The sequence below is a fragment of the Henckelia pumila genome, chromosome 3 (genome assembly GCF_033568475.1).
Source record: "Henckelia pumila isolate YLH828 chromosome 3, ASM3356847v2, whole genome shotgun sequence".
Taxonomy (NCBI): domain Eukaryota; kingdom Viridiplantae; phylum Streptophyta; class Magnoliopsida; order Lamiales; family Gesneriaceae; genus Henckelia; species Henckelia pumila.
Window position 1 is genome coordinate 195,870,715 of NC_133122.1, and position 144,179 is coordinate 196,014,893.

Here is a 144,179-nt window from a genome sequence, read left to right on the forward strand (position 1 = left end):
GGACGGATAGCTTGAACTGCGGAAAATGCGGGCGGAAGTGTAAGTTTTCGGAGATTTGCTGCAAAGGGAAGTGTGTAAACCCTTCTACGCATAGAAAGAACTGTGGGGGGTGCAATAATCGGTGCAAGAGAGGGGGCACTTGCGCCTTTGCAATGTGCAGCTACGCATGATTAATTGTTTGTGTTTTGCATGTGTGTAGTTTAGTTGGCCGACAATATTGTTTTATTTGTGATTTGTTTTTTGCATACAGATAGATAAATAAACTTTGTATCATTTTTGGTATGGTATGTTTCCCCAGCAGAGAGAGAAAATAAATTTTGTTGTCCGGTGATTAAGTTGTCTTGTATTGATTTGTTTGTTTTTATCCACAAATTACGTTTTCGTTTTGAAAGCTCGTCACATAAGAATTTCAAAGTTATGCGTGCTTGACTTGAGACAATTATTATAAGATGGGTGATCCCTGAGAAGTTTCTCAGAAAGCGTGTGAGTGAAGACATCATGAGCACGATGAAATGACCCGTCTTTGTACGGTGAAGACAATCGTCGAAGCTGGAGCGTTACAATTTAATTCAATGTTTAGTTTTGGTATAATAACTTCTAAAAATTGGTTCTTTTGGTCCATCAATAACTGAAATGTTCAATTTTCATCGGAAACTAGATGGTAGCTAAACCGATGTGGTCAAGATCAAGAAATCAATATACTTGGAAAAAAATTGAAATCCAAAAGAAAATCCATGCCATATTACATATTTACATTAAAAATATTTTTAATCCCATAAAAAGAAAACAAGAAAGATATTACAAAGCCAAAACAAAAAATTAAAAAACAACCAAAAAATTAAAAGAAAAAGAAAAAGGAAAAGGAAAATTGTATGCCACAATTACATTACATTAATGGAGCGACCCAACACCAGAGATGAAAGGCTTTGCTTTCTAATTTCCTTGGTCAAATGGTCTTGTACTCTTGGGGATTTGGTGGGAGATGACGGAAATTTTCACCTCACATTTAAGATAATGCCTTATAAAGATATATTTAAAATTGAATATTTTTTTTTATATATGAGATCTATTGAAAAAATATAAACTTATAATATTGAAAATATCCATCCTTATTAATTGCATTATGAGAACAATGCAATCAGGGCATGATATATTGGTACGCTTGAATGAAATAGACTTGGAATAGTATAAGAATATGAGTGGAATATCGATGAGGCCATTAGCCTAATGGCTAAGATTGAGGCCCTGAAACCTTTTGATTTCAAGTTTGATTTTCGCTTACTGCAGATAGTTTTCTTAATTTATTTAGGTAGATTTAGAAGTCTTCTTTGTTTTTTTGCTCGAGATAATCACGTCTTGAGTTCATGCTCATGTCCCGTCTGTAGTGAAAACAAATACATTTTATATGGTTGTAATTTTGATCGAGATTGTATTTGTTCTCTCTAAAAAAAAAAAAAAAGAATGGAATGATGAGTCTATTACATTCAAATTATTGGTAACAAAAAAATAAAACAGGAATGGAATCAAATAATTTTTAATTATCAAATAATTTTTTCACTAAATTAAATTCAAAATAGTAACTATTCAAAAATATTTATTATAGATTAAAAAATATTTATTATAATTATTATTTTAAAACAATAATAAAAATTATAACTATTAATAGTCTATTAATAATTATAAAATTAACTTTATATTAAAACTAATATAAATATTAATCTTTATTTAGTAATTATTATTATTAGTATTTTATTTATTAAAATAAATGTCTTTTAATAAAATATTATGATAGTTATTATTTAACAATTATTTTATTATATTATAAATTTTTATAATATATGTGATTATTAAGTTATTGTTTTATTTATTTAGTTATTAATATTATCATCATTATTAAATTGCCATAATTTTATATTTATAAATGATAGTGACTTAATTTGATAACATTATTATTTTTATGATTATTATTTCAGGTTTTTTATTAAACTAAATAATGGAAGGAAAAATAAATGGAGAAAAATTAAGAGTGAGAACGATAGTTCCTATTCAAAATGGATGGAATGGCTATCATCATATTCATAGAAATATTCATTCCAATAAAAATGGACATTCTCATTCCAAATTTAAACTAGATGTAACTATTCCTGTCGCATTTTCTCCAACCAATCATGTCTTTAGAGTAACGTCTCAACTCCCAAGAAAAGACATAACTTTTCCTAGCTCTTGTTTTTTTGTGACTTGGATTTTATGGTGTTAATAATATTTTTAATATAATAATACATGGATTATAAGTTTTTTTAAAGAGATGACATGGATTATAAGTTGTTCCAATTAGATCGATTTCATGGCTACATCAATTTGAGCCACCACCTAATCAGTATTTTTCAATGAATATTGAATATATTGGTGGTTGATTGACCAAAATATTCAATTTTTAGAATTTATTTTACTAAACTAAATATTGAAAAGTTACTAAACCAAAAATACCCAAACACAATTACTTGGGAAAAATAAAATTATTTCACCATATATAAAAGATAAAATTGCATAAATCACCCCTGTAAAATCACAGGTTTGCTGATAACTTCTTATGAAAGTTTTTTTTAACTAATAACCCCCTGTGATTTTAAATCTTTAGTGTACACACTCATTCCAGCCAAAAAATGACAAAAATATCCATACTTAAATAAATAATTAAATTAATTTTGTTTTATAATTTTATTTTTAATTGAATAAAATGATCAAATTTTAGTTAAATAACTATGAAAATTATATATAATTATTTTATATTAATATTTGTTATATGCGAAATATATTTTAATAGTAAATTATATTATTACATTAAATTAAGTAATAGGTTTAATTTTTTTTAAATAAAATTTAATATTTAAAATAATTAAATAAAGTGATATAAGAGTTCATAAAAGTCATTAAAGAGCAGCGTAGCCATTTTTTAGCCGAAAGTGGTGTGTATGTTACACATCTAGAATCACAGGGGACTACTAGCTCAAAAAACTTTTATAGAAATTATCTGCAAACTCGAGATTTCACAAAAATGATATATGTTATTTTTCCTTTATAAAATTTGTTATCAAACATCCATGCACTATAATGAATAATGATTTGTAAAACTTTGGCTATCAAATGTTACTTATAAAATGTATTTGACGTCTTCTGTTAACGTGTGTATTGACACATCATCACTTTGATTAAAAAAGTGACTCTAGTTGTAAAAAATTTGAAGATATGAGACAAAATTATTACCTTTTTTATGTGCACTGAATAAACCCTCAAACTAAAGCAAATATTAATAAGAGATTTTAAACACATGCAAGTATGTCGTCAGAGGCAGATAGAAGGGGTGGCAGGCTTGGGCTGTAGCCCAGACCTGCTTTGGCCAGAATATATATCTTATATATATGTATACCAAAAAAATTTCTTTATGCCTAGCCCAAATCATTTTAGTCCAGCCCAATTCTCATTCTTCCTCTACAATAAAAACAAATATGTATTTTTTTTCTTATTTATTTTACAACGTACCAGCGTAGCAGAAGATGGAATCTGCTTGTTTTTTTCTTATTTCTTTCACACTGGTCTGTACGAGAAGTCGAGAAGAGGGGTTTTCACGAGGAGCTGTAGTTCTGCCTAAGTGCCTATTATCAAGGTTATGAAATACTAATTATGATATTAGAAAATTAAATATAACTAAAAATTGATTTCTTATTCTCAATATTCTCGTTTTAATGGTTATGAGAAATATTGTATTCTATTTTCTCCCCAACATTACACTGTTTGTTTCTGGATATGGAAATATGGATGTAAATAATTTATTATGAATTATTTTATGCTAATTTATGTTGTTAGTTTTCACATAAATATTTTATTTTGTTGGTTTCCCATTCTCCGCAATATATTAAATTGTGTATTATATATGAAAACATATTTTATGTTTATTGCAAATTGATATGAGAGTAATATAAATATGTAGAATATTGCTAGAAAGATGACTATTTGTATAAATTTGAATTGTTATGACTATTAATTAATTACATAATTATCAAATTTTTTGGTTGAAGCTTCATTCTCCTTAAAATTGTATTACTTATTTCTAGCTTTGTTTGAGATTATGTAGCTATTAGTAATTTAATTAGATTGTTTAATAAGAGTAATTTTGCAGATTGAGAATGGAAAACCATCAATCGAAAAGGGGGAAAACTGAAAGAGTAGGTGCCCGGTGAGCCAATTTGTGGCTAAGGGCTTTGATGACTCTTTGTATAAACAATCTTTTGTTTAATATAATTTACACTTTTATTAATGGCAATGACTTTATCTTTCTTCATATTGTTATATTGTGATATACTATTGTTGTTTGATAAAGACCTTGAATATACTATAGTGTATGTAAGATGTGGTAGAACATGGGAATGTCTATCATGAAACACATCTTATAGTCACTGTATATTCTAAATTGTTCCTAGTCGATTGAGTCGTCCGTTAATAAGGATAAGGATCGTTCGAGTTTGAGACTAGCATTTGCGATGCAGAGTACCACGTTTCATTGGTAGGGAACATAGAGATGTTCGAAGCATGCAAATGGATATTCATACGATGAATGATCGAACTACCCTATCCGGACTTTCCAAGTGGTTATCACTTATCGAGTGGATAAAGTCCGCGGTTTTGGTTGTACACCATTAGTCCTTACTACTTGAAACATCATTGAGACTCTATATGCTAGTACTGTGCTATGACTCGTTTACCGACTCTATTGGGGTCATCAGGTGTCGGGATTGGGTATAGTTATAACACATATAGGAGTCGATGCTTTGTTGTCAAGGATTCACCACATACTTGCGAGTGTGGATATCCTATGCGATCTGAGGAGATATTAGTGTGACGAATCTCTGGCCAGAGTACATGATGTGTTTTAAGAAATGGTTTCTTAGTAACACATGCGATGTCACTATTTGATCTTCAAGATGTATTGCATAGTTATCGAATCTCGAACGACTCTCGATATACCAATGGTTGTTGATTCGATCGGGATATATGGATGAAGGGACCGTACTGTACGCTAACCAAAATCTATTGGTTCTTGCAGGCACTATTAGTGATACCTAGGGAATCATGGGGCGATGTTGCTAGGCGCTCTTACCATGATTCGATGGGCAAGTCGGAAATGGTTATTCCGAATCACAAGGAGTTGTGAGTCCACGGCTAGCTGTATCCCTGAACCATTGAGGGTCACACAGAGTAATGGATTTTTAATCCCCGTTGAGATAGTTAAATTTAAAGAGTTAAATTTAATGAACAAAGAAGTTGGAGATGTTTATTTAATTTTGCAGAACGATTTTAAGTTACTTTTGAGAGATGTTTTATTTGTTCCAGATTTGATTAAAAACATTATTTTTGTTTCTATGCTTGATAGAGATGGTTTTTCTTGCAATTTTGTGAATGGGATTTGCAATATTTACAAGAATGAATGTTTGATTGGAAATGGACAACTTGAAAACGATCTATATAACTTAAAATTGAAAGACGTTCCAATAAATTATGTTGATAAACCGGCAACAACAAACAAAAGAAAAATCGATAGTCAAAGAATTCAAGGCTGAATTAGAAAACAAGCTAGGTAAAAGTATTAAAGCACTTCGATCGGATCGAGGTGGAGAATACTTAAGTACCGAGTTTTTGGACTATCTAAAAGAGAATGGGATTCTCTCTCAGTGGACTCCTCCTATGACACCACAGCTGAATGGTGTATCGGAGCGTCGTAATCGAACTTTGTTGGACATGGTTCGATCCATGATGAGCTTCACTGAGCTTCCACCTTCGTTTTGGGGCTATGCGCTTGAAACGGCGGTATTGTTGTTGAACAACGTCCACACTAAAGCAGTGGACAAAACACCATACGAGTTATGGAATGGCAAAGCTCTTAAGTATTCGTACTTGAGGATTTTGGGATGTCTTGCTTACGTGAAGCAGACAGTGGGAGATAAGTTGGATAGTCGATCCACCTTATGTTATTTTGTAGGGTATCCGAAGAATTCAATCGGATATTATTTCTATCATCCTGCTGAAACAAAGGTGTTTGTTTCAAGGAATGCCACCTTCTTGGAGAAGGAGTTCTTATTGGATAAGAAAGGCGAGATGATGGAACTCGAAGAAATTCGAGAAGAACCCGAAATACAAAATAACGATCCTACACCTCAGGAACCATTGATAGACACGCCTATACCTAGAAGATCCGAGAGGACTTCTAGACCTCCTATTCGATATGGTCTTCTTCTTGAAGGGGATCAAGATGAACCCGATGTTGGATGTGATCCAAGAAACTTCAAAGAAGCAATTTCTGATGCGGATTCAAATTTATGGCTTGAAGCTATGCAGTCGAAAATAGATTCGATGCATACAAACCAAGTTTGGTCTTTAGTAGATCCTCCCGATGGAATTGTTCCAATAGGGTGTAAATGGATCTACAAGAGAAAGCTTGGGCCTGATGGTAAGGTATTGACCTACAAGGCGTGATTGGTGGCGAAAGGTTATACTCAAAGACAAGGAGTTGACTATGATGAAACCTTTTCACCAGTTGCAATGTTCAAGTCCATAAGAATCCTTATTGCCATAGCTGCTTGGTATGACTATGAGATATGGCAAATGGATGTGAAGACTGCATTTCTTAATGGAAACATTAAGGAAGAGATCTATATGACGCAGCCTGAGGGATACACATCCATGGGAAGCGAGCATAAAGTATGCAAGCTTCAGAGATCAATCTATGGTCTAAAACAAGCATCAAGAAGTTGGAACCAGAAATTTGATGAAACAATAAAGGATTTTGGTTTCATCAAGAACCCGGAGGAACCGTGCGTGTACAAGAAAATAGTTAAGGATGATGTGATATTCTTAGTACTTTATGTTGATGACATCCTACTCATTGGGAATGATGTAGGGATGTTGCAGTCAACAAAGATATGGTTATCAGGTAGATTCTCGATGAAGGATTTGGGTGAGGCATCCTATATTCTAGGGATACAGATCTATAGAGATAGATCTAAGAGAATGATAGGACTCACTCAAGCAACCTACATCGACACCATATTGAAACGGTTTTCAATGGATGGGTCCAAGAGAGGACATCTACCTATGTGTCATGGAGTTTCTCTATCCAAGTCTATGTGTCCCAAGACTGATGAAGAGATAGAGAAAATGACACATGTACCATATGCGTCAGCCATAGGTAGTATCATGTATGGGATGATATCTACCAGACCGGATGTAGCATTTGCTCTGAGTGTCACGAGCAGATATCAAGCTAATCCCGGTCAAATGCATTGGAAAGCCGTGAAGGACATTCTTAAGTACTTACGAAGGACTAAGAATATGTTCATGGTATATGGAGGAAGAGAACTAAAATTGGAAGGCTATACCGACTCTAGCTTCCAAAGTGACGTGGATGACTCGAAGTCAACCTCTAGATTTGTGTTCATGCTCAATGGCGGTGCTGTCTCTTGGAAGAGTTCCAAGCAGGACACCACAGCGGATTCCACCACTGAGGCAGAATACATTGCAGCATCAGCTGCTGCTAAAGAGGCCGTTTGGATGAGGAATTTCGTCCAAGAGTTGGGCGTTATTTCGGAAGTTGTTGGTCCAGTCCCGGTGTACTGTGACAACACAGGTGCCGTTGCTCAGGCAAAGGAACCAAGGTCTCATCAAAGATCCAAACACGTACTGAGGAAATACCACATCATCCGGGAGATTGTGGAAAGAGGAGACATCACTGTCGAAAGAGTGGCCTCTGCAGACAATATCGCTGATCCACTTACTAAGCCCTTGCCAGGACCATTATTTGACAAACATCGCGAAGCAATGGGTCTACGTAGTATGACTAGTTGGCTTTAGGGCAAGTGGGAGATTGAAAGAGTAGGTGCCCGGTGAGCCAACTTGTGGCTAAGGGCTTTGATGACTCTTTGTATAAACAATCTTTTGTTTAATATAATTTACACTTTTATTAATGGCAATGACTTTATCTTTCTTCATATTGTTATATTGTGATATACTATTGTTGTTTGATAAAGACCTTGAATATACTATAGTGTATGTAAGATGTGGTAGAACATGGGGATGTCTATCATGAAACACATCTTATAGTCACTGTATATTCTAAACTGTTCCTAGTCGATTGAGCCGTCCGTTAATAAGGATAAGGATCGCTCGAGTTTGAGACTAGCATTTGCGATGCAGAGTACCACGTTTTATTGGTAGGGAACATAGAGATGTTCGAAGCATGCAAATGTATATTCATATGATGAATGATCGAACTACCCTATCCGGACTTTCCAAGTGGTTATCACTTATCGAGTGGATAAAGTCCGCGGTTTTGGTTGTACACCATTAGTCCTTACTACTTGAAACATCATTGAGACTCTATATGCTAGTACTGTGCTTTGACTCGTTTACCGACTCTATTGGGGTCATCAGGTGTCGGGATTGGGTATAGTTACAACACATATAGGAGTCGATGCTTTGTTGTCAAGGATTCACCACATACTTGCGAGTGTGGATATCCTATGCGATCTGAGGAGATATTAGTGTGACGAATCTCTGGCCAGAGTACATGATGTGTTTTAAGAAATGGTTTCTTAGTAGCACATGCGATGTCACTATTTGATCTTCAAGATGTATTGCATAGTTATCGAATCTCGAACGACTCTCGATTTACCAATGGTTGTTGATTCGATCGGGATATATGGATGAAGGGACCGTACTGTACGCTAACCAAAATCTATTGGTTCTTGCAGGCACTATCAGTGATACCTAGGGAATCATGGGGCGATGTTGCTAGGCGCTCTTACCATGATTCGATGGGCAAGTCGGAAATGGTTATTCCGAGTCACAAGGAGTTGTGAGTCCACGGCTAGCTGTATCCCTGAACCATTGAGGGTCACACAGAGTAATGGATTTTTAATCCCCGTTGAGATAGTTAAATTTAAAGAGTTAAATTTAATGAACAAAGAAGTTGGACTTCTTATTTAAGAGTAGAGGAGTAAGATTTCCTAAAATGACATAGGGATGGGCATTTTTGGAAATCACTGAATTCGGATTCAGAAAAATTTATCTTGACTTTAATAGGTGCAGAAATGGTTTCTGTGCACATTGGTGAAATCGGTTTATCAATCGGAGTCATGATGAATTTTATATTAATTTCTGAACATGCGGGCTTTGCTTGTCGGGCTTGAACTTATGACTAATGAGCCCTAAGCTGTTAGCGGCCTACATTATAAATAAGTTATTGCAGTACAGAAATTACACAACACAGGTCACAAATTAATTTTCGAAAACCCTATTTTTCTTAAGTGTGGCCGCCGTCCCCTCCCCTCTGCTCGGGAAAATCCAGTCTGTGAATTTTGAATTACAGTCTGGTTTAACGGATCAAATTCGTTAATTCTCTTCGTAGAAACTTCTGATAGATTTTCTAGTGCAATCTATCAGAGGGATTAAATCTCTGTTCGTGGACCTGATTGAAAAACAGTTCGTCCATCAGTTCCTGGGAGATACAACAAGAGCAGAGCAATCTGTTGGTGTCCATAATCTCGATTCGAGATTGGAGGTAAAAATTTATAATTGTTATTTAATTTTTACACACACAATTTAATCGTAAAATTTTGATACCCATTATGGAATCGTTCCATATAAAATTTTTAAACTTCCGCTGCACCGGGTATCAATTCTGATTGATTTGATCGCCGTTCTCCAACAAAAACCTTAACATCTTATTTTCAAAAATAAAAAAAAAAAGATAAATCTGAAGGTCCCTCAATTCTTAGTGTCTCCCCTTCCTTAGCCATGTCTTCTGAAGTGATAGATTCTTCACCTTCGGATTATGGCACAAAACCATATGTTTCTATCAAACGTGATCCAGAAAAGAGGAAACAAATATGTGAATGGATAATAAATGAGCGAGACGAGGTTCGATGAGCTTACCTTAATGCTGGACCATATCAACCGAAACTTTTGGCATATCAACGGACACAATTTGGTAAGCAAACACGTAGCTTCCAAGAACATTGGTATGGTAAGTTTCTCTGGTTAGAATACTCGTCTTCAACAGATAGAGCATATTGTTTTTATTGCTTTCTTTTTCTTATCGATCCTATTCAACCAAATCTTTCATCATTGGCTACCGATGAATTTAATAGTTGGAAGAGGGTTTGTAATGGAGATAAATGTGCATTTCTCATTTATGTTGGCACCTCATCTTCATCACATCATAATACATCTTTGAAAAAGGCCGAAGGTTTGATGAAACCATATATCTCAGCATATTGATAAAGTAATGCTTGCTGTATTGAGTGAGGAAGTTCAGAAAAATCGTTTGCATCTTAAAGCCACTATTACGAGTGTTCTATGGCTTGCACTTCAAGGTTGTTCTTTTAGTGGTCATAATGAATCATCTAAGTTATTGAATCGAGAGAATTTTTTTGAAATGTTGGATGTTTTTGGACGGCTGAATAAAGAATTTGGAGAGATATTGAATAGTGCTGCGAGAAATAATACATACACTTTACCAGAGGTGCAAACAGAGGTTTTGAATATTATGGCCGATAGAGTACGACAGAAAATTCAAAGTGAAATTGGAGATACAAGCTTTTGTATTCTTGTTGATGAAGCACATAATGAATCCAAATGTGTGAGCAAATGACTCTTATCTTGAGGTTTGTGAATAGCAGAGAGATTCTGACAAAAATATTTTTTGCAATCAAAATTGTTAGTGATACTACCTCACTAACTCTCAAAAATATTGTAAGTGATATTCTTGTTCATTACAACCTTCAAGCTCAGAAAATGAGAGGTCAAGGTTACGACGGGGCTACTAATATGCGAGGTGCTTGGGATGGACTACATGCTTTATTTCTCAAAGATTGTCCATATTCATATTGCGTACATTGTTTTGCACACAGATTACAATTAAAAATATTGGTTTCAGTTGCTAAGGACGTCCGAGATTTTTGGGATTTCTTCTCTCATTTGGATAATGTTGTTAATATGGTGACGTCTTCTCCTAAGCGCATTTGTGAGTTGAAAATTATTCAAAGAAGAGAAATTGAGCATTTACTAGAAATCGGAGAACTTAATTTGGGACGTGGGGCTCATCAGATTGGTAACTTGAAACGAGCGGGACAACTCGTTGGAGTTCTCATTATGACTCCGTAAAGAGTCTGATAGATATGTATGGTGCCACTTGTAAGGTTCTTAAGCATCTAATGGAACATAGTCCGAATACATGTTCTCAAGCCCTCGAGAAGAAATCTCAAGATATTTTAACTGCTATGAGATTTGTCTACACTACAAAAAATATTATTCAAGAATTGAGGGAAGATGGCTGGGAAGATTTTCTACAGGAAGTGACTACATTTTTCTCAAAACATGATGTTTACTTACCTGACTTTGATAGTTCATATAGGATTGGTCGTTCTCGTGGGCACGAGTATCCTACAGTTGAACATCATTATCATTTTGATGTTTTCAACAAAGCAATAGATTTTCTTCTGATGGAGTTAAATACAAGATTTAATGAGACGTCAGTAGAACTCCTTTCTCTCAGCTCATCATTGGACCCTAAAAATTCATTTGAGTCATTCAACATGGAAGATATTTGTAAGCTTGCAGAGAATTTTTACCCTCGGGATTTTACAAAACAAGATATTTATTCTTTGAGAATTGAGTTGCAACACTATCAAAATGATGTGATTTTTGAACCTCGATTTCACGTATCATCTCTTTCTGAATTATGTCAGGAGTTGGTTTCAAGTAGAAGGTCGGAGAACTATGTTATGCTAACACGCCTGATTTATCTTGTGTTGACACTGCCCGTATCTACTGCTACAATTGAAAGAGCTTTTTCACCAATGAAACATGTCAAAACTGCAATTCGTAACAAGATGCATAGAGGTTGGTTTTCATGCTGATTGTATGATGATTTACATTGAGCGAGAATTTAAAATGAATATAGATATAGATTCTATTATTGAAGAATATTATACTATAAAGCATCGTCGGGCACCGCTTAAATAGGTGAAATTGATTTATTATTTTTTGTATGTTCTGTGAATTTTATTTATACATGGACTTTTCAGACTTTTTAGCCACCCCTTATTAATTTTTGGCTCTGCCCCTGTATGTTGTAATATGTAAAATGAGGCACGTTCTAACTTCTAATTACATTTTGAATCAATTAAAAGAACATAGTCCGATATGACGTTGATGTAGTATCAATGCAGTGCTGATGTGGAGCTGAAGTGTATGGTGTCACTTAAGCATTTTTGAAGAAAAAAAAAACTAAAATCACCAAAAATTGAAACATGCAGGTGTACTAAAACTGAAATCTAAAAACATAGCAGACCGAAATCATAAAATGACAAATCTACGAGCCAAAATTACAATTTTTACTATCTAAAATGAGGCACGTTCTAACTTCTAATTACATTTTGAATCAAATAAAACAATATATATAGTCTAATTAACATGAATTAATTACTCGCTCAGAAAAGCTTGCTGGCGAACTGGTCTTCACCGCCGGCCGCCGCCGCAAGATCTCTCAACTGCGACAGACTCCTCCCCAGCTGCAAACCAACCTTCATCTCCAACACTTCCCCATTCTCCCTTCTCTCCAAATCCTCTTCTCTCAGATTCCATGCAATCGTATCTTCCATCATCTTAAAGAACCCTGCGTTACTCCTATACATCTCGAACACCATCCCAACTTGCCCTCCATGCTCCACCGTGTTCATCACACTCGCCAACGCGCCGGCGGCGACTCCCACCACCGCCGCCCAACCGCCGTCAGAAGGAGAGCCCACGAGAGCAGACCCCACGGCGGCGAGACCCGTCAACACGGGAGCGGCCACGGCGAGAAACTTGTTGAGTTTCAGTGCTTTCTCACTCAATCTCAAGTAATCTCGTTCATCTTTTCTCTCCATGATATTCACTATCTCTCTCATTTCTTCCTCCAGTTTCCGGTTCCATCCGTTGAAGCCCGCCGACTTCTTGGGCTGTTTTCTCCGGCGCTCCGGCCACCAGACTGCCGGCTCGACATGCTCCGGGAACTTTTCGAGCATGGCGCCTAGAAGAGGAAGCGGGTACGCCTTATCCAGAGCCAAAACTTTCTCCATCAACTCCTTAACATCGAAGCTGGTGAAATTCCCCATGGACAAAACAGTGGTGATTTGATTCTGAAGCTGTTTGAACAATCTCGTTGCGTTTCTTTGTTCCTCCGCTAGCTGAGACGGCTGGATCTTATTCATAACCGAGAGAAGCCCGGTTGCCCCGACGTACAAGATGGTGGAAGAAAGCTTCAGCGCTGGAGCAGGAGCAGGAGCAGGAGCACCGCCGCAGACGGAGGCTATCCCCACCATGGTAGCGGCGGCGAGGATCAAACCGTTGATGGATGTCAAAAGAAGGCTGTTCCAGTTCGATCTCTGCTCACAAATATTTCTGTGCATCTCCACTCTATCTGCAACAGCCTCCAGTATGGAATAAAGCTCTGCTACAATCAACGGGTCGACTCCGCCATTAACACCCTGATCATTTCTCTTGATCATCGTCGACATGAGCTGTTTTTCATCGCTGAATCTGTGTAATTCAAGTTTATAGCTTGCTCGAATCCCCGGAAGAGAAATATCACCAACCCGGCTTCGGGGAGTACTACTGATTGTAGCAGCAACGATTAATCCTCTTTGCGGCTTCGAGCATTTGCAAGAAGAGATGGAAGATTTCGAGATTAAAATGGTTGGTTTCAAAGTTGCCATATTGTTTGATGCTTACATATATTTTGATGGATTTACAGTACTGGAATATATGGTGCAATTGTATGTGTGTTCATGTGTCTATATATATTAATAATATTTATGTGTACATATATGTGAACAATCAAATGAAACTGTGGAGTGTAACATATTTTGACTGTCTTTTGTAGAGTTTGAACAGGTCAGGAGTAGTTGACTTTTTGCGTGCTAGTATTTGATTGACTTTCAAACTTCTGAATTTTTTTTTTTCATATTGGTAATATGAGTTCAAACTTAGGGTCGAATTTTATACCGACAAATTCTTTTTTCAGCTTTCTCAGTTTAAATTTATAAGTAGCAAATTAACATTCAGATGAAATTTATATTTTATAAAAGATTTGACTTTTGAGATATGTAATTCAAATATTGCATTTGACATAACAAAAGAATATTTTAATGTAGAATCAATTGTCTAAAGCGAATAAAACGAGTAAAATTAATCACAATTCATATTTTTACTTTTACCAGAAATAAAATCACAAAGTATGAACGCAATGTGCAAAATGAAGTTGAAATTAGACTCACCAAGTTGAGTCTTTTTTTTTAGTTTGACGACTTGTTGTTTTGCTATTTAAAATATTCGTCCACGTATTATCTGTATTAATCTATACAAAGTTGGTGTAATTTTCATAATACAAGTTAAAATTTCTTATAATAGCAGTATGAGTCATACTCTATAATTTAATTATTATCTAGTGGAGTTTTGTTTTTATTTCCTAAATATTTCAGAAAAAAAAGATATTAATTAAATTTGTGGCAATTAGCGGAACGAGTCCAATTGCCAAGACCCAGGCCAATAATCTTGACTATATTATTCGCATTTTCACGGGAAACAAATTTAAATCAAGTCAAAATTAGTAGCTTTGATCATTACTTGAAAAAATATTTCCAATGGGACCATTCTTCATCAAAAAATATTCTCAGACTTCTCATGCATGCCAATATACAATCACAAGTACTATACTGCAAAAATGTTTTTTTTTTTTCTTGTTTTAGTTAGCGGGGGAGTTTGTGATCGAAAATCGGATCTCAAATTTGGGATATGATGGCAGAGAGATGTACAAATCATCACCTAAAAAATCCACTACATGATATATATATTGAGGTTTTATTATGTATTTTGATAGTGTTTGAGATTGTTTCCATAAAATATTTATGAGTTTTTTCTTCACATAATTTTGTTTTTAAATGAAACTCGAGTATCGGTACATAGAAATAAAATTTGGATTATTGCACTAAATTTGAATAAAAATTAATTAAAAAAATGCTTTTATATATTCATTGGTAAACATTTAAGATAGACCAAACTTTAATGATACACACCAAATAGACCCAAGAACCATTCAATGATTTAAAGAGCTCATGATTAACATGTTAGATGTATGTTGTATGTGTATTAATAGTTAATGTGTCAAGCATTAGCTCTATAAATTCAATATAAATTGTAATTTTATGTATATAATATTATAATTATTTTAGATTTTTTTTCCTCCACCAACCACTGTGTTTGGGTTTTTAATTTTTATTAGTTTGTTCTGTCATTAAAAATAAGATTTGTTTAATATGGTAACAAAGATAGTTGTTGTAGAAATCCCTAATAATTAAGTTTCTCAATCAAACCGATAAACACAGAATGCATCAATTACATACTGAATCCAAAGCAAAAAAATTAAATTTTTTTTAAACATGCAATTATTTGGGGACGTAGAGTAGGTCCAATTTACGTCAGCTACGATGTTGCAGTGAAGTTTATCAATAAAATAAAGTAAGATAAAAAAAAAAAAATGAAAGGTTCAGAGGTTGATTTTTTTAATAAAAAATAATATTTTTTTTATGAATAATATTGTGACGCTAGTGATCATATTGTTTGAACTGGTTAAAGCATACTGAATATCATGTAATATTGACGAACCATATGAAAGGTCGTACGGGGCAAAACTTTGATACCTGGGTTACTGAAAAAACAACAAGGATGCATGGAGTTCATGCGCTAGCTACATTTTGACATGATCCGAGAACCATGGTAATAAATTCGATCCTTAGTACCAAAGCAACTCGATATAACTTGAATTAATTACCCATTGGACGTTAAATATTGAATGTAAATGAATTCTTGTTTCATTTTGTAACAGAAAAGAATAATTCTGTTTAATTACAATATAACTAATTAACCCGATATTACATGATTCTTATATTGAACTGCTAAATAAAAAGTTAGCTAGGCTCGAGAGGTGACAAAATTGATCTTCATTGATTAACTTGGATCGCAGATATACCCTTTTCAGAATTGGTGGTGATCACAACGATTCAACAATATTAATTAAGGATGGATGCTAGCTATTGAACTTTGTTTGAATACATGATCATCTAATTTACCCTAATGCTGAATTGAAACAAGCTGATCTTATATCACACACATTTACCCTAATATGAATATATGCTATGAAATTTTACAAGTACTTGTAAATATAAATCTCATTTCAATTATAAATTCAAATATTATATCCAAAAACAATCAAATACACAATCATAAATTTAAAAAAAATAGACATACAACAATATAAGAAGCTACAAGAAGCTGATGAAAAAAATGTGTCCAAATTAGCAATGGTTAATTTACGTACCGAAGATATATTATAATAAAATATAAATGAATTAACATCATATCAGGCATGTGACTATTAAGCAAGACATAAATATAGAGAATAATACATATCTTCAAGCAATAATTTGAATGATATGAAATTATTAAGATTATTACCAAAAAAATGAAAAACATTACTCCCAAAATCTTCCCTCTTAATTTCAAACAAATCCCACAAGCCCTTTATATATAGCAACCAGAAACCAAACATTCCCCACAGATCACATACACACTACCCTCTTCCGATCTTGATCTTGATCTTGCTGCCATGACGAGAAAGAAGGTGAAGCTCTCATTCATCACCAACGATTCGTCTCGGAAAGCGACCTACAAGAAAAGAAAGAAAGGGCTCATGAAGAAGGTGAGCGAGCTAAGCACGCTGTGCGGGATCGACGCATGTGCCATCGTGTACAGCCCATACGAGTCCATGCCGGAGGTCTGGCCGGCTGATCCCCGCGCGGCGCAGCGTGTGATAGCGCAGTTCAGGCGCGTGCCGGAGATGGAGCAGAGCAAGAAGATGGTGAACCAAGAGTCTTTTATCCGAGGCCGGATCGCCAAGGCGGCGGAGCAGATCAAGAAACTGCAGAAAGATAACCGAGAGAAGGAGATCACCCATCTTATGTATCAGTGTTTGACGGGGAAAGGGTTGCAGGGATTGGCGGTGCCCGAGTTAAACGATATGGGGTGGCTGCTTGATCAGAACTTGAAGGAAATCGGCAAGAGGATTGAAATGCTTAAGAAGGAGGAGGAGGCGCCGCCGCCGTTGGAGCAGAAGGCCGCGGCGGTGGAGGAGTTAGGAGGGATGGAGAGGGCACCTCAGCCAATGTGGCTATCGGATTGGATTGGGAATCCGAGTTATCAACAGCAAATGGCAGGGTTTTTGGGGTACGGCGGCGGCGGCGGAGATGGGATGATGTTGCCGTTTAGTGACGGTGGCAATCATCATGCTGCACCCATTTGGTCTAATAGCTTCTTCCCTTGAGAATTGTCTGAAACAATCACTGTTTTTAGTGATTATTATTATTATTATATAATATGTTTTAAAATAACTTATTAAGCTAAAATTATATTGGTGATATTTGAACGCTGGGTTTGCTGGAATTTGTATTTGATTATTGATCTTATGATTTCTTTTGTTTTACTATTTTATTGAAAAATTATTGGGTGATATACATTTGAGGGAAAATTACATATATGAATTAATCTGGATTTGTTGGTAACCTTTTATAAAAGTTTTTTGAACTAATAAGCTCATATGATTCCAAATCTGTACCACAAACATCACTCAGACTAAATTTTGTATTACATACGCTATATTACTTACGAATATCCAAGTTAGTTTGGATAAAAAAAAGTCTAAATTTCTTTTAAATAACAATTATGAACTCTTTTATCACCCATTATTGAAAATTTTAATTAAAACATTGATATATTAACTTATATTTTCAATTAAGTTTATTTATACAATTATTTTAATTAATTTAAATACTAAATTTCATTTAAAAAATAATTAAACTTATTACTTAATTTAATGTAATAAAATTAAAATATCTTTCTCATATAACTGATATTAAGATATAATAATTATATATAATTTTCATGGTTATTTAATTAGAAGTTGATTTTTTTATTTAATTAAATATAGAATTATAAACAAAATTAATTTAATTATTCATTTAAGTAGAGGCAATTTTGTCATTTTTATTTTATTTAACTAAAATCTGAGTTAGGGTGCGTGTGCTACATTTTTGGAATCACATGACGTTATTAGCTCAAAAAACTTTCACAAGATTATTAGCCAAAACGATATACACAAAAGCAAATAAGCAATAGTCCAAGCATTGTATAGGACTTGAGAAAATAAATATATGTTGTATAAAAGCAACATCGGCTCACAAAGTAATATTCAATTACAATGTCCAATAATCAAACAAGAAGGCTTAAAATGGAGACATAGAATAACATACATGAACACCAACGTAAAGTATGATAGGTCTCATTGAATTATTTAGTCAGTGCCATTGATCTTGCTCTAAGATTAAGAAATATACCCCTGAAAAGTGGAGAAAAATCCATCAAATCAAGCAAATTTTTCGAGTTATGAAAAGCTTGAAATAGCAAAGACATGTGAAGCAGAAGAAAATTGTCGAACCAGAAACAGGCAACGATGCTTTGGACAACAACGCGGAACTGCAGAGGCACGTACTGGTGGTTTACCCATCCAACAACTGGCCAGAACTGTCGCGGAATGTGTTAGCCAAAGAAGATAAGTGATTACAAAGTGTTTACTGGAAACAGAGAATTGGTTATGAGAAGAATCAATGAGAGAATTAAATTTCACATACCGACCAGGCTGTGTACTGCACAGCCGGATATTCCTTCTTGATTTTAGCTTTCACATGAATCCAGGGTCTCCCTGTGTGCATTATAATATTGGTAACTCGTTATCTAGCTTATAAGTTACCTCACAAAATTTAGCAGATCAAAACACTCGTAAACTTATTATTAAGACTTCGTTCGGCAATGTTTAAAACAAAGTACACTCGTACTTACCGAAAAACTGCTCTAATATTACATTATAATCTGATCCAAAACACATTTTGACATGATCCGACAACTATGGTCAGAATTCCTTTGTTCCGAAACAACTCCAAAACTATTTTCCCATGGCACATAAAATGAAACGAATCTGAGAGATACACTCACCTTCAATAACAAATCCATAGTAAACCATGAAGAGCATGTTGTTCCAAGGGGAAGATGTCAGTTGTTCCAGCACCACCTGAAATGGTTTTTTCAATTTTACATTTATGCTTGAAATGGATCAATACTTGAACGAAACTGGAGATGGAGGCATGGGAGAATTATAAATAACAAATAAAAACTTCATGCATAGACGTGACTACCTTCTTGGCAACAGTTTTTGCATCTTTCTTCCCCTTGAAAAGTTTGTCTAACAAAATGTGAAAGAAATGCCCAAACGGTCCCAGGTATGCAGAACCAAAAATCTGCATTTAGCCATTGGAAGTTAAATATCAAGTACAAGCAATACTCGGTGGCAACAGAGATGGTGAAGATTAAAAAAAATTGAAAAAAAAGTGGACAGTCGCAAAAGATATCCAAAACATTGCTCTATGTTTTTCAGATTTGGAAGTATTCGAAAGGGGCCATGGAAGCTTATGAGAAAACTATAATGAACAAGAGAAAATCATGATCTGAGAACATAATAAAGTAATTAATCACATAAGGAAGTGAGTTGCAAATAGCTACTGGATAGCATCAATTGTCCCCAATTTACTCAATCAGTCCTAATAGCTAGGAGATAGGAAACATCATATTATTGGAAGCTCCCATGCAACTTTTATCCACTATGTGGGAACAACAATTTCGATCGAAGTTTGGTGATAAATGGAAAATAAACAAAAAGGTAGGAAACCATCAAGACCGTATTTTTGGAAAACAGCCAATCGATTTGTAATCAGCCAATTGCAAATTCAAAAATGAGTCTGCAATATTACCATAAACTTAGAGGGCAAACACAACAAAACATAATACACACTTTTCGAAATTTGCTAGGAGAACTCTAGATAAATAAAGCTCTACTTACTCCCCAAACCCCTAAAGAGAACAGATATTCTTTCTGCAACAGAACAACCAATACACCATCCACGATTCCAACCACAAGTCAGAACGGACTTGTACACATGCAACATCAAGAGAAACCAACCAATCTATCATAATTTTGAATCACTCAATCAAATTTACCACCCAAAAAAAAAAAAGAATTGCAAACACCCAATTGAGTCTGCTATTCCCAAATTCCAGAGAAATTGAAAGAGGAAAAAAAAACCCTTCCAAAAGGAGAGTTGGACCGTAAATTTGTCAATCATCAACGAAATATCACGCCAAAATTTAACCTGGAATCAGAAATAATACCACTTTAAGAAGAAGGCGTTTGAGTTGCAGTTTCTGAAAGCCAGAAAGCTTCTGTGCCACTATGTCGCTAATCGCCGAAAGTACTCCAGCCGTTATCATCTGAGAACAAAACAAACAAAACACCCCAAATTCGAGAAATCACGAAAAAAAATCCCAAACCCATGAGCCAAAATCAAGGTAAAGACCGAGCCGATGACCAGGCAAAAAAATGAAGAAACGAGGAAAGCAAAAGAAATCGGATACTTTGGTTCTCAAAGGGTGTTGTTGGAGTTGTGCCAAATACTGCTGCAACCCCTTCTTCGCAACCGATCCCATCCTCGTTCGATGATACTATTTTCCTCCTATCTTTCACAAACGACGCCAGTATATATATATATGACAGCGAAAGATTGCACTTTTGCAGTGCTACGCTTTTGTTTTCTGCTCTGAGATATGAATCATTTATAGTTGATTAACATCCGACTCACGAAAATAAGACACCGTACATAGTAAGTGTGAATTGTGAAGCAGACTCTAATGGAGGTAGGCACGGCTGGCGGATGGCACGAACCTTCCTTCCAAGTGAACGCATTAGAGTGTACTTGCTTGCTATGTTCAATTTTATTTATTTATTTCATAAACATAATATCTCCACTTTCGACCCATGCATCTTATAGTTGGTTGATTGAAAAAAATTGATTTAAATATATACGATTCATACAAATATATGGACGTCGTATTAAAATGAGACTTTTACACGTAGTGTAAACTGTAAATATACTATCCTTATAATAAGATTTCATCAACCAATTCTAGTCTCTTTTGTTCTTTTTATAAAATTACGTTTTTTTGCTATGATAAACATATGATTGTATTAATAATCTTATCAATCTCGTGTTTACTTGTTTTTTTAGGGTCTTATTAACTTAAAGACGATTCATATTCATCTAATTTAAATTTTAAGCCTTGATGATTTATCATAAATAAAATATATGATAAATAATCATTTTAACTAATTTTTTTAATATACCAATGCTCGGACATGAATCCCTTCTCAAGGGCTCAACCATGCATAATTCCGATGCTCGGCTTCCTAGCTCGGGCTAGGCAAGCTTGGTTATTATGTGCTCGGCCAAATAGATCCAGCTGCATGGGCTCAGCTTCCAAACTAATCTTTATGGGCTTGGATTTTCTTAAAACAATGTGAAGCTTGAGTCTTTAGGAGATAAGGTCTAATCGAGTTTATTAGGGGTAATGAGCTCGCCCTCCAAAACAACCTTAGTCTTGAAACGATATCTTAAACACGGATCCCTCATATATATATAGGCTCGAGTCGGACCAAACTTAATATTTTTTTGGAGCATCATATAGAAAAATGAAAGGCATGTTCCCAAAATCTATTCCAACCTAATTTTTAATTGAATATAAATATTGATTTAGAAATCAATCATAAATTTTTTTTATACGTAGTTACGAAAAAATCAATATTTAAATGTAGACTAAATAAATTCAAATAAAAGTAAAATAATATAAAGGGATCATTCAAAAAATTATTAATTATATTACAACGTTTTCAATTTTTGTACAAGTACTTACTTTTCCCCCCATAAATGTACATATATCTTCTCTTTTTAAGTACAATCATTAATTTGCCCAAATCTTTTCATTCGATTTACTGGGGTCTCCATGGTAGACCCATTTTCCCGAGGTTTTGCATGAAAAATTATTGCATCACATATTCAGATCAATGGCTGCTCAGTCTTCAACTCTGTATTCTTCCTGCATTTTCGTTTCATTTTCTTCAAAAAGATTACATCCCATTTTCAATGTAACCCATCCAAGAAAATTCAATACTTCATATCTGAGAAGAAAAACGTATACCAGAATCTTGGCCCAAGATTCCAACAAAATTTGTACAAGAAATGTGGACGAAGTTCCAATTATTATCCAGCAGCCAAGAGGTTGATATTGTAACAGCGAAGATTTACGCGATAATCGAATGTATATCGGATAGAATTGAAATGCATACTAACATCGGCAACCAGCGCAATAACTGGAATTCACTTTTACTAAATTCTATCAACATGACAACATGATCATCCTCACAGCCACCATCATGGCCGGGCTTGTGGGGGTAGGAGGGGCGGCAAAACCGGCTTTTGTGTTGAAATGTCAACCATCACAGCTCGTTGAAGAGCAGCGAAACGCCACAAGATTGTTCAAGAAATTACGCGAAGAATGGAAACAATGCTGGCTACTCGGTATTCTTTGACTGAATTGGTGGTGGACTATATTGTGGAAAGGATTTTCGCACTGGATAAAGCATATCCTCTGCCTATTATAGATGTCCTAATTTATTCTTTTTGGAAAGAAAACTTGAGCACTTAGTGTGAAATTTTTTTGATTAATGAGAGAGAAGTACCCCCTTGTTACCCAACCATTTGTGCTGCCATAACATAGTACTAAAATTGACAGATTTAGGACCATTGAACCTTTCCTTGTTCCAAGTAAATGAACATTTTACTTGGCTCCAATCCTTACACTTATTTACAAAAGTTGCGAACCCAACCGACGCAAAGAAACAAGAAAAACAAAACCAAATCGAAGCCATATACTGTATATAGCTTATCAGTGAGCAATCCATCCTTCATCGAAGAGCATTCACAAAAGCCATCAACGAGTCAACATCTCTCTTCTCTGTTGGATACTTTACAGGACGTGAATGCTTAGGGAAGAAAAGTATAGCAGGAAAGCTCTCCAACTGCAGTTGTTGTTGCGCGAAAGTCTTCTCCTCTCCATCGGCCCTGAACTTGGCCACCTTAACACCAGAACCTGCCAACTTCTCGGCCAATTCCACGTACGAGCTCTCAATTCCCTGACAAAACTGGCACCAAGGTGCGTAGAGCACAACGAGCCACAGTTCTTTCCTGTTCTCCAGCTTCAACAAGTTCTCAATTCCAGGCCTGCTCAGGTTTATGACACTTGGAGTCGTGAAAAGATCGGCATGGGCGGCACTGCCGTTGATATGAACGGAACCATTTCCAGTGCCATTCAAATTATCCTCCTTGATATTGCCTTTGTGGAGACCGCATTCCTTGGCCTTGGCATCTTCCCACCACCACCTTCCTTCTCTCTCATGCTGACCAGGTAGTACCGGCCTGGTACACGGCTCGCATCCTATTGAGACATAACCTTGAGCATGCAACTCGTTTACCGGAACATTCATGACCCGAAGGAAACTCCAGATGTCGTTTCCCTGAACATTTGCAAGAGGATTCCACTTTACCAAGCTGCCAATCCCACCATCCAAGCCCTCGAAAACAGGGTCAACCTGCACGACCGGGATTTCTGATCGAGTCCCCGGGGACTGATCTTTACGCTGACCAGTTATCCATGCTCGCAACCCTTTGAGAGCCCTTCTTAAAGGTTTAACTTTCCTCACTCGGCAGCACTCCTGGTGGCCATCCTCATAGAAAGAAAAAAGCCCTTTGCTTCTAACCAAGGACTCGACTTCAGTGGCATCAGGGAACATGTACTCTATTCGAATGTTGTAGCGTTTCTCAACCTCGTCAAACAACTTGTATGTTTCTGGGTTCAATCTCCCTGTATCTAAGCTGAAAACCCTGAACGGTCGACCGGTTAAATGCGCGTACTCGATCAAAGCAACGTCCTCCGCACCACTGAAAAATATAGAAATTGGTTGAGTAGCTTTCAAAAAAAATTTCCTGAGAGCAAATCAGTTAGATAGTTGATTGAGCACACTTTGATGAAATCGATTAAACTCATTTTCCACAGGAAATAGAGAACAATATCTGACCAAATCTCGATTCATAATTCCCAGAATATTTAATGCATTTACAGTACCTTCAGCCACAAGCAACAAAAGAAATCACATGTAAAAAACAGGTAATTCAGGTGTTAGGATTGAGGCAAAAACATAGTACAAGTTACTGGACAAATTTAAAATTAACACTACATATGAGGTATATAAACCCCCTAGATCTGGCATAAGATGGTGATCAAGAACATACATTTTAACTAAAGTTGTTGGACAAGGAAAACACAATTTATATAGTATAATTATTTAAAAAAAAAGCTTATTATTAACTTAATCATACTGAAATGTGGTTTTGCAATAATTTCATTCTAATAAATGTTCTATTACTCAATATATAGCAAATCACCATTTAAAGCTTTTTGATCAACAAGGATGTTTAAAAAAAAAACAAATCAAATAAATGCACAATTACAAAAACATATAACTACTTGTACTAATCTTTTTTTACTGACTTAGAAACTGCAGCCACTCTCATTTGGTGCCAATTAGATAAACCCCAGCTAACTTAATAGTTACTACTACTACCAATCTTACATTTACCAATCAACTTTAAAAATTTAAATGACATTTACAAAGTAATTTTGATACCTGAACGCAATTGCGATATCGTTCCCAAAGTTGTCTAGGGCCACGTCCATGATCTCCAGAGGCGAAGCATTTTCAAGCTCCAAAGCCAATTTTTCATAGTCTTTCTTCTCAACTTTCTCACCTATTTGTGCCATATTATACGATCATAAGGCCAAAACCGTCACTCAAAATGCAGCATAGTAAATAATCGCGTACCGGGGACGGACAACTTTACTGCCGAGGGAACAATCGAATCATTCCTCGGCGGTTCGGCGTTCAACGGCTTAACGGTGCGGCGTCTCCGTGAGAATCTCACGGCCGTTGATTGGAGATGCGGCGTTTCCGACGGTTGAAATGAATCGAACAATACATCTGCAGAACAGAATACATTGTGAAAAGATATATATACAATACAAATACAAGTTGAAAAAGGAGTTGGTGCATGCTGTGGTTACCTCTGTGCCGCTCAAATGGAGGGGATAAAGACGAGGTACGAACTGCCGATGAATAAGTGACAGCAAAAGCCATTTTTGTTTTGTTCTCCGCGGTTCTTTGCAATCCACGAAACCCAACTTTTGAAGAAGAAATGTATCCGAGTTTCGATCTCTGGATTCTGGGAAATGTTGGTGAATTTCTGCGAGGGGGGGTGGATATATAAAAGAGAGATGGGGCGGATGAGAGGGAGGAGGCGGCCGGCGAAGGTTCATTGAACCTGGACGGCCGACGTGGCGGGAGATGGACAACGACTGAATCTGCTTAGGTCAGCACTTTCGTCACGTGGCCACTGAGAATCGTGGTCGAGAAGAAGTGGAATTGCTTCCATCATAGTCCAAATTGTGGACGACTCCTGCTAATTGAAATTTCATTATCTTTTTATTCAAAAACAAATCATTATTTGTTTATTGTCTGATTGAAACATAAGCATTAGATAGTAGGCGGATGGCGACCATCGCTTAGCGCTTAATCGTTCGTCTATGCGGTTTTTTTTTTTTAAAAAAAAATATAAATATTACTATAAAATATAATTTTTATATTTTATATTTTTCAGTTTTTATACGAAAATTTTATAAAATTTTAATAATAATAATAATAACGACAACAACAACATAAATATTAATATATATCAAGTCTTTATATATAATATGAGATTTAATTTTTTGCTTGACTTTTTTTTCTGCGCTTCTTCTTTCTTTATGTGTTTGTTTCTCTCTTCACGTCTTTCTTTTAGTTTTTGATTTTTAATTTTTTTAATAAAAAATAGTAACCGCCTAGGCGGATTTCTGTCAGCCTAGGCGGAAGATTAGGCGGGCAACGCCTAGAGGCATAGCCTAGCAAGAAAGCGAGGCGGTGGGCAACCGTAGCTTAGGCGGGTCTAAACGGTGCTTTTAGATCAATGTTTAAGATACGAAGGTGGGTCGTTCTATCTCAACCTACTCACTGCATCCATTATCTAAAATTGATGAGTTGAGTTGTATTATTTCTTAACTTATCAAAAAGAAAAGTCGTTGACCCGATTTGACATGTCTATTCATAATTTATAAACATATGTATTTGGCTCGTAAATGTGAGAGTGTATACATATACTAGTAGCACAAATTGCCGATGCTTATAGTCGTTTTCGATAACACCACACGCATATTGTAAATATCAGAACAACCCAATAAAATTAATGTTTTGTTAATTAATATAATCAAAGTTGCTTTCTCGACTCAAGGAAGGGGCAAGTTCGTTTTCGGGGCAAAGTTTCAAACATGTATAATAAATTAAATAGATGGCGAATATTTGTAGTGGATGTGATTAATTCTGCCTTCTTTGGACATATATTTTAACTCCCTCGCTACCCTTTGTGGAATTTAATAACGAAGGAATATTGGGGCCTTTGGAGTTTGGTGCTCGAGAGATGAGAGTCCATTTAACCTTTGATAATTTGAGTTCAAATTTGATTTGAAATATCAGTCGAAATAAGCATCCAATAGAGAATCCCACTCGGCCTATGGCTATTTTGTTATCTAAACTTCGATCAATTATTTATTTTAAAAAGATAACTTCATGTAGTGTATTTCAAATATATTTGGGAAGTCATTTTTTTTTTCATGTACCAAAATATTCCCTCGATGCATAGCTATCGTAATCAATATCCCCAAGCTCCACTTAATTAGTCGATTCACAAAGCCCGTCAACCCTATTCAAATGTGTTTCTACCGTTTGTATACACACATGCATACGGACAGCATACCAATTTACTTCACCTGATCGAGATAATTACGACGACACAAAATTTTATCAAAAGGTGAGTTATCAATTATCATATATTAATGTAATTTATTTATTAAATCTACATATTAACTTTCTCACGGACAGTTCGTTGTGAGTAACTTAGGTTTTTTTTCCCCCTTTTCATGCAACCTTTTCTACACTCTTTTTTGTTTCATATATCGAAATTCATTTGTTTTTCGCTCCGATTAAGAAAATCTTTGGAAAAACAAAATTTCATACAAATTTTATATTTTATCAATATTTTAATTCATCTAGAAAATTGTTGCATGCTAAAAAGATAGTTATGCGTTTTTCAATAATATTTATTTAATAATGGTATATTAATAAAACTAAGAGTAAATGCAAGTAAAAAGTAGATTATATATTTAAATAATGGACAGAAAAAAAATTATATAATTGAGAAAGTGGTTTAAAAATATCTTATTGGAAGTTGATGTCAACGTACAATTTTTTAAAGAAGGAAAGAGATGGTGAAAAGAATAAACGTTAACAGCAATAACAATAATGATTAGAAGATTTCACTAAATTGATGGAAAATTGGCATGATTTGTAGAAGGAAATGAGACAGGAATGAAACGAGCATTCTTGTATCATTCCTTACATTTATGTTTGGTTTACATTTGAAATGAAAATATTTATTCCCATTAGAATGAATATTCTCATATTCATTGGAATAGTCATTTCATTCATTTTGAATGAAAATCATATCAAACGGTTCATATTTTTATACATAGGCGTAATTAATTATATATCGTTAACGTGAAAATCATGAGACATTAGATCTATCATTGGCATATTATCCATATGCTAGGTTGAAATCTACCGGAATCATTATTCTCACTCCTAATTTTTCTCTATTCATAAAGTACTTCCCTTATTTAGTTTAATAAAAACCTAAAATAATAATCATAAAAATAATAATGATATCAAATTAAATCACTATCATTTATAAATATAAAATTATGACAATTGAAAAAAGATGATAATATTAATAACTAAATAAATAAAACAATAACTTAATAATCACATATAAAAATGTATAATATAATAAAATAATTGTTAAATAATAAATATCATGATATTTTATTAAAAGAAACTTATTTTAATAAATAATAATAATAATTACTAAATTAATATTAATAGTTATATTAGTGTTATTATAAAGATAATTTTATCATGATTGATAGACTATTGATAGTTATAATTGTTTTTAAATAATTATTATAATAAATATTTTTTAATATATAATAAATATTTTTGAGTAATTATTTTGAATTTTTTAGTGAAGAAATAATTTGATAATTAAAAATAATTTTATTTCATTCATATTTTATTTTTTCGGTGTCAATCATCTAAATTGAATAGACTTATCATTCCATTCCATTTCTCTTCTCATTCTAATTCAAAATTGATTTCATTCTAATAACTCTATTTGATTAAGTATATCTTTAGAAATAAATTTAATAATAATAATAATAATAATTTACCTCGAAAATGTATGCAAATAATCACATAATAAATGACGTGGTTTCAGATGATTGGACGATGGCTCTGATGTGGCAGTAGTGTTGACGCTTGACTGATTTGGAAAATAACCACGAAGAACATTTTCCGCCGTTGATATTGTTGGGGGGTTTGGATTAATCGAAGAGCTGTCATTGATCTGTCATAGAAAATTTTGTCAACCGCGCGTGGTTCTAGATGAATGCCTGTAAACGTGGCGATCTCTCATCTCTATGTATATATACACGTGCAATATTCGGAAAAGAGTTCATTTCTAATTCTTTCGGGCGTTTTTGCTTCTTCACTGACGCTTCTGGTAAGTTCAGCTCTCGCCGAGTTCTCTTTTTTTATTTATCGATGAATTACTGTACCTTGATCGAGATTTAAGTTTCTATTTCTGACGCCAGTGGTTTACCATTGTCTCTGTTTTAATTTTATTTTGTTTGATTTAATTTTTCCGATCCTATTCTAGCCTGAAATCTGTCAATCGAAGGGCAAACCTGTTAAGAAAAATGCATTTTTTTTCCTCGCGTAATCACTGGCTTTTATTTTTTTACTGTTAAATTGACGGATTTACAATTATTGTGTGAATGGAATTTGTAGGAGAGTTAATAAAGCTGATTTTGATTTTGATTTTGATTTTGATTTTGATTTTTTTTATTTTTATAAAAAAATATTTTAAATCAATTTGCTTTGTATCGCTCAAATAACGTATGGTATACCTCTCTTGAGTTCTGATGCATACAAGCTTAAAAAGTTTGTCAATTAACTGTTGAATAATTGCCCTTGTTCGACACATCAAGATGGAGACAGTGTGAAGTTTCTATCTTCGTTGTGTTTCTAGGTGCTGCCTGTTTGTTATTTGGACAGTCATTTGCTTTACCAGTGAAAATATAAGGTTAACTTTGTGTTGATTGACTATAGTTGGTGAAAGTTATTAGTAAATCGATTTGTTTCATACGTGGTTCTGGATGCAGATCAATGGCGGAGGCTGCAGCACCAATTGCCCCTAGCCACGAGCTCTTGGAGTGGCCAAAACATGACAAGCGACGATTTTTACATGCTGTGTATAGAGTGGGAGACCTTGATCGCACCATCAAGTATTTTTATACTTAAGAATTATGCTAAGCTTGCTGAGGCTATGAGATAGAGATCTCTTCTTTTGAATATCCATGTTACTTATTCTTACCTACACGTTGCTAGGTTTTACACTGAATGTTTTGGGATGAAGCTGTTGAGGAAAAGAGATGTTCCCGAGGAACAATATTCGAATGCTTTTCTCGGATTTGGGCCTGAAGACTCTCACTTTGTCTTGGAATTGACTTACAGTATGTAAATTCTTTGGTCATCTTATTATGCGGATTTTCATGGTTTTAATTTAGTCTCTGATTACTGATGCACTAAAACTTTATAAAAAATTAGCGTAATGTGAGTATTGCTTTTTAGTTTCAGAATGCTGAGCCACTCACAATGTTCTCTGTCCCTAAACTGCCTTTCTGATACTTCACACCTTTTGCGTCACACATATATGATACTCTACACTTTTCTTCTCAATCCATAACCAAAGCATACTGAATATAGAGTCTGATAGAAGCAGTGAGAGAGATGATCCATGGAGGTCACAATTTGTTGATGTTGACATTGCTGAAGAAAGGCATTATGAAGTAGTAATTTCTATTCTTCCTGTTGCAAATCCATCAATTTTACCGTTTGACATTCTTCATTACGTTACAACAGACCATGGAGTTGACAAATATGACATTGGAACTGGCTTTGGGCATTTTGCCATTGCAAGTGAAGATGTGAGTGTTATTATTATTATTATTTGTTTGGCAATTGAACAGAGTGCTTATATATGGCGAGAATTTGGTTTTTATTTTTATTTATCTTACTTTTCATTTTGTTAGGTTTACAAACTGGTCGAAGATATTAAGGCCAAGGGAGGAACCATCACTCGAGAGCCAGGTCCTGTTAAAGGTGGATCAACAGTTATCGCCTTTGCTAAGGATCCAGATGGGTACATTTTTGAACTTATTCAACGTGGTCCAACTCCAGAACCACTATGCCAAGTCATGCTTCGCGTGGGTGATCTTGATCGTTCTATCAAATTTTATGAGAAGGTGAATTATTCTTTTTAACTGTGTAAGGTTTATTTATTTGTAATCTATTTTTCTTGTTAACAAATCTTTTGGAGGTCGATCCATACTTGCTTCTAGAGTCCTTTGCGCCTGGATATGTTTGAAAGCCTGTTCCCTAAGTTTTTTATTATATAAATAGTAATTATAAGTGTCCATCTGCAGTTTTATATTTTATTTTCATTGTATTAACTTATTATGTTCATATTTCTGTGATAAAATAGCTATCGTCAAGGTGTTTGTGTCCTGAGAAATAATTTGTGCTTTGAACACTTCCATTATGATTTTGCTACCATAAAGTCCGACTGTCCAACCATACACAGACGTTGAATGTTAAATGTTCAAGAGCAAAATTAAATCATATTCCGAAATCCATTTCCACCATCTGTCCAAAGAATATCTCCTGTGCTTGAGCTAAACAAAAAAAAAAATTATGAGAAATTAACTGCTACTGGGAGGTCTTTCTTTTGATTTCAGTGTGTTGAAACTCTATATGCATCTTACATACTTCTAGATTTAATAATTAATAATATGTATGGCTGAATGCAAATGATGTCCTGGAGTAAGGAACTAGCAATAAAGACATTCAAACTGCACATGTTGGAAGCTGATAATTTTCTTTTTTCATGCAGGCTTTGGGGATGAGACTCTTGAAAAGAACTGACAGACCCGAACAAAAGGTTTCAGTGTGGATGAGAACTAGCTCCTTATAAAGCTCCGACACGCACTTAACATACATTTTTTGTTTTGGTAATGTTTTGACAAAAGAACAACTTTGTAATCTGCAGTACTCGATAGCAATGATGGGATATGCTGATGAATATGAGACAATTGTGCTGGAGTTGACTTACAACCATGGTGTTACTGAATATACCAAAGGAAATGCATATGCACAGGTGAGACGAGTTCTCATCATAATTACCTGTTAGCTCATTATCAAGGCAATACCAATAAAACATATTGGTGAGTTCATTTCAGGTAGCAATTAGCACAGATGATGTGTATAAGAGTGCCGAGGTTGTGAACCTTGTAACCCAGGAGCTTGGAGGAAAGATAACTCGACAACCAGGACCAATTCCTGGAATCAACACTAAGATCACTTCTTTCCTAGATCCAGATGGTTGGAAAACTGTAAGTTTGATATTTTGGATATTATTTACTTACATATATAGTTCTTAGTAGCTTACAATACTAATATACTGAGTATCATCTGCCTTGTCTAGCAGCCCCCATTGCAACCTTCTTTTTTAACTACATCTTGACTCAAATATGAGGTTTCGGGGATTTTTTTTGCTGTTTGTAGGTTCTGGTTGACAATGCAGATTTTCTGAATGAACTCGAGAAGCAAGAGTGAGAGGACAAGCCTTAGTGTTTATGGTTTAAGCTCCCAGACCCTTTTGAATAAGTATAAACAACATATAAATTATAATTCCCTTCGCTAGTATTGGGCCCAAGTATGGAATGCTAAACCGCCGTCTCCCGACTTTGTTTATATCTATCTACTAGTTACTTGTATATGCTGTGTTCGTGAGGGATGTAGTATAAATATTTCGGCGTTTCGTTTGTGCGCTATATATCTCGATTATTGGTACGAAAGCAGGGTGAATTAAAGGAACAGAATGAACTTTAGTCAAGTTAAAGTTCTCTGCATGAAATTATTTGGAGGATAATAGTGGGTAATGACTCCCCGCTCGTCTGTTCAAGGAGACGTTTGAGTTTTGAAAAATTTAATAAACTGAAGCAGCCCTCAAGAATCTAGAGTATAAGGGAAATGATCTAAAAACTAAGGGCATGCTTGGCATGCTTGGTACGAAGGAATGAGGTGGGAATGGAATGATCATTCCCATCTCATTCTTTATATCCGTGCTGGTTTGACAACGAAATGAGAATATATATTTTTTAATATAAATTATTAGTATTATTTTTTTATAAAAGTTAATAAAAAAATATTATTTATTAATTATAAAAATATTATTATTATTTTGAAAATAATAAATAATATTATTTATTTATTATAAAATTATAAAATAATATTATAATTGATAAAGTAAAAATAGAAACCAAGTTGTATATATGTCTAGTATTCCTCATCGCGAGAAGCCTAACATCATTTTGTCACTATCTTTACTTTTATGACTACTTGTTATCTCCGCAAAAATGCTGAAAATTGTAACGCACGATTTAGCAATAATTGTCCGGTCATTTATCCAAGTCTTTATCGGCAAATGGATCAACAATGCAGATAATGGACAGCTAGCAATATTAAAGGGTATTGTTCATCATTTTCTCGTGGTAAAGTTGTGCCTCAGTGGGCATCTGAATGTAGCTTTAAAAAGCAGATCTGCAATTTTGATCACCAGAAATCAAAACAAAACAAAAAAAAAAAAAAGCAAGAGGCCAACTTGATAGACCTCGCACATGAAAAATATAAAATATACGTAGGTGTAGGTAAATTATATCACTTATCTCGGGGAGAACAGTTAACTATCGATGCGAAATATGGCGTAAATGGTAAATGTTAGAATAGTATTGGTTATAATTAAACGTTCGAGCACACTAACATGCATATATACTCGTAATTAGATAACCGACGCGGCGACGCCTACAATACTTGTGTTGGGATATAATAATTGTTCATGTCGGGTAGATCGATTGAACCATGACGCTTAGGCTGCTGTGCGGTTTAAAATATTTGAGTTGTATCGTTACAACCAGCTTGAGCTTTTGGTAAAGTGACAAGCGTTCGGTTCTACAATTACTATCAGAGCCAAGGTCATGGGTTCAATTATCATTGATTGAAAGAAGTGCAATTATAGGGGGAAGATTGTTGGAGTGCAATAAAATAATTGTCTCTGTCGGAGTAATCGATCAAACCGTGACGCTTGAGTTTCTGTGTGGTTTAAAAGATTTGAGTTATCATTACCATCATTTATAACTTTTTGTAAAGCGACAAACGCTAGGTCTTACAACTTGACTTTATATCAAAAACTTGTTTTGTTAGAGAATTTTTTTTAAAAAATAAATAACTTTTTTTAAAAAGCATTTGGTTACAAAATCGATTTTAAGAAAACACTTACAAAAATATATTTTTTAGAAGCCATAATTTTTAGTTTTTGGACTTTTGCTTTTAACTATATTTAAAAATAAAAACAAAAATATTTTTCAACATTTATCCAAATACCAAGCTCCTAATTTTTTTTAAATAAAAACATTTTAAAAAATTGAATTTATTTAAGCGTATTTTTCGAAGTTACACTATCAAAATTGGCACTAAATAACAAATTTCAAAATAAACTGTTTAGACCAAATAATTGTGTTTGTTGAGATTAATTTAAACGACGAACCTTACTCAGAAATTATGCTTTAATTATCACTAATACTGAAAATTAGAGATTGATAATTTTATTTTCTGAGATAAGTACTTAGATACAAAAGATGGCCCATATTTTAAATCTGTGGACATTACTTCCAACAAAATAATATTGGACTACTGGGCACTGTTTTAGTTATCATTTAGTCCATTTACTTTCTTTCTTTCTTTCTTGTCCTTTTAAAAAAAACAAAGAGATTCTAAACATACAAAATTATTAAAATTTAATCATTGATGCAGCCCAATATAGTGGCAGTTAGATGGGCAACGGATTGCATTGCGGTAATAGTTCGTCACCAGATATTATTATTATTATTTTAAAAAAGAGGATTATATTATATTCCAAAAAATGTAAAATTTAGTTTGTTAAAGTAAAAGTTTAGTTTGAATAAACTGAAGTTTGTATTTGCTTCCAGACAAGTTCAAGAACTTAATTAAATTAAGAAATTCTTTAGTAACTTCAGAGATGTTTTAAAATTAGTGATAATTAAACATCTGATCATGAGTGCTTTAATTATTTCCTGCTAAATTTAAGAGGTTAAATAAATACATATAATCATCAAATATATGATATAACACGTACAATACTTGCCGCTTAACCGAAGATATGCAAGATGACAATTGTTTGTTCATAACAATCATTATAAACTTAATTAAATCTGAATTTTCTTCGTGGCATAAGAGTATTTACAACAAAAAAAGAACATCGACCGGACATGTACGCAACGCAAGCATACATACAGATACAAGGTCTGGTAACAATATCACATGATATTAAGCATGATATATAGACCTGAAATCAAACTATGTTGCCACTTGGAATCGAAATGAAAGTGTCACCACGACCTTTACCGACCTCATAAGTGCATACTAAAGGCTCGATCCACATTTGAGCAATTAAGTATATATACCCTTCTTTTTGGTTTGTCAATATATATATACAAAGCTCTAATTACATATATACACAAAATTATCAGTGTAAATTTTAACAAAAGCATGCATGCATCACCCTCTTTTCTTATCTGGTCTGCCATGCTTCCTCTACAAAAAAAACACACACACGACTAATTAGTTCTAATTCTACCTACACACACACACATTTCAGATCTCGTGTATCTATAAATAGATATAGTGGTTTCAGTTCATGCATGGCAAATTGAACTGTTATATGAAGCTAGCTTCTTCACACGACATTATATAAATTATATATTATTCTCTTTTAATTTGTTTGTTCTTTCTGAAATGTGACGTCCTTTTTGGAGTGAAACTAGTTCAAGCCAGACAAAACCCTCGTCAGTCGCTTGATGGATTTTAGAGGTAAAATGTTATTCTTCCCATATATATAAATTTTGAAACGTTTATTATTTATGTACGTACTCATATACGTACCTTCGATAAATTAATAATTAATTGATGAGATATATATGTTTGCCTATATATATATATATGTCTGGTTGGTACGTAAGGCGTGTGCGAGACGTTGGTGCGGTTCAATTAGAAAGGCGTGCTCTAGAAAAAAGGTAGTAGAGCTCGTTTATTTGATTGAGCCGTGCCAATATCACGTGTCTGAACCACCACATGGGGATGAAGTATGTAACACTTTCTGTATTAATTATAGATGCATGTGTCGTGTGTGTCTATGTATAACACACACAAGTCAATAGTAGGTACTCATGGTTATTGATTAATGTAGCATTCAAGAAAGCAAAGAGAAATGGTCGAGGCGACCACTTGACTAAAGGTTAAGAGTTCGATTCTCTCCGTCAATATTTTTTTGGATTAACATGTCATACAAAGTTTGTGTAGTACGATTTATTTGGCTAGCGTAGTTTGCAGACTATTGTGTTACATCTGGGTTTGGTTAGTGCGCAGCGAAAGGCAGTTCCCATGTCCTTAAAAAGAACAAAAATAAAATGGAAAGAAAGCAAGGAGAAATGGCAATTATAAATTCATGTTATTATCGACGAAATACGTTGAACTACCAAATATTCTCTTATTCGTCAGATGTCGATTAGAGTTCAACATTTATTAATCAAGAATATAGTTAATTAGATCTAAATTAATAAAATAAACTACTATAAATGATATACATGGTTAATTTGTTGAGCTTATGATCTAAATGAATTTCTCGGATTGGAAGGAAGTAGAAGGCGCGTTTCATTCACCACAAAGACGTGTTTCAGTAGCTTGAAACATAATGGGCCTCTAGCTAATTGGGCCTGATTCTCTTCTTGGGCCTCTAGCTATGAAATATTTAAATTAAAAAAGAAGCTTGCTTAATAGTAAAACTATATATTAAAAAATATAAACGAGAGGGTGGTTCGTTTACTTTTGTTGTATGAGTTAGGTGTGGGGGTTATTACGTCATTTCATTCAGCAATCGTCCATTTATTTGATTTGGATTTGGCTTTGGAAAAAGAAAAGGATGTTTTAACTAATATTAGTATATACTATATAATAAAAATGTTCGTGCCCGAAAATGTCATTGGAATTGGATTAAATTATGGTCAAAAAATGGCTCAATAGGCAATAGCATAGATATATTGCCGTTATAAGTGAGTCAGTGTATCAATTATTTACAATTTTGTGAATCTCGATGCACTTGAAATTGGATTTTAAAAGATCCTACTCATAATAATTAATTAAATAAATTAAAGTGGATAAAGTTGTATGCGTATTATAATAATTGTCGGTAAATGAAACTGCGAGAGAACTCCTTAATTGCGTTTGACACATGCTCGAAGATGTGGGCTTCCAAGTTGGTCCTTTTTATAAATTTTAATTTTTAAATATATAAACTAAACTAATAACTATATATAATTAAGATAATAAACAATTCGTACAATTACAGATTCCCCTCGAATTTTTGGCCTTCTGTTTTTCAATTGAGATTTTTTCTTTTTCCTTTTCTTTTTCGTTTTCTTTTTTGGCATTCAGTTGTTACACTTTAGGTAATGATAGAACATAATCGAATATATTAGTCTAACATATTTACAACTTAAGAATTAATTATATATTCATAGTGAAACAAATATATTGACAATCCAACCTCATACATGCACACGTTTACGGTGAATTATGAATTTACTCCTTTGGAAATCCTTACATTATATTATTCGTAAGACTATGATCGAGGAACTCGCATGCAGATGTGCATGTTTTTATGTGCGAGGATGCGAGTGAGTCACATGCACGCGATGTAGTTTAATTTCCATTCTTACCTTTTAATTAATTCTGAAAAATCTAGTTCTTATTTATTTAAGAAATTTAAAAAACAATACTCATATTATAATTTGACTGCTTGAAATTAAAAAGGAGCATGTATTTGACAAGAGTTTAGAGTGTGCCCCATAGCGCATCTGAAGCTAAAGATATGTAAGGAATGGGCCGAAGGTGATTGCTTTGACAATTTATTATTAGTATCCACCATATATTCCATAACTTTTTTTTTGAAGAAATATATTCCAAAATTAATTAATTGGAGTAGAAAAATATTGATAATTCGTGATATTAACTATGCAATCATCATAGTTTTCATGTTATCTATACATTTTATTAATTTCAAACGAAATAAAATTAACTTTACAACTAAGATAATACTAATTGTAATAATTATAATTTTATCTTGCAGATGGATAAAGAGTCACTTATATATTATTATAATCTTTAATTCTTAATTGTGTAAAAATGTATGTATTTCTAGAGACGATAAATTCATATTTATCTGATATTTCATGTACAAGAGAATGGGCTAGCTCTCTCTTGCTGATACTGGTAAACAAATATAATTATACAAGAGATTTATTTACTTTTAAATTTTTTTAATTAAGAATATTATAAAGCAATATTATTGTGACAGCGAGATGGAAAATGTCGTCTTTTATACACCCCATTATAAAATTAATATCTGTCTCAATTGCACGGATCATAAAATAACTGTGACATAAATTATTTAAAATCTATATAGATTTTTATTTTTTTAAATCCTTTTTTGAGTTATAATTTTAAATAATAGAGGTCGGGACAGCTGTGTGTACAGTTTAATAAATTAATAATGGTGGGGGCAAGAAATACTAGACTGTCGGTGCACACAGTTCATTGCATTTGCTGGCTCCCTTTTTTTATGTAATAATTTTTACAACTCTCATTATTTATAATTAAAGTCAAAATAATGATAAATTTCAACTTTGACAAAAGAAGAAGCATCCCCTCCCGATGTTGATTTAATACACAGATAAATGGATGGCTTCACGACATTGTCTCGATAATAACATATATCAAAGTAGATTTTTTTTTAAATACATATGAGATATTGTGTTGTGGTAAAACATGATTATTGATGAGGTTCATATGAGAGTTCGAATCTGAATAAAAATTTGTGAAGCATATTTATTGTTAGAAAGAAGATACATAAATATGGAAAAACACGTTTTTTATAAAATATTTTTGGTCCATAAACATTCTATGCTATATTTTGAGTTTTTTTTTTCCCCGTATGATGTAGCTAAATACTCAATTCATCCCAATTATAATGTTCAAATTTTTTTTTTGTTTGTCCCAAATATATAGTCATATATCATATTTAATAATATTTTTTAACACTTCTTTACTAATATATTCCTATTAACTAAACTTTGAAAATTGTGCAATCATTTTTTAATACATTAAATATGGATAAAATATGAAATTTATATAAAATTTGCTTCCCAACAAATTTTTCTTAATCTGTGTGAAAAATAAAACATGACAATGTAATCGGACGGGGGGAGTATTAGTTATAAGATCAACAACACTGTTGGGGTACAATAATTATATTTGTTGGGCAGTCGAATCGTGTTACTTGGACGACTGTTGTACGATTTAAAAGATTTGAATTGCATCATTATCATCAGATATAACTTTTGATAAAACGGCAAACATTCGATCCAAAAACACAGATGTCAACATCCATAAAAATGTGAAAGACCCAAATAATATAATAATATTGAAATAAAGAGAGAAACACTTCCGACGTAACATAGACTAACCCGATAATAAATATGTAAGAACAAACTAATTTGTAAATACTTACTCATTTATCAACATTGCATTTGCTATAATGTTTTATAAATACTTTTGCTCCTTTTTAAAGTTTAATAAATATCACAAAGTTAGCCCTTACCGTTAAATTTAACGGCAAGGGCTAGTTACATGAGTTTAAAGATCCAAAATGTTAGATTGAAATATTTAAGAACTAAAACTAGTTTAATAGTGAATTATAAAGATTAGCTTTTCGTTTTGGGAAAAAAATAATTTTGATTTGGTTATGTTAATTTGGATTCAGTCTCTGAGCGACACATGAATAAAAGGATTCAATCTCTATGTTAGAAAAATTTATAGTTTCAACTCTATGCTTCACTTCTTCTTTTCTTTTCTTTCTTTCTTTCTTTCTTTCTTTTTTCTTTTTTAAAGCTCTCTGTACTTAGAAGCATGGAAATTATGGTTCGCATGCTAATTTGAGTTAGTAAGTTTTATAATTAATTGATTAATCGATATTTTAATTTAATGTGAATATGTGATCATACACAAATTTGTAATTTGACTGCTACAAATATTTTTCCTTTTCACTAACCAAAATTGTCCAATATAATTTCGTATTGAAATATATCTAATTTGAGTCACTTGGTACGTAAATGTATCATAATAAATATTTTTTTTAATAAACTTGATTTATATTAAAATAAAAATAATATCACAATTTTAAAAAGTTTAAAATTTATTTTGGTACATGAACTATTGATAAAATGTCAAATTGATATACAAACTATTGAGAATGACTTAATTAGTATATGACCCAACAAAAAAATCGATTTTATTCTTTAGTAAAATTGATTTTAAGTTCAGTTATTTTTAGTAAATTCAATTAAACGTAAGTTTATTTTTCAAAGTAATTTTTATTGATTTTTCAATGTGTAAAAATAAATTTATATTAATTTGAAAATTATACGAAGTAAGTATCTTACTAGTTTTATAATATATTTATATTTTTTAGGATATAATATATTTATATTTTACTCATTAATAAATTATTTAATTGAATATAATATATTTTTAAAATATTAATAAACATATAATAAAATGGTATTTTTTTTTCTATGTATATTAAATAATTATCATTTTTTTGGAAAAAATTGATATAAAATTATATATTAATAAAATCACACTCAATAAATAAATCATATACAAAACTAAACCAATAAATAAAATAAAATTATGTACTTAATCAAATTTTAATTAAGGGTAAACTTAACGATCATGTACCAATTAAATCATTTACAATATTTCATATATCGATTTAATATTTTATCAATAATTTATATATCAAAATAAATATTACTCAATTTTAAACTTTTTGATCTTTTTATTATATATTCGCTAGAATCAAAACATTTTTAATACTTAACAGATTTATCGGGTCCAACTCAAATTAAACCCACCACAAAATAGATCTCGAGACCGACTAAAGTTAAACTGATCATCCTTCCCAAACACGCCATGTTACCATTCCCGATCACGATTTGATTGTTGTCACCTACGAATTTAAATTTTTACTTTTATTTTATTTTTATTATTATTTTACCTACGAATGTTAATTTAAATACTTTGTCTTCGTTTGGTTATCTCTTACAACTTACCCATGGTGGGTAAAAAGAAGTGGCAAATAGAAGGAGCTGGAATAAGGCCAAAGGAATCTGCGTCAAAAATCTAAAAAAAATTCTCTCGAAAGATCAGAAAAGTCCAACGAGTTATTTATTACCAATTTAAGAAAAAAAGAAAAAGAAAAAGAAAAAGAAAAATTCTGCATCACTCTCTCTCTTTCTTCATTATTTATGGAAGCAAGCAAGTGCTGTGATATAAAGCTAAAAGCTTGAAGTCAGTGAGCTTCAGAGTTCAGCAATGGCTTCCATTTCCAAAGCTCTCTTCTTCCTAGCGATCCTTTACGTTTCATCCCTCTCTGCTATTGCTGCAGAAAATGGAGACCCCGGCCTTGTCATGAACTACTACAAGGACTCTTGCCCACAAGCTGAAGATATCATCAAAGAACAAGTCAGGCTACTCTACAAGCGCCACAAGAACACTGCGTTTTCTTGGCTCAGGAACATTTTCCACGACTGTTTCGTAGAGGTGATTTTTGGGTTTTTTTTTTGTTGTGGAGATATTTTAGGCTTAATTGTGGAAGGATTTGTTTTTCATGTGGTGCTGTTCTTTTTTTTAAATGTGTGTTGCAGTCGTGTGATGCGTCTCTGTTGCTGGATTCAACGAGGAGGGTGTTGTCTGAAAAGGAGACGGACAGGAGTTTTGGGATGAGGAATTTCAGGTATCTGGAGAATATTAAGGAGGCTCTGGAGAGGGAATGCCCTGGTGTTGTTTCTTGCGCGGATATTCTTGTCTTGTCCGCTAGAGATGGCATTGCTTCTGTAAGTTGAGCTTTTCATTTTCTTGAAATTTCCATGTCTAGTAAGCTGAAAACTCGAGATAAGTTCATGGAAATTCACTTGTTTTAGAATTGAGTTCCCAATTCACTGCACCGAGTTTCTGACTCAAATTCTTGTCCTTTTTTTGGCATTCTTGCTACAATGGTCGATGTGTTGTTATGTTTCGGTTTAACTTATCGGAAGTTTCAAGATTTTAAGTGCCTCTACTTGTGGATCTATCCAAATTTGGTGTTTTACCATAGACACTGTGATTTGTAAAAAAAAATTAATAATTAATTCTTTGGACAGGTCGGAGGGCCATATATTCCCCTTAAAACTGGAAGAAGAGATGGTAGAAAAAGCCGAGCAGATATTCTTGAGCAGTACTTGCCAGATCACAATGAGAGCATCAGCGTTGTGCTTGAACGTTTTGCTAGTATTGGAATTGATACCTCTGGAGTGGTTGCTTTACTTGGTATAAATCCACAATTTTATCCAGTTTTGAACTCATTTACATTCAAGAATTAATCATCATCTTCATATGTAATTATAATTTTATCTGAGATTCACCCATTTTCAAGAAAAGTGTGATCTTTGAATAAATCCCACCTCAGAGTAAGTAATTGTCATTTTACAGGCTCTCACAGTGTAGGCAGAACCCACTGTGTAAAGCTGGTGCACCGTCTATACCCGGAGGTGGATCCAGCGCTGAACCCTGCTCATGTTGAGCACATGCTCTATAAGTGCCCCGATGCCATCCCGGACCCTAAGGCCGTGCAGTACGTGAGAAACGATCGTGGCACGCCGATGAAACTCGACAACAATTATTACAGAAACATATTGGACAACAAGGGCCTGTTAATTGTGGACCACCAGCTAGTCACAGACAAGAGAACCAAGCCCTTCGTCAAGAAAATGGCCAAGAGTGAAGATTACTTCTTCTCAGAGTTTTCTAGAGCCATCACCATTTTATCTGAGAACAACCCTCTCACAGGCACAAAGGGTGAAATCAGAAAACAATGCAATCTTGCCAATAAGCTCCATTAAAGAGTGAGGAGTGTGGGTGACAAATAAAACGGCATCTCTTCTGTTTGTGGCAAGATGAAGGTTGTGGTGGCCACTGGCCGGTGTTAATATTTGATCTGTTTCTTTCTACTGCAGGTTGTTTTTTTTTTTTTCTGTGTATGGAGTTCATGGGGATAATGGGTGTGTGGAATTGTTGTGAGGATCGATGGTGGTGGATGTGTAGGATTGCTTGCTATGTGATAATTATGGTGCTTATTTCTTTGGTTCTTGTACTTCAACCTTTTATTCAAAGGGAACTTGTCTTCTTTAAGAGACATCATAAAGTAAATGAAAGCTTGACAAAGAAAAATTAAATAAGGGCCCCTCACTAAAAGAAAGTTGATAATGGCAAGATAAGATCCCTCCACAGTAGCAAAGATGGTTGGCTGTTTGTGGATATGACTAGTGCGGTGACAAAATTCAGACAGTGATTGAATGCGATTGCCAGCTACATATGCACGTTTTTTTAACCTTTACAAACTAGCTATTTCCTTCAAAAGCATTAGCAGAAGAAGTAAACCATGCCACCACAAGCCTATAAATAAGTTAATTAAGATTAAAAGTAATAGAGGTTTTCCTTGAACTTCTAGTGAAGAATGCAACAAAAGCGCAAAACAACTTGGTAAGACAATCAACCAGCTTTAACTCAAAACAGAATGATCGGTATTCACGCAATTATTTTCTTACAAGATAATCAATGCTATGGCACATAAAATTCAGACGAAGCGTTTCATGTCTGAAAATAAAGTAATGATTCTAAAACCGTGTGATTTATGCATAAACAAGACACTTACAAACAACTTGAAGATGAAAAGTACAAACAACTTGAAGATGAAAAGCCTCACAAACTGCAACGATACTCGATTCGAAGTAATTAAAATAGCACAGAGATTCTAAACGAGGAACCGATACATTTCAGTATCTTTATAAGCAGAACTCTCTAACGTGTTAGATAACATCCTGCTTAAACAAGCACACACTCTAAAATAGCTTTGCAGGCTGCTGCATTCCACTTCTCATCATCGCACAGAACTCCTCGTAGTTGATTCGTCCATCCTATAACACGCAAACATGTAAAATGCTTATGCAATTCCAAGGGGATTTAAAGCTGTATGATGTCTTAACTCAAGTCGATGTACATACATTATCTGTATCCACCTCTGAGATTATTTCCTTGATGGTGGCCTCGTCCCCCATGCCATACTCCTTCATAGCACTTTCCAGTTCATCTCTTGTGATATAGCTGAAGTTGTTAAGAAAAATAAAATTCTCTCTTCAGAATAGTAATTAATTAGCTTGCAAAGAATCATTGAGTCATCTTCCAAGAGCTCAGACTTGTGAAGAAAATGATTAATAACGGCGTATTATTCAGGAGTCACAAGTCCCAAACACAATCACAAAGACTGAATATTATATATAAACAGGTACATATATCCACCAAACCTCCCGCCACAGTACGTTAAAAAATGCAAGGAGATGTGTTCAAAAGTTTTGCTGAGTTATCCCCAGCGAACTAAAGCTTTTTATGAAAAGTGATTTCTAGATAATAATTGATTCAGCAAAACAATAAGCCTCAATTGAAAAACCATTGAACTAGCATAATCAAGCTAAGTGATCAATATGACCACAAAACCCCGAATTCACTAATCTTTTTTTCAATCTGGAGAGTATCTCACCAAGTATTCAAGAGAACTGTGCCGCATTTACTGAAAAAAAGATATACTTACCCACTGTTATCTTTGTCGAAAAACTGAAATGCACCAAACAAATGTTCATCTCTTTCAAGCTTATGCCTGTGCATTGTGGCAGTGATAAATTCGATGTAGTCTATCGTCCCATTACCGTCGACATCAGCCTGATATCAATGCCAGAATTGTTAAAATGAAAATCTGTAATCATTCAGCATAACGTCCAATAAAATTTTCGAGTTAATGACATGCTAATTACCGCTTCCATAAGTTGTTTTACTTCGGCTTCAGACAGTTTTGATCCAAGCCGAGCTAATCCGGTTTTCAATTCTTCATAGGTGATGGTCCCACTGTTGTCTGTGTCCATATTAGTAAACATTGCTTTAAGACCTTTAATTTCTTCTTCCGACAAGCTTTCAGCAATAACCTGCGCAGTTATTCCAGCAATCTTATCAATCAAAAACATTTGTTTTGGTCTCGTTCTTACTCAACCTTATTTCATTCTGTGATTGTATCTTCTGCCTAATATTAACATGATTACATGAAGCCACCCAAGCAGAAGAAAATGGTGAGTCATACCAGAACAAACAGAAGTGATTTCTTTGTGAGAGATATGGCAAGTGATAATAACAAATAGAATTCTGACACATTTGTTCAAAAAATTTAGAATATTGAAATTTAAGCATCTCACAGAAGGCAGAGGAATATTAGAACAGTTAAACAATGTACATATTCTGAGGCATACATAGCAAGATTCTTTAACGGATTTAATGATTCTAACTTCCCAGTCTACAGAATGTTTATCCAAAGTGAAGGTTTACCTTTAGTGCGAGTTTTTTGAGCTTATTCATTGCCCTGAACTGCTTCATTCTGGAAAGAACCGCACTATTGATTGGCTTGTCAGGGGCTTGCCCCTTAATCCAAGGGTGCTCTTAAAAATCAGTACAAAGAATGTCTCAAGTTAAAGATGATTTGAACATCATTACAATACGAATGAATGTTCTTTAACAAAAGAGTTTAGTTCAAGTATCGATGCTGATAATGAATATGAGATGAGGTGATATTATAAGCATACCAAGTACTTGAGTAGAGGTAATTCTTTTTTTTGGATCCTTTGTCAGCATTTTTCGAACAAGATCTTTGGCACTGGCTGATATGGACGGCCATGGCTGGCTGTCAAAATCAACTTCTTCTTTCAAAATAGCATCGAATATGCCCTTTTCAGTTTCTACGGCAAACAAATCCAAGAATCATTTAGAAAGGAGCTAAATGGATCTGACTCACAAAATATTTATCCATAAATCAAGATTGATTTTACCAGCCCAAAATGGAGGAACGCCACTGAGGAGGATGTACAAAATAACACCAGCACTCCATACATCTATTTCCTTCCCATAGCTTCGACGCAACACTTCAGGGGCAACATAATATGCACTACCAACTATGTCGCGATAAATTTTTCCTGTAATTTATTTATGACATTACTAGTTATTAATGCAGGACACACTGGTTATAAGTTATCAATGGAGAAAAGTCAAGAGGTTAATGAAAATTGACATGCCAGCTAAATTTTTTTACTGAAATGAATTGATCGATTATTGAAGGCATGAAGTTTTATTACAGACCATACACGAGAAATGCTTGTATAGATCTTTTCTTTTTTGGCATCCGTCCAACCTTTTAAGACAAATTAACAAACCAATTGGATGCCTAATTTTGACAAGAACATTATCAACATTAGTCTAACATAAGTTGTCATACAATTACAAAGGAACCAAAGGAAATTTTTGAAATCTTTGTCTAGCTGTGCTTAAAGTGCGATTAAATTCAGTGTTTGCCCACAATTGAGATATTTCACCATGTAATCCTTAAAAAATCTGTAGGTTTCTTTTCTTTCCACAATTTCCAGATAAATGACTTGTCACTATCTTCCACAATTTTTTGGATTTTTCCTTTCCCACTATAATGTTATTTTCTCCTGTCACCTACTCACACCCATTGAAACCTGAGCTTCTTGAAGTTCTTACCATATTGTTATGTAACGAATCCAAAGGATTGGAAAATTGTGATATTTAGATTCATCGCAATCTTTGCATAATGCATACCAGCTCGAGGATATCAAGTAAGGATTTTTCCATCGTAGTGCATCATAAGCATTGAATTTATTAAGTGATAAAATCCAATTAAATACTTGTTTGATTGAAGGAATTGCGGATTTGCAAATTAGAATAAATAACTTATAAGATACTAAAGCTGGATCACTGATCAGATGGAGAAAAAGAGATTTTTAAGACAATGTGCATAGAATTTCCAACAGCAAAACCCTTCGACCACTCAACTTCATAAAAACTCACTTGCTCTAAGCAAAGTAAAAGGACTCCACCTCTGCATCTTCTAATAAAAGAACTTCCTCCCCACAAAGATGATTCCAACTTACACAAAAGCTATCATGGACCCAAACAAAATCAGATATGGGGCTATTGTGAGATGATGACAATCGGAAAGTATGGGAAAACCTATTTGAAAAAATCTTAGCCCCTACTTAATCATCCTTCCACAACCTTATCTACATTTATCTCTAACTTTCTATCTGACATTATCCATGAATATATCATTAAACTCTTGACAATGCCGGACTCCCATCCCCAAAAACTAATCCCATATTTTCTTACTATGGCCTTATGCCATACATATGTCCTTCCATTTCTTTCTTAACCATTGCATTTTTCCTTGTAATCTCCCGTTAACCATAATTCAGACGGACATTGACAACACTAAGCCAGAAATACATTTTCTCCATTCTTGACCCCTTTCATTTCCTCTCTTGGATTGGGAAAGTCAAGAATCATACACTAAGAATGGAAGTAATGGTTCTTCTCATGAGTCAAAGATTTTTAACACCTAATTTGCATTTACGCTGAGAATGTGTTAGGTTGGGGTGATAAGATAACCAGGTTTATCAGGAGATAAAATTGATAAACAATATAAATTTTGTAGAATAAGAAATAATATAATGAGTTTGGTTATTGGCTGAATGGAGAAGTGACTTAAATTTTTTAAACAAATCGACTATTCAATCCTCACTAAAACAAATTTTTGATAGAATTTTTTACACCTAATCATCTTCCAACATTCATTGGTTTCCTCTCCCCTTTCCTAATTCCATCCAACCGAGTCTATTATGTCATCAACACCTAAACAAGGACATTCAGATAGTTTATTCCTGGGATTTTTGAAGGATTTTTATGTGTTCTTCATAGAAAATTTACTCATTCTCCTTAGCTTTTGATATCCTTCCAGGTGCAAATACTTCGTCTTTTTTTTTTTGAGAAAAGGAAAAGCCATGAATATTTTACGGGTGGACATGTTTACGATGGCCGAGATTTTTTTCCCAAAAGACGTGAATGGTACGTCGAGGGAGTATAAGATGAAGATATCTAATGGAAGGGATTGAGTTCCTCCACCAATATCCTACCTTTGTTGTCGAATTTTGTTTGAGCACAGCACATAATCGTTGTTGTTGTCCCTCTGATAGTGCGATCCACGGTTCTTGACATACATTTTCTGAAGTACGAGAGATGGGGTAAAGACGAAAATTGCTATAGCTTGGGCTTTTAAAATAGAAACAAGAATGCTGATAGACTATTCCTTCTCGAAGGCGTAATGAAATTAACAAACCAACCAACACAGTGATTTGTGACAGGCTTATAGTTTTGCCTTCAGATAACAGAAACACCAAGATTTGGATGTGACTAGATTCCCCCTTTATCCTCCATATGAGTCATAGCCAGAGGTCATGACTCAAATTGCAATCCATGAAGAGATGCAAAGATAAGCAATCACAAATAAGCTCAAAGTGCAATTCATGAAGATGCGGAAAGGTAAACAATCATAGATGAACTCAATCGTTCAAACACTTCTCTCAGAAATGCCAAAACTGTTTCCTAATATGTAACTTTATTTTATTCGTGTTACTGGAAGTTCAAATCACTGTTCATTGAAGGCTAAAGATATACAAAAAGTCAGGGCTCATATAATGATCAAAGATATGCTCAACTGACATAACTGTCACCAGTAAGAAAGAGAAATCTGTTTAGCACTAGAAGCAAGAAAAATACACACCTTCTTCAATAAAAACAGAGAGCCCGAAATCTGTTGCTTTCAACCTTGCGTTCGCATCTTTACTTGAGAGCAAGAAATTCTCAGGTTTGAGATCCCTATGCATCACACCCATAAAATGGCAATGGTGCACAACATTCACAATCTGCCTACAAAGATCAGCGGCCAAGCTCTCAGAATAATGCCCCTGGGCAATAATCTTATCGAAAAGCTCCCCTCCACCACAAAGCTCCATTACTAGATGCACAGACGTTCTATCCTCATAAGCACCCTTGAACTCCACTATATTAGGCTGCCCACTTAAGTGCTGCATTATATGAACCTCCCTCTTCATATCTTCCTTATCATTCTTACTCACAAGTTTCCTCTTCAATATTGACTTGCAGGCATAAGGATGTCCAGTGCCAATCTCAGAACACGAATAAGTGACCCCAAATTGACCCCTACCCAATTCTTTACCAATGTTGTATTTTGACTTGACATCCTCAAATGGCTTTCCTAAAATGTTATTGGGCTCTAATTTTTGAATTTGGTTTTGGGGTTGCGATTGTGGGTGGTGGTGCCTCTCAGGTTGGGGCTGGGGCTGGGGCTGGGGCTGGGGCTGGGGTGTATAATGAGTTGTTGGTTTTTGATGATCTTGGTGGGTTTGCTGGTACCCTGTGTTTGCTGCTCTCCCTGATCTATAACCATTGGTGTCGGGGCTTGTATGTTTGTTCTTGCTGAAACAACCACCCATTTGTCTTCTTGGCAGTCAACGAAAATGGGATCACCAATCCAGATTTATCAACGGATTTTTTTCCTAAAAATACTAAAAAATGGAATCTTGTAACTGAAACGGGCTTTTCTTGACAAATCCGTGGAAAGATTCAGAGTTCAGGATAACAAATGGAAAACAAAAAACAAAAACTTGGAAACGAAACCTGGCCAGGAGCAGCGATTGTGGCCGAAGTGAGCTACTAAAGATTTCAGTGGTTAATCTCGGCCAAGCACGTATGAATCTCAGTTGAGATGGTGATTTTAAAGATCAGAAAATGCAATCTTAATTTTTTCTGCGTGTTGACTCTTCAGCTTCTCGGTCGAGTGTTTTCTACACGTTTTTGCCTGCCTTTTTGTGTGTTTTTTAAAAAAAGTTTTTGGTGAAAAAAATAAAAATAAAAATAATAATAATGATGATGATAATAACAACAACAATAATAATAATCCTCATATTTAATTTCAAATAAAAAAATATTTATCTCATATTAAAACCCATTTACATTTGGGTGACTCTGCTTATTAGTTTATTTACAACAGACTCGGACAAACAAATCTTTTTCGTGTGTTTTACACTTAAATAGAAAATGATAAAATAAATTATAAGAACATAACTGATCAATCGAGCATATGGTTTTCGCTTTTATAATTCGTTTTAGTGTTATTATCACTTGTGAAAAGAAAATTATATTTCGAGAACCATATGCTCGATTGATCAGTTATGCTCTTATAATTTATTTTATCATTTTCTACTTGCGTGTAAAACCAAGTCATTAAAGATCAAAAATCATTAAAGAAAACAAATATCAGTTATGCAGAAAGCTAGAGAAGAATTGTGAAGAACCAAGTCATTAAAGATCAAAATTTCCGTTTGAATAATTCTTGACACTTTCTGGTGTTGTTCAACGTGTTGAGAAACATTGACACATAACATCATGATCATTGCATATTGAAGATCTTTGTGTCTTTTCACTTGCGTCTTTGTTTCTATTTCTACGCCTTTTGATTTTCTATATTTGTTTTATAGTTTTTAAGGTGTAGTTTTGATATTTGTTATATTCTTTACACTCTTTAAGTTTTTTTTTTCAATCGTAGTACTGATTTGGAGTGTAGTTCGATTTTCTCAATGTATTGAGAAATCTGACTTTTTATAAGAATTAGTAGTATTGATTTTGTGATAAAATATTACAGTTTTCTAGTAATCGTTTTTTTGTCATAATACAACGCACAAGTACTTATACTTGTACATGATAATTTGTGTGTTGATTAATTATTATTTTACTGTTTATATCCGCTACATGATTTTGGACATAAGTTTATGCGCTCGAGCGGTAGTTTTTACCTGCTCGGGCGTGTGAAGGCAAAAGTTATAATGAGGCAAAAAATTATGCACTTGAGTGGGTGTTTTTATCCGCTCGAGCGCATCCGAAAAAAATCCATGGTGCAAAACAAAAACTTATGTGCTCGAGCGGGCACTTTTGGCCGCTCGAGGGCGAGCGCGAGAAGAAGTTTGTATCGTACGGACTCTTGAAAAAGAAATAAAAAGATCAAGGACTCTAGGGGCCTATATATATAAGAGATTTTGTCAGAATTTGAGGCATTCAGATTCTGTATTGAAGATGGTGGTTAGGGTTTGGAGGATTGAAGTCTATTGAAGAACGCTTCACTTTTTTCTTCTCAATTATTCTAATTTTGATGATTAAACTAATTCTTGAATTATGATTTTGTGTATGTAGTAGTTTTTTTCCTTTCGATTAAAGCTGCGAGATTGGACCGAGACTGATTTATTTTAAACACGTGGATTATTGTTTAGGATATTTGATCTATTTGAATTATTAAATGTTGGATTTTTCATGTTGTTCTTGTGAATGATTTGACCAATTATTTGCTTGATTTGTTGATTGATTCTAAGTCGAAAGATTAGAAATTGACAGTCCGAGATCTAAAACATGTTAGACGCTCAACTAATTTAGTGGCGCATATTATTGCTCGCTTTGCTTCCTCTTCTCTTCTTGTTTGGGAGAGTGAGAATTTTTCTGTTTGGTTGGAAATATTGTAATTTTCATCGTTTTTCATTAATAAAAGCTACAATTTTCCTGTCAAAAAAATAGAAAGATTAAGAATTGATTTTTGCTTCACTTCAACAACTAACACAAGGTTAAATCAACTAGAAATAGTATTCAATTTTACTGTGCAATTTTAGGTGAAAAACTGAATTTTTATGATTATTTAATGCATTTGAGTTTGAATATTGATTAAAAATAATTAATTCGTCCAACTTAAATAGGGTTGGAAAAGTCTAGAAATAACTTATTGAATAGAATAGAAAATTTCTCCGTGATTTGGAATAAACTTGAATCTTAGATTGTGCCACGTGTATGCATGAATTAGCTCGGTACCTTGATGTTTCTTGATCGATTTATTTGAATTGAATTGAATTTATTCTCCAAATTCTAGTTGCAATTTATTTTTTATCTACTTACTGTTAATTAATTTATTAGTTCCTACTTTACTTGATAAAAAAATCAATCTCCTTTTATTATTTGATTTAGATTAAGTAAAATAATTATATTTTGATAATATCTATTAGTCTCTGTGAAATTGATATTTGGACTCATCGTTCATTTACTATTATTTTACCTAGTCTGCTTGCTAGATTTATTCTCAACCGAAATTTTCGGTCACATCTACCAAGAGCCCAAACTTATGAAGAAAATGGTTCATAACAACGTATTTTAATGAAACGACCCTAACCTCTAATATTAAATAAAATGCTGAATTTTTTTTTAAAAATTTGGCATGACCTATATAAACACTCAACATCCTCCAACCAAACAACTCCACATTAAGATGCATTAAACACGACAAAAATCTAAACAAGGAAATGAAAAGAACCTAAAATGATAATAGTTCAAAGTTTGCGAATACCAACAGTTGAACAATCATGTATTCAACATGACATAAAAAACTAACCGCAGGGAAAACACATCCTGCAACTAACTCTGAAAGTAAAAATAATACTGTTTAGTACATTATTATAAGTAACTAATACAGAAAGGAAGCAACAGTTGAAGGATAGTGCACTGCCAGGTGTCGTCAGCCCAAGAAATCCTGCCCCTCAACTCTAACATCAACCTCACCTGCACCAAGAAAATGTAATGAGCCTAAAGACTCAACAAGTATAAAGCATGTAATAACGAGTAATAAATAATGCATGCACACGCCTTTAAAAATAATTGTACTCAAATACTTTGAGACTTTTCTTTAAACAAACAACTCTAACGAGAATAAATTTAACTTATAAAAGATCATATGCATCACTGAAACTGAATCAAATTGAAAATAAACTGAAACTGAAACTGAAACTGAAACTGAAACTGAACTGTGAATTTATGTCCTCGATTGTGACTACTTGTTCGATTGATCAATCTATAGCTGTAGTACTATGCTGTTAAGAAAACCAAGATTTATCACGGTCCCACATTGCCCCTCGATGACAAGAAAACCAATATTCCTCCCGACCACTCCTTGCACTGCTAATTGGTAAAGAAACCAGATTTCTCCCGGCTCCTCCTGACCCTGCTGATTGGTAAGGAATTCTAGATTTCTCCCGGCCCCTCTTTACCCTGCTAATTGATAACCCAGAGTTTGGAAAGTAAACCGAGACATCTCCCGGCGCCACATTACCCTGATATAGTCATAACCAACTTTCCTCGTTCAAAATATTTTTCCTTGACTCAACTTGCGCAAAACTTAACTTATCTTGACAAAAAGATTTCTTTGAAAATATCTCACTTAAATACTCGACAACTTTCCTCGTTCAAAACATTTTTCCTTGACTCAACTTGCGCAAAACTTAACTTATCTTGAAAAAAAGATTTCTTTGAAAATATCTCACTTAAATACTCGACCCACATGCAAGTTGTTTAAAATGGCTGAAAAATATGGTGATTTAAGTTGCAACCTTTGACTAAGAATCCAAACCATTTTTACCACAAGGAACTCATTCCGAGCGATCCACCGTAAAAGTTATAAAAAATGCAAGGAGACGTGTCAAAAAATTTCAAAACTTTTGCCGAGTTATCCCCAGTGAACTAAAGATTTTATAAAAAGTAATTTTTTTCTAGATAATAATAAATTCAGCAAAACAAAAAAAAAAAACGTTTAAAAAAAAAACACAGCAAAACAATAAGCCTCTAATTGAAAACCATTGAACTTTTACAATCAAGCTTAGTGATCAATATGACAAAAAAAAAAACCCTGAATTACTAATTTTTTTATTTTTATTTTTTCAATCTGGAGAGTATCTCACCAAGTATTCAAGAGAACTATGCCGCATTTAATGAAAAAAATATGTACTTACCCACTGTTATCTTTGTGCACCAAACAAATGTTCATTTCTTTCAAGCTCATGCTTGTTCATTGTGGCAGTGATAAATTCGATGTAGTATATCGTCCCATTACCATCGACATCAGCCTGATATCAATGCCAGAAGTGTTAAAATGAAAATCTGTAATCAAACAACATAATGTCCAGTAAAATTCTCAAGTTAATGGCATGTTAATTACCGATGCCATAAGTCGTTTTACTTCAGATTCAGACAGTTTCGATCCAAGCCGAGCTAATCCGATTTTCAATTCATCGTAGGTGATGATACCACTTTTGTTTGTGTCCATATTAGTGAACATTGCTTTAAGACCTTTAATTTCTTCTTCCGACAATCTTTCAGCAATAACCTGCGCAATTATGCCAGCAATCTTATCAACCAAAAACCCTCTGCTTTGTTCTCGTTCTTAATCAACCTTATTTCATTCTGTGACTATATCTTCTGCCTAATATTAACATGAAGCCACCCAAGCAGAAGAAAATGGTGAATCGTACCAGAACAAACAGAATCAATTTCTTTTTGAGATTTGAAATTCATTCAAGAAATTTAGAATATTTGTTGATTTGTTAGAATTGAAGTTGTCAAATTTGTTAGGATTTCTTTAAGTTAAATAATTTTTATAATCTAGGACATTTTACTCTTTCCTTGCCGATTGATGGGAGAGAGATGTATGTGGATTTGTACAATTTTGGCATATTTAGGATTCCAAGATAGACTGGTTCTGGGTTTCGATCCATGTAATGGAATAGAGTACAATATCTTTATCATTTTATCATGTTCTTAGATTGTGTGGAACATGATCTTTTTTTAAGTTGTTTCTATTTTGTAAGGCTTATAAACGCATTTAGCTTGCTCAAAGTTGAATAAGAGAGTTCTGATATCTTCCAGTAAATTACTAGAATTTTCAAAAATATGGTATCAGATCCCTGTCAAGGGGCCTGTTGAAAATAAAGAACTGCAGTTTCCTTAACAAAAGAGTAAACAAAGAAGCTGCTTCGTTCAACCAACAATCCACAAGAGTCAAAAAATCACAGCTCCAGACCCTTGGAAAGGATTTTGAGATTTTACAAACGAAAGAAGGTGAAAGCATTGATGAGTACTTTGCTCAAACATTTTCCATAACAAATAAGATGAAGATTCAGGGTAAAATCATAAATCAAGTGATGATCATTGAAAATATTATGCGATCAATGACCGCAATGTTTGAATATGTTGTGTGTTCGGTTGATGAGTCTAATAACCTAGACAATTTAACCATTGATGAGTTGCAGAGCATCTTATTGGTACATGAGCAGGGGATGAACGGGCATAGAGGAGATGAGCATGCATTACAGGCGACTTATGCTGTTAAATTCACAAGAAAAAGGAAGAAGTATTGGACAATTACAAGAAAGAGGTGTAGCAATCTTGATAAATAAGGGAGAATGCAGAGTCTACCATCCCGAGAAAGGACTAATTATGCAAACAACCATGTCTGCAAATAGGATAACACTCACCTTTGGAACCGCAGATATGGGCATCTAAGCTTCAATGGTTTGAGAACTTTGCAGCAAAAAAAAAACAAACAAACAAACAAGAAAAAACAAAAAAAAATGGTGAATGGTACCACAATTGAAGGAATCATCCAAAATATGCACAGATTTTATAGTGGGAAAGCAACATAGAAATGCAATCCCAAAGAGAAGTTTCTGGAGAGCATCACAGATATTACAATTGGTACATGATGATATCTGTAGACCCATTACACATATCTCCAACGGTAAGAAGAGGTATCTTATAAGTTTTATTGATGACTACTATCGCAAGGCGTGGATATTTTTTCTTTCTTAAAGGTCTGAATATTTTACTGTCTTCAAGAATTATAAAAACCTTGTTGAGAAAGAAACATGAGCTTCTATTCGTTGTTTGTGCACATATAGGGGTAGAGAGTTTATATCTATTGATTTCAATGCTTTTTGCAAGTCTAATGACATTAGCAGACAACTTACTGCAGCAAACACACCCCAAAAAAAGGGTGGCTGAGCGAAAGAACAAGACAATAATGAACATGGTTAGAAGTATGTTATCTGATTGGGGATGGACGTCAGGTCGGGTAACATCAGATTCAGTTATTTCGGGCCAGGTACTCGATATGTCGGGTAGCAAATTTGGCTACCCAAAACCAACCCAAAAATTTTGATTTCGGGTACCCAAGAAAATTTTCGGGTAGTTTCGTGTACCGGACTCAGGTACCCAAAAATTGAAGTCAAAGTTTTTTTTTTAATAACCTAATTTCTTAATTTAGAGAGACGTATTGTGCTAATTCTTGAAAATTTACTGTCCATACTCTGAACAAATTCCTTAATTTTATCACTAAATAAAAATACTAAATAAACCAATAATAGAGAGAGAGCACTAGAAAGCTCATAAAAATTGATTAAGGCAGAGATCGATGCAAAGTGTGGGTTAATTGTCATAGAGAGAATGATGGTTTGCCTGAGCTGTGTCTGTGTCTGCGTCTGTTGTCTAGGTATAAGTTCAATTAAGGGTGTTTATCGGTCTGTTCGGTTTTTGGATTTTTATTTTGGTTTTTGTGTTTTCAGTTTTAAAAATATATAATCCGAACTGTTTTCTTTCGGTTTGATTCGATTTTCTACTAAATCGGTTCGGTTATTTCGGTCGGTTAATTCGGTTTTGATATAATTATTTTAATTAATATTATAAATATATTTTAAAATATAATATGTTATCTTTTTAAATAATTTCTTTATAAAACCTTTAAATTTAAAGTCTAAATAACTTAAATAAATAACAATCAACTAAAAATTATTAAAAATAATTTTTTATTCACTAGCTATCATCTCATAACATATATAATATAAATAAAATTATTAATTTAATAAAATTTTAGTTTTTTTGGTTGGTTTGGTTTTGAGATATATAATTTAAAACCGAACCAAATAAATTTTGGTTTTAACATTTATATCCCAATTTCGAATTTCGATTCGTTCGGTTCTTGGTTTTTTGGTTTGAATTTACAGTTTTTTTGGTTCTATCCTAAGTTTGAACACCCCTATGTCTAGCTGTTCGCGAGGGTAATGTTTGAATTTTGATAGCCATCGCAGAAGGAAGTTAAAGGTGTCTGCCTACTGGATTCTTGTCGGAAGTTGTTGCTCGAGATATTGGAAACTTCGTTGGGAGTTTTATTGAGGTTGATCAGAATAATTACTCAGGAGTTTGGAGTTCTTATCTGCGCATAAGAATATCCATGGATATCAGGAAGCCAATTAGGAGAAGGATGAAGATCATGAAGTCGGGAGGGGTAAGTAGCTGGATAAACTTCAAATATGAAAAGCTACCCACGTTCTGCTTCTTCTGTGGTATTATTGGTCACACAGAAAAGTTTTGTGAAAAGTTCTTTGATTACCCAGACAAATCTGTGGAGAAACTTTTTGGGCCATGTCTACGTGCACCCTCTAGGCGGGCCACAAGCATGGGAGGTGAGAGCTGGCTGAGACAAGATCCATTGGGAGGAAGCAGGAATAATAACATGGTTATAGACTATCCTCCGGCGACGGCCATGGTGGTTTCTTTGCCCTCTTCCTCAATTGATTATAACATGGGCACAGTTGCTTCTGCTACAGAAAGTCATCAGAGTATGGGAGGACAAGATTGTGATGGGATTGGTGCAGGAATAGGAACAGGAAAAGAGACAGAGCACATGGTCCTACCCCACACAAAAGATTGTGAAACACTTTTAATATTTGATTCAAAAAAAAGAAGGGTCGAAATTACTACAGAATCTTACCATTTGGCAGTTGGGCCATCCAGCCAAATTTCTATTATAAGTGTCTCTGATCCAAAAAACTATCCAAAGGCGGGTTCTGGGATCCAGACCCGCCTGGCCCAATGAGTATCTTGAGTTGGAACTGTCGTGGGATGGGTAACCCACAAACAATTCATGAGTTATTGGACCTAGTGTCCAAACACAAGCCCAACTTTATTTTTCTTATGAAATTAAAAGTTACTAAAATAAAAGTAGAGTCCATCAAGCAGAAAATGGGATATGATGGCCTCTTTATGGTTCCTGGTTTTCGTAATGGTGGAGGCATTGCGCTGTTATGGAAAGATAATTTGATGGCCACCCTGTTGGCTTATTCTTCTAATTTTATTGATGTGGTTGTGTCGATCGAAGGTATGATTCCTTGGAGGTTGACGGGTTTTTATGGCTTTCCGGAAAGAGGAAACATGAGTAGGTCTTGGGATTTATTATACACTTTGTCACAACGCTCTTCTCTTCCATGGTGTTGTATAGGCGATTTTAATGATCTCCTTTCTCAGTCGGAAGAAAGAGGACAGAATCCTCATCCTACTTCTCTTGTCAATGGGTTTAGGGGAACAGTGGAAGCTTGTGGTTTACTGGATCTTGGGATGAAAGGGCATGAGTTTACTTGGGAGAAAAGTAGAGGCACGCCTCATTTCATTGAAGAAAGGCTTGATCGTGCGCTAGTCACATCTTCTTGGGTGAGGTTCTTTGGTAATGCTGAAGTATGGAACTTGGAGGTAGCCACTTCCGATCACTCTGCTATCTTCCTTAAGCTTAATCTAGTAGCATTTGTTCATCGTAAGCGTTTTCGTTTTGAGAACGCTTGGATTTCGGAGCCGGAGTGTAAGGAGGTGGTTAAAAATGGATGGCTGAACCAAGATACTGAAAATATCCTTCATAAGATTGAGATATGTGGGAAAGAATTACAAATATGGGGTGAAACAGTTAAACTCCGATTTAAGAAGGAGATCAATGAATGCAGGGCACAATTAACCTACCTTAAACGCAGAAGATCAGGTAGCTTGGATCCTCATATTGATGCGCTTAAGAGGAGGCTGAATTCTCTTCTTGCCCAAGAGGAAGTATTCTGGAAGCAAAGATCAAAAATCTTTTGGCTTCAAGCAGGGATGCTAATACGAGATTGTTCCACCACTATGCTTCATCTCGTAGGAGGAAAAATACGATTGTTACTATTACAGATGATTTGGGTCAGACATATTCATGGGGAAGAGGCTTACATGAGCATATTTTGCAGTACTTTCAGAATTTATTTAATTCAAATGGATGCTCTGTTCAACATATCACGGATTTGGTCCAAAGTCGCATTGATGATCAACAGAACCAGACTCTCATTCGTCCATTCGAAGAAATAGAAGTTGTTGAAGCCCTCAGAGCCATGCACCCGGATAAATCCCCTGGGCCGGATGGTTTGAACCCGGGTTTTTATCAAAACTTTTGGGATATTACTGGTATGGATGTAACCAAAGCCTGCCTATCTTTCTTAAATCACAGGTACCTGCCGGAGGGCCTTAATGATACATCGATAGTGCTTATTCCTAAGAAGAAAAATCCAACCACACTTGCGGATTTCAGGCCTATCTCTTTGTGTAATGTTCTTTATAAAGTAGTTTCAAAGGTGATTGCCAATAGACTGAAGGAGGTGCTTAAGTATATCATATCTCCAACGCAAAGTGCTTTCCAATCAGGTAAATCTATTACTGATAACGTACTCATTGCTTTTGAGATTGGGCATTATTTGAAGCGTAAACGACAAGGGAAGAAAGGGGCGGCAACCTTGAAAATAGACATGTCTAAAGCATATGATCGTGTGGAATGGGATTTCTTAAGAAAAATGATGTATAAACTGGGCTTTCATGCTAAATGGGTGGAGTTGATTATGCTTTGTGTCTCTTCAGTTCGTTACCATGTAGTTCACAATGGTAATGAGATTGGACCAATCTTTCCCCAGCGCGGACTTCGTCAAGGAGATCCACTATCTCCTTATTTCTTTCTTATTTGCTCTGAAGGTCTCTCAGCCCTGCTGTATCATGAAGAATGCCAAGGTAAGCTGCACGGGGTTAAAATTGTGCGCTCTGCTCCATCTATTTCACACCTGTTCTTCGCGGATGACAACTTTCTATTCTTTAGAGCAGAGGTGGCAGAATGTGGTATCATCAAGAATTGTCTTCATAAATACGAACTTGCATCTGGACAGATGGTAAATCTATCCAAATCTTTGATATCTTTTAGCTCTAATGTCTCTTCAGAAACTAATAATGAGATGTGTGAACTCTTGGGAGTCAATTATACAACAAATCATGGTAAGTACCTTGGCATGCCCTCTCTCATTGGTCGTAATAAAACTGAGGTCTTTGCGTTCATTAAAGAAAAAGCGTGGAGTCGTATGAATGGTTGGAGACATAAGTTCTTGTCTCGTGCAGGTAAAGAGGTTCTGTTGAAGTCTGTAGTGCAAGCCCTTCCCTCTTATGTTATGAGCATATTTGTTTTACCTTTATCTCTGTGCGATGAATTAGAACGTATGATGAATTCATTTTGTTGGGGTAAAGGTGATATGAATAGGGGCTGTTTGAGATGGAAAAGTTGGGAGAGACTTAGTAGAAATAAGGTTAACGGAGGGTTGGGATTTCGGAGAATCCATGATCATAATATAGCCCTTGTAGCAAAGCAAGGTTGGAAACTTTTAGCGGACCCAAATTCTTTGTGTTCGCAGATTTTGAAAGCGAGGTACTTCCCTCATGGTCATTTTCTGGATGCCAATATTGGAGCTAATCCGAGCTATGCGTGGAGAAGTATCATGGCTTCTCAAGATTTAATAAGAACCAGAGCTAGAAAACGGATAGGCTCAGGCTTTCAGACAAGAATTTAGGGTGACCCTTGGCTGCCGGATCCAACCAATCCCTTCATTGAGTCTTAGAGCGGTCCGGATCTGCAACATGCTACTGTTAGTGAGCTGCGCTTGGGTGCATCGGGCATTTGGAATGTGGATTTAATAAAGGAACAGTTTAATGAGAGGGATCAACAATTGATTTTGGCTATCCCAGTGAGCAATCGAATATGTGATGATATTTGGATGTGGGGAGAAGAGGAAAAAAGATGTTATTCTATTAAGCAAGGCTACAAGAATTTGATGAAGAATAGAGAGTTTGATTCTAACCCAAGAAGCATTGACTGGAATCTTATTTGGGGGTTGAACATTCCAGCAAAAGTGAAGAATTTTATCTGGAGAATTCTATCTTCTTGTTTACCAACTAGAACAGCTTTAATCCATCGAAGATTAGAGGTTTCAGAATGGTGTCCGTTATGTTTAAACGAACCAAAAGATGATTTTCATGTTCTAGTATCTTGTCCTTATGCTCGTAGTGTGTGGAGCATATCTTCCGTGGGGAGATTTGTGGGCTCAGTAAGGAGTTTTGTGGAGTGGTGGAATATGATGGCCTTCTCTTATTCTCGTATTGATTTAGAGGTTGTCTCGGTGGTTTTATGGAACTTATGGAATAATAGAAATGATGTGGTATGGAATGCTCGGAGTAAACCAGCAACAATTATACTTTGATCGACACTTGATCTTCTTGCCCAGTGGCAAGCTGCACATACTCTAAAGGTGAACCAATCCAGTTCAACAAGGCAGTAGCACCCTTCAAGTTGGCAGATTCCAGTGGCTGGTTTCCTGAAATGTAACGTCGATGCAGCTATTTTTCAAAGCGAAGGGAAAGCAGGATATGGTTGTATTATCCGAAACAATATGGGATCAGTAGTAGCGGCTGTTTATGGTTGTATGTAAGGTATTAAAAATCTTTCAGTGGCGGAAGCTATGGCAATTCGAGAAGCTCTTAGTTGGATTAAGGATTTGAACCTATCTTCGGTTATCGTGGAATCGGATGCTCTTTTGATAGTTGAAGCTTTAAATTACACAGCTCCGAATTCCTCGTCAACTGGGTTGATTGTTGAAGATTGTAAGGTCCTTGCTCGGGAAATTCAATCTATTTATTTTGTTTTTGCTAAAAGATCAGCGAATCAGGCTGCTCATAACTTGGATAGGAGTACTGGTTCTTTGTCTGATCTAGTCGGTCGTGTCAATCCGACTTCATCTATTATTCAGTTTGTAACTTCTTTTGATGTTATTTAATATGTCTTTTTGTTTCAAAAAAAAAAGTCCACAATATACACAATACACGACCTATTTAATTGTCATAATATAGTTTATAAAAGTAAAAAACAGGTGTCAGGATCGGGCAACAAAAAATTACCCGACACCAATGCGATTTTTAATATTTTGAGTTCTGGTTCTACCCAAACCCGACATTTTTTAAATCTACCGAAACCTGACACTAAACTTCTACCCATATATATGGTAAGCAAGTTTCAAAGAGTTTCTGGCCTGAAGCAATAAATTGGACAGCACATGTGCTGAATAGAAGTTCTACACTGGCAGTAAAAGATATGACATTTGATGAGGCATGGAGTGGGTTTAAAGACTACTTTTGGGTTTTGGGTGCATTGCCCACGTTCATATATCTTAAAATGAGAGAAAGAAGCTGGATGATAAAAGTTTTGAATGTTTTTTTCTAGGTATGAGTGAAGATTCTAAAGCATATAGAATTTATGATCCAGTGTCCTACAAAATAGTTATAAGCAGAGATGTGTTGTTTCAAGAAAATAAGAGCTGGAATTGGGGGAGGAATTGAGAAGAAGCAGAAAGAAGGGAAAGGAGAATATTCTCTAACATTTGGAGAAAGTATGCCAAACTTATCAAGAAGAAAGAATAGAAGAGCACCATTCTGGATGGAAGAATATGTGAGTGGAGAGAGAATTTCCAGAAGAAGAATTTGTGCATAAAAGGTATATTTACATCCACTCGAAATCCGAATGCTAGATGTGATACAATTCAAATGATAATAGCTTTAGCGGTTCAAATGGTTGGAGTATATATCAGCTTGATGTCAAAAGTGCTTTCGTACATGGTGTGTTACAGTGTTTCTCGAGCAACTACAAATTTATGAGAAGAAAGGCAAAGAACATAAGGTGTACAAATTAAATAAAGCTTTGTATGGCTTTAAACATACTTTGTCAAGGAAGGATTTGAAATGTGCAGCTGTGAATACACTTTGTTCATAAAAATAGGAGATTGAGGTAAAAATTTTAATTGTTAACTTATATGTTGATGATTTGATTTTTACTGGAAATGAGAGTATGTTTATTAAATTCAAGAATTCTATGCAATCTGAATTTGATTTGAGAAATATGAAGTATTTTATATGTGTGGAGGTTTTACAATGTTCTGTAGGCATTTATATTAGTCAAAGGAAATATGCTAAAGAGATATTGGAAATGTTTAGTATGGAAAATTGTATTAGTGTGAAGAATCTCATTGTTCCTGAGGTTAGACTAATGAAATATGAAAATGGACCCAAGGTGGATGCTACTATGTATAAACAATTGGTTGGAAGTATCATGCATCTAATTGAAACAATGCCATATTTGATGTATGTGGTGTGTCTCATTAGCAGATTCATGGAAAGTCCAATGGAGTTGCATTTGCGATCTGCAAAAAAGGTGTTAAGATACTTGAAGAGTACTGTGGACTTGGGAGTTTTTTTTTTTTTTTTTTATCGAAAAGAAGCTAATGGAGAATTTGTTGGTAAAAAAAACATGAGAAACATGTTTACATATTCAAATATGGTTGGCCAAAAGTGGACGGCAAGTATGAAGGAAATTAATTCTCATGTCTATATCGTGTTCAGACGAGAATCCCTTACTATAAATAGGTGCCTCCCCTTCAGTTGAAGATTATCCCATTATCAAGAAATTCTTCTGTTCTCGAGTGTTTTTCTTCTCTCCAGTATATTTCTATAATATTTGTGAGATATGTTTTTTCCTGTATTAAAAGAGTGAGTGTCTCTTTGGAAACACAAAGAGAGGTTGTAATTCTCCAAATATTATAGTAAAATCTTTTGTTCTTGCCCGTTGTTTTTACCCTAATAATTTTTGGGGGTTTTTCACGTAAATCTTGGTGTGTATTTTATTCTTCAATTTCAATATTTTCTATCTCGTGATGCCGCACTTGGGACCAACAAGTGGTATCAAAGCCTTGGCATAAAATTTCTTAAAATTTTAAATATGCTATATGGTTGCAGCTGTGACTGATCTTACACATCAGAAAAGTTTTTTTGAGATTTTATAAGGCAGGATTATTGTAGTCAAGATGACGGCAAAATATGAGACATAAAAGTTCAATGGGAGCAATTTTTTGCTGTGGAAATTGAATGTGCAAGCAATTCTAACAAAGGAGCGTTACTTGGAAGCTATTGGAGATAGACCGGCGGAGATCACAGATGATAAAAAGTGGAATGAGATGAATCACAATGTTGTTGCCAATTTGCACTTGGCTATAGCGAATGAAGTACTGTCATGTATCTCTGAAATAAAGAATGCAAAACTTATTTGGGATACTCTGGCAAAATTGTACGAGGTCAAGTCACTACACAATAAGATTTTCTTAAAGAGAAAGCTTTATACTCTTTGAATGGCGGAATCCTCATCGATGGCCGACCATATCAACACATTGAATACTCTATTTTCCCGGCTCAACTCTATGGAGAATAAATAAAGGAAAAAAAACGTGCGGAGCTTCTACTTCAGAGCCTACCGGATTCATATGATCAGCTCAACATAAATGTTACCAACAATGTTCTTTAGGAAAATTTAAATTTTGACGATGTCTTAACTACGGTTCTTGGAGAAGAGAGTCGTCGAAGGAACAAGGAAGATAGGTTGGCAACTTCAAAGCAAGCAGAGGCTTTACCGATGACCAGAGGAAGATTAACGGAGCATGACTAATGGGAGCCACTTTAAATGTGGCGGTAAAAGACACTTCAAAAGAGTGTACGAAGAGTATTGAAAAGAGATCTCAAGGAAATGTGGTCAGTACTTCAGGCGGTGGTGAAATATAATTCAGTAAAGCAGGAACAGTTGCGGAAGGCAGACACAAATTTTGTGATGCATGGATTATGGATTCATGAGCGACGTGGAATATGATGTCAAGGAGAAAATGGTTCGATCAGTATGAACTAGTCTCAGGTGGATTTGTATTAATGGAAAATGATCATGCCTTGGAAATTTCTGGGGTTGGTACCATCAAAATTAAAATGTTTGATGGTACTATTCACACCATATAGGATGTACGACATGTGAAGGGCCTGACAAATGATCTTTTGTCTTTGGGGCAATTGGATGATATTGGGTGCAAAACTCGTGTCAAGAATGAGATCAAGAAGATTGTGAAAGGTATGCTTGTGGTTATGAATGCGGAAAATGTTGCTGCAAATCTGTATGTACTTATGGAATAAACACACAAAGAGTGGGAAATAGCTGTTGCATCAATTGGTTTGGGAGAAGAATAGAAAGGTTGTGACATAGAAAGCTCAGGCATATACCAGAACGAGAAATGAAGATTCTCTCAGAACGGAAGATGTTTCCAGGGCTTACAAAAGTGACTCTACCATTTTGTGAGCATTGTATTACCGATAAACAATACAGATTAAAGTTTGGAACATTTACTTCCAAAAGCAAAGGCATATTGGAGCTGATTCATTCTGATGTTTGGCAAACACCGGTGATGTCCCTAGGAGGAGCAAGATATTTTGTCTCGTTTATTGATGATTTCTCTAGGAGATGTTGGGTGTATCCAATCAAGAAGAATTCAAATGTTTTTGAAGTCTTCAACGTTTTCAAAGCGCGGGTTGAACTTGATTCTGACAAGAAAATCAAGTGTTTGAGGACGGACAATGGAGGAGAATATACCATTGATGAGTTTGATGCATTTTTCCAGCATGAGTGCATCAAATGACAGTTCACAACGACTTACAAGCTTTAGCAGAATAGATTGGCAGACAGGATAAACCGAACTTTGTTGGATAGAACAAGGTCCATGTTGAGTACTGCGGGTCTAGCCAAGTCATTTTGGACAGAAACAGTCAAAACCGATTCGTACATCATCAATTGTTCTCCTTCAGTGATGATTGATTTTAAGACTCCAATGGAGGCATAGACTGGCAAGCCAACTGATTATTCTCGGCTACATACATTTGGAATTCCGGTGTACGTTTTGTACAATGAGCAAGAAAGATCAAAGTTGGATTCTAAATCCTGAAAGTGTATCTTCTTGGGCTATGCTGATGGAGTAAAAAGGGTTTTGCTTGTGGGATCCCACTGTTCACAAGCTTATCATCAGCAGAGATGTTATCTTTGAGGAAGATAAAGTGAAGGGAGACAAAGACACACTGAATTCACAAACTAATACAGTTTCGGTGGAAAATAAGACAGACAAAGATCAAGTTTCTTGTGAAGCATTACCAGAACATGAAGAACAAGAACAAGTTGAGTCAGAGGTTTCCAAAGTGAGGCAGTCAACTCGAGAGAGAAGACCACCAGGTTGGATTTCAGATTATGTCACTAAAAGCAACATTGCATATTGTCTATTAAAAGAGAATGGTAAGCCATCGAGTTTTCATGAAGCTAATCAAAACTCGGATGTATCCCCGTGGATGATAGCAATGCAGGAAGAATTGGAAGCATTGGACAATAACAAAACTTGGGATCTTGTTACACTAACACAGGGAAGGAAAACTATCGGTAACAGATGGGTCTATAAGACCAAGCGCGATGGGAATAACCAAGTGGAGCGGTATCATGCGAGATTGGTTGTCAAAGGGTACGCTCAGAAAGAAGGCATTGACTTCAATGAGATATTTTCTCCTGTGGTTTGAATTTCAACAGTCAGAGTAGTATTGGAAATGTGTGCTATGTTTGACCTACATCTAGAATAGCTAGATGTGAAAATTGCATTTCTTCATGGCGATCTTGAAGAAGAAATCTATTTGTTTCAGCCAGAAGGTTTTGCAGAAAAGGGTAAATAAAATTTGGTTTGAAGGTTGAACAAATCTTTGTACGGTCTCAAACAGGCGCCGAGATGTTGGTACAAGAGATTTGATTCCTATATCATGAGCCTTGGGTACAACAGACTCAGTGCAGACCCTTGTACGTATTTCAAGAGGTCTGGCAATGATGATTATATCATTTTGCTGTTGTATGTGGACGGCATGTTAGTTGCAGGCCCCAACAAAGATTGAGTTCAATAATTGAAGGCACAGTTGGCTAGGAAATTTGATATGAAGGACTTGGGACCAACAAACAAGATTCTAAGGATGCAAGTTCATCGAGACAAAAGTAATAGAAATATTTGGCTTACCCAGAAAAATTATTTGAAGAAAATCTTGCAGTGCTTCATCATGCAAGATAGTAAACCAATTTCAACCCCTCTTCCTATTAAATTCAAGTTATCTACTGAGAAGTGTCCTAGAATTGAAGCAGAGAGGATGGAGATGTCTCGAGTACCGTATGCATCAGCAGTGGAAAGTTTGATGTTCGCTATTATCTGTACAAGACTAGACATTGCACAAGATCATTGGAACACGGTTGGTATATGGCGAATCCTGGACAAGAGCATTGGAACACGGTTAAGAGGATCCTTAGATATATTAAAGGTACCTCGGATTTTGCATTATGTTTTGGAGGATCAGATTTTACACTCAAGGGCTATGTGGATTCAGACTATGCAGGTGATCCAGATAAAAGAAAATCTACTATTGGTTATGTGCTTAAATTTGCAGGAGGTGGAGTAAGCTGGGTTTCAAAACTGCAAACAGTTGTGGCATTATCTACAATAGAGGCAGAATACATGGCAGCTACTCAAGCTTACAAGGAGGCAATATGAATTAAAAGGTTATTGGAGGAACTTGGGCACAAAAAAAAAAATTCCTTTATTTTGTGTCAGTTAGAGTGCCTTGCACATTGCAAGGAATCCAACATTTCATTTCAGGACTAAACATATTGGAGTTCAATTTCATTTTGTGCGAGAAGTAGTAGAGAAAGAAAGTGTGGATATGCAAAAGATCCATACAAAGGATAACATAACTGATGTTCTTACCAAGCCAGTGAATACAGAAAAGTTCAAATGTTGTAGATCCTCAAGTGGCCTAACAGAAACGTAAGCAGCGGGAATGACATGATTGAAAGGATGTGTGTAGATGTGTTTGATTCTCAATCAAATCTCTAAGTGAAAGAAATGTTGGCAAAAGACACATGGGTGGACGACAAGTATGAAGGAAATCCATAATGAATTTCCTTTCTCATGTCTATACCGTGTTCGGACGAGAATCCCCTACTATAAATAGGTGTCTTCCCTTCAGTTGAAGATCATCCCAGAGCTCAAGAAATTCTTCTGTTCTCGAGTGTTTTTCTTCTCTCTAGTATATTTCTATAATATTTGTGAGATATGTTTTTTCCTGTATTAAGAGTGTCGACATCTCTTTGGAAATACACAGAGAGGTTGTAATTTTCCAAATATTATAGTGAAATCTTTTGATCTTGCCCGTGATTTTTATCCTAACAATTTTTTGGGGTTTTCCACATAAATCTTGGTGTCTATTTTATTCATCAATTTCAATATTTTCTATCTTGTGATGCTGCAACTGGGACCAACAGAATTAATAGCATATATAGATAGTGATTATGTAGGAGATGTGAATGACAGGGAAAGTACTTCAGGTTATGTGTTCTTATTCAATGAAGGATCTTATTCAATGAAGGAGTTGTGTCATGGTCCTCAAAAAAACAGCTCGTGGTTACTTTGTTTACTACTGAAGCAGAGTTTGTGGCGGCCACTTCCAGTGTCTGTTAAGTGTTATGGATGAGGAGAGTATTAGAGAAGTTTGACCATTCTCAAGGCAAGTGCATTGTTGTTTGGTGTGAAAATACTTCTTCCATTAAGCTATCCAATTTGTTAGGATTCTTAGTTAAATAATTCCGATTATTTATGACATTTGACTCTTTCCTTTATCATTTTTTCATGTTCTCAAATTATGTGGAACGTGATCTTTTTTCTAAGTCATTTTTATTTTGTAAGGCTTATAGAAGCCTGTAGCTCGCTCAAAGTTTAATAAGACAGTTCTAATATCTTCAAGTAAATTACTACGATCTTTAAAATTTACAACAATATTTCAATTTAAGCATCTCACAGAAGGCAGAGGAATATTAGAATAGTTCAACAGTGCAAATATTATGAGGCATAGATAGCAAGATTCTTTACATATTTAATGATTCTAACTTTCGAGTTTACCGAATGTTTATCCAATGTGAAGGTTTACCTTTAGTACAAGGTTTTTGATCTTGATCATTGTACTGAACTGCTTCATTCTTGGAAGAACCACACCATTGATTTGCTTGTCAGGGGCTTGCCCCTTAATCCAAGGGTGCTCTTAAAAATCAGTACAAAGTTAGAGATGATTTGAACGTCATTATAAAATAAATGAATGTTATTTAACAAAAGAGTTTAGTTCAAGTGTCAATGTTTATAATGAATATGAGATGCGATGATATTATAGTCATACCGAGTACTTGAGTAGAGGTAATTCTTTTTTTTGGATCCTTTGTCAGCATTTTTCGAACAAGATCTTTGGCATTGGCTGATATGTACGGCCATGGCTGGCTGTCAAAATGAACTTCTTCTTTCAAAATAGCATCGAATATGCCAATATCAGTTTCTACGGCAAACAAATCCAAGAATCATTTAGAAAGGAACTAAATGGAAGTGACTCACAAAATATTTATCCATAAATCAAGATTGATTTTACCAGCCCAAAATGGAAGAGTACCACTGAGGAGGATGTACAAAATAACACCAGCACTCCATACATCTATTTCCTTCCCATAGCTTCGACGCAACACTTCAGGGGCAACATAATATGCACTACCAACTATGTCGCGATAAATTTTTCCTGTAATTTATTTATGACATTACTAGTTATTAATGCAGGACACACTGGTTATAAGTTATCAATGGAGAAAAGTCAAGAAGTTACTGAAAATTGACATGCCTGCTAAATTTTTTTACTGAAATGAATTGATCGATTATTGAAGGCATGAAGTTTTATTAAAGACCATACACGAGAAATTCTTGTATAGATTTTTTCTTTTTTGGCATCCGTCCAACCTTTTGGTGTCAAAAGACAAATTAACAAACCAATTGGATGACTAATTTTTGACAATAATATTATAAACATTGACTAGGTCTAATATATGTTGTCATACAATTACTAAGGAACTAAAGGAAATTTTTTAAATCTTTGTCGGCTTAAAGTGAAACTAAATTAAGTGTACGCCCACAATTGAGATATCTCACCATGTAATCCTTCAAAAATCTGTAGGTTATTTTTTTTTCTTTCCATAATTTCAAGATAATTGACATTATTACTATCTTCCACAATTTTTTGGATTTTTTCTTTTCAACTGTAACGTTACTTTCTCCGGTCACATACTCACACCCATTGAAACCTGAAATTCTTGAAGTTCTTACCATATTGTTATGTAATGAATCCATAGGATTGTATGTTTGGGGAAATTTCATATAACCATAAATCCATAATCCGTCATGTTAAATCATTAAGAATATATAGTAACCCGAATCTAAAATTAGTTATTAAGTGGTAATTAATCAAGTAATCATGTTTAGAGTGAGTGAAACATAATTAAAGGAATTCCAGAGGAGTATAAGGAATTCAGAAATGAATTCAAAACGTTCGAAAATAGCTCGGAGGGTCCCGAGTCTCCGGAGAGATCGGAACTTTCGAACACAAATTGGAGCCACCGATCATGAGCAATTCGGAAGCACAGTTTGGGTTCGGAAGCAAGACAACCGGAACGTCCGATCGGAGATCGGAGCTTCCGATCTGCTTGGTCCAGCTGCCCAAGGATGATGTCATTGATGAAATCACACAGAAGAGATCGGAGATTCCAAAAGTGTGATCGGAGTTTTTGATGTGCTGGCAGGGGACACATGTCGAGAATCAATACACGTGGTGTACATGCAGAGATCGGAACCACCGATGCGGGATCGAAGCTTCCGAAGAGACGATCGGAACTTCCGATGTCGCGATCGGAGCTTCCGATATAGCACTATAAATATAAGGTTCGAGGCCTTCATTTCTTGCTCATTCTTAACTTTCTCCTCTCCCATGTTAGCTATTTTAAGGGTCTTTTGGGTACTTTTTTTATAGAGTAAGAAGTAATTAGTAATTTTATAGTGGCGAACAGTGTCCGGAGCAGTAGCGGATCTATTGCAAAGTGGTGCTCAAGTTGTGGGCTAATTGTCATTAGCGGCTAACGACAGACACAGATATAGCTTTGGTCTCCTAGAATTATTTAGGAGTATGCTACAGTTTAGTTAACGCTTTTAGAGCATGTTAGATTATGCTTGGAGTTTTCCTTGTACTAATTGCATGGTAGGCTTGGAACCTAGGTGGATGCTCTAGGGACTGCCTTAGTAAGGTATGTAAGTACTGATTGTGATTGCCAACGAACATGCATATTTATATGTTGCATTTATGTGCTATGTTTTGCATGTTATTGTATGGATTATTATGCGGCATTTTCATATCATATTGTGCCAGTATATCTTTTGAGATGAGCTAGTGTGGGGTTGCTCAGCCTTGTTTTGGACATATTGATGTCGAAAGCCACACAAATCGACGGATCTAGCGGGTAGTGACATCTCAGGACTCTATGGTCCACGTCCAATGAAGAGTAAGTGGTCACACACAGTTTGATTCCCCGATTAAACGAGCTCATGTCCTAGGTGCTAGTATAAGTGGTATGGATATAGTTTATCCCAGATATGGATAACAGTCATATCATTTCCATGCATCATATTTATATGTTTGTCCATATTTGCGTATTGAGTGTTAGAGCTCACGTCTAGTTTTTTTGTATTGTTTGGACACCCCATTCGATGGGGTAGGTGCAGGTGCATGTGCAGATAATGCATCCAGAGGTTTGGAGTAGTTACCGGCCAGTGCAAGACAACATGGTAGCTATTAGGTTTATTTGTTTTTATTGGGTTGTATTATTTAATTTGTTTGCCGGTTGTATTCCGCCGGTCAGCATTGATTTAAGTTTTCTGCGGCGTATTTCTGATAATTGTTAGTTGCATGCTTAAGTTTCTAATTAGTAGGTGATCCTAAGCGGGTTACTACAGAATAAACTGTAAACTTTAGCGGAAGCATACTTGAATCATAATAATTGTTGTTCATGTAGATATGATAGTTTGGTCTTCCAGATCAACACGATTTACCTCAAGGGTCAATCAAATTCTCTCAAACTCTCTAACTATTGATGAAAATAGAATAGAATGACTACGTCGTGTGATCTGGGGACTATAATATTTAATTATATTTAGGGATTCTATTTAAGTCCATCAATCAAATAAATTTTTTTACAGGTATCTATAAATTAAATGTCACGCCCTATTAGATAAATTAAAGCTCAAGTAAACCATAACCATATTTAGATCACTTTTATGAGCTAACTTTATTTGATAATCCACAATACATAATTATTTACATATAAGCCTAACAATGGATTTATGATCTAGCAATCTCCCATTGGGAAATATGTGAAGCTTTATAATTATATTTTCAAATGACCTCAACTTTGTTATCATTACCGAATATATCTCAAACCAATATGGTCCATTAATCATACTAACATAGGATCAAAGTGTCCTTTGTCAAATTTAGTAACTCGGCCTATCAATGGTCACATATGCCATATAATTGAATGACATAGATTATGATGTGGATGTTTAGTATGGAAAGTTCGTGTAACATGATCTTAAAATGTCTATTTCAAGCTGGTCCACCCTTAAACTTTAATGAGATCAACCATAACAAAATATATTGTGAATCAATCAAAAACCCGATAAACCAAAAATCAAATTGCCAAACATGTCTTTAAAGTATTTAAAATTAAAAACTCCCACTAAATCTGAATATCCTTAATTGAAAAAAACATTCATAAAAATAATGTGCACAAAACCTTTTGGGTGATAGTCCCTTAGCAAATGGATCCTCAATCATGGAATTTGTACTGATGAGGTTTATAAACAACTATTCACTCCGATCATACTTCAACAATTAGAAACTTGATTGGATGCCTGATAACACACTATAAAATATACTTTCATGCAAAAAAAAAAAAAAAAAGACTATAATAAAGGACTTTTTAGTAATCTTTCATGAAATGACACCTTCTGCCAGTAGATTTAAATAACCCAATGTAGTTTTCACAATATCTAGGCATCCATCAAATCAGAGTCAGTATACCAAAATATATCAAAACCGATCTAACCTCTAATATGCGAACATATAATTCTTTATTTTCTATAAATTGCATAATACTTAATTGACAATTTTCCAATAGTCTACTCTTGAATTATTTAAATATATATCTAACATTTCAGTCACGTATATAAAAACTTTACGTGTATACACCTTAACAATGCATTAGATTCCCTATTGCTAAGTCATAGAAAATCTTCTGCATTTTTTTCTTTAAAATCATTCTTATAGCACTGTTTGAGACTAAATTGTCTCTCTTACGAAAGGGGTATCACATGGTTTTCAATATAAAAATTATAAAAAATACATTTACTCTAACAAGCCATATGATATATACAATCATTGAACTAATTCATCTAAAAAACAAATGAGATAATCACATGATGAAACATAAAAATGCCATTTATTGATTGAAATTCAGTACCATGCCAATATAATACTAAAGAGTCCTTCAAAAAAACCAAAGAGAAAGACTCTTTACAATTAATGTCCTCTTACTATGTAAACCCTATTAATGACAAAACAAGTCTTATATCTGTCCACTTTATTTTTTTAGTACTCGTGGTTTAAATATCCATTTAGAAACAATGAATTTCACACCTGTGGCAATGCATGAGGCAAGATTCCAAATGTCACTGTCTTTCATAGATTTTCTTATTATTGGAATCAATTCACTTTAAGAGTTAGAACTTTTTGTGACTTGACGGAAATCCATAAAATAATTTTCTTGCATTATATTGTTGACCTTATTCTCTTGGAGAAATACAATCAAATGACCTAAGATTCTACTTCTTCTCTCTTTAGTGGAACTCCATAATGACGAGGTTATTGAAATGTAAGAGTTTGTTCTTTCAGAATATTTTTTGAATACGATATTTTCTTAAATTATCTTACCATATTATGTTTTGAAGAAAGTCAAAAATAGAATTGTGAGCAATGTCGATAACACCTGTGAGCATATCAAAATATTCTTCTCCACAAGATAAATTTCATCTTTATTTCCCCTCACCTCAACCATCCACCCCCCACCCCCCGCAAACTCAACATCCTCTAAAACCAAGTATTTTCCAACTTAAAATCAAATTAATTGTGGGACCAAAAAACTTTTATCCTTAGATCTTTTGGAATCGCTTTAATAAAATTTTTTAAGGATATATGATCCAATCATTAGTCTTTTTAAAAAATGAGATATAAAAAGTCATATCTAAAATAATAATCTATGAACATTATAAATTATTTTTTATCAATCCAAAAAAATCATATGGAAGACCCATAAATATATGTATTTATGAGTTCAAAGATATCCAAATTATTGTTTACTTCAAATATACTTTAATTGGTTTGTTTCTCCATTATACAATCAACACAAATATTAAGATATGTGAAATCTAAAGGATTGAGAATTTCGTCATACGCAAGTTTCTTTATTATCCATCAGAAGATATAACATAATATCTTATGTCGTGATGTGACTGAATTCTCACTTATTTTAATTTTATCTTTGAGTCTTGTAAACTTAATTGTAGAGACTCATTAAATGAAAGAATAGTATCAACTAAATAAAGGTTATTGTGAATTGGTAGAGAACGAAAGCCAACCAATTTTGAATCATGAAGTTTTCATTTCCAAATGGGCAAGAGACACCGTATTTTCAGAAAATAGAAGTAGAAATTTTTCCGCCTAAAAAATGATACAATGAATATTTCATCAAAATTCAAATAAAACTCATTCCTTAACAATAATATAAAATTTTCAACTATTTCATCTTTAAATATTTTGTCATTGTACAAAGATGAATATTTCATCATCATTTGAACTTTGACAGTAATAATCCCTGGATAGACTAATGTGAGCGCCAAAATCTATCCACCACATGTGTCTAGACACCGAAGATAAATTAACCTTTAACAAACCAAATTGATAAATTTGCATTTCATGAACCCTTTAGCTCCACATAAAAAACAACTATTACTTTCTGATTCACTCAGTTTTTTTCGTTCTTTTTTAGGTGCTATATCTGCAGTTTTCTTGTCCTTAATCATTTATATTTATACCTCATTGATAGTAAAGTTGCCAAGAACGTTCAAATTCACTATTTCATTCTTGATAGACCTTTTTTTTTCAATGTTCTTAAGGTGATTCTTAAATTTATTAGTATATTTTTTACATATTACCCTAATGATTATTGAATGATTATCTTAATGATCATCAACCATGCACTTTTTATTTATTCCACCTATCTTTCTCCCTCTTTTCAAAAGAGGTGCTCTTTTCCATAAAGATGTACATGAATAAATCTTTATTGCAGTGTCTTTGATCAATTATTCCTTAGTATCAAGATGTTAACTTTTCCATAACTTTAAGTAATGATCATCTTTGAAAATAAGAATAAAGTTGATGTTGGCAGTAAAACTATCAGGAAAATGAATAGAAAATTATCAATAAATTAAACATGCTCACAAAAATGTTCAAATAAGTAATAATAAATTCAAATAAAGGTAATCTCCATCTTAAGATACTAGACACTCCATTAATATTCTATCTTTGGACAAAATATTAACTTGTAAATGATATCTTGGTGTAATAGTCAATAACTGAATCATAAGAACACATCAAATAATAAATCTTGGTGGGGTCAAAACAAGGATCCCCAAAAACTCACTGGATAGCTTGGGAAAAAGTGTGTATGCCTGCTTCGGAAGGTGGCATGGTCTTGGGATCAAGAGGTTGAAGGACTCTATGATAGCGTTCTCTATTAAACTTTGGGTTTGGTTCCATACTATGGATTCAATCTGAAGCATATTCATGCATATGAGATAATGTAGAATGGCTAATCCTGCTGCAGTCCAACTAAAACAAAACGTCTCTACCACATAAAGGAGGATGTTTTAGGTAAGGTCTGTAGCTGGAGGCAGTGTAGGATGGATTATTGATGTCGGAAACTTAAGTTTCTGGTTTGACTATTGGCTTCTTGGAGGCCCTCTTGGGAATTTTACACCGATTCATGGGATACCTAGTACTAAAGTGAGCTAGTTTTTGGATGGGAGGAGTTGGAATCTTGAACGTCTTTTGATGGTAGTTCCGCATGATTTCATGGATGAGATCATTGCTACGCAAATCCATCCAAGATCACCAAGGACCGTGCGGTATGAAAGCATTATGCGTAGTAACCCGTATCCAAAATAAGGTAATTAAGTGTTGATTTCAAACAATAATCAAGTTAAATGTGATCAAGGGACTTTCTAATGGGATTAAAGAATTGATAATCGAACTCACGATGTCCGAAAAGGACCCAGGGAGTCACAGATCGGACGGTATGAATGAAGACCGGATGTTTCGAATGGATCGGATGCTCCAAAGTAGTGATCAGACGCTCCGATCTGGATAGGGCTTATGTCATCACCGAGGTTAGCAAGATAACGTCATTGCTTACATCATGGATGGGACATTGGACGTTCCGATCCTTCTGTACTTGGGACAGGTGTTTGGTTTGCATGTAAATGGATCAACACATGGCGATACACGTAAGGATCGAACAATCCGAACCAGGAACGGACGTTCCGATCTGTGACTATAAATATGAGCGAGATGGCTCATTTCCAAGTGCTCAGAATTTCTCTCCTCTCCCATGTTAGCTCATTTTAAAGGCTTTTGGGTACTCTTTTTAAAGAGCAAGGAGTAGGTAGTAATTTTATACTAACAGTCAGTGTCTGACATAGCAACGGAGCTATGCTCGGGCTATGGAGCAATAGCAGGATTAGTACTCTGATTAGGAGTAATCGTCATCAGCGGGCTGACAACGGATGCAGATATAGCTTCGGTCTCTAAAAATTATTCAAGAGTATGCTATAGCTATATTAAGGCTTTTAGAGCTTGTTTAGTGATGCATCGATATTTCGCTTTGTAGTGCTGAATGGTAGTCTTGGAACCTAGAGTGGGACTTCTAGGAAACTACCATATTAAGGTACGTAAGTACTGGCTGAGATAGCCGACATGATATATGAACTTGTATGTTGCATTTTCATGTGCTTTGTTTACCCTATTTTACTATTTTAGCACATGCATGATTTATATTAGACTGCATCTTGTGAGAGGTGGGTCACGATGGTTTTCATGTGAGACTCGTATCTCGTTACGGAGATGGGTCAGGTGGGGAGGCTTAGGCCCCATGGATTTGTCTATCACCAAGAGATGCCGCAATGGCGGAGATTGACGCTACGATGATAGGGGAGTATATGAATGCCCCGTGGAGTTGCTCTCCACCACGGTGCTGTATATTCATTGGTGTCCCCGAGCAGACTGATTTTACCTGGTTTTAAATTCATCTACATCATATTTGTGTACATATCATTGATTTTTTATTGAGCATCACATCCAGTATTTTTGTGTTGTCTGGACACCCCATTCGACGAGGCAGGTACCGGTGCAGGTTGTGAAGCCCGGGGCTGAAGAGGGCGGGGAGTGATTTCTGGTGCCAAGAGGTTTCACGGACAATGAGAGGCTCCTGGTAGGCTTCTAGGCGAAGGGAAACATGGATGAACCGAGCTCGTGCCGAAATGAGAGGGATTCTGAGACTGTGTAGGTATGTGACTGCATAGTTGAGGAAGGCTTAAAAGATCTGATAGGTACTACTCATATCAAGAAGGTGCATTTTATTTTTGGGATCTCATCATATAAGAACTCCAAAGTTAAGCGTGCTTGACTTAGGGCAATTATAGGATGAGTGACCCACTAGAAAGTTTCTCAGGGTATGTGTGAGTGAGAACATAAGCACGCTGAAAAGACTCGTCTGATACAGTAAGGATAATCGTCGAATTTGGGGCATTACAGTTTGTATCAGAGTCGACCTCTCTTAGTACGGTATGGTTCGGGGGGACGAACCAGGTGAAAGTTGGTGGGCATGTGACACTTGGGGCTGAAGAGGGCGGGGAGTGATCGTTGGTGCCAAGAGGTTGCACAGATAATGAGCGGCTCCTAGCAGACTTCTAGGAAAAGGGAGACATGAATGAACTGAGCCCATGCCTGAATGAGAGAGATTATGAGACTGTGTAGGTATGAGGCTGCATAGTTGAGGAAGGATTAAAATATTTGATACGTATTACTCATATCAAGAAGGTGCATCTATTTTTCGGGAGCTCATCACATAAAAACTCCAAAGTTAAGCGTGCTTGACTTGGGGAAATTATAGGATGGGTGACCCCCTGAGAAGTTTTTCAGGGTGAATGTGAGTGAGGACATAATCACTCTGGAAAGACCCATCTTGATACAGTGAGGATAGTCGTCGAATATGGAGCGTTACACAGGCAGTGCGTCCAGAGACTCGGAGTAGTCAGTGACCTGAGAGGGACAACAGGACTAGCTGTTAGGTTTTAATTTAAGTCTTAATTCAATTGGGTTGTATTAATTAAATTGTTTTATCCGGTTGTAGTCCGCCGACCATCATTTATTTAAACTTTTCGCAGTGTACTTCTGATTATCAATGATTGCATGCATAAATAAGCTTTAATTCTCTGATTAGTAGTGGATCCGGGTTGGGACGCTACATTATGTTAATGGAGTTTTTTTAACCAAATCTACTTGAGAGTTAGTGTGACTCAAGAAGACAGTATTTGGGTGGCTTCAAGGTTGCTGGTTGAAGCTCTTAAGACCATCAATCTCGATCTTTTGTTGGCGTTGGTTCTATAAACGATTGGCCATGGATGATATACTTCAGCAAATATGAATTTGGCTTGCCTCTAAATGCAGTGTTGCAGAAGTCAAGAATCTTTATGTTATCTTTTCGTCTCTAGTTATATGGTGACCTATGTTTGGAATTTTTATTCTAATCTTTTTGGAGTTTTAAACCATCTGGGGTTCAATAATTGGAAGGCTAATATAGATTGGAGTCAGACTGGTCAAATCAAGGAAATCGTCCCTTACCTGATTCTTTGGTTCTTATGGAAGGGATGGAACAATCAAAAACACCATGGAGTTGACATGAGATTTGCGTGGACTATTAGAGGTTTAAAAGGGTATATCATATCCATCTTTAATACGGGGATTTTATGGGCTGAACATTGGAGGGATACAGTCATGTGGCTTCTTGGCTGGGGATTCATCCGTATATCTCACCCTCCAGTTCCATCAAACTGGTGCGTTGGAAACCTATCCCTACAGGAACGTTCAAACTTAACACTGATGCCTGCTCGAAAGGTGGTGGCGAATATGCCATAGGGGGTATCATATGGAATGAGTTTGGGCAGCCTCTTCTTGTTTTCTATGAGGCCATTGGTATAGGGTCAAACACTCGTGCAGAATTAATAGCCATTCTCAAGGGCCTTAAGATCTGCAAGCTCTATGTTTACTTCCCAGTTTGGCTGCAAGGGTACTCGATGGCTGCACTAGCCATTATTGATGTTGTTAATATATGTCGGGAGCTCAAATATTATCTAACACGGATCCAAGAATTTCTATTCAAACATACATTTTCAGGGAAACTAATGTGGCAGCGGATGAACTACACCAACATGGGAATTCTCCTAGGGACTGCCACACTCCAGCCAGATCAAATTCAGGGTCTACTTAGAGACATTTGTAGACTTGATAGGATTGGTCTTCCTTATGTTCGATGTTCTTTGAAAGTAGTTTCCTGATTTATTTTGTGTATCTGTCCTCGAAAGGTTTTGACCTAGTCCTCCTCTCTTGTACTTTCTTTTTACTTTCAACTAATGGATAGAGGTTTGCCAAATCCCCACCACAACATGCAACTTTATTAAAAAAATAATAATAAATCTTCTTTTGGACCGATTTATTATTCGTATGTAAAACTGAATAATAATTATGTAATTATTATCACAAGTGCACATGTAATTCTGTTAAATAATAACCTTCCTTTGGGTCGATTAATTATTCACATAAGTTACATGTACAAAACCTTTATATTCCAAAACAAATTAATTTCTACAAGAGAGATCACTTTTGTGACATGTTGCTTCAATAAATTTATCCCAAAATATATATACCTTAATTTTTTTTAATTCAAATTTAATATCAAAGAAATTGACATTTTATTAAAAAATAAATTTTAAGTATTTTGGTCCAATTAAACTATTTAACCATTGACCGTATGATCAGTGTTGACCCGCGAGCAAATCAAACAATTAACTGGTCATGGGTGATATTTTGTTGGGCCCGTAAATTCAAATAATGCAAACCTAATAAAATGATAATGAATATTGATAGTAAATAATATGTTAAATAATAATATTCCTTTTGGCTTATTATTATTCACATAAAAATCGAATAATTATTCATCCTCCCTAAACATATATATAACCATAATAAATATTAATATTCTTTTGGACCGATTAATACTAACAAAAATTACATATATGAAAATTTTTATATTTCAAAATATAATTATTCCCATTAGCTCATTTTGAAATATATAATATTATAAAAATAACTTTATCATTATTTGAATAATTGAAAATTTAAATCTTTAAACTGAAATATCCTTAAAAACCAAAAACAAAATGAGCTTATAACCAAATCAAACTTGATCCAAAAATATGCGATGGGCTAAAATCTTTTTCCTAAAATCTGAAATTTTTGTTCTCCTTAATTTTTTTTTCAAATTAATTTTTTTTTTCAAATTTTTGAAAAATAGGCCAAAAAACCCTAACCCATCACCTTCTTCATCCATGCCACCTTCGTTGCCCTTCCACCGACCAATTTCGACCGGCCAATGACAATATGCAAGGCAGCGACCACCACTACTCCATCACTTGCTCCAAACTCAAATTTTCCAGTTTTTTAAATAATAAATCCGAAAAAATAAATTTTGGACTGGAAATTTGATATCGATTCAACACCATGAGTAGTGACCAAGGGATGTTCATATTTCGGATAAAACCAAAAAAACCAAAAATTCAAACCGAAAAAATCAAAGACTGCACCGAACCAAAAACCGTATTTTGTAATTCGGATATAAATATTAAAACCAAAGTTTATTTGGTTCGGTTTTGGATTATATATGTCAAAACCGAACCGATCAAAAAAACCAAAATTAAATTAAATTAATAATTTTATTTATATTATATATGTTATGAAATGATATTTAGTGAATGAATAATCATTTTGAATAATTTTTAGTTGATTGTTGTTTATTTAATTCATTATTGTTGTTTATGTAATTTATAGTTGATTAGTTGATTGTTGTTTATGTAAGCCATTTAAACTTTATTGTTAAAATCGAATGACCAAAAAAACCAAAATTGAATTAAATTAATAATTTTATTTATATTTTTTATTTATATTATATATGTAATGAGATGATATTTAGTGAATGAATAATCAATTTGAATAATTTTTAGTTGATTGTTGTTTATTTAATTCATTGTTGTTGTTTATTTAATTTATAGCTGATTAGTTGATTTTTTTAATGTAATTTTTAGTTGATTGTTGTTTATGTAAGTCATTTAAACTTTATTTTTAAAGTTTTTACTAAGAAATCATGTAAAAACATATTATATTTTACATTATATTTATATTATTAATTTTAATAATTGTATCAAAATCGAAATACCCGTATCAAAATTTATTTTGTTTTTTTGAAAATATTATAAGACTGCTGTAGGAATTAGGATATTTGTCCTTGTATTGTTTGTTATTTTTTGTTTCTTCACTATATGACTATGAATTTAAGTTTTGTGTTGGGTATTTAAATTACATATTGGATGAAATTTATGTTTAATTTTTTTTATGAAAAAATAAGTTTTTTGGTCCATTAACTTATTTATGTTTAGGTTTTGGTCCATTAACTTTTCCAATGTGGGTTTTGGTACACTAATTTTGCATTTTCAGTGTTTTTTGGTCCAACTGCATATATGTCAACTTTTGATTGGTCCAAAATGATGACGTGGACCAATCAAAAGCTGACACGTATACAGTTGGACAAAAAAACACTAAAAATGCAATGTTAGTATACCAAAACCCACATCGGAAAGTTAATGGTCCAAAACCTAGGGTAAAGTTACTGGACCAAAAAACTTATTTTTCTTTTTATTGTGTTATGTATTATTAATTATCAAACCGACCAAACCGAACCGTATAACCCGATTCATTATAGTACAAAAACCGAACCGAAGTAGAAAGGTTTGACTTCGCATTACATTTTTCATAAACCGAAAACCGAAAAACCAAACTAAAATTAGACAAATTAAAACCGAACCGACCGATGAACACCCCTTCCATGACTTTCTGTTTTTGATTAGATCAAATCGAATATAATTGTATCTGAATGATTTAAACATGAGTGACTCTGATACTACTTATTGGGGAAAAATCCATATAAACATAAATCCAGAATCTATCTATGTTAAATCATTAAGAATAGACAATAACTGTAGCGGAAGCATACATGAATCATAATATAATTGCTATTCATGTAGATATGATGGTTTGGTCTTTCATATCAACACGATTTGCGAGTCTTTTACATATTCTCTCACGATCTCTAACTATCGATGAGAATAGAATAGAATGATTGCGTCGTGTGATCTGATGACCATAACCTTTTATTTATATTTAAGGATATTATGTACGTCCATCAATCAAAAAGAAAACCCTAGTAGTATATACACTTGATTAAAGGTCATACATGCTATATATATATTGGCTCAATGGGGACATATATAATTGTCTCAAGTAAGAAAGAGAAATCTGTTTAGCACTAGAAGCAAGAAAAATACACACCACCTTCAATAAAAACAGAGAGCCCGAAATCTGTTGCTTTCAACCTTGCATTCGCATTTTTACTTGAGAGCAAGAAATTCTCAGGTTTGAGATCCCTGTGCATCACACCCATTAAATGGCAATGGTGCACAACATTCACAATCTGCCTACAAAGATCAGCGGCCAAGCTCTCAGAATAATGCCCCTGGTCAATAATCTTATCGAAAAGCTCCCCTCCACTACAAAGCTCCATTACTAAATGCACAGACACTCCATCCTCATAAACACCCTTGAACCCCACTATATTAGGCTGCCCGCTTAAGTGCTGCATTATATGAACCTCCCTCTTCATATCTTCCTTATCATTCTTACTCACAAGTTTCCTCTTCAATATTGACTTGCAAGCATATGGATGTCCAGTGCCAATCTCATAGCATGAATAAGTGACGCCAAATTGACCCCTGCCCAATTCTTTACCGATGTTGTATTTTGACTTGACATCCTCAAAGGGCTTTCCTAAAATGTTATTGTACCTCTGGAGCCCCTGCAGGGGCAGGGGCAGGGGCAGGGGCTGGGACTGGGGCTGGGGCTGGGGCTGGGGCTGGGGTCTATGGCCATTGGTTTTGGAGTTCTTGGAGAAAAGACCACCCATTTATTTTTCTTGATAATCAAGATTTATCAGCGGATGTTCTTCTTTTTTTCTTTCTATTTATTCAGTGGGTTTTGCAGTCTGAAAATCCAGACACGAGTGGTGTGACCACCTTTTATTGTTGATTCCTCTGGGATCTATTCTAATTATTTTATTTATCTTTAGTATAGATTCTTCAAAAAAAAAAAACTTTATATATATACCTTATTTTATTTATACCCACTGAATCTTTTTTCTATAATAACTTTTTTTGAGAAAGATATAAATCTATATATCTATCTATATCTATATCTATATACGGTTAAAAGTGACACTTTATATTATGAATTTACAATTTTGCCCTCATTATTTCATTTAATAATTAATATTTTTGTCATTTCCAAGGTTTTTGAAAGTGTTTCATGTCATTTTATAGATTAGTACTCAACAATAATTAGTTTGTGTTCATTTATTTATTCAAGGTAGATTAATTGTTATATTTAATTCATGTCGTCCTAAAATACTTTTGATTATGAATTTAAAGTTTTATCCTCATTATTTCATTTAATAATTAATTTTTTTTGTCATTTCCAAGGTTTTTCATGTCATTTTATAGATTAGTTAAGAATAATTAATTTGTGTTCATTTATTTATTTAAAGTAGATTAATTGTTAAATTTAATTCATGTCCTAAACTAAAAAATTTATTATATGCAATTTTCGGCCATTGAGATTGACAAAAAATTGGGTGAAATCTACAATTTTCGGTGATTTTCATGATTCCGGTCACCGAGATTGAAATTTGTATTATATAATATTATGAATTTATAATTTTGTTCTCATTATTTTATTTATTAATTAATATTTTTGTCATTTTCAAGGTTTTTGAAAGTTTTTCATGTCATTTTTTATAGATTAGTCAACAATAATTAATTTGTGTCCATTTATTTATTCAAGGCAGATTAATTCTTAAATTTAATTCATGTCCTGAACTTCTTTGATTATGAATTTAAAGTTTTGTCCTCATTATTTCATTTAATAATTAATGTTTTTGTCATTCCAAGGTTTTTGAATATTTTTCATGTCATTTTATAGACTAGTAAAAAATAATTAATTTGTGTTCATTTATTTATTCAAGGTAGATTAATTGTTAAATTTAATTCATGTCCTAAACTAAAAAATTTATTATATGCAATTTTCGGCCATCGAGATTGACCGAAAATTGGGTGAAATCTGCAATTTTCGGCCATCTTCATGATTTCGACTACTGGGATTGAAATTTGTATCATATGATACATCGTTGGATTTGCATTTTCGAGACGATCCTATCGTGAAAATTTCAAGACAAACAGAGTTGTTTTGGGCAACGGTGCACACGGAACCCCCCGCTCCTTAGGGTGTATGGGATCAAGACTACATACATACATACATACATACATACATACATACATACATATATATATATATATATATATATATATAAATATAAATGATACTTTAGTTATTATCATTTTTTCATTCAATAATTTATATTTTTATCATTTCCAAAGTTTTTTAAGGTTTTCATGTTATTTTATAAATTAGTCAAGATTAATTAATTTATGCCCATTTATTTATCAAAGTAGATTAATTGCTAGTATGTAATGCATGCATGTCCTAAACTCAAAAAGTTTTTAATAATTTATTTGTATATATTTATATTTATATATCTATAAAAGTGGAACTTTAGTTATTAATTCAAAGTTATTTTAATTTCTTTGTCTATAAATCTAAAAAAACTATTAATTTTGTGGAATTATTTTAACTTTTATCATTATCGTAATGTTTTTAGTCTACTAAAGTTTCTTACATAATATTTTGATTATCTACTTGTAAGAAAAACAAAAATTTAATCGAACCATTAAATTTAACCATCTGGTTCAAGACAATTGAAATAATAATCTATATAACCATATATTCTATCTATATCTATATAAAATTGAAACTTTTGATTATTATGAATTTCAGTTTTGTCCTCATTTTATTTTATTTAATAATTAATTTTGATGCAATTTTCCAAAAATTTTTAGGTTTTTCACGTCATTTCGTAATTCAGTCAATGAATAATTAATTTGTGTTTATACATTTATTCAATATAAATTAATTGTTAATATTTAACTCATGTCCTAAACTAAAAATGTTATTAATTGAAAGCTACCATAACTTTTGGTCTATAAATTTAAAAAAAAAATTATTAATTTTTTGTCCTCATTATTTCATTTAATAATTAATATTTTTGTCATTTCCAAGGTTTTTGAAAGTTTTTCATGTCATTTTATAGATTAGTACTCAACAATAATTAGTTTGTGTTCATTTATTTATTCAAGGTAGATTAATTGTTATATTTAATTCATGTCGTCCTAAAATACTTTTGATTATGAATTTAAAGTTTTATCCTCATTATTTCATTTAATAATTAATTTTTTTTTGTCATTTCCAAGGTTTTTGAAGGTTTTTCATGTCATTTTATACATTAGTTAAGAATAATTAATTTGTGTTCATTTATTTATTTAAAGTAGATTAATTGTTAAATTTAATTCATGTCCTAAACTAAAAAATTTATTATATGCAATTTTCGGCCATTGAGATTGACAAAAAATTGGGTGAAATCTACAATTTTCGGTGATCTTCATGATTCCGGCCACCGAGATTGAAATTTGTATTATATAATATTATGAATTTATAATTTTGTTCTCATTATTTCATTTAATAATTAATATTTTTGTCATTTCCAAGTTTTTGAAAGTTTTTCATGTCATTTTTTATAGATTAGTCAACAATAATTAATTTGTGTCCATTTATTTATTCAAGGCAGATTAATTCTTAAATTTAATTCATGTCCTAAACTGCTTTGATTATGAATTTAAAGTTTTGTCCTCATTATTTCATTTAATAATTAAATTTTTTGTCATTCCAAGGTTTTTGAATATTTTTCATGTCATTTTATAGATTAGTAAAAAATAATTAATTTGTGTTCATTTATTTATTCAAGGTAGATTAATTGTTAAATTTAATTCATGTCTTAAACTAAAAAATTTATTATATGCAATTTTCGGCCATCGAGATTGACCGAAAATTGGGTGAAATCTGCAATTTTCGGCCATCTTTATGATTCCGACTACTGGGATTGAAATTTGTATCATATGATACATCGTTGGATTTGCATTTTCGAGACGATCCTATCGTGAAAATTTCAAGGCAAACAGAGTTGTTTTGGGCAACGGTGCACACGGAACCCCCCGCTCCTTAGGGTGTATGGGATCAAGACTACATACAGACACACATACATACATACATACATACATACATACATACATACATACATACATACATACATACATACATACATACATACATACATACATACATACATACATACATACATACATACATACATATATATATATATATATAAATATAAATGATACTTTAGTTATTATCATTTTTTCATTCAATAATTTATATTTTTATCATTTCCAAAGTTTTTTAAGGTTTTCATGTTATTTTATAAATTAGTCAAGATTAATTAATTTATGCCCATTTATTTATCAAAGTAGATTAATTGCTAGTATGTAATGCATGCATGTCCTAAACTCAAAAAGTTTTTAATAATTTATTTGTATATATTTATATTTATATATCTATAAAAGTGGAACTTTAGTTATTAATTCAAAGTTATTTTAATTTCTTTGTCTATAAATCTAAAAAAACTATTAATTTTGTGGAATTATTTTAACTTTTATCATTCTCGTAATGTTTTTAGTCTACTAAAGTTTCTTACATAATATTTTGATTATCTACTTGTAAGAAAAACAAAAATTTAATCGAACCATCAAATTTAACCATCTGGTTCAAGACAATTGAAATAATAATCTATATAACCATATATTCTATCTATATCTATATAAAATTGAAACTTTTGATTATTATGAATTTCAGTTTTGTCCTCATTTTATTTTATTTAATAATTAATTTTGATGCAATTTTCCAAAAAATTTTAGGTTTTTCACGTCATTTCGTAATTCAGTCAATGAATAATTAATTTGTGTTTATACATTTATTCAATATAAATTAATTGTTAATATTTAACTCATGTCCTAAACTAAAAATGTTATTAATTGAAAGCTACCATAACTTTTGGTCTATAAATTTAAAAAAAAAATTATTAATTTTTTTTTGGACTTATTTCAACTTTATCGTTATAGTTATGTTTTCAGTTTAATAAACTTTTTTAACATAATATTTATATTATTAAAATTTTATGAAAAATAAAACATTAAATCGAATCATTAAATTTCACCATCTGTCATAAGTCGAGATTTTATTTCACTTATATAGGAACTTTATTCCACTTCTTTATTCAATCATTCATTTATTTTTTGGGATTAGTTGGACTTTCTGATGTTTCAGTTTTTAGGAAGAGATATTATTAATGATGACGACTAATTGTGTAATATTTTTGAAAATTTTAGGGACTAAAAATATAATCAACAACGTCAATATTTTATTGTCCAAGGTAAACAATTTACTCATTTCATCACACTTATTTAGACTTATGTATGTTTTCACATATATTTTAAGAAAATGTTTGGAGAATAAAATTTTATAAATAAATTTCTCATTTTTTCTTTATTTAATAAAATTTTAATAAAATAAAATAATAATAGTAGTTAATAATATGAATTTACTAGGGATAAATTGGTAAAAGAGTAGGACAAATGATATTTAATATGATAAAGTAGACTATATAATTGAGATAGATAAAAAAAATGTAGTGTAAATAAGCGAGACATAGAGAGTATGATTATAACTAAGTTTCATGTTGATTTTTGTAATACTTTACTAATAGAATCAATTAATATTAATACTTATGAAATTGTAAACATTTGTGTGACAAAAATTAAAAAAATAACACTAAACTTAAATTGATTTTTATGTCAGCTAGACAAATTATTCTTATATCTAAGTTACTTAAATTCTTGAAATGATTTATTATAAAAGTTTTTAACTTGTTTAAGATATTATTGTTCATCCTCTAAAAAAAATATTTTTCTTCATATTTTTTTATCTGCTCAAATTTTTATTGCAAATAATATATTTTAACATACTATTCTTAAAATCTATAAATTAATTATCACGCTCCATGTTGGGATCCAAGTTTTGGTGTTTACAATCATTTTAAGATAAATCGTTCACTACCAAACTGGCCTAGCGCCAAAGGACAAAACTGATCAAACGAAGGCAGGTGTTAAACTGGTGCTAAAGTGAAGTATCAGACTGAGTCACTAAACTGATCAATTGTCAAAGCGCCTCACTCATCACATCAGTTTACTAATGCAACTGAAAGTGGATAAGCTTTCTCGTACAAGGCCGACAACGTAAAGATACAGACGCAAAACCGGTGTACTACTGTCAAAGATGTTGGGAACCCTGCAGGAGTCAACAGATTGACATCATCACAGAACCTTGCATCTCAAACAACCATGCAAACTCTGAAAGTGAAATAAAAGAAAGTTTTCTTATGGCTCATAGTGAGCAGATTTCGTTTCAAGAAAAGGAAAGAGAGCCCGAGCTGCAAAGCTCAAGCGCACAAGTGTTTGATTTTGACTCTGAAAACTTCAGTCAAGAAGAATTAGCTGAAGCACCACATGATATGGCAAATGAGTATCAAAGACTCTACTTAGTACTTGAAGAAGTCAAGGCTAAAGAAAGTAATCATTTGGATTGCTCAACCAAGCCTAATTGGGAAATATCAAATGAGAATATCAGTCTAGAAAAAGAAATTGCAAATCTCAGAAATGAAAATGAAGAGCTACAAGTTGAAAATCAGAAATTGAAATATGAGAATCTAAGGATGACTAGACTATTTCAAACATAGAATAAGTCATCAGTTTTGTTAAATGAATTACAAGAGTTACAGAAGTCCAATGGTGACAAAACTGGTCTAGGATTCAGCAACAATGACTGTAAGTCTACCATGGTTGATAATCAACCTATACTGGATATAAGCAAAGGAAAGTACACTCATTTCATCAAATCCACTTTAAGGGAAACACAAAGTGAGCGATGCGACATAATGAAAGAATTAATAAAGGTTCCAGCAATGTTCAAAGATTTGGAATTGGATATTTGTCTGAGAACTCTCATAAGCAAGACCCCGAATAAAGACGAACTTAGCACATCTCTACGAATGAACGACGCAACTATAGAACCTACCAAATGCAAGAGTCATTGAAGAACAGAAGAACTCATAACAAGGGCAGGTTAAAAACTCACACTAACCTTCGAACACACTCACAAGCACATTACTCACGATCCAATGCATGTTATCCATTTCACAATCACATAACGCACAAATCAATAACATTATGGGATCCATCCAAAATCCAATCAATTAAAGTGATTCATGTATGGATTCCTGAAGGTCTAATCACTTGAGGACCCACGAAGATTGGGTACCATAGTCGAATTTGTTTTTGTGTTTGCTAAAAGTAAAAGATATATGATCAGTTTAGCACATATTAGCTGAACTGACAGCTCAACTCGAAAATTAGAAAAAGGTCCAGTTTAGCTCAACCAAGTTGATCAACTGATAAATTATCAACTTAGAACGAAAGTCTTGAAGCGAGGGGGAACCTCAGTTGCGAACCGCCCAACTGAAACAACACCAAATTGAATCTCTCAAATAGACTAAGCCATCTTCTTCCAAAACTTTTATTTATTTATTATGGTTAAATATTTGATTAAGAAATTAAACTAAGTTCTTTATAAAGTCAAGCATCAATTTACTCAAAATTTTCCTCAAGCATTTCACTTTATTGATTTGATGTATTATTGTTCGTTATTGTTTGAAGATATGCAAACATTCACAGGGGCATCTTTTACTAGTGGAGGAGTCACATGTCTGTCACTTTCTTTTGGCTTTTTTCTCCTCACATGCCTTCTTTAATTTTTTTTGGGGCACCTTTTCTTTTGAAGTGGGCCCCTGTGAAAACGCGCCTTTAGTGGTCCTTGTCCACTTTTGCTTGTCTCGAAAAAATCCTTCCGGTCAGTTCGGGGTTTGAAAGTTTTTCCAAATTCTAGCTCCTTTTGGTTTGGACATTCTGGGCAGATATTCTCTGACCATTTTCCAATATGAGCCATGTTACAAAATTTTCGGCGAGTTTCTTTACTCCTCGGCAGCTTGTTGTTCCAAAAAAGGTTTCTCTTATTTTCAAAGAGTTCTTCCGCAAAAGCTGTAGTTTTTTCTCTCATTGTATTTAACAGGAATGATTCGTTCACAGAATTTTGATAAAATTTGAATGAAAACTTGATCTTGTCCATCTCGGTGAGACAGACCCAAATACCCCATGCCTTTTTGGTTGAGATTTCATTTTCTCCGAAAGTGGACACCAATGGTATTTCTTCAAATATAGGATCCTTGATAAATTTATGACTATTTGTATCAGGTCTCCTAAGCTTGATGAAATGAAAGGGTTTATGTGATCCTTTCCCTGTTGGTTCGGGAGCTGTACTGAAAAAATATAACTCTAGCACATCTCCTCTAGACAAATGATCATTATTTGACCACGTTTCTTAGACTGCTTCGTGGATCCATTTTGGTAATTGTGATATCTCCGGGAAGCCTGGTGACGTTGTATAAACTGAGGCTAGAGCCTCAAATTCATACTAGAGCTTTACATCCTTAGGGTTGACATTGTTTTTTAGCCACACCCTTGGATATATTCCTACAACATCTACCCTGCAAGTATTTTGGTTGATTTCACTCCTGGTGTTCAATTTCTCCCACCTTTGTTGATAAACCTGGAATGAAGAAATAGTAGCTGGATTAATATCAATCTTAGCTTTTTCCTTGTCAGTGTTGGGCCTAAGATTGATCTATTCCTCTTTTACCCCAGAGGCGGAGGGTTGACTTGATGAGTTTTGCTCATCAATTGTTGCTTCATCCAATTCATCAAAAGCTGATGATAGATTAGCACTTGTTTCTTGGGTTTTTGAAACACCAACATCTTGTTCTACAACTAGTGGCTGTAATTTTTCTTCTTGTAAAACCAATGGTTTTTTCATATCTTGTTTATGAGAAACCAATGGTTTCTTTATAGCCTTCACAATTGGCTCTTGAATAGCAACCCATAGTTGGGTTTGAGCTTGCAAACATCATGTAATTCGATTAGATACTTTGATCCGATCAGCTTGTTGTAACCTGCCAGCCATTTCAGCATTAATTACTAACTGGTTGAACTCAGTTTGAAGCAACCCAAGGTGTTCCTTGAGATACCTCTGCATTTTCATGATGGAATCCACGTCACCGCCTTCCATCTCTTGTTAAAAAATTTGCAAGAATATTTTCATGATATTTAATAATAAAAAATCAAAAATATAATTTTGACATAAATATTGGAATCTTAATAATCTAGCTTTCTCTGGTTTAGATTCAATTTTATTTCTTAAAAAAGTTTTTACCTGGGTATTATCAACTTTTAAAGTAAATTTTTTAGCAAGTAAAAATAAAGGCCATTTCTCAAAAGCCTTTTTAACTGCGTAAAATTCCTTTTCGTTGATATGTCATCTGATACCCTCAGATTCTGTAAAAAGCCGCTACAATATATGCATGGTACTTCCCCATCTGGAGTGAGCTTAGTAAGGACTGCAGCCCACCAATCGTCGCTGGCATCTGTAAATAACACCAACTCATCTTCATCTACGGGTATAGTCATTTTTTGGAGTTTCTTACATATCTCTTTTAGTTGGTTTACCCCTTTAGTATGTTCATCGGTCCATATAAACCTTGCATCCTTCTTTAATAAAGGACTGAACATCTTACTGTACATTGCTAGGTTGTTTATGAACATTCCTGCAAAATTAACCACTCCGAGATAAACAACCTAGCAATGTACAGTAAGATGTTCAGTCCTTTATTAAAGAAGGATGCATAACTTTGGAGTTGTTTTACGTAGTTTAGTTTATCTGGAAAATTCTTTACCTTTTCCACAATATGGGGTTGTAGAATTATTCCAGATTCATCAATCTCAATACCAGGGAATTCAATTTTTCTTGTTGTTATAACTGATTTCTTTTCAGATAAAACTAGTCCTTCTTGTTTGCAAATTTTAGAGAAAATCTCTAAATGTTTAACATGTTCATCTAAGTTTTTTGATGCTATAAGAATATCATCAATATAAACAAACATGAAGTTGAAATAATCTTTAAACATATTATCCATCTTTTTTTGAAATATTTGGGGTGCATTAGCCAATCCCATAGGAATAACTTCCCAGATATAATGTCCTTGAGGTGTAGAGAAGGCTGTGAATTTCTTACTGCCTTCTTCCATCCGAATCTGGTAAAATCCAGACTTAAAATCACATTTTGAGAACACTCTAGCATTTCGTACACAACTAATTAGGTATTCTCTACTGGGTATGAAGTATCCATCAAACTCCAAGATTTTATTAATTCATTGGTAGTTAATAACTAACCTGGGTTTTCCTCCTTTTATTTCGCCATGATTTCTGAACAGAAAACCTAGACTACTATATGGTGACACTCTTTCTTTGATTAGACCAAGGTCTAAATATTCCTTGATAATCATTCTTATATCCCTTTGATCTGTTACGTTCATCGGGATAGACTTATATCTAACGAACTCATACTCTTTGCCTTCATTTAAAGTAAGGCTGGCTTTGAGTTGATTTCTATCCCACCATGCCAAAGGATGCTCATTATAACTTTCTTTCAGCCTCTTTTTGACATCTTAAAGGGATACCTTATTCTCCAACTCTATATCTCTGTGGGTTAGAGTTACCTTGAGAAGATTCATATCAACTATTTGGAGTTCTTGATCTCTTGTTATTTTCAACATGGTTTGTCCAAATCTCCTGGAATCTTTCATCTTTAGGAAAAATTTGTCCTTTATCACCACGCTGGCTGCGGAACATTATCGGCATTTGTCGATAAAAGGCAACCTTGAGTCGTTGAACGATAATCTTATGATCACAAATAATAGTGAATATAAGTCCTCTTAACTCGTTATCTTGTGTGTACTTTTTAAAAATTTGTAAAAATTTATTTCCCAACAAGATATCGGCTCCTATATCATGGAAATATATTGACGGTGTTTTTTACCTTGTACCAAGGAGTCTGACCTGTTCCACCCATAAGGATCTCTTCTTGTTTTATTCCTTTGCAAAGAATTAGAATTCTTTTCGAGAAATATCGTCCAGCAATTTTTGGCAATTCTTCTTCACAATCTATAGGGAAGACTTCTCTTTTTGTTGTACAAATTCCTGTTTCTGAATCAATATAAGCTGCAAAGTATTCAGCCTTATATTGTTCACACAACATCCCAATTAGAATGTATATATGGAGAAAGGACTTGTTGTCATTTTTTAAAAGGATTACTAAATGGCCCCGCCATTTTTAATAAGCTGTGTTGTAACTCAATAATCTGATTAAGACTATTCAGCCTTTTCTAAGGCCTCAGTAGGTAGAGTATGGTTACCCAATTCTCTTGATTGGCCATCTCGTAGAATTTTTATTGAATTCTCCAATTTTTTTTCTTTTGCCATAAACTATATTCCTCTTTCAAAGCGTTTCCATGGTTTATGGTCCTCAAGGAACTCTAGGCCAAGAATGAGCCGATATACTTCTTTACCTGGAATTCCACATATTTGAACTTTCAATTCTTCAATATTTATCACTCCTTGGTAAGTTCCTTTTTCCTGTTGTTCCAAATAGTAAATCGAGTTACAAGGGAATTGGTTCCGATGACTTGTAATTTCGAATACTATTTTCACTTTTTTCCATCCTTCTGGAGATCTAAGTTTTTCTATTATAGAAAACTCATTTTCTTCTGGTGGAATTTCCTGAATAGGAGATTTTTCCTTTGACTTGTCATTCGATTACCCTGAAAAGATAAACTTTTGGGTTCTGTTTTATGTTCTCTGTATAGAACCGGTTGGTCTTGAATTTTAATATTTGTTTCCTGAATTAAAGGAAACTCGATTCTTTCTGGGTAGATTTCTTGAGCAACTTTTCCAAAAATCTCTGGAATTTCAATAAATTCATTTCTAATAAATAATTCTGAATGGTGAGTATTAGAAAGATCATATGAAATTTGATATGTAATAGAATATATTATATTACCTTTTAGTTCATTAATCGTTTTTCCTTGAAATTTTGATGCAACATCAAGACTCGACTAAAATCTCTATCAGCTAAATTGTAGGCTATTCTTGGGTAGATAACTCCTACAATTTTACCTGCACATAAATTTCCTGAGATATTTCTCATAATAGCATCTTGTATATTCCCTATTCTTTTATCGCATACTACGATGTCTATGGGTGAATCTATTCCTTCTTTAAAAGTAGCTTTGATCATTATTTGGATTGCTCCAATATGAATCCAGGACATCGTCCTTGCTACTTCACTTTTCAGCTTTTGCAATTCTTCTCTTATTTCTTCAAAAGAAATTAATTGCATTTAAATCTGATTACTAGTTTATTCCATGGGGATTGTCATTTCCCTTCTGGATACCTTGTAAATCAGATTATGTCTTCTCTGTCTAAGGCTCAGGTTTCCTCAGACTCTTTCCACTTGTCATGCCGAAAATCCTTGATATTTCTGTGGAGTTGGATTTTCTCTCATAATTCTTTGGATCATATTATGAGATATTGTAGTTTGACTAAAAAATCCAGCCAAACTCTCATGTGTTTCCTGCCGAAATACTTCTTATTTACAATGTTTCTGATTTTGATTCATCCTCAGATTCCTCTAGTATTTATTACTCATATATACTTTTGTCTGAGGGTATATCCTCAAACTGATATACTTGGACCAGATTTTGAAAGAAGACCGCATCATCCATATCTGGTGTTGCTTCAAAGAGGACTCATTTCTTCTCATTCTTTGGACAATTTGTTGAAATATGTCCCCTTGCTACGCATGTCCAACAGTTACAGTCTTTAAAACTTTCACTTGATCTCGTATGAGTTCTTTTGGATGGTATTCTTCCCCTATTTTGAGAAGAACTCATTGTTGGGGATGTTCTTGTAGGCCCGCTTCATTTTTCTGGTCTATAAGATCCGGCCTTTTGTTTGGACCAAACTGTTCTTGGTTTCCAAGAACTTCTCATTATTTTATTATAGGGATTATTTTTGAATTTTTTTTCCTTTTAAATCCTTGTGATCTATTTCCAATTATTTTTGGGAGATCATTTTCTCTACAACATAAAGGAGTACGTTTATTTTATACACCTTATCTTCTTGTAGTTATTTTGTAATGCCGCCATTTGACACCATTCTGCCAATTTTCCTTTCAAAAAAGAGGCGCGTCTTTCCAATGTGTCTGGATTACCTGAAACGTATTCTTTTATTAACATTTCTCTCCAGGGACTTGGCATTTTTGCGAAAAATAGCTAAATAGCTATGTTTTCCTCGACTCCCAAACTCTATCTATATTTGGTGAATAACATATTGTATTCATCAACTAAACAGATATCATGTAGCTCGAGACTATACAGAGCTTGAGTATATTTTCTCTTTTTCTCTGTATCTTGATTATTGAAATAGTCTACCCATATAAATTGTGCTTTAAATAGAGTAGCCATTCTTCCTCCAATCTCGCTTAGGGACTCTCCGGCTAAGACTGATTCTTTAGTTTCTGGCATAGTCATTTCCCAAGATATCTTAATAGATCCCATTAGACTCATTTCTAGAAGTTTAATGAATCCTTCTTTATTGAGATCTAATGTTCCTGCTGCAATTCTCATAGCTGACGTCCAATCATCTATGAGATCTTCTTTGTTTTTGAAGTACAAAACATCAAGGTTTAACATAACCCCATAAGGATGTATCGGATCTAAAACCATTTTCCCATAAAGAGTTTGATGGAGTGGGATTTTACTCCTTCTTGTCCTTGTTCCTGCTGGATGTGAATTTTCTCCAATATTAAATTCACTATATGGTTCTTTTGTTTTAACCATATATCTCGGAGGATTCCCGATAGGTTGTTCACCTTCATGAGAATTCATCTTTAAATCAACAACCTTAAGATTTGCAAATGAATCTGCAAGATCTTGTAGATCCTCAAGATTTAATCTTTCTAAAGTAGTCATCAGATGATATTTTTCTCTCATACTGCTTTTATAAGATTAATCATCATTTCTTCATCAGTTAAAGCTTTTTGTACCATTTAGTTTTTACCTTTCTTATGTAACAAAGGTTCGGTACCAAATGAGAGTGGTAATCTTCCTCCTTTCCAAGAACTCGATGTTTGTTCTAGATTTTGGATTTTTATTTGAAGATCCTTTAGATTCACAAGAATTTATTCTTGTTTCTTAAGGATTTTTTTCAATTTGTCTAGGTATTTCATACAGCTTGTTGTTGTAATATTGTACCGTCTTTTGGATTTCTCTAAGATCTCCAGAGAGTTTAGAGGAATCTGGTATGATCTCTAGAAATTGAGAATTAGAAATCATATTTCTTTCTATTTTCATAGCGTGTAAAAGAATCTATTTTAAATAGATTCACTTGTTTATGGGATTCCATATAAATGAAATCCTTCTGGTTCAAACTTTCGTTTGAATCCATATTTTGTTGAAAATCTCTTTCTCAACAAAATAAAGTATGATTTAATGAATAATATAAAGTCTGAATAAAATTACCTAGGCTCTGATACCATTTTGTGAGCCAATAAGGAAATATGGAAATATTAATACAAAATATTAATATAAGGGTAGTATAGGAAAATTTTAGTTTGGAGGACATATCATGGAAACTTTTTGTTAAAAGAGGGATATAATTAGGAACGAATAAATTGTTAGTATATTTTTGGGAAAGTTTGGAAACTTTAGGGACGTATTCTGGATTTATCTCGTGATGAAGTATGTGTATTGTGGTAACCGTCATAATGAGTCATAATTCATAGTTTTTGTTGACAACAAGCATATGGCATTATGCCCTTAACTGTCATTCTTTGGATAGCCACTCCAGAGCTAATCTTGAAGTGCTTACCCCGTGTAACCATCCCGTGAGCCATGTTTGGCTCGCCACTTTGGAGCTCATCCCAAAGTTCATTCCCCGTGTAATCACTACAAAACGTATAAATCATCAAAATATTTTTCATGTACTATATCATTAATCTTATCATAACATAGCGTATCATGCCATCATCATAAATCTCGTAACTTCGTAAAAATCATGCTCTTAAAATTTCTCGTGATGTGAACGTGTGTAGATTACTTCAAAACATTTCATTAGGAATTAAATTTTGTGAGAAAATCACATAAACATGCGATAAATGACTTAACTGATCCATGTGAGGCATTCCGTCCGTCCGCCCCGGACATCAAAAATTAGAAATGTTTTCATAAATATTCTTAAAAATAATTAAAATACATTAAAATATCAAAAACATGGTTTTTAGGACCCAAAAACATAAAAATTTGGGGTTGAATTTCGAACCTACTGCGCGGGCGCGTGTCATACCCCGAGCCCAGGCCCGGGCTTGCTCGATTGCACACAATGAGTCTTTATGACAACTACTTCGTATTCGTCCTCATTTTACAAAAATAATTAACCAAAGTTACTATAAAAGTCCATTGTTGCCCATTATAAACTCATTTTAAATCCTTTATTTTTCCTATGTGGGATAGGGGTATCACAATCACCCCTCCTTTAGAACGCGACGTCCTCATCGCGACCTGAACTCTCGATCCACCAACACCGAGAATCTAGATGTGGCTTCTACTGGTTCAAAAGGTGACTCCAGTCATGTAGCACTTTGCCCCACAGGTTTAAGAGGTGGCTCCCACACATGTAGCACTTTGTCCCGCATAGCACTAATTTCCTGGGGTCTGCCGGCCGATGAATGATTTACACAACTTACTATAAAAATCCATTGTTTTCCATTATAAACTCATTTTAAATCCATTATTTTTTCCATGTGGGATTGGGGTATCACAGCGCGCCCGAGCTGCCGCGACGTCTTGCACTAGTAGGACGTCGTGCGCTTGGCGCGACTCCGCCTTTTTCAGACTCTGTTCGACCATTTTTCAATCCTAAAAAGTTTTGGAACATTTTCCCATGAAAAATACCATCCAACTCAAAAGAAACTTCAAAAGAATTTGAACCAAAAACACTCAACCATTCAAAGATTTTTACCAAAAAAATCCTCTTCAAACTTTTCAACCTAAATTCTGATTTCTCACTTCAAAATCATTTAAACTTCTATATACTTGAACCGAAAACATAAGAATGCTTCACATATCATAATTATGCAACATACTCATGAATTTTCAAGAATCATGCTCAAATCATCAATCATTCAAATAGGTTTTACCTCGAAAATACTTATACTGTCAAATGAGTTTCAAAATAATAAAAACTTGCCTGAATTGTTTGATTGGAATTAACCTAGACGGAAGGATGATCTAGCCTTCAGAATGAAGAACCTTAGCCTTGAGATTGCAGAGTTGGAGCGAGAGAAATTTTAGAGAGATTCAAATCGTTCTAATGAGAGAGAGATTTTTGAACGCTTGTTTTGTGTTGTGACTAATGGACTCCTAACACGGCTCATTAGTTACGATTAAAAGTCTTTAAAATTTTTAACTCTTCCAATAAATAAAATGCACTGCATCAACTTAAACTTTATGTAAATAAAAATATTTTCTTAACTCGCTCGAAGGCTAGCCTCGTTCCTACGACCAAGAATTAAATACCAACTTGAAAACTTTAAAATCATAACACATCACATAAAATTTTTAGGCATTAACATAAATCTCATAAATTCACATAACAATTAAATTTTTCTAAAATAACATGCATTAAATCATATAATTTAATTAATTTATCGTGATTAAACTAGTGGAATTTTTGGACCTTACAGTGATAGTCAACTGATCGAGCACACACATAAAGCCTTATCTGATCAAGAGTAGGATCAATCTGTGCTGAGTTTTACTGAGTTGTAAACTCTGTAATAGATCAGTTTAGTGTTCTGTCAAAACACTATCGTTGTGACAAGCAGCAGTCGAGGGCTGCGTTCTTTATTCTATGAGTTCTGGGATAGGCTTTGTGTGTAAGTCCTAGTCTTGGATCGGGCTTTTACAAATTGTTTGTAAAACTCAAAGTCTTATAGAGTAAATCCTTCTGAGGAGAAATAAGGGATGACGTAAGAGTTGTTGAAGTCTCCGAATATCCATAAATAACTCTTGTTTTCGTACTTTCACTTTTTTCATTATCACCCACTTACAAGATCAACGACCAAAGTAATTATTTAGTTCATAATCTGTTATTCAGCATTTTTCGCACATTATTTTTTTTCTGATTAACATCGACAACGAGAGAACAAGAGATCAGTTGACCAACCTCGATCAACTGACCTCAACTGATATAAGAATTCGTAAGGTAGACTGATAAAGTAACTGAGCGAATTATCAGTCTAGGAACCCAACGGATCCTCCCCATCACTCCATATATAAATGCTTTTTATGGAAAGTACAACAACATGTACTTTATATATATATATATCAAATTTAAAACAACTCGGTTAGATTATTATTGAAGAAAATTAAGCATAAAACATATTTTAGTCTTATCAAGGCATCGTCGTATAAATTAATGGTTGAAAAACCAGAGGTAATGAGATTAGACAAGATAGAATTATTCTCTCCATATACTTGATTAGATGTTCGAGAAATATAAATATAATATATCTAGACTATAAACTATGTTATTAGCGCTAACAATATATAATAAAAAAAATCATTTATTTCTATGACTTTTAATCTCGAATAAGAAGAAAAATAATATTAAAATAATGTCACCATTCCTACCAAAGATAATTACTCTAAGAGTTTTTTTAACAAAATATTGCAATATTTAAACAAATACGAGTATTAAGAAAATTTTGGATTGACTGTTGCATATTATATGAATTTGATTTTCGAAAAAAGATTGTTGGGATCGATTCAGAGGGTAGAGGGGGGGGGGGGTGAATACACTCTGAAACTTTTCTTCTACTTCTTTAAAATGATCAAGTGAATTTTAGTTCACTTAATCAGTTTTCTCAACTTCTAAAACGTTTTGAACAACTTAAATAGTGCGGAAATAGTTCAGAGGTTTTAGTGATGCAAAGTTTATAATGCAATGTATGAGCAGGATGTGAGATAAGTGGCAGTAAATGCTAAAGCACGATTTTATGGAAGTTCGAAGGCTTAATCCTTCTACGTCTCCCCTTCTTCCACTTAGGAAGGAATTCACTAGAAGACTTTGGTTATTACAACGTCTTGTAATACACCCACTTCAGACTTAGGACTTATCCAATGCCTAATCCGAAACTCCTAGATTTACACAGATAAGATTCTCAGTTCTTATCAGACTGGTGGAAGCTTTCAGAGCAGCTTCAAGTCTCTTCAACATTGAGTATAGTTGAGTTGAGCTTCTCAGACTGCAGAGCGGTCGAGAGGCTTGAAAACCCTAGGATGATCCTTGACGATCAGATATGTGAACTGTAGGCGAGGGTTTATTTGAGCAGCAGATGAATGATCTTGTAAGTGTGCTCAAGTATATCAGATGAGGACTTCTGATATTAGTCAAGTGATTGAAATTTTTCTGAGTTGCTTGTCTCTCTTCGTTGTCTCGTATCACTTGTTTTTGTTGTTTGAGCAATCTTCCCTTTATATAGGTCAATCATCAACGTCTTTATTTTGAACGTTCTGATGCTGCATTGAATGCACATTTAATGCTCATAAATGCATTGATGATTCTGCATGAGGATCGTACACTGCAGACAACTTCCAGGGTCCAAAACTGGAATAAACGGTCGAATGCTTTATCTGCAGTCATTCTGTGTTTTTGCCATTTTGGTACAACCTGTTGTCTTGATTTGCAGGAGTCAACAAATCTTCTGAAACGCCGGTTCTGCTTTTAATAAAAGATCCTGCAAAGAACATCTTGTCACAGGTACTTGTCTCGAGATATCTAGATAGGCAGTTGGCATTCTACCGGTAGAGATATTTGTCCTCTGCTGGTTTGAATAACCAGTCGATAAGCTTGTGACTTCAACCGGTCGAGAGATAAAGGCGGTTGACAAGCTTCCGGTAGATAGATTTATCCTCTGCTGGTTTTGATAGCCAGTTGATAGGCTTGTGACTTCAGCCGGTCGAGAGCAAAGGCGGTTGACAAGCTTTCGGTAGAAGTTGTAGTAGGTTCCTGAAATACAATGGTTGGCAGCACATTCCTATACAATGAGTTGTTGTTTGTTATCACCAAAATATCGGATTCAACAATTTCCCCCTTTTTGGTGATGACAAAACTTAAGTGCTCCAAGAACAATATGAAAGCATTAAAATGAACTTCATTGAGAGAATGAATTTCATTAAGTACAATAAGCATTTTTATTACACCTACAGAAAAAAAAATAAGATGCGGCTGCGATAAGTAAAGAAGAGATAAGTTGTTCATCTTTTGAACCAACTGGCTCCTCCTGACCTATCGCCTTCTCTTCTTCTTCTGTCGGCTTCTTCTTTACTTCTGGACTCTTCTTCACGTCTTCTTGCCTCTGCTGCTCTACGTTGCTCTTCTTCCCCCTTTTTGGCATCACCTTGGTTGAGCCGAAGGATGACCTCAGTGAGTTGAGTGCCAAGGCAGGCTTGCATAGTGTCTATTTTTGCATCGATTTGAGCAAGTAGAGTGGCTTGCATAGTGTCCATCCGATCATTCAACTGCTTATGAAGGCGATTTTCGGATCGGATAACTTGTTCGGAGACGGTAGAGAGCGTGTTGATTTGAGTGCGATGATGATTAGTGATCTCTGTGGACAGACGAGCGAGGTCTCGAGACACGGTCTCGAAATGCCGAATCATCGTCTGGCGTGAATTATCGACCGATAAGGATGAGTTTGTTATGTCTTGAGAGAAGGACCTAACCGTTTGCATGAGCTCATGAAGCCGATTTATCAAGGTATGATCTAGAGCTGCGGCCATGGCTTCAATTAAAGAATCATCAGTCTGAATCATTTGCCCTTCTGAGTCATTTCTTGGTGAAACAGGGCTAGACTCACGATGATGTGGTGCGGGTGAACTTGCTGGAGAGCTACCCGATGGACCTTCCAATAATGGTACAGTTGGAGATGTAATAGTTTCGACTGCAGCCAATATGGTTGGTGGAGTACCAGGATCAGCACTTGGTTCATCCATAATGAGATCTTCCATAAACTTTTCAGTAGATGGAGACGGTTGAAGTGCTGGATCAGCATCAGTCACTTGCTGTTCTGGAGATGCAGGTGATACAATAGTGCTTGATATCTCCGTTGGGGGCACTGTTGCTTCACTACTGCAAGGAGCCTCTGTCACAGAGGTGACAGGTATCTCTTGTGCAACCACTTCTAAAACATCTTGTGAATGACCGGAAGAAGTGTGAGCGGTCGTCACGGGAGAGGAGCGAGCAATCACAACTGCTTCCGGTGGAGTAACTACTTGGACTGCGGTTGAGGAGGGGTCGACCGATGAAGAAGCTGCTACACTCGATCTTAGAGCATATGATTGAAAGAGGTCAGCAGTGATGAGATCGGTCAGAATCCCATCTGAAGAAGGAAGGGCATAGACGTCTTCTTCACCCTGATCTTGAGTGAGAAAGGTTTTCATCATCACTTGTGCTTCCAGCACATAAGCTTGCAAACAGGCTGCTGAAGCTGGTGTTTTGACATTGTTGAGAGCTTGGAAGTGCTGAAGTAGTTGAGTGATTTGACGTAGACTATCCTGTAGTCCAGTCAAAATCACAAAGTCATCGGCAGCGGTAGGACTCTTGGATTTGAAATTCTTGACACGCTCATTAATTAGCAGTGATAGCAGGCTTCCTCGAAGCTTCAAGTCTATGAGATGTCTTCTTCCCAGAGCCTCCACGATGTCTTCAGTATCAGCAAATAGAAGCATCTTCTGCTCAATGTCGTTTAGAGATTTCCATTTAGGAAATATTTGAGCGAGTGTCAGGTGAGTGCGGGAGTGATGCCATCTGTCAAAACGTTGTAGATGACGCTTGACAGTACGAAGTACGTGAGAGATGATCATATTGAGTTCTATCGTAGCTGCTGGTTGAGCCTTGGGTGTGTAGATCATCACACCTTTCCCTTTGTCTTTGGGATCAGCTAGAGTGACCTCAGGAGCTGATGAGGCACCTTCCCGGATTATCACACCTTTTGTAGGACGAGGAGCAGTAGAAGCAACAACGGTAGTAGTCTCGACCGTTGGCAGGGTAGAAGCAAGTCCAGAAAGAGACTTTAGCTTCTTGTGCTGCCTCTTCTTCTCGCCTGCAGGCGTGGATGACACAGCTGCTTTGGAGACCGAAGGGGATGACCTGCTGAAAGCTTGAATCAGTGGAACATTCTCACGTGATTCATCTTCAGAGTCAGATTCGATGATCAGTTGACGCTTGGCAGACTTTTTGGTATGGACTGGTTTGGCCACGACCGAAACCGTTGAAAGCGGTTGAGGGATAGCAATAACCTTTGCGGTTGAGGGCAAGGTGTCGACCGCAGTCTCTTTCTTGTTCAGGAATTTGAGAATCGTAGACTTGTTGAGCCATTTGGTGGGATGCAGAGGCTCAGTCTTGGAAAAGTCCACTCCAAGGACGCCCAAGATGTGGCAGATTTGCAAAGCAAATCCCTCGGATTGCCCTTTGCCCCTGATCATTTCACATAGAATATTGAACAGAATGTCTGACCAGTTTATGTTGATCTTGGAGGCAATACAAGCCATGTATTGAAATTTCTCCAGCGTCACCTTGTCGTAAGATCCAGCCTTGGCCAGAAGATTCTTGGCCACGATATTAGTCAGTAGCCTGAATGGAGCTTTGAGAGATGTCTTCTGGGCCGGCAGTTTGATCGGAGCATCAGTAGTTGAGAACTCCTTCAACCAATAAGAGCAGTTACCATCTGGAAGATCCGTGCATTTTGTCAAACCCCTGGAGGGCAGATCAAATGTGCTGGCGAAGAACTTCTGATTGAAGGAGTAGACCTCTGTCTTGATCAAGCATTTGATAGTCCCATGCTCGATTTGAGCGGTTGCGAAGAACTCCTTCAAAACAGGCAAATCGCAGATGGCGCTGCATTCCAGAAATTTCTTCAGTCCAGAGGCTTCAAGCATGGTGAAGACCTCAGTTATTCCTGCGTTGTTTGCCTTAACAACGGAATCAAAGTTGATGGCGAGGCAAGTCTTCTGGATCGACATGATATCTATAGATAAGAACTCGAGCAAAGAGTAAGCAAAAGCTTGAGAGTAATTCGATGGAGCGTTTAATACAATATGAAAGTTTTTAGCAAAGGTGAAAGATTGATATACGAGTGTAAAGAAGTATATATAGGAACCTATGGGCCATAGGGTGATGTCATGAAAAGTATTTTTGAAATTCAAAAAGTTTTGAAGAGCATAATCACGGCGCCCAATTAATGTCATTTGGTTCAAAGCACCAAGCTGCTAGTACGAAGCCTGTCAGAGACTAGTTAAAGGCGGATGATATGCCAATATTAATGGCAACGTAACAGCTAATCTATTAATGTCATATTGACAATCATTCCCCCTAAACACATGCATACTAACTTAAATCTACTAAGCCAAGAATATTTCGAAAATATGAAAACTTAGCGTCCGGTAGAGGCTTGGTGAATATGTCTGCTGCTTGCTGATCGGTAGAGATGTATTCCAGCCTAATTTCCTTCTTTAAGACATGATCTCGGATAAAGTGATGCCTGACATCAATGTGCTTTGTCCGAGAGTGCATCACTGGATTGTGAGTGATGGCTATGGCACTTGTATTGTCACAGTAGATTGGAGCTTCACTCGACCGAATCCCATAATCATTAAGCTGCTGTTGAATCCAGAGTATTTGAGCACAACAGCTGCCAGCAGCAAGGTATTCTGCTTCGGCGATCGAGGTAGCAATTGATGTCTGCTTCTTACTTGACCACGAAATTAGTCTATCTCCAAGGAATTGACATGTGCCACTTGTACTTTTGCGATCAATTCTACAACCTGCATAATCTGCATCTGAATAGCCAATAAGATTAAGATTTGAATCTTTGGGATACCAAAGACCCACATTAGTAGTTCCTTTAATATATTTAAGTATTCGTTTGGTAGCAATGAAATGAGATTGCTTAGGTGCGGCTTGAAATCTAGCACATAAACAAACTGAATACATGATATCCGGTCGACTGGCAGTCAAATAGAGCAGTGAACCAATAAGGCCTCGATACATGGTTACCTCAACCGGAATTCCCCCTTCATCTTTATCAAGCTTAATTGATGTACTCATGGGGGTAGATACAGTTGAGCATTGTTCCATTCCAAACTTCTTTACCAATTCCTTGGCATACTTGGACTGATTGATGAATATTCCAGTTTCAAGTTGCTTTACTTGAAGTCCAAGAAAGAAGTTTAGCTCGCCCATCATGCTCATTTCAAACTTCTCCTTCATCAGTTTAGAGAACTTTGAGCACAACTTGGGGTTAGTTGACCCAAATATAATGTCATCAACATAAATTTGTACTAGTAACACATGATCACCTTTTACAAATTTAAACAGGGTCTTATCGACCGTTCCAATTTGGAAATCATGTTCCAGTAAAAATTTTAGCAAAGTGTCATACCAAGCACGCGGTGCTTGTTTTAATCCATAGAGAGCTTTGTCAAGTTTATAGATATATTGAGGATGAGTAGGATTGACAAAACCTGGTGGTTGTTCAACGTACACCTCTTCTTGAAGTAGACCATTGAGGAATGCAGACTTCACATCCATTTGATAAACTTTAAAATTCTTGAAGGCTGCATAAGCAAGAAAGATGCGGATTGCTTCTAGTCTTGCAACTGGCGCGAAAGATTCCTCAAAGTCTATGCCTTCTTCTTGTCTGAATCCTTGAGCAACAAGTCGAGCTTTGTTACGCACAACAGTGCCATGTTCATCGAGCTTGTTACGAAACACCCATCTAGTTCCAATCACATTTTGATTTTTCGGTCGAGGAACTAGATGCCAAACATTGTTGCGGGTGAATTGATTCAACTCTTCTTGCATAGCTTCAATCCAGCTGGCATCTGATAGAGCTTCATCTATTTTCTTGGGCTCTACCTGAGATATGAAAGCGGCATGCAAGAATTCATTAATCATTTGACCACGTGTTTTTCGAGGAGCAGAAGGGTCACCTATGACCAACCCAGGTGGATGATCTTTGTTCCACCTAAAATAATTCCCTAAAGGGTTGTCATCAATTGGTTGATGAACGTCCTCGTTTACTGGATCATCATTGGCTGGAGGATTGTTATCAACCGGTGGATCCACTTCTGGCCTTGTTTGATCACACCCGGTAGAGGGAACTGGATCATCCTTCTTTGGAGGATATAGATCACTGTCACTCTCTTCCTGTAGATTTGTGTTTTCCAGTCTGTGACTCAGATCATTTATGCTCCCTTGAGTTTGTTCTGTACATAGAGTAGATTCATCAAAAACAACATGAATGGTTTCCTCGACCGTTAGTGATCTTTGATTGAACACTCGATAAGCTCTGCTAACGGCTGAGTAACCAATAAAAGTTCCTTCGTCTGCTTTGGCATCGAAGGCTGTCAAATGGTTTTTGCCATTGTTGTGGATAAAGCATTTGCACCCAAAAATTTTGAAATAAGAAATGTCAGGTTTTGTGCCATTCCAGATCTCATATGGAGTTTTGTTAAATCGTTTATTAATCATAGATCTGTTTTGAGTATAGCAAGCTGTGTTAACTGCTTCTGCCCAAAGTCTTTGAGAAACATTTGAATCAGCAATCATAGTTCTGGCTGCTTCTTTTAAAGTACGGTTCCTTCTTTCAGCCACCCCATTTTGCTGTGGGGATCTAGCAGCTGACAACTCATGCTTGATTCCCTGATCATCTAGATAAGTCATAAGAGTGGTGTTTAAAAATTCAGTCCCTCTATCACTCCTGATTCTATCTATCACAGTAGATTGTTCATTTTGCAAGCGTTTAAAAAGCTTAATCAGGTGAGGTGCAGTTTGATCTTTTGAAGAGAGAAAGATGACCCAAGTAAATCGAGAAAAGTCATCTATAACAACAAGAGCATATCTCATTCCCCCTATGCTTCTTACTGGTATAGGACCAAATAGGTCCATGTGAAGTAAGTCTAAACATTTGGAAGAAGACATACACCCTTTATTTTTAAAAGTTGCTCTCACCTGCTTTCCTAGTTGACAAGCAGGACAAACTTTGTCTTTTATAAAATCTCCTTCGGGCAGACCAGAAACCAAATCATGCTTCCTCAAGTTAAAAATGGACTTAAAATTTAGATGATTTAACCGCTTATGCCACAACCAATGTTTATCATGATGAGCAGTAAGACAAGTGGGTGAAGAAATATGTGAGCAAGACCAGTTTACCTTGTAGGTGTTTAGGTCTCGTACACCGGTCATAAGAGTCTCACCTTTGTCATTTTTTATGAGGCAAGTGTGTTTGTGAAACTCGACCGAATGATCATTGTCACATAGTTGACTAATACTTATCAAATTATAGCATAGTTTGTCAACAAGTAACACATCTTTAATAATGATGTTACCATGGATGATCTTACCCTTACCCACGGTTTTACCTTTGGAGTTGTCTCCAAAGCTGATCTTTGGTCCTTTGCACAACACCACTTCTGTTAGAAGTTCTGGATTCCCTGTCATGTGTCGTGAGCAACCGCTATCTAAATACCAGGTAGTGTCCTTGATAGAAGTGGTTTTCTCGCCCGTTTGGACTTTTAGTACCTGCAAAGAGTGAAGAACTTTTGGTACCCATATCTAGTAGGGTCCAGGTCGGATTAGCCCTTTCGGGACCCACACCTGGAACACCCTTACAGGTTTGCCCGTGTGTGTGTCCAGAAATCTGTGCGGTCGATAGGCAGTAAATGTGTGTGCTTGTGAGGTTGCTGTGTGCTGCTTGCCTTTTTTATTTTCATCAGTTAGCATGTACCTCTTTTGAACTGGCCTGCAATTAAAGTACTGGTAAGGCTTCTCCTTTGACCATATTTTCTTAGAGTAGTTAGACTCATTCCATGGCCTTTTGAAATTAGATTGGTTTCCCTTTCTTCTTTCATTAGGTTTTGGTTTGATCCAAGTTCCTCTTTGATTAGAGGTCTGGGGATCCACATATCCCAGCCCTCTATGCTTAGAGCTTCGTTCGTTCGATACTTTCTGATTTTTGTCAAAGCTGCACTTATCGTGTTCATATATCGTGCTGGACCTGACAAATCTTATTTTGTTAAGATTGCCTTTGTCCAGGCTTGACTGAATACAGGATTCCATAGACTGTTCATTTGTTCCAAACCCTAGACCGGTTTTATCATGTACCGGTCTTTGGATTTCTTGAATCTTGTCAATGGTTACCGAAGATTTATTCCAAGCCTTAATGGTTTCAAGTAGTTTTTTATTTTCAATCAAGGTAGCTTGGAATACTCTTTTCAAGGTGTCGTTCTCAGTAGCCAGCAGACTTAGCTTGACCTTAAGACCATCAAGCTCTTTTTGCTGCATGCAGCTTGATTTGCTTGACTTATCTTTTAGGTTAGCTCTTTCTGCCTTTACTTCCTCGAACTCCTTGGATAATGCTTTGTATTCATTAGCCATTTCGTGTAAAGCAGTAACTAAATCACTGTGAGTAAATTCAGGTGAGCCAAAGTCAAATACCTCCTCAGCTTCTTCTTCGATGTCGGCCATAAGGCATTCCACTTTTTCATCATCGCTGTCATCTGAAGAGCTTCCGGTATTGGAGTTGTCAGAGTCAGACTCAGCCCACTTGCTTTTGCTTTCATCTGCTACTAGAACCCTTTGGTCTTTTCCTTTTCTAAACGTCCTTTTATCCTCCTTACCCCTTCTTCTTTCGGAGAATTGCTTCTGATCATTGTTCTTAGGCTTGGTGCAGTCTGCAATGAAATGGCCTGGCTTTCCACAGTTAAAACAAGTAGGACCATCGTTTGTATGGTCCGATTTATGATAATTTTTAAATTTAGAATTGTTTTTACGCATAAATTTACCAAATTTCTTGACAAAGAGTGTCATGGCTTCATTGCTGATTTGCTCAGCTGATCTCTTTGGAGGTTCCTCGACCGGTGGACGTATCACGGTTGAGGTTAAGGCCTTGGTTGGTTGAGATGTGGATGGTTCATCTTCTGTTCTCATGTTGAGCTCGAACTCGTAGGCTTTGAGATCAGCAAAGAGATCATGCAGTTCAACCTTGCTCAAGTCTTTTGACTCTCTCATGGCCACTGTCTTGATCTCCCATTCTTTGGGCAGAGCTCTCATAACCTTCACAGCAATTTCACGGTTAGTATAAGTTTTACCTAAAGCAGTAAGATCACAGATGATACTACTGAACCGTTCATCAAATTCAGCCATGGTTTCCCCTGGCTTCATTTTGGCGTTGTCATATTTTTGAATGGCCAGAGTGAGCTTGTTTTCCTTTGTCTGGTCATTCCCTTCACACAGCTGAGTGAGCTTCTCCCAAATCTCCTTTGCTGTGGAACATGACTTGATTTTGCTGAACATATTCTTGTCCAGTGTTTTGTATAGGATGTCCCGGGCCACATTGTCAAGATTGGCCTTCTTTTTGTCCTCAGTGGTCCACTCAGCTCTTGGTTTCTCAATCATTTGTCCTGCACCATCGGCTAGAGCTGGGTTGACCTTCATAATTTTGATAGGACCGTCTGTTATGACATATAGCATGTCATCATCCTGTGCTGCAAGATGTGCCTGCATGCGAATTTTCCAATCATCATACTCTTCTTTAGAAAACATAGGAATTCTGTTGAAAGAAGTCATGATTTGAAAACTTCAGATCAGCAGTTGAGAAAGGAACCCGCTCTGATACCACTTGTTGGGATCGATTCAGAGGGTAGAGGGGGGGGGGGGTGAATACACTCTGAAACTTTTCTTCTACTTCTTTAAAATGATCAAGTGAAGTTTAGTTCACTTAATCAGTTTTCTCAACTTCTAAAACGTTTTGAACAACTTAAATAGTGCGGAAATAGTTCAGAGGTTTTAGTGATGCAAAGTTTATAATGCAATGTATGAGCAGGATGTGAGATAAGTGGCAGTAAATGCTAAAGCACGATTTTATGGAAGTTCGAAGGCTTAATCCTTCTACGTCTCCCCTTCTTCCACTTAGGAAGGAATTCACTAGAAGACTTTGGTTATTACAACGTCTTGTAATACACCCACTTCAGACTTAGGACTTATCCAATGCCTAATCCGAAACTCCTAGATTTACACAGATAAGATTCTCAGTTCTTATCAGACTGGTGGAAGCTTTCAGAGCAGCTTCAAGTCTCTTCAACACTGAGTATAGTTGAGTTGAGCTTCTCAGACTGCAGAGCGGTCGAGAGGCTTGAAAACCCTAGGATGATCCTTGACGATCAGATATGTGAACTGTAGGCGAGGGTTTATTTGAGCAGCAGATGAATGATCTTGTAAGTGTGCTCAAGTATATCAGATGAGGACTTCTGATATTAGTCAAGTGATTGAAATTTTTCTGAGTTGCTTGTCTCTCTTCGTTGTCTCGTATCACTTGTTTTTGTTGTTTGAGCAATCTTCCCTTTATATAGGTCAATCATCAACGTCTTTATTTTGAACGTTCTGATGCTGCATTGAATGCACATTTAATGCTCATAAATGCATTGATGATTCTGCATGAGGATCGTACACTGCAGACAACTTCCAGGGTCCAAAACTGGAATAAACGGTCGAATGCTTTATCTGCAGTCATTCTGTGTTTTTGCCATTTTGGTACAACCTGTTGTCTTGATTTGCAGGAGTCAACAAATCTTCTGAAACGCCGGTTCTGCTTTTAATAAAAGATCCTGCAAAGAACATCTTGTCACAGGTACTTGTCTCGAGATATCTAGATAGGCAGTTGGCATTCTACCGGTAGAGATATTTGTCCTCTGCTGGTTTGAATAACCAGTCGATAAGCTTGTGACTTCAACCGGTCGAGAGATAAAGGCGGTTGACAAGCTTCCGGTAGATAGATTTATCCTCTGCTGGTTTTGATAGCCAGTTGATAGGCTTGTGACTTCAGCCGGTCGAGAGCAAAGGCGGTTGACAAGCTTTCGGTAGAAGTTGTAGTAGGTTCCTGAAATACAATGGTTGGCAGCACATTCCTATACAATGAGTTGTTGTTTGTTATCACCAAAATATCGGATTCAACAAAGATATTTACCACATACTAATATGTTAGATTTTTTAAAACAAGAGTTTAATGAACTTATGAAACAATATATATATATATATATATATATATATATATATATGTATATATATATATGGTTTCATTTGTGAATTTCCCTAATTGACCCTCTTTCTTAATAATTAATTATTAATTAATATCTAATTACCCAACTCTCCTCGTTTACCTCTTCCTTGATATTATCATCATTTTCATTTATTATGCTTTTATTTAATGTCTACGTATTTATTGCAAAAGATGTTATAGTATTACTTATTAATATTAATGCATTAATACGGTACAATAAATTTATATTTATACTAAAAAAAATAGTAAAATAATATTTCTCAATAAAACAACAATAAACTGAATTTCACCAATAGTTCCACACTAAAATTAACTCACTTTAGTCATGTTAGAAAACTTCTTGTTTCATAAAAAATAATTTTATTTTATAAGACTTCTAGCACATATAAGAACAATAATATATACATGTCAAGATAATGTCAAAGACTCCATCTATGAAATACACGTGAATGTTTCATAAAATTCTTTATCATCATCATTTACTTACTACACTTATATTAATCAGAATCCATATATACATTCATTTACGATTTATAATATACATTCGGTGAATTGAGAAAAATATTTAATTGATGCAATGTACTTATGCACAGAGTGAAATAATATATACTAACCTTAATCCATATTTAATAATAGTAACAATAATAATAATAATAACATATTAATGATGATATATGAGTTTTTGAATGTTTCGTATAACTTACAAACACCATGTATTTCCTGAGATTTAACGTCTAGCTTACCAATTAACGTGAATACGAATATCCATACAAAATCAGCTTTTAACAGTTCAATTATAAAATAGCTGCAATGGATAATGTAAACGCGCACCATTTAGAGAAATAAAAAAAAACAATAACAAAGAGGTTGTTATCAAGATATTTGTTCTTCGGCAAAATTACGAAATTACACTCAAAGGAGGAAAACTATCCTAAAAATGACATCCATCAATGAAGGGGTGATTATTTTGATATAACAAAACAAATGTTTCCAATATACATGTTTTTGCAATTACATGAATTCAAGTTTGGTTTAATTTTATGCACCGAAAAATATGTCATTTGTCTTTTAATTATACTTGACAAATCATCGCAATGTATCTGTAACCATTATTATTTATTATTCGCTTGCTTTGTGTTTGTATTGTAGGGGACACTTATTCATGGACTAATTTTTTCAAATCGAATCCACAATTTTCGAGCACTACTGAAGAAAAATAAAGATTACATGATCTATGTTGAGGTGCAATAATTTTCTCTGTTGGGTAGAGCGATCGAATCATGGCGCTTGAGCTGCTGTACAGTTTAACTACAAATTCTTGTTTATGATGAGAGAATTAATTAGTGGATACAAATAATAACATATTGTCTGTAATAGTTGATGGAACTGAAAAGATGCCTAAAAATTTGGAAAGAACCAACAAAGCAACGAAGAAAAAAAAGTAAAACAAAAATAAAGCACTCAAGGAATAAATTGTAACGAAAGAAGAGTAACCAAGGGAAGATAAGTCAGTCACTACCAAAAGCAAGAGAAAGCAAAAAATGATAGATATTGACGATGAAGAAGCTTTGGGTGATTATAAAGATAATAAAGCTGGGAATACGTGAATCAATCAAAATTAAGGAAGAACAAGATTGATTGTCGTAGTTCTATAAACATTATTATTTATAAACATTGCCTATCTTATATCGAACTTCGTTTCTTTAATTCAAATACTCATTTGAATTCAATATGATTTTACCAAAATTTGTTTCAACTTTTTATCTTATTTATTGGAATTATCATTTATGATATTAGATTTCAAAATTTCAGTGTTTCACGTGCAACGCACGTGCACTTTTCTAGTATATATATATATATATATATATAGATATAGATATATAGATGTCAATAATTAAATATTTAATTGTATAATTGAATTAAATCTTCTTAGTATAAATTTGTTAATACTATAACACACCACATTTTTATTATAAAAATATTATATTTTATATATATGTTTTTTTAGGATATTGATTATTTTTTATACTAAATTATTATTCAATATATATTTAATTTAAATTAGATCATTAAAGCCAAGCAAACAAATTTATTCAATAAGCTGAAAAAATATACGTTTGAAAATTTTGAATGAATTATGTATTACCAAGATGATTGAGATCAAAGCAAGTCAAACTACAACACTTTTTTTATGATTAACATGGTTTACCAGATAAAAAAATAATACATTATTTATATTTCCATTATCAATAGAAAATCAACTTTCATATCCAAATAAAGCTTTTAAATAAAAGAAAATTAGTTTTTTTTCACTAACTTATTTAATTTTAGGATTTTTTCGACTGAGTTTTCAAAATTTTCACAATTACGACTAATTAATAAAACACAAATATTTTGATCCTACAGTTTGTAATATATATATATACAGTTTGTAATATATATATATATATATATATATATATATATATTTCCAATAGATACATAATATATGTAATTTCTTTAAATTTGCTAGCTATAAAATAAACCAAACAAAACGTCGATCAAAAACCGACAAATATCACAGCAAAAGTTAAAGAAATAATATATACTTCAGTAGCTAATTAGATATTGAAACATAGTGACTAAAGTTTGAACTTGCCCGTAAAAAGTGTAACACTTGATTTTAATAAAGTTAAACATTTAAAATTTGATAACTTCGATCTCAATAAAATAAAATTGTTATTACGTGCAACACACGTATAATTTTATAATCTAATTAAGTGGACTAGTGGAGCTCGGTTTTTTTTATTTTCCTTAGTTTTTTTATCTATACCTATATAAAAGCGTGAATAAAAGGTCAAAGTTTTATAATTGTGAAATAACAACTTTGTCCTTTTATTTACATTATAAGTAAAACCATATAAAAATATATAGGGTTATAAAAGTAAAAACAACACTTTAGTTATAGGACATAAACATAAATCAATATTTATGTTAATTATATGTAAAATAAATTATTATGATAAGATCAAAATTGACAAAGTGTGTGCAAATTAGATAATGATTCAGTTTCCAAAAAGATTAAAATACCTACATACTTTACTTTGTTTTTTTTTTTTTTTTCTTGTAGATAAAGTGATCAATATTTATATTATATGTAAAATCGATGATTAGGATAAGATCAAAATTGACAAAGTATGTGCATATTAGATAAGGATTCAGTTTTCAAAAAGATTGAACTATAAAAATGCTTTATTTTTTATTTTCTTGTAGATAAAGTAAACATATTTTTTCCACAAATATTTTAAAAAAATTTCACAAAAAAATTAATTAAATACTATTCAGTTTCTTAAAAGATTGAAACACCAAATTTTTTATTTTTATATTTTTGTAGACTGAATAAACATATAATTTTTTAAAAAATATTATATATTTTAATTCGTGTAAGGACCTATTAAAATAAATAATTATAAGTAAAACCATATAAAAATATATAGGGTTATAAAAATAAAAACAACACTTTAGTTATAGGACATAAACGTAAATCAATATTTATGTTAATTATATGTAAAATAAATTATTATGATAAGATCAAAATTGACAAAGTGTGTGCAAATTAGATAATGATTCAGTTTCCAAAAAGATTAAAATACCTACATACTTTACTTTCTTTTTTTTTAATTTTCTTGTAGATAAATTAAAGTGATCAATATTTATATTATATGTAAAATCGATGATTAGGATAAGATCAAAATTGACAAAGTATGTGCATATTAGATAAGGATTCAGTTTTCAAAAAGATTGAACTATCAAAATACTTTATTTTTTATTTTATTGTAGATAAAGTAAACATATTTTTTCCACAAATATTTTAAAAAAATTTCACAAAAAACTTAATTAAATACTATTCAGTTTCTTAAAATATTGAAACACCAAATTTTTTATTTTTATATGTTTGTAGAGTGAATAAACATATAATTTTTTAAAAAATATTATATATTTTAATTTGTGTAAGGACCTATTAAAATAAATAATTATATTATGAGTTTATATTTAAATATATAAAAATATTAGATTTGTAAAAGTTATTAATATATATATATATATATATATATATATATATGTTAATTAAATAATATAGTGATGTTGAAATAAATCAATTCAAGTAGAGTCAAGTTTTAAAATAAAATAATAAAAAAAAACACACCAACAAACACACACATATCATATATATAAAAGTTAAAATTAAAAAATTTAACTAATTTTCCTTCACATAAAAGCTAAAACCATTTAAAAAAATTATGAGATGGTCTTGCAATTAAAAATAGGGGAAATTGCATATATCACCCTTTGGAAATCTCGGGTTTGCTGATAACCCCCTATGAAAATTTTTAAGCTAATAAACCCCTGTGATTCTAGATTTATTGCATACACACCTCTTCTGGTTAAAAAATGACGAAAATACCCTTAACTTTTATGAACTCTTTAATTTATCATTTATTTTATGTAGGGGTATTTTCGTCATTTTTTAGCTGAAAAAGGTGTGTATGCTACAAATCTAGAATCACAGGGGGTTATTAACTTAAAAAATTTACATAGGGGGTTATCAGCAAACCCGAAATTTCACAAGGGTGATATATGCAATTTTCCCTTAAAAATATCAAATTTCTAGCCATTATTGAAATATATATTTGAATTACACACCGATTTGAAATAAATCAATTTAAATTGAGTTAATTTTTAATTCAAAATATAAATAAAGAACACATTAACACATTTATAACATATTTGTAAACATAAATATGAAAAATTTAAATATTTTTCCTCATCATAAAGGGTAAAAAATATAAAAATTATTTATGGGATGATCTTAAAATTAACGAATGAATATTTTTTACAAGATATGAAGATGAATTAATCGGTTATGGATCTCTATAACTTACAAATGCTAGTTTGAAGGTAATTGTTTTATGTTTTAACATGTATTGAACATGAAATATATATGAAATTACAAAATCACTATTACTTATGAAAAAAATATATAATAAATTATATTTCTCAAGACGTACATACACAAGATAAAAAAGACAAATCCATGACACGAAACATGTAGTAATTTCTCAAGATCAATCAACAAAACAATAAAAAAGTCGAGTTGTAATAACTGGATAAATTCTATTAATATTGTGTCAACGTAAAATTACATTTAAACATTATTTTTATAAGATCGCACGAGTTATTGAAATGTCTTATCTTAAACTATTAATGTAAATATAAAAAAAAGATTATCATAAATGACGACACTGAAACTGTTACAGTTACATTGTTCGAAAATATTACAAATATGTTTATTGGTTGCAGTGTTAAATATTATATCGATTCGATCCATCAACAAGATATATAAATAATTTATTTATTTTAAATGAAACAATATATGATTAAAAATTATTATTAAAATATGCTTTACGTATAAGAAGACAAGTCGTTAAACATTTCAATATATCACAAGTATTTAGATACACCAAAATAAATAAGAATATGGATTTACTCTCAAAATATAAAACAAAAAGAGGTTGAAATAAGGGATGAAATGTAAACGTTTGTAATTAATGACATTTATAATTTAATAAAAATTTCAGCAACAAAAACATTATAAGCAAAATGAGATAATTAGATTTTGAAAAACAAAAAATTAAAAAAAAGGATGTCCAACAGTTACATCAATCATTAACAATATTAACATACAAATAATAGAAGACGATTCATACCAGAATACAGTTGGGAAAGATGAAATTATTGTTATTCTTACAAGTATAAATTTTTAGTAATAAAAAAGTATGTCCAACGAAAAACATAAAATAATAAAGATAGCAAAATGTAAATGATTGATGGAGAAAGAAATCATCACAAAAGTTCTATTAAGATGATGTGCATATTGATTCTTTCATAAAGAAATAAAAAAAGGATGGTAAATGGAAAAAAAGTGAAAGCGAGAAAAATTCAAAATATAAAAAAAATTAATTGTGCAATAATTTAAATTAAGGTTTAGAATGTATTATCTATATTACATTTGTTTTTCATAAATCAATAGTCACAAAATAAATAATCAACACGTAAAATATTGCAATTTTTTTTATTAGTTGCAATGTTAAAGATTATACTGATTCCATAACTAAACATATAATAGTTTTTCTTTCAAATAGTATATATTATCAATTATCATAAAATATACTTTATTTAAAGAAAACAACAATTCAATGAATGGATGATATGGACCGGGTCTAAAATTAACTTTATATTAAACTCACCTCGGAGAGATAAGTTTAGACTCACCCAAACGGGTTCACAAAAAGGTCCAGGTGGGTCTTCGCGTTTGGACAGACCCACCATAAAAATTGCTATTAATAAAAATGATAATAATATTATTTTTTTCATAGAGAAAAAATAATACATGATAAATGGAAAAAAAATCGTGAAATAGATAAAAATTCAACATATAAAGGAAAAAAATATTTATTAATAATTTAAATTAAGATTTAGAATGCATGCATTATATATGTTATTATTATTATTTTTACATAAATCAATACTCGTAAAACAAGTAATTAACACATAAATTAAAACATTACAAAATGAATATTTTATTTAATTTGTTTAACATATCTTACTTATTAACAAATACATAATAAATTATATCGACATACATACATAAGAACGAAAATAAAAAAAATGTATGGTACCAAGCATGTCATACTTGCTCAATATTAATCAACAAAATGATGAAAACTCGAGTTAATAATTGCATAAGAACAATATCAATATTGTGTCAAATTAAAACTATATTAAACATTATATCTATATACTAACATGAGTTATTGATATTGTATTATTTTAAACAGTTAATATATATAGCTTTAGAATAACGATGACCGTAAGTGAGGAACATTGAAACTGTAAGCTTTTGGTAAAGTGAAAAACGTTCGGTACTATAATTGGTATCAGAGCTAAGGTCATGAGTTTGATTCCCATTGATTACAAGGAGTGCAATGAAGATTGTTGAGTGCAATAATTGTCCTTGTTGAGTGAAAATATACCGTAACATGACAAAAAAAAAACATTTTTACGTATATGAAGACAAGTCGTTAAACATTTCAATATATCACAAGTATTTAGATACACCCAAATAAATAAGAATATGGATTTACTCTCAAAATATAAAAATAAAAAGGGTTGAAATAAGAGATGAAATGTAAACGTTTGTAATTAATGATATTTATAATTTAATAAAAATTTCAGCAACAAAAACATTATAAGCAAAATGAGATAATTAGATTTTGAAAAACAAAAAATTAAAAAAAAGGATGTCCAACAATTACATCAATCATTAACGATATTAACATACAAATAATAGAAGACGATTCATACCAGAATACAGTTGGGAAAGATGAAATTATTGTTATTCTTACAAGTATAAATTTTTAGTAATAAAAAAGTATGTCCAACGAAAAACATAAAATAATAAAGATAGCAAAATGTAAATGATTGATGGAGAAAGAAATCATCACAAAAATTCTATTAAGATGATGTGCAAATTGATTCTTTCATAAAGAAATAAAAAACGGATGGTAAATGGAAAAAAAGTGAAAGCGAGAAAAATTCAAAATATAAAAAAAATTAATTGTGTAATAATTTAAATTAAGGTTTAGAATATATTATCTATATTACATTTGTTTTTCATAAATTAATAGTCACAAAATAAATAATCAACACGTAAAATATTGCAATTTTTTTTTTTAGTTGCAATGTTAAAGATTATACTGATTCCATAACTAAACATATAATAGTTTTTCTTTCAAATAGTATATATTACCAATTATCATAAAATATACTTTATTTAAAAAAAACAACACTTCAATGAATGGATGATATGGACCGGGTCTAAAATTAACTTTATATTAAACTCACCTCGGAGAGATAAGTTTAGACTCGCCCAAACGGGTTCACAAATAGGTCCGGGTGGGTCTTCGCATTTGGACAGACCCACCATAAAAATTGCTATTAATAAAAATGATAAGAATATTATTTTTTTCATAGAAAAAAAATAATACATGATAAATGGAAAAAATCGTGAAATAGATAAAAATTCAACATATAAAAGAAAAAATATTTATTAATAATTTAAATTAATATTTAGAATGCATACATTATATATGTTATTATTATTATTTTTACATAAATCAATACTCGTAAAACAAATAATTAACACATAAATTAGAACATTACAAAATAAATATTTTATTTAATTTTTTTAACATATCTTACTTATTAACAAATACATAATAAATTATATTGACATACATACATAAGAACGAAAATAAAAAAAAAATGTATGGTACCAAGCATGTCATACTTGCTCAATATTAATCAACAAAATGATGAAAACTCGAGTTAATAATTGCATAAGAACAATATCAATATTGTGTCAAATTAAAACTATATTAAACATTATATCTATATACTAACATGAGTTATTGATAATGTATTATTTTAAACTGTTAATATATATAGCTATAGAATAACGATGACCGTAAGTGAGGAACATTGAAACTGTAAGCTTTTGGTAAAGTGAAAAACATTCGGTACTATAATTGGTATCAGAGCTAAGGTCATGAGTTCGATTCCCATTGAATACAAGGAGTGCAATGAAGATTGTTGAGTGCAATAATTGTCCTTGTTGAGTGAAAATATGCCGTAACATGACCAAAAACAAAAATTTTTTTACGTATATGAAGAAAAGTCGTTAAACATTTCAATATATCACAAGTATTTAGATACACCAAAATAAATAAGAATATGGATTTACTCTCAAAATATAAAAATAAAAGGGGTTGAAATAAGAGATGAAATGTAAACGTTTGTAATTAATGACATTTATAATTTAATAAAAATTTCAGCAACAAAAACATTATTAGCAAAATGAGATAATTAGATTTTGAAAAACAAAAAATTAAAAAAAAGGATGTCCAACAATTACATCAATCATTAACGATATTAACATACAAATAATAGAAGACGATTCATACCAGAATACAGTTGGGAAAGATGAAATTATTGTTATTCTTACAAGTATAAATTTTTAGTAATAAAAAAGTATGTCCAACGAAAAACATAAAATAATAAAGATAGCAAAATGTAAATGATTGATGGAGAAAGAAATCATCACAAAAATTCTATTAAGATGATGTGCATATTGATTCTTTCATAAAAAAATAAAAAACGGATGGTAAATGGAAAAAAAGTGAAAGCGAGAAAAATTCAAAATATAAAAAAAATTAATTGTGCAATAATTTAAATTAAGGTTTAGAATGTATTATCTATATTACATTTGTTTTTCATAAATCAATAGTCACAAAATAAATAATCAACACATAAAATATTGCAATTTTTTTATTAGTTGCAATGTTAAAGATTATACTGATTCCATAACTAAACATATAATAGTTTTTCTTTCAAATAGTATATATTACCAATTATCATAAAATATACTTTATTTAAAGAAAACAACACTTCAATGAATGGATGATATGGACCGGGTCTAAAATTAACTTTATATTAAACTCACCTCGGAGAGATAAGTTTAGACTCGCCCAAACGGGTTCACAAACAGGTTCGAGTGGGTCTTCGCGTTTGGACAGACCCACCATAAAAATTGCTATTAATAAAAATGATAAGAATATTATTTTTTTCATAGAGAAAAAATAATACATGATAAATGGAAAAAAAATCGTGAAATAGATAAAAATTCAACATATAAAGGAAAAAATATTTATTAATAATTTAAATTAAGATTTAGAATGCATGCATTATATATGTTATTATTATTATTTTTACATAAATCAATACTCGTAAAACACGTAATTAACACATAAATTAGAACATTACAAAATAAATATTTTATTTAATTTGTTTAACATATCTTACTTATTAACAAATACATAATAAATTATATCGACATACATACATAAGAACGAAAATAAAAAAAATGTATGGTACCAAGCATGTCATACTTGCTCAATATTAATCAACAAAATAATAAAAACTCGAGTTAATAATTGCATAAGAACAATATCAATATTGTGTCAAATTAAAACTATATTAAACATTATATCTATATACTAACATGAGTTATTGATAATGTATTATTTTAAACTGTTAATATATAGCTATAGAATAACGATGACCGTAAGTGAGGAACATTGAAACTGTAAGCTTTTGGTTAAGTGAAAAACATTCGGTACTATAATTGGTATCAGAGCTAAGGTCATGAGTTCGATTCCTATTGATTACAAGGAGTGCAATGAAGATTGTTGAGTGCAATAATTGTCCTTGTTGAGTGAAAATATACCGTAACATGACCAAAAACAAAAACATTTTTACGTATATGAAGACAAGTCGTTAAACATTTCAATATATCACAAGTATTTAGATACACCAAAGTAATAAGAATATGGATTTACTCTCAAAATATAAAAATAAAAGGGGTTGAAATAAGAGATGAAATGTAAACGTTTGTAATTAATGACATTTATAATTTAATAAAAATTTCAGCAACAAAAACATTATAAGCAAAATGAGATAATTAGATTTTGAAAAACAAAAAATTAAAAAAAAAGATGTCCAACAATTACATCAATCATTAACGATATTAACATACAAATAATAGAAGACGATTCATACCAAAATACAGTTGGGAAAGATGAAATTATTGTTATTCTTACAAGTATAAATTTTTAGTAATAAAAAAATATGTTCAACGAAAAACATAAAATAATAAAGATAGCAAAAAGTAAATGATTGATGGAGAAAGAAATCATCACAAAAATTCTATTAAGATGATGTGCATATTGATTCTTTCATAAAGAAATAAAAAACGGATGGTAAATGGAAAAAAAGTGAAAGCGAGAAAAATTCAAAATATAAAAAAAATTAATTGTGCAATAATTTAAATTAAGGTTTAGAATATATTATCTATATTACATTTGTTTTTCATAAATCAATAGTCACAAAATAAATAATCAACACGTAAAATATTGCAATTTTTTTTATTAGTTGCAATGTTAAAGATTATACTGATTCCATAACTAAACATATAATAGTTTTTCTTTCAAATAGTATATATTACCAATTATCATAAAATATACTTTATTTAAAGAAAACAACACTTCAATGAATGGATGATATGGACCGGGTCTAAAATTAACTTTATATTAAACTCACCTCGGAGAGATAAGTTTAGACTCGCCCAAACGTGTTCACAAACAGGTCCGGGTGGATCTTCGCGTTTGGACAGACCCACCATAAAAATTGCTATTAATAAAAATGATAAGAATATTATTTTTTTCATAGAGAAAAAATAATACATGATAAATGGAAAAAATCGTGAAATGGATAAAAATTCAACATATAAAGGAAAAAATATTTATTAATAATTTAAATTAATATTTAGAATGCATGCATTATATATGTTATTATTATTATTTTTACATAAATCAATACTCGTAAAACAATTAATTAACACATAAATTAGAACATTACAAAATAAATATTTTATTTAATTTGTTTAACATATCTTACTTATTAACAAATACATAATAAATTATATTGACATACATACATAAGAACGAAAATAAAAAAAAAATGTATGGTATCAAGCATGTCATACTTGCTCAATATTAATCAACAAAATGATGAAAACTCGAGTTAATAATTGCATAAGAACAATATCAATATTGTGTCAAATTAAAACTATGTTAAACATTATATCTATATACTAACATGAGTTATTGATAATGTATTATTTTAAACTGTTAATATATATAGCTATAGAATAACGATGACCGTAAGTGAGGAACATTGAAACTGTAAGCTTTTGATAAAGTGAAAAACGTTCGGTACTATAATTGGTATCAGAGCTAAGGACATGAGTTCGATTCTCATTGATTACAAGAAGTGCAATGAAGATTGTTGAGTGCAATAATTGTCCTTGTTGAGTGAAAATATACCGTAACATGATCAAAAACAAAAAAATTTTTACGTATATGAAGACAAGTCGTTAAACATTTCAATATATCACAAGTATTTAGATACACCAAAATAAATAAGAATATGGATTTACTCTCAAAATATAAAAAAAAAAAAAAAAAGGGTTGAAATAAGAGATGAAATGTAAGTGTTTGTAATTAATGACATTTATAATTTAATAAAAATTTCAGCAACAAAAACATTATAAGCAAAATGAGATAATTAGATTTTGAAAAACAAAAAATTAAAAAAAAAAAGATGTCCAACAATTACATCAATCATTAACGATATTAACATACAAATAATAGAAGACGATTCATACCAGAATACAGTTGGGAAAGATGAAATTATTGTTATTCTTACAAGTATAAATTTTTAGTAATAAAAAAGTATGTCCAACGAAAAACATAAAATAATAAAGATAGCAAAATGTAAATGATTGATGGAGAAAGAAATCATCACAAAAATTCTATTAAGATGATGTGCATATTGATTCTTTCATAAAAAAATAAAAAACGGATGGTAAATGGAAAAAAAGTGAAAGCGAGAAAAATTCAAAATATAAAAAAAATAATAATTGTACAATAATTTAAATTAAGGTTTAGAATGTATTATCTATATTACATTTGTTTTTCATAAATCAATAGTCACAAAATAAATAATCAACATGTAAAATATTGCAATTTTTTTTATTAGTTGCAATGTTAAAGATTATACTGATTCCATAACTAAACATATAATAGTTTTTTTTTCAAATAGTATATATTACAAATTATCATAAAATATACTTTATTTAAAGAAAACAACACTTCAATGAATGGATGATATGGACCGGGTCTAAAATTAACTTTATATTAAACTCACCTCGGAGAGATAAGTTTAGACTCCCCCAAACGGGTTCACAAACAGGTCCGGGTGGGTCTTCGCGTTTGGACAGACCCAGCATAAAAATTGCTATTAATAAAAATGATAAGAATATTATTTTTTTCATAGAGAAAAAATAATACATGATAAATGAAAAAAAATCGTGAAATAGATAAAAATTCAACATATAAAGGAAAAAATATTTATTAATAATTTAAATTAAGATTTAAAATGCATGCATTATATATGTTATTATTATTATTTTTACATAAATCAATACTCGTAAAAAAAGTAATTAACACATAAATTAGAACATTACAAAATAAATATTTTATTTAATTTGTTTAACATATCTTACTTATTAACAAATACATAATAAATTATATCGACATACATACATAAGAACGAAAATAAAAAAAATGTATGGTACCAAGCATGTCATACTTGCTCAATATTAATCAACAAAATGATAAAAACTCGAGTTAATAATTGCATAAGAACAATATCAATATTGTGTTAAATTAAAACTATATTAAACATTATATACTAACATGAGTTATTGATAATGTATTATTTTAAACTGTTAATATATATAGCTATAGAATAACGATGACCGTAAGTGAGGAACATTGAAACTGTAAGCTTTTGGTAAAGTGAAAAACGTTCGGTACTATAATTGGTATCAGAGCTAAGGTCATGAGTTCGATTCTCATTGATTACAAGGAATGCAATGAAGATTGTTGAGTGCAATAATTGTCCTTGTTGGATAGAACAATTAAACCATATATGACGCTTGGGCTGCTAGATATTTCGATTATAGTACTCCGGTTTTTTTTTTTTTACACATATTAAGAAAAAAATTGGAAAAACAAATTTTGTACAAACTTCAAATTTTATTCCTTTAAATGTTTTTAAAAATTATTGCACAATTTTCAAGGTTTAGTTAATAAAGGTATATTAGTAAAGAAGTGTAAAAAAATATTATTAAATATGATATATGCCTATATATTTTGGGATAAAAAATGTGACCTATATAATTACGATGGAGGGAGTATTATCTAATTAATTGAATAATAATTTAATTCAATTCAATTATTATAAGTGATTTATATCAATAATAATTGTCTTAAATTTTAAGATAGCGTGTATTGAAATTGGTGTCCTTTAATAGATTTGAAATTAGGCATGATTCCAAGACAATAAAATAAAATAAATCATGGTACGAACATTTCTTATGATGATTATGATAACTATTGAACCAATTATAAATAAATTTTATGATATTAGGATAAAATGTTATTTTAAGTGAATATTTGAATTTATAATTTTATTTGGTTATTATTATTATTTGTTATCTTTTAATTTGTATTTATTTTAATTTTATATCTTTTTTTATGACTGATAAACATGATGGACTATGGTAAAAAAAAAATCAAAATGAAAATAACATACAAGTTAATTGACCAAAAAAAAAAACAATATATAAGCTACATGACTACAAATGAAAATATACCGTAACATGACCAAAAACAAAAAAATAGGAGTTATAAGACTGAAAATACAAATTCATCATTAATAGAACAAAAAATGAAACATAAATACAAATAAAAAATATCAGAATTGTATTTTTTCCGTTATTTTTATATGATTTATTTGTTGAAAAATGTATCCTTATTTATATTTTAATAATTTATAATAAAAAAATATATTTAAAAAATATAATTAAAGAGTTAAAATAATAAATAACTTAATAGTTTAGTAATTTTTTAATATAATAGTTTAGTAATTTAATGATTAAGTTATTTATTTATCATTAATTTTAGTTTGAATCGTTATATTTTCAAATATCAATAATAAGACGTACATTTGAAAACTTGTTAATGATTATTGTATTATTTTAGTTAATTTTCATAATTAATAATTCAAATATGACTTTTATCATGAAGCCATGAAAATATAACTAAATATAATTATTATAAAAATAATAAACATATATTATATAGATAAAGTGACACCACGTGCATCGCACATGCATTTTACTAGTATTATTAAATATATAAATCTTTTTTCTATAACATTATTACTATTTATGTTTATAAAATTATAATAATAATGTTATTATTAATAATTATTATTTAATCAATAATATGTTAGAATATCTACTGCGTTACTTTTATTAGTGTTATGTCAATTTTGTAATTGTGATCATATTAAAATATATTATACACGTATCTTTAAAATTCATTATTTGATTTTTTTTCAAAATAAATAATAATACCAATATTATTATTATAAGTGCAAATTGCTCAAAAATCTCCAATGCAAACATGTTTTGCTCTGCACTCCCTAGCCATTTTTTTGTACCATATTTTTTGTTAATTTGTACCACATCTTGTATGGTTTTGTACCACATCTTGTATTGTTTTGTACCACATTTTATGATTAGGGACCCCAAAGCAAAACATGTTTGCATTTGGGGATTTTTGAGCAAATTGCCCTTATTATAATATGGGAAAAAATCTTAATAATAATAATTTATATTAGTAATTACTTATATATATTCACTACAAATTAAATTTGGTGGCGGTGGTTCCAAACTAATGGTTTTGCTGGTTCGAGACCACCCATTTGATCAACAATCAAGATTTATCAACACGAGTAGTGGGACCAACTTTAGTATAGATTCCTCTGGGATCTATTCTGATTACCTTTGTATATACCTACCTATCTTCCAAAACAAACAAAAAATAATACCTTTTTATATATACCTTATTTTATTGATACCCGACTACTGGCAGTGTGAATTGTGACAATTATCGGGATTGGAGATGCTCGATTGTTTGAAATACCTTTATATATATTTTTTATTTTATTGATATCCCATTACTGGCAGTGTGAATTGTGACACTTATCGGGATTGGAGATGCTCGATTGTTTGAGACCCCACTACTGAATCTTTTTTTTTTTGAAATCTTTTTTTAGAAAAAAAAACTTTTTTTGAGAAAAATATAAATCTAAATTTTTTATTTAATATTACTATTAATATTGTGTGTTGTAAATTGTTATTTAATTATTTTGTTAAAAAATTCAAATCGAATTGATCGGGTTAGTCAGATTCGAGTTCACATTTGAGATGATTCCAATTCAGCTCGAGTTTGGGTTGAGAAATTTCTATCTAATATTAATTTTAAATCAAAAATTTTAATCAAAATATGTTTAAATTAACCACTTTTTTATAAATATAATTGATCACCAATAAATTTATTTAATCAGTTTAATTTTTTATCTGTTAAATTTTTAATTTTTATCTTTATAATTTTTTAGATGGTAATTCAGTCAAAAAATAAAAATAAAAATTCCATTTTTTGAGAAAAAATTAACGTATTAATAACACATACATAATCATTTTTTAAAACAAATATTTACAAATCAAAATATGTTTATTTAAGTGAATCAATTTTTATAAATATAATTTATCACAAATAAATTTATTTAATCAGTTTAATTTTTTACATGTTAAATTTTTAATTTTTATCTTAATAATTTTTTTACTTGGTAATTCAGTCAAAAATTAAAATTAAAAATTTGACCTTTTGAGAAACAATTACCGTATTAATAAGAAATATATAACCATTTTTTTAAAAAAAAATATTTACAAATCAAAATATGTTTATTTAAGTTAACCAATTTTTTTTTAATATATATACATATAAAGTATGTATATAATGTAATTTTATATAATAAAATAAGAAAAAAAATGAAAAAAAAGAAATATAAATGTTGTGGTGTGTTTGTGTAGCAGGCCAAAGGAAGAGAGAAGGAAAAGGCATGTAGTGGATGACACGTTTTTTTAATGGGAAAGCACCGAAAAAATAAGAAAAGAAAAGAAAGAGAATTCACGTACTTGTGTTTTGATGAAGAAAAAACCAGTCTTTGCCCTTTTTTATAGTTGAAGAAGTGTGCATAAAAAGAGGGAAAAAAAATTTCCATTCAATGATGAATGAATGCATGAAAGGGAAATAGAAAATTTTCATATTTCTCTTGCTTTGTAAAAAATCCACGTGGAAGAAATTTGGAATTTTGGAATGAGTATTTGTGCAATCTCAGAGATCAAATTTCGGCAAGTAAATTATCGTGACTTATTCACTTAAAAAAAAATTTGCAAATAAATCTCGAGGAGGCATTTGTAGACACTTAAATTTATTGACCCTAAAATTATGGAAAATACAAAATAATATTAAAAAGGTATTTGGCAGAGCTTAAAAGCTCTTTCAAACAGCTTATAAGCTGTTTTAGAGCTTATAAACTGTTTTAGAGCTTTTAAGCTCTAAATTTTTGTTTGGCAAATTTTTTTAAAAAAAACAGCTACAGCTTATAAGTTGTTTTTAAAAAGTAAGGGGGATGTACTTTTTCAAAAAGATCTTATTTTAACATTTTATCTTTCTAAAATATCCTTAAATATTTTAATAAATCTCCATCATATCCTCCACCCATTAAATATTAAATATTATTTTTAAAAAAATTCCAAATCACATAAATTTTTCTAAAATAGAATATTATAAAAATTTTATTTTTTAATATATGTTTATTCTAAAACTATTTTCATATATGTATAACTCGAAACATTATTTTCATATAATTATACCTTTTTTTGGGTAATTTCGACGATAAAAAGATCTTATAATACCAAACACATCAACATCTTTAAGTTATATAAAATAAGTTTATCCAAACACTTTAACAGCTTATTTTTAAAATAAGTTTAAATAGCTTATAAGCTCGTAAAACAGCTTTTAAGCTCTAGGAGCTTATAAGCTCTTTTTAATAAGTTTAGTCAAACACCCTCTAAATATCAATAAAAAAATAATTAACTATTTATTGGGTAATTAAATTCCTACAAAAAAAATGGTTAATTAATTGATATTTTGATATATTTTGTGAGAAAATCAAGATTGCATCTTGCAATAAATAGAATGAAATAATAGTATTTTTAGTATTATCAAATCTTGAATCAAATACTAATATTTTTAGTATTTAAAATTAAATCTTGTGATTAATGGAAGATAATCACCAAATAAATCAAAAGGAGTCAATCAAATTGTGACATCTCATCAAATGGAAATGATAGGAATCTGCATCCTTCAACAATAAATAGGGGCAGATGATCAAGAAGAAAGACACAACATAGAAGACTGAAGCAAAGGAGTAGAAAAATTCAAGAGTTTTTCTCTCAAGTCATATTCAAGAAGTTCAAGGCGCAATTCATGGTGTTCTTTTTCAAATCATCAAATTCGAGAAGATCAAGGCGTGATTCAAGGGATTAATTGTGTTTTTTTTCAAATATATTTAAATTCATTCAAATTCAAGAAGATCGTGTTTTTCATCAAATTCAAGAAGTGTGTGTTCTTCATCAAATAAATCAAATTCAAGAAGATCGTGTTCTTCATCAAATTCAAGAAGATCGTGTTTTTTATCAAATTCAAAAAGTTTGTGTTCTTCATCAAATAAATCAAATTCAAAAAGATTGTGTTCTTCATCAAATTCAAGATAACAAATTTCAAAGCGCGATTCAAGGAGTTAATCGTGTTTTTCCCAAATTTTGAAGTTTAATTCGATATCAAGGTATTAACCCATCAAATTAACTTTATCAAGACATCAAATCGTCTTCCAAGAAGATCAAATACTCAAGAAATTCAAATTCATCAAGAAATTATCATTGAAGAGGAAAATCAAGGAATTATTTAGATATCGCATCCACAAATCTTTATTTAATTTCTCAAATTCACTTTGCATCCATTTTCTATTTCTTAATTTCAACAAATAAAAAATTTTGCTCTACAGTAACATTCCAGATATTATACAATTTAGAAATATTTGAATTACAATTGTATGTGTACTAACTAATTGCATCTGTAACAAAAGGACGTGGAAGTGGACGTGATATAGCTCTAATAAAAAAGAGCATCCGACTCAATAATGTGTCTCCCCAAATAAGCTCCTATCAATATCCCTTCCTTGATTATTAATGTTTCGACCATATGAGCTTTATAACAACCTAGAAAACATATGCCTATATCAAACAATACTGACACATTCATAGATATTATACAATTTAGAAATATTTGAATTACAATTGTATGTGTACTAACTAATTGCATCTGTAACAAAAGGACGTGGAAGTGGACGTGATATAGCTCTAATAAAAAAGAGCATCCGACTCAATAATGTGTCTCCCCAAATAAGCTCCTATCAATATCCCTTCCTTGATTATTAATGTTTCGACCATATGAGCTTTATAACAACCTAGAAAACATATGCCTATATCAAACAATACTGACACATTCATGATCACTATCCTAATTCCTACATGCCAATTATACAGAAGAAATCGAGAGAGTATTATTTCACTATCACATTCACACTCGCATTCCATAAGTGGGCTGCCATCTAAGATTGTAGTATCAATACAAATCTTCCAGACATCTCTCATATAACTTAACTAAAAAAACCTTCTCGAAAATAACACAACAGAAGCTATAAGGTTGTTCCTTTACATGATTTTTTAACGTAGTTTTCGTACCAAAAAAAACATGTGATATATCCTCAGTATAGATGTAACGCACGTTACGCATCTGAAAGGAATATTAATTCCTTGAAAATCTTTTCTTAAGCGTGGACAAAAGATTTGATATGATATGGTTAAATATTCTATGATCTCGATAATATATTTAGGATAGATATTTAACTTAATTATATCTTGATATCGAATTGAAAAGATTTATGATTTATTATCAAGATATGATTTGATATGATAGGCTAAATATTTATGTGCTATTATCGAAAATATTGAGATAGATATTTGCCTAGATTGAGTATTATCTTGATAAGGAAATATTGTGTATTATTGATTATCATATATTATCAAGATATTATCAATTATATTTAAAAGAGTCTTATTCCTAACAAAGTCTTATTTTCTTATTTATTTAGGACTCTACAAGGAATCATTTCTCTACTTGGACTCTCATCTATAAGTAAAGGATTTCTGAGCACAAACAAATGTACACTTCAGAGGAGAATTCAGAAGAGCTTTCAAAGAAAATCACATAGAAGAATTCGAAGATTCTGAAGAAGTTTTGCAACCATCGTTGTGCTTGTCCCCGTGCTGCCGTTCGTGTTGAAGACATCAGAGACAACACTGTGGGAATAGTGTTGTTCGAAGATATTTTGTGTATCTTCAAATTTAGGCTACGGGAGTTGCATCTATTGTGTTTACTCTGATTTATTTATGATGCAAGTTTGATTTCTCAACTTGTTGAAAAATTTAGGATTTAATATTTTTTCATAAAATCACTAGGATTATTTTGTAAGACTGATCTTACGTTTACTAGTGATATTTAGCCCTAAGGCACCCGCACGAGTTTTTATACTCGTGCAAAATTAATTTCTTGTGTTATTTATTTTTGTTTATTTTCCGCTGCACTGTGTTGTCGTTGATGTTGTGACACCGCGGACAACACTGACTCTTTATTTTAACCTACAATTACAATACGATTTCTATCAAGTGGCATCAGAGCCAACTCTTGACCTTACTAAGAGAGATTCTGGTTATTTTTGTTTTGTAGGTTTATCATGGACGTGCCGGTTGTTGACGTCAGATTCCGACCACCGGAAGTCAATAAGTCAGATTTATGTGATGATTCAATTTCCTTGATCTCCTAGAAGTTTGAAGATTATTTGAAGAGAAAAGACAAATAGAAAATTGGACAACAATTTAAGCACCCTAGTTTTCCTGCTCCTGAGAATATGTTGAGGGTGTCACCTACTCGAGAACCATCTCGACCAAGGTATGTTGTTAATTATGAATCTAATACCAAGAATTTTGATTATGTGCAATGCAGGGAATGCAATGGATATGGACATTATGCAATTGAATGTGCAAATCGATTCCACAAAGGTATGGTTGTTTTATTGAGAGATGATGACTCTGACAGAGATCAAGAACAGAATTATGAAGAAGATCATACCCCCCTGGCTGCATTGCTGAAAGAAAAGAGATGTTTTCAAGTCAACCCACTGGGTGTTGCCTTCGGTGTTGCAACACCAAGTCGCAACACCAGTGAAAAATCAGTTTTCTTGAATACATCTACTCTTGGTAATTTTGGTGATCAGGAAGCTGTCAATGATGATATAACTCTAGAGTGTGTACAGAAACTTTATGAGGAGTTGTATGCTGATCGGATCAAACAGAACAATTTGAACACAACTCTCTCTAAAGAAAATTCTGATTTGAAGTCTGCCATGGCCAAGCTTGAAGTGATTCTAGGTAAGAAAAATCTTGAATTCTGCAAGGATAAGGGGGAGCTTGAAAAGATAACTCTAAATCTTGCTAATTATAATTCAAGTACATCTAAGCTTGATTTTATAATGGGTAAAGATGGTAAGGCTGGTCTAGGGTTAGTAAACAGAGTGTTTGAATTTGGAGAATCGTCAAAACCAACTGTGTTTGTGAAAGAAGGTAGCCATACTTCTAGCACATCCATTGTCGCTCCGTCATTCAAGAATTATCCATCAAAAGAGTGTGTTCCTCCTCAAATGCCAAAGCAATGGAAGCACCATTTTTTGTGTCATTACTGTTTCAAACCAGATCACATTAGGTATTTTTGTTTCAAGACCAGGAATGACTGCATGTATTGGAAGTCAAAGCTGATGTTGCCCCCCGTGTTGCACAACACCAGGTGCAACACCCCCAAAAACAGACCCACAACAAAGAAAATTTGGGTACTAAAGTTTGATTTTCAGTATTTTGTTGTTTATACTTCCTTGAAAACTAACATTGCAGGTCACTGGTACTTTCATAGTGGAAGCTCACGCCACATTACAGGTTTGAAAGAACATCTCATGGACCATATTGAACAAAGATGTGGTAAAGTGACTTATGGAGGTGGTGCAAAAGGAAGGATTGGTGGCAAAGGAACACCGAACGTGGAAGGATTTTCAAAGTTTCACAATGTGCTACATGTCAAGGGACTAATCTCAAACTTGATTTCTTTCAGTCAATTATGTGATGATGATTTTCATGTCAAGTTTGATAAAAATACTTGTGAAGTTTTTTATAATGCTAACATATGTGTTTTGATAGGTACAAGATCAGCAGATTACTATCCACTTGGAGAGGAACGTGTCTGCAACCACATGAAAGTGGATGATCTTGATTTATGGCACCAAACGTTGTGTCATGTAAATTTGGAGACATTGAAAAATCTGTGTAAGTATGAAGCTATCCAAGGTATGTCTATCTTGGATTCTGGAGTTCCATATGTTTGTGGTGCATGCCAAGTAGGTAAGAAAACTCTCGTGTTGCACCTCGTGTTACAACACTTTGGGACAACACAGTGCCTTGAACTTTTGCATTTGGATTTAATGGATCCTATGGAACTGGAAAGCTATGGAGGTAAGAAGTTTTCTTTTGTGTGTGTTGATGACTTCTCACGTTTTACATGCGTAAGATTCTTTAGAGAGAAGTTGGATACATTTGATATTTTTAAGAATTTACTCACAAAGATTACTAACCTGCATAACTTGAAGGTTGGAAAGATCCGAACAGACTATGGTAAGGAATTTGAGAAATATTTATTTTTATCTTTGAGTGATAAGAAAGGCATATCACATGAGTTTTCTGCCCCAAAAACTCCTCAACAAAATGGCATGGCCAAAATAAAGAATATGACGTTTCAGGAGATGGATAGGGTGATGCTGAGCTCAAAAAATATCTCAAAAAGATTTTGGGCAGAAGTCGTGGATACAACTTGTCGTGTATTGAATCGAGTATACTTAAGGAGTGGTTCTACTATGACTTCCTATGAGATTCTCATGGGAAAGAGGCCAAACCTTAAATTCTTTCATGTTTTTGGTTGTATTTGTTTTGCTTTGAATGAAAGAGATCATCTAGCCAAATTTGATTCCAAAAGTGAAAAATGTTTGTTTCTTGGATATTCTTTGAATAGTCATGCATGTAGAATATGTAATATGAGAACTGGAGCAGTTATGGAATCTATTAATGTAGATTTTGATGATTTTGCAGATATAGAAGGAAAAATTACTAAGGATGATCTGCTGGAAATTTTCAGTCCATTGAAAGATCCAAGTGTTGTCTCTGATGTTGCAACATCAAGCACAACACCGGGTCTAACAGTGACTGAAACTGAGGATAATCAACAAAGAAATGATTATGTTGTTTTGATAAATGATGGTAAGGACATTTCAAGCAAAATACAGAAGAACCATCCATCATCACAGACTTTTGAAGATGCTTCTGGAACAATGCAAACTCGGATGAAGGACAAAGTGGACTACCTCAAGGTGATTGGGTTAGTATGCGTGAGTTTCATGTCCACAAACGAGGTAAGGTTGATTGAATATCTTCTTGAAATTGGCTTCAAACGAGGTAATTTTGATAAAACTTTTTTTATTCAAAAGTCCAAAGGTGAAATATCTGTTTGCCAAGTTTTTGTGGATGACATCATTTTTTGTGCTTCTTCTCAAAAGCATGTTGATGATTTTGTTGAATGCATGTCTTTCATCTTTGAATTGAGCATGGTATTTGAGTTGAGTTATTTTCTTGGTTTTCAAGTTAAGAAAATGCATGATGGTATTTTTCTGTCCCAAAGCAAGTATGTCAAAATTTTGGTGAAAAAGTTCTGTAATAAGAATACTAAAAGCATGAAAACACCAATAGGATCTAGTGAAAAGTTGGATAAGAATGGTATTGCGGGCGGTGTTGCCAACACCATGTACCACATCATGATTGGAAATTTTTTATACTTAACTGCAAATCATGATGATATCATGTTTAATGTGTGTTTATGTTCTAGGTACCAATCTGATCCTAAGGTCACACCTTTAAAAGAAGTAAAATGTATCTTAAGATACACCTCCGACACCTTGGATTTGAGATTGTGGTACACTAGGGAGACAAATACCATTCTTGTTGGTTTTACAGTGTGTTTATGTGCTGGGGTTTTGAATGATAGAACATGCATTATGGGAGAGTGTTTTTATCTTGGAAATAGAATTTTTTGTTCACAACTCCTTTGGATGAACCAAATGGTAGAGGATTATGAATTTAAAAGTGAACCCCCCCCCCCCTTTTCATTGTGATAATTTGAGTGCGATTGACATTTCAAAAAACACAGTTCAACACTCTCGCACAAAACCCATTGACATTCGGCGTCACTTTATTCGAGATTTGGTAGAAAAAAGTATGATCCGAATGGATTTTATTGGAACTAATAACCAACTGATAGTTATATTCACAAAAGTTTTAGTTTTCGAGAGATTCTCTACTCTTTGGAGGTCTCTCAGCATGTGTGCATTTTAATCCTTTGCTGGTGTTGTCGCCGGTGTTACAACACCATATACAACACTGTTGTTTTTCTTTTCATGCATATTTAGGATTTTAGGCATTCTGCATTCACTTTGTGATGTGTAGTGTTTTAATCTGTGTTACAATTATTCGACTGACACCAAGTTTTTATGCAGAACATTTTTTATTAAAACACACTGACCCTCTTGCTTTTGAACTCTGACTAAACCACTAAGTAGTTGAGGGATGTACGTTTATTCCATCTTCTTGTCCCATGTGAAAGGTGGTTTCGTAAATTCAGTGTTCAGCTTTTTAATAAGTTTGATGACCAATGTCATATGTACAAACTTTATCAATAATCGGAAGAAAATGGAAAAAGCTACCTAATTGAGTCCAATGAAGACTGTTCTTTTAGTGTGCAGGATACCACTTCTGAAATTTTCTGAAATCAAGGGTAATCAAGTGTGTAAGTTTCAAATACTTTTTGAAAAAATATGGTGTTGTTGATGATGTTGTCAACACGAGAGGCAACACTACACTTGTGAACATATCATGTGCATGTGGTTGCATTTTATTTTTATGTTACATTCTGTTTTAGGCATAAAATAAGACATGCATATGCATTCAGAATTGTGAATATTTTCTGTTCAGGGTTTGCCGTTATAAAAAAACAAAATTCGGTGAAATACTTGAAAGAGTGGGTGCCCGGTTAGCCAACTTGTGGCTAAGGGCTTTTGTGACTCTATGTGTAAACAATCTTTATTTAATATAATTTACACTTTTATATTGGCATTTACTTTATCTTTTATCATTTATTATGTTGTGACGTACTATATGATGTTTAGATAAAGACCTTGAATATACTAGAGTGCATGTAAGATGTGATAGTAGAATTGAATGACTATCATGAAACACATCTTATAATCACTGTATATTCTAAACAGTTCCTAGTCAATTGAGTCGTCCGCTAATAAGGATAAGGATCGCTCGAGATTGAGACTAGCATTTGCGATGCCTAGTACCACGTTTCATTGGTATAGAACATAGAGATGTTCGAAGCATGCAAATGGATATTCATATGATGGATGATCGAACTACCATATTCGGACTTTCCAAGTGGTTATCATTAATTGAGTAGATAAGTCCGCGGTTTTGGTTGTACACCATTAGTCCTTACTACTTGAAACATCATGGAGACTCTATATGCTAGTTCTGTACTTTGACTCGTTTACCGACTCTATGAGGGTCATCAGGTGTCGAGATTGGGTACAGTTACGACACATATAGGAGTCAATGATTTGTTGTCAAGGATTCACCACATGCTTGCGAGTGTGGATATCCTATGCGATCTGAGGAGATATTAGTGTGACAAATCTCTGGCCAGAGTACATGATGTGCTTTAGGTTACTTGGTTTCCTAGTAGCACATGCGATGTCACTATTTGATATTCAAGATGTATTGCATAGTTATCGAATCTCGAACGACTCTCGATGTACCAATGGTTGTTGATTCGATCGGGATATATGGATGAAGGACCGTACTGTATGCTAACCAAAACCTACTGGTTCTTGCAGGCACTATCAGTGATACCTAGGGAATCATGGGGTGATGTTGCTAGGAGCTCTTACCATGATTCGATGGGTAAGTCGGAAATTGTTGTTCCGAGTCACAAGGAGTTGTGAGCCCACGGCTAGCTGTATCCCTGAACCATTAAGGGTTACACAAGTAATGAATTTCTAATCCCCGTTGAGATTGTTGAATTTAAAGAGTTAAATTTGATGAAAGAGAAGTTGGACTTCTTAACTAAAGGGAGTGGAATTTCATAAAATGACATAGGGATGGGCATTTTTGGAAATCACTGAATTCGGATTCAGAAAAATTATCTTGACTTTAAAAGGTGCAGAAATGGTTTCTTTGCATATTGGTGAAATCAGTTTATCAATCGGAGTCATGATGAATTTTATATTAATTTCTATAATAACATGCTTGGCTTGTTGGGCTTAAGTTATGACTAATGGGCCCTAAGAAGTTAGTGTCCTATTAGACATATAATTTAATCCAGTACAGAAATTATATATAGTAGATGTAGGGGATTTCGAAAGACACAATTCATTCCAAGTTGGAATTTTTGAAAATACTACTACACACACATCTATAGTTTTCGGAAAAATCCTAGAACAGTTCTAAGGAGATTTTCGAATTCTGTCTTCCTTTTGAGAGAATTCAGTCTGTGATTTTTCTGAAAAATTACATTCTGAATTGACAGATAAAATCTGTAAATCTCTTCGATAAACATCTGATTGATTTCTAGTGCAATCAATCATAGGGTTTCTGTTTTCTATTCGTGGACCTAATTCAGGAGTTGATCGAGCAAGTCATCAGTTCCTGGGATTTACAAGAAGAGCAGATTTAATCTGTTGGAGTCCATTAATCAAGCCATAGCTTGAAGAGGTAAAATATTAATTGTTATTATTATTTTACTTGTAGATTTTAATCGTAAGGATTTGATACCCATGATATGGAATCGTTCCATATCAATAAAGAAAAATTTTTAAACTTCCGCTGCTCTGGGTATCAGATCTGACTGATCTGAAAACGTGTTCCAACAATACTCTATCTACTGAAAATTGAATTTTTGTGATTGAAAATGATTTAGTGGAGTTGAGCCGATGTGGAGTTATTTATGGGAATTTTGATTGCTTTCAATCTCGTATTATTGTCATAATTGGATTGGATTTTATTCCCTTGATTTGAAAAGTTTTACCCATAAGAATTTTGTTAGTAAGTGTTTTTGGATGAGTTTGTTAGAAGGTGAATTTTTGAATATTTGAATTTCTTTTTACTGTCCAATGGATTTCTTTTAAGCATATATTACTCATGGATTTGATCATTCTTATGCTTAATTGGTCTTTGCAGTCATCAAATTGTCTTTCTACATTCTCTCGCTTTGATTTTATTTAAGTTTATCTGCTTTCTGTGCTAATCATATTGTCTTTTTGTTTTGGTTTCTCCAAACATGTGCCTACTTCTGCTGTCATTGAGGAAGAACCTGATGAAGATATGCAACAGAAACTTGCAGATAACAGACCAAATATTTCTGTTAGTTCATCTTTCATCTCTGAGGATGATGAATTTGAGGAAGCGAACACTCAAGATTCTGCTGGTGATGATGTTGTGAATGGTGTTGCCAACACTGGGGGCAACACTGTTTATGCATATTGTGACATGTCATTTTCCTTATCTCACAATTTATATTCAAAAGCTTCTACTGTTGATTGACATCTGTATGTCAACCATGAATTCATTGAAGAGAAGAAGATTGATCTGGATGCTTGCAAGAGACAGAATTTGGTTGAATTTGTTCAAGACTCGAGGTCTTTTTGCTACTGTCTTTGCTTTTGTTCATCACAGTCGAAAGCCTGTTTTGGAAATCTTTACAAACCTCGCTGTTGGTGTAGATGCTGAGCAATCTACCAATTTTGACAGAGTGTATGTGCATGAGCGAATAGATGTTTGTTTCAGTTGTTATCACTGCTCTATATCATACTTTTGATGTTGAAGAGAAAGGGGTTCTGCTGAAAATCAATTAGTGTTGTGAAGAACGAGACTCCTTCAACCAAATCTACTGTGGTAACCAAGTACAAGGAGTGGTACTTTTTGCAGTTGGAACTTGATGTCCTTTCAAGTTTGGTGAAGTTGATATTCAAGTTCATATTCCAATTTGCCGATGGAGGTTGATAAAGTCTACAAATTTGCCTTTTCCATCCCTCATATTTGGGATTCTGGAATTATATGGCTTTATCCGAGACATTGATGAGTCTGTGTCTCTGGTTGGTGAAGAATTGAAGGTTGCTCATATTTTGCTGAAAGGAAAAATAGACCTACTTGGTCTGAATTTGATGTTGTGCCTCGTGTTGCCAACACTGCGTGCAACACTGCTCCGACAGCTGATTTTCTGCAGATCACTCATGCTGCTGTACAATCTTTGATGGATCATACAGTGAAGAAAATAAGTCAGGTGAAGGAAGACAGTGTATACTATGAAGTCTTATTGGCCGAGTATCGATCGATGATTGAATTTGATTTTTTTGTTCCTCCTATTGCTACTGAGGAAATTGTCTTTTTGAAAGAGTGGGTGCCCGGTGAGCCAACTTGTGGCTAAGGGCTTTTATGACTCTATGTATAAACAATCTTTTGTTTAATATAATTTACACTTTTATAATGGCATTTACTTTATCTTTTATCATATTATTATGTTGTGACATACTATAAGATGTTTAGATGAAGACCTTGAATATACTATAGTGTATGTAAGATGTGGTGGCACATGGGGATGGCTATCATGAAACACATCTTATAGTCACTGTATATTCTAAACAGTTCCTATTCGATTGAGCCGTCCGTTAATAAGGATAAGGATCGCTCGAGATTGAGACTAGCATTTGCGATGCCGAGTACCACGTTTCATTGGTATGGAACATAGAGATGTTCAAAGCATGCAAATGGATATTCATACGATGAATGATCGAACTACCCTATCCGGACTTTCCAAGTGGTTATCACTTATCGAGTGGATAAAGTCCGCGATTTTGGTTGTACACCATTAGTCCTTACTACTTGAAACATCATTGAGACTCTATATGCTAGTACTGTACTTTGACTCGTTTACCGACTCTATTGGGGTCATCAGGTATCGGGATTGGGTATAGTTACGACACATATAGGAGTCGATGCTTTGTTGTCAAGGATTCACCACATACTTGCTAGCGTGGATATCCTATGCAATCTGAGGAGATATTAGTGTGACGAATCTCTGGCCAGAGTACATGATGTGTTTTTAAGAAATGGTTTCTTAGTAGCACATGCGATGTCACTATTTGATCTTCAAGATGCATTGCATAGTTATCGAATCTCGAACGACTCTCGATTTACCAATGGTTGTTGATTCGATCGGGATATATGGATGAAGGAACCGTACTGTACGCTAACCAAAATCTATTGGTTCTTGCAGGCACTATCAGTGATACCTAGGGAATCATGGGGCGATGTTGCTAGACGCTCTTACCATGATTCGATGGGCAAGTCGGAAATTGTTGTTCCGAGTCACAAGGAGTTGTGAGCCCACGGCTAGCTGTATCCCTGAACCATTGAGGGTCACACAAGTAATGGATTTTTAATCCCCGTTGAGATAATTAAATTTAAAGAGTTAAATTTAGTGAATAAAGAAGTGGGACTTCTTATATCAGAGTAGAAGAGTAAGATTTCCTAAAATGACATAGGGATGGGCATTTTTGGAAATCACTGAATTCGGATTCAGAAAATTTATCTTGACTTTAAAAGATGCAGAAATGGTTTCTGTGCACATTGGTGAAATTGGTTTATCAATCTGAGTCACGATGAATTTTATATTAATTTCTGAACATGCGGGCTTTGCTTGTCAGGCTTGAACTTATGACTAATGGGCCCTAAGCTGTTAGCAGCCCATATTATAAATAAGTTATTACAGTATAGAAATTACACAACAGAGGCTCATAATTTCGAACACTAGGGTTTTTGAAACCTAGAGTGGCCGCCCCCCCTCTGTATTTTCTCTCTGAAATCCAGTCTGTGAATTTTGAATTTGCAGTCTGGTTTAACGGATCAAATTCGTTAATTCTCTTCGCAGAAACTTCTGATAGATTTTCTAGTGCAATCTATCAGAGGGATTAAACTTCTGTTCGTGGACCTGATTGAAGAATTGTTCGTCCATCAGTTCCTGGGATATACAACAAGAGCAGAGTAATCTGTTGGTGTCCATAATCTCGTTTCGAGATTGGAGGTAAAAATTTAATTGTTATTTAATTTTTACACGCACAATTTAATCGTAAAGTTTTGATACCCATGATATGGAATCGTTCCATATAAAAATTTTAAACTTCCGCTGCACCGGGTATCAATTCTGATTGATCTGATCACCGTTTTCCAACACTTTTATGGTGATGATGAAGCTTCATTGACTTAAGTTCTGGACATTCTAAAGCAAGGGAAGGCTGATATTTCTGTTGTTGTTTTTGCTCAACCTTCCGATGATGAGCTTGATAGATAGATGCTGGAATAATTTGCTGCAATCAGACCCAATGTATCTTATAATTCCCCCGTATATAAGATGAGTCTGATGCTTAAGCTAGTGAGGAATATAGTTTTTCGAGGAAGATGATGTTGATGCTGGTGTTGCTCATGGTGTTGCCAACATCACAGACAACACGGATACTGCTGAGTTTTATTTGACTACTGTCTTTTTCCACGAGTTCTACTATGGAGAAGATACTGCTGTGTGGCACTTGTATGTGAATCGATGTTGATTGATGAGAAAAATATCGATGTGGATGCCTATGGAAGGATCAATTTGATTGAATTTTTGAAAGGCCCAAAAGCTATTTTATAGTTTTACTCCAGTGGAGCTCTACAGTAGGAAACCAGTGCTGAAATTTTTGTGAGAGAAAAGCTTTTTGAGTTAACCATGCCATAATCAATACTCTTTATGACACACCGGATGTTGAAGAAGGGAACCACCCTAATATTCATGAAGCTACTGCTTACTCATCGGTGGTTTGCTCAAAAGTTTCCTGGACAACTCTCTGTTGCATAGTTCACATTCTTTTACTCTATCTTACGCAATTGGATGCTTTCTACAAGCTCCACTGTGGTGACTTGACCACAAGCGTTTGTGTCATTTGCTATAGAGACTGAGAGCACTTTCCTTTTTTAGCAAAGCTCATATTCAAGACTATACTCCAGTTTGCAGATGGAAGCTTAAAATCCATCAAGTGCCTTTTCCATATTTGATCGATGTAATTTTGGAGTTTCAAGGTTTGCTTTGCGATTTTGGTGAAGGTATCTCTGAACTGGCTGAAAATCTGCAGGCTGCAGCTGCTTTAATAAGAGGGAAGAGAAACTTTGACCTTCCTTGGTCTGAATCTACTGCTACTGTTACTAGTGCTGATGTTGTTTCCGGTGTTGCCAACACGGGAGACAGTAAAGAACCTGAAGAAATTGCGCCTCAACAATCCACTCTGGATTTCTCTCTCACTATCATTCAGGCTCTCATGGCTCATGTTGCGAAGAATACTGCCCAAGCTCAGGAGGACTTGGATCTTTATGGAGCCTTGTTAGGTATCTGTCGTACAAGATTTGGCATTTCTGGCCAAAAAGGGGGGAGAGAATGCACAAGATGAGGCTGGTCCATCTGGGACTAAGGATGATGAGGATGAGGACACTGAAGATCAGGAGGGATCTGATACTGATCAATTTTAGATTGATTGGTGTCACCCCATATTTTTTCCTTATCTCATCTTAACCTTAATTTTCTGATTTTTATCTGTTTTTGTTTTGCTCTAGTTATGTGTCTTAATTGCTTTAACTAGACTAACTACTTCTACCCCACTTATGCTTTGATATATGAATTATAGAATCTCACGTGTTACTGTCCATGTTATCCTTGGTGTTGCCAACACGAGGGACAACACCTTCAGGGGGAGACTTATAATTCAGGGGGAGAAGTGTTCTAAACTCAGGGAGAGTTTATGTTTATAATTGTTTGTGCTGGTTTTGTCCAGAAAGATAAAAAAGGGGAGATTGAAAGGAATATTAATTCCTTGAAAATCTTTTCCTTAAGCGTGCTAATTAGAATATTGAATTTTGCCTTCTAGACAAAAGATTTGATATGATATGGTTAAATATTCTATGATCTCGATAATATATTTAGGATAGATATTTAACTTAATTATATCTTGATATCGAATTGAAAGGATTTATGATTTATTATCAAGATATGATTTGATATGATAGGCTAAATATTTATATGCTATTATCGAAAATATTGAGATAGATATTTGCCTAGATTGAGTATTATCTTGATAAGGAAATATTGTGTATTATTGATTATCATATATTATCAAGATATTATCAATTATATTTAAAAGAGTCTTATTCCTAACAAAGTCTTATTTTCTTATTTATGTAGGACTCTACAAGGAATCCTTTCTCTATTTGGACTCTCATCTATAAGTAAAGGATTTCTGAGCACAAAAAAATGTACACTTCAGAGGAGAATTCAGAAGAGCTTTCAAAGAAAATCACATATAAGAATTCGAAGATTTTGAAGAAGTTTTGCAACCATCGTTATTGCTTGTCCCCGTGCTGCCGTTCGTGTTGAAGACATCAGAGACAACACTGTGGGAATAGTGTTGTTCGAAAATATTTTGTGTCTCTTCAAATTTAGGCTACGGGAGTTGCATCTATTGTTTTTACTCTGATTTATTTATGATGCAAGTTTGATTTCTCAACTTGTTGAGAAATTTAGGATTTAATGTTTTTTCGTAAAATCACTAGGATTATTTTGTAAGACTGATCTTACGTTTACTAGTGATATTTAGCCCTAAGGCACCTGCACGAGTTTTTATACTCGTGCAAAATTAATTTCTTGTGTTATTTATTTTTGTTTATTTTCCGCTGCACTGTGTTGTCGTTGATGTTGTGACACCGCGGACAACACTGACTCTTTATTTTAACCTAAAATTACAATACGATTTT

General features: G+C 33.3%; 9 protein-coding genes across 9 annotated transcripts; 4 read left to right on the plus strand and 5 right to left on the minus strand.

Moving 5' to 3' along the window:
* The first annotated feature begins 11,228 nt into the window (after window positions 1–11,228).
* Window positions 11,229–11,969, plus strand: LOC140890295 (uncharacterized). Its single transcript, XM_073298057.1, has one exon. The coding sequence runs from the start codon at window positions 11,229–11,231 to the stop codon at window positions 11,967–11,969; it is 741 nt and encodes a 246-aa protein (XP_073154158.1).
* A 408-nt stretch (window positions 11,970–12,377) lies between these two features.
* Window positions 12,378–13,846, minus strand: LOC140892785 (probable F-box protein At4g22030). Its single transcript, XM_073301779.1, has one exon. It carries the CDS (start codon window positions 13,806–13,808, stop codon window positions 12,543–12,545), a length of 1,266 nt encoding a protein of 421 aa, XP_073157880.1. The 5' UTR covers window positions 13,809–13,846; the 3' UTR covers window positions 12,378–12,542.
* A 2,687-nt stretch (window positions 13,847–16,533) lies between these two features.
* Window positions 16,534–17,782, plus strand: LOC140893095 (agamous-like MADS-box protein AGL80). The gene has a single exon (XM_073302163.1). The coding sequence runs from the start codon at window positions 16,757–16,759 to the stop codon at window positions 17,468–17,470; it is 714 nt and encodes a 237-aa protein (XP_073158264.1). The 5' UTR covers window positions 16,534–16,756; the 3' UTR covers window positions 17,471–17,782.
* Window positions 17,783–18,340: 558 nt separating this feature from the next.
* On the minus strand, window positions 18,341–20,999 carry LOC140891094 (peroxisomal membrane protein PMP22). The gene is made up of 7 exons (XM_073299374.1): window positions 20,668–20,999; window positions 20,425–20,523; window positions 19,395–19,496; window positions 19,195–19,270; window positions 18,834–18,904; window positions 18,641–18,726; window positions 18,341–18,541 (listed from the first exon to the last, which is right to left on the minus strand). Exons 1-7 carry the CDS (start codon window positions 20,737–20,739, stop codon window positions 18,493–18,495), a joined length of 555 nt encoding a protein of 184 aa, XP_073155475.1. The 5' UTR covers window positions 20,740–20,999; the 3' UTR covers window positions 18,341–18,492.
* A 1,867-nt stretch (window positions 21,000–22,866) lies between these two features.
* LOC140887237 (5'-adenylylsulfate reductase 3, chloroplastic-like) lies at window positions 22,867–25,444 on the minus strand. The gene is made up of 4 exons (XM_073294355.1): window positions 25,264–25,444; window positions 25,025–25,180; window positions 24,830–24,950; window positions 22,867–24,083 (listed from the first exon to the last, which is right to left on the minus strand). The coding sequence occupies exons 1-4, from the start codon at window positions 25,334–25,336 to the stop codon at window positions 23,051–23,053; spliced, it is 1,383 nt and encodes a 460-aa protein (XP_073150456.1). The 5' UTR covers window positions 25,337–25,444; the 3' UTR covers window positions 22,867–23,050.
* A 3,324-nt stretch (window positions 25,445–28,768) lies between these two features.
* LOC140887896 (lactoylglutathione lyase GLX1-like) lies at window positions 28,769–32,297 on the plus strand. Its single transcript, XM_073295482.1, has 9 exons — window positions 28,769–28,904; window positions 29,566–29,688; window positions 29,792–29,916; window positions 30,326–30,390; window positions 30,496–30,708; window positions 31,356–31,403; window positions 31,512–31,619; window positions 31,702–31,854; window positions 32,027–32,297. The coding sequence occupies exons 2-9, from the start codon at window positions 29,570–29,572 to the stop codon at window positions 32,075–32,077; spliced, it is 882 nt and encodes a 293-aa protein (XP_073151583.1). The 5' UTR covers window positions 28,769–28,904; window positions 29,566–29,569; the 3' UTR covers window positions 32,078–32,297.
* An 8,653-nt stretch (window positions 32,298–40,950) lies between these two features.
* Window positions 40,951–42,832, plus strand: LOC140886924 (peroxidase 42). The gene is made up of 4 exons (XM_073293845.1): window positions 40,951–41,257; window positions 41,362–41,550; window positions 41,857–42,022; window positions 42,185–42,832. The coding sequence occupies exons 1-4, from the start codon at window positions 41,030–41,032 to the stop codon at window positions 42,592–42,594; spliced, it is 993 nt and encodes a 330-aa protein (XP_073149946.1). The 5' UTR covers window positions 40,951–41,029; the 3' UTR covers window positions 42,595–42,832.
* A 389-nt stretch (window positions 42,833–43,221) lies between these two features.
* LOC140886628 (calcium-dependent protein kinase 2-like) lies at window positions 43,222–49,498 on the minus strand. Its single transcript, XM_073293311.1, has 8 exons — window positions 48,423–49,498; window positions 45,619–45,762; window positions 45,376–45,528; window positions 45,122–45,231; window positions 44,560–44,727; window positions 44,340–44,467; window positions 43,756–43,855; window positions 43,222–43,668 (listed from the first exon to the last, which is right to left on the minus strand). Exons 1-8 carry the CDS (start codon window positions 49,153–49,155, stop codon window positions 43,594–43,596), a joined length of 1,611 nt encoding a protein of 536 aa, XP_073149412.1. The 5' UTR covers window positions 49,156–49,498; the 3' UTR covers window positions 43,222–43,593.
* Window positions 49,499–52,155: 2,657 nt separating this feature from the next.
* On the minus strand, window positions 52,156–83,026 carry LOC140892948 (calcium-dependent protein kinase-like). Its single transcript, XM_073302011.1, has 7 exons — window positions 82,352–83,026; window positions 69,077–69,220; window positions 68,834–68,986; window positions 68,591–68,700; window positions 53,742–53,909; window positions 53,536–53,649; window positions 52,156–52,312 (listed from the first exon to the last, which is right to left on the minus strand). Exons 1-6 carry the CDS (start codon window positions 82,980–82,982, stop codon window positions 53,542–53,544), a joined length of 1,314 nt encoding a protein of 437 aa, XP_073158112.1. The 5' UTR covers window positions 82,983–83,026; the 3' UTR covers window positions 52,156–52,312; window positions 53,536–53,541.
* Window positions 83,027–144,179: the final 61,153 nt, after the last annotated feature.

What these genes read in the sequence shown, in the direction of transcription:
- LOC140887896 (XM_073295482.1), top strand. Translation starts at nt 29,570, where the DNA reads ATGGCGGAGGCTGCAGCACCAATTGCCCCTAGCCACGAGCTCTTGGAG. An exon ending in TGTCTTGGAATTGACTTACA is followed by an intron (nt 29,917 to 30,325) that starts GTATGTAAATTC and finishes ACGTTACAACAG; the next exon opens with ACCATGGAGTTGACAAATAT. An exon ending in AAGGAAATGCATATGCACAG is followed by an intron (nt 31,620 to 31,701) that starts GTGAGACGAGTT and finishes AGTTCATTTCAG; the next exon opens with GTAGCAATTAGCACAGATGA.
- LOC140891094 (XM_073299374.1), bottom strand. Translation starts at nt 20,739, where the DNA reads ATGGGATCGGTTGCGAAGAAGGGGTTGCAGCAGTATTTGGCACAACTC. An exon ending in AACACCCTTTGAGAACCAAA is followed by an intron (nt 20,524 to 20,667) that starts GTATCCGATTTC and finishes TTTTGTTCTCAG; the next exon opens with ATGATAACGGCTGGAGTACT. An exon ending in TGCAGTACACAGCCTGGTCG is followed by an intron (nt 18,727 to 18,833) that starts GTATGTGAAATT and finishes ATTCCGCGACAG; the next exon opens with TTCTGGCCAGTTGTTGGATG.
- LOC140892948 (XM_073302011.1), bottom strand. Translation starts at nt 82,982, where the DNA reads ATGGGTGGTCTTTTCTCCAAGAACTCCAAAACCAATGGCCATAGACCC. An exon ending in CTCTGTTTTTATTGAAGGTG is followed by an intron (nt 69,221 to 82,351) that starts GTGTGTATTTTT and finishes AATAAATTACAG; the next exon opens with GAAAAATTTATCGCGACATA. An exon ending in TACCTCTACTCAAGTACTCG is followed by an intron (nt 68,701 to 68,833) that starts GTATGACTATAA and finishes CTGATTTTTAAG; the next exon opens with AGCACCCTTGGATTAAGGGG.
- LOC140886628 (XM_073293311.1), bottom strand. Translation starts at nt 49,155, where the DNA reads ATGGGTGGTTGTTTCAGCAAGAACAAACATACAAGCCCCGACACCAAT. An exon ending in CGTTCCTCCATTTTGGGCTG is followed by an intron (nt 45,529 to 45,618) that starts GTAAAATCAATC and finishes TGTTTGCCGTAG; the next exon opens with AAACTGAAAAGGGCATATTC. An exon ending in TCAAAAAACTCGCACTAAAG is followed by an intron (nt 44,728 to 45,121) that starts GTAAACCTTCAC and finishes ATAACTGCGCAG; the next exon opens with GTTATTGCTGAAAGCTTGTC.
- LOC140887237 (XM_073294355.1), bottom strand. Translation starts at nt 25,336, where the DNA reads ATGGCTTTTGCTGTCACTTATTCATCGGCAGTTCGTACCTCGTCTTTA. An exon ending in TCCATTTGAGCGGCACAGAG is followed by an intron (nt 25,181 to 25,263) that starts GTAACCACAGCA and finishes TCTGTTCTGCAG; the next exon opens with ATGTATTGTTCGATTCATTT. An exon ending in AGTAAAGTTGTCCGTCCCCG is followed by an intron (nt 24,951 to 25,024) that starts GTACGCGATTAT and finishes TGGCACAAATAG; the next exon opens with GTGAGAAAGTTGAGAAGAAA.
- LOC140886924 (XM_073293845.1), top strand. Translation starts at nt 41,030, where the DNA reads ATGGCTTCCATTTCCAAAGCTCTCTTCTTCCTAGCGATCCTTTACGTT. An exon ending in TCCACGACTGTTTCGTAGAG is followed by an intron (nt 41,258 to 41,361) that starts GTGATTTTTGGG and finishes TGTGTGTTGCAG; the next exon opens with TCGTGTGATGCGTCTCTGTT. An exon ending in TGGAGTGGTTGCTTTACTTG is followed by an intron (nt 42,023 to 42,184) that starts GTATAAATCCAC and finishes GTCATTTTACAG; the next exon opens with GCTCTCACAGTGTAGGCAGA.
- LOC140890295 (XM_073298057.1), top strand. Translation starts at nt 11,229, where the DNA reads ATGTATGGTGCCACTTGTAAGGTTCTTAAGCATCTAATGGAACATAGT.
- LOC140893095 (XM_073302163.1), top strand. Translation starts at nt 16,757, where the DNA reads ATGACGAGAAAGAAGGTGAAGCTCTCATTCATCACCAACGATTCGTCT.
- LOC140892785 (XM_073301779.1), bottom strand. Translation starts at nt 13,808, where the DNA reads ATGGCAACTTTGAAACCAACCATTTTAATCTCGAAATCTTCCATCTCT.